The sequence below is a fragment of the Pogoniulus pusillus genome, chromosome 30, assembly GCF_015220805.1.
Source record: "Pogoniulus pusillus isolate bPogPus1 chromosome 30, bPogPus1.pri, whole genome shotgun sequence".
NCBI lineage: Eukaryota > Metazoa > Chordata > Aves > Piciformes > Lybiidae > Pogoniulus > Pogoniulus pusillus.
Window position 1 is genome coordinate 10,707,604 of NC_087293.1, and position 102,986 is coordinate 10,810,589.

A 102,986-nucleotide genomic window follows, 5' to 3' on the forward strand; every position below is an offset into this window, starting at 1 on the left:
CCTGAGAGCTTGTCCAGTTTGCTTGTCCTGCCTCTGAAGTGCAACAATGTTTGAGGTGGTTCGAGCAGCAGCATCTTCCATTAGAACTATGCTATAACCCAGTTTAACCAGAATCATCTCTAGGCTACAACTAGAACCCAGTCCAACCATCATCATCATCATCTTTTAGTTGGAGATCATGAGGTGCCTGCACTGTACCAAACAGTTAGGCAGAGTACAACACAGCAAGAACGAGTCTGTGCGTGGCCAAAGCAGATGGGACCGACTGCATTCTCCTCCTTTCCTTATTTTTGCTAAGGAACCCTTATCCTTCTTCCCTTCCTTCTGCAGCAGCACCAAGTCCTGTGTGGGTTTACCATCTTAAGCCTCAAGGCCCAGTCTTAGAATCATCAAACTGTTTTGGTTGGATGAGACCATTAAGATCAAGTCCAACCATTAACTCAATGCCAGGTCGCCACTAAACCATGTCCCTCAGCACCACATCTCAGGGTTTTTCAATCATCTCCAAGGATGGGGATTTAACCACCTCCCTGGGGAGCCTGTTCCAGTGTTTGTGGAACCCTTTCAGTGAAGAATTTTCTTCTGATTTCCAACCTAAACCTTCCCTGGTGCAATCTGAAGCCATTTCTCTTGTCTTCTTAGTTGGGAGACAAACCACACTTCGCTCCAACCTCCTCTCAGGAAGTCATAGGGAACCAGATCTTCACTCAGCCTCCTTTTCTCCAGGCTAGTCTCACTTCCCTCAGCTGCTCCTCAACAGGTTGTTCTCTAGACCCTTCACCAACTTCACTGCCCTCCTCCAGACCTGCTCCAGCCCAACATTCTTCCTGCAAGCAAGGTCCCCACCACTGAGTCCAGCACAAGTTGCAACATCTGCAACAGCAGCCAGAGTGGTGCAGGGCTCAGGAATAAGGAAATCGATCTGTTAAAAACCTCTAACCAAACTTCTGCTCTGGAACCCTTCCACTGTTGTTTTTTTGCCAAGGCCTTGGAAGTCCAATCTGACAGACCTGGGGTTTAGTGGGTGGAGGAGGGCACACACACACACCCCCCCCCCACAATAGCAGCACAGGACAGACACAGAGCCAAGCTTACCTGGTGGTGGCTAAATGAAACCTCTGCCGCGGTCTGGGTGGAAAAGCCGAGGAAGACAATAAAAGTGAGACAGGAGGTAAAACAAGACACAGACACTGAGTGGGGTCAGTTTTTAAAACTTTTTTTATTTTTTAATTTTTTTTTTAAGTTTTTATTTTATATTATCTACAAAGTAAAAGTTTTCTTAACTTAAAAGTTACATCACTGTCTCACGATAGTGATTATCTCATCAAACGTGATTTATAAATAATAATTCATCAGTTTGACGATTAGAATTTGTCTTTTCCCCTCCCCCCCCCTTGTGGTTTTTTTTTTCCTTTTTTTTCTTTTTTTTTTTTCTTTTTTTTCTTGGTTTTTTTTTTTACTGAACCTGTTTCAAGTTTAGTTAGAAGTAAAAGGGATCTCCGAGTCTTGATTTTTTTGTTTTGTTTGTTGGTTGGTTTTGTTTTTGTTTTGTTTTTTTTTAGTGAGAATAGCAGCAAGAATCACTCTTGTTACTTCTTTTGCTAGCTGATGAGTTCGTAACTTTGAAGGGTCATTAAAAAATAAATAACTTCCAGTTTTCAGCAAGCAGAGTTGGGGCACTTGCAGGACTCAGATACAGTGCATGGAATTATGGAATAGCCCACAAGTTCCTAAATGCCTCTACTCAGTCCGAATCTCTCCCACTGCAAGATGAACTGTTAGCATTCCTAGTGGATGTTACAAGAAATCAATTTTTTCTTTCCTTTTTTTTTTTAAACAAAATAAAATGAAATTCTAGTTTTCTGTGCTTCCAGTTGGCAGAAGCAGTAGAAGGAGGGTATTTGGCCTACAAAAGGTATCCAGCCTTTCAGTTATTCCAGATGAGCCTTACAACTGCTGTTGGTGGTGGGCTTGTACTGTAAAAAAAAAGTTCAAATGTAAATAATAAATTGGCAAGCCACACAACAGTTTGCTAGTAAAGTGGTCACAGGACAACTACTCAGCTCAACTTTGTCTTTATTTTGTATTTTCAATTTTTCTTTAGATTTTTCTTTTCTTTTCTTTTCTTTTTTGAGAACAAAACAAAACCCTGCACATCAAGATGTCCTTTGGATGTCTTTTTGCTTTCTTTTTCTCCTCTGTACCTAAAACCCTCAGAAAGCAGCCTGGTTCTGCTCACACATTCCCCCAAGAAACACGCTCAGGTTAGCTACATCACTACAAAAAGTTTAGAGGCTGTTTGGAAATGAATTAATAACAAAACCCGGGCAAGGTTAAATTTAAAGCAGAAAGCAGTCATACAGCACCTTCTTCTCCCAAAAAGTCAAGCTGCAGAATGTTATTCTGGATTAAAGATTAGACTCCAGCTGTCATGAAGTCTAACAGCCCTGCCCCCCACACAACATTTTTCATTCCTACCCTCAAGAGCGAGCACTTTTCAATGGAATAAACACCCCCACCCCCCCCCTCCCCCAAGCTCATTAGAAACAGGCTACACACAGTCCATCCCCCATGGTAAAACCACGGCAAAACCTGGAAGAACACAGTCCCACAGCATCCACATGGTTAGCCATTTCTCTACTTTGGCTAGAGAGAAGCAAAATCTTTGCCACATTAGCTCAATCTTGTACAATTAGCTAAATCTTGTCTGCTTTTCTAGGCTCACATTTGAGCTGGCAAAGTAGAAATGCAAAACGCAGGAACGCTCTGCCTTCAGCGGTCTGCAAGGACATCACCATCAGTTGGTCTGGGTTTTGGTTAGATTTTTGTTTTCTCTTTTTTGTTTTCTTTTCCTTTTTTTTTTTTTTTTTTTTTTAAAATTTTCTCCCCCAATCTGGTTCATAATAACTCTCCTCACTCCCACGACCTGGCTCAGTTACGGTGCAGGTCTCCCGGGCACACACTCCTCACCTGAAGGGTGCGTCATATAGGGGAAATGTGTTGTTGTCGAGACTGGAATGGGCTGTAGTGCACTTTGAGCGATGGCGGCTTGGGGACCACCAGGTGGCTGTGTCGTCATTAGCATCATTGGAGCATGGGCAGTTGGGTGAGAAGGAACCATTCCTGACTGTACATGAGCCTGAAACAAAGAGCTCTTTAGTATAATGGTCACAAGGAGGCATCACTCCTGGCCACATGACTGTCAAAAGTTTTCTCCAGCTGTACCAGTAAATCCAGAGATTTACTCCATTTTAACTAGATTAGCTATAGGGATTAAGTCAGAGATCTTAACACAAAAATAACTTAAAAAAAAAAAAGAACAATTAAAAAAAAAAAGCAACGAAAAAAGAGGAAAAAAAAAACCCCAGGGGATAAAAAAAAAAAAGGGGGGGGGGGGGGCTCAAATGCTTACTGCTGGCTCAGAGTTCACATTCTTAATTGTAGCCATTTGGATGGTGAGCGCTGGGAGAAACTGCCAGCATTAAACAGTGGGATATTTAAACAAAAAAAACCCCAAAACACCTCATCACATCTTCAAAACATCATCGTATGACCTAGATCAAAGTGCTCCCCATGCAGAGAAGGCACTGGGCGCAGGCAGGACCTTCGCAGGCACCAGGAGCCCAGTGTCCCCTCCCTCAGCTGCTCCTTACACAACCCCAACGTTGGCTCGTGGCTCCTTGCCCTAGAAACCGCTCCCCACAGTGACCTGTGCCCACATTCTGGTTCATCTGAGCAGTCATTGCAAGATGAGTGATTTCATCCCTTTACACTGTTAGGTCAGCTTTGTTCTGTTTCCAGTTAAGCTCATCACAGTTAAGGGCCTTGTGTAATCTAAGCAATCATAGTTAAGTCTCAGCGGAAAAAGGAGATTAATCTTCGGGCTGGCTGATCACCTTCTGGCAAACAAGTTCAGTAACTTGTTGGTTGGCTTCATTAGCTCAGAGCGGTTCGTGACTCTAGAGATCATCAATTTTAACAAGCTAGGAAACGCTAGATTCTTAAAAGCACAACAACACATTAAAGAACTCTTTGAGCTCTCAGCGGGTTTCTCTTGGAAAAAATCAAAAGCATTTGCAGCTAAGGTTTGCTTTGTCCTTCTACCAGATCCCAGTGCCAGAGCACTATGGTGCAGGAACTGCAGCCTCACAAAGGTTCCACATGCCAGTAAAGACAGATAGCAGGTAGTGGCTATAATTTTATTTCTTAAAGACAAAAGGGTTACTTGACTCATCACAGACATTCCTCAAACTCTTTATCAGACTTCCACTGTATTAGTAGCACTCAAGAAGCCTTTGAAGGCAGGAACTGCAATTCAAATCTCACTCTTGCTCTAAAAAAGGCTTAGAAGATAAGGCTGTGAAACAGAAATACCTTTCAGGATCAGCACCATTTTTACTTTGACAAACATGCTATTACAGCAGCTATCACCATAAAGCAGCTATTCATATAGCAGCTGCACTCGACACACACATGGGGTAAAAATGTTCTGCTGTGGCTCAAACGCTTCACGAACTGGCAGCTGGCAGTACTCTGTTGTGAATTTTAAAGTACTGTTTCTCAAGTGAGATCTCTAACAGCTCAAAATTCATCTTGATAACCTAAAGGGAAATTCATCTGATCCCCTGTGTTAGCCTAACTGGGGTTCCTACTGCATGGCATTTCAGAATGGTGTTTGCTGGTTGGAAATGAGGCTGCTAAGGAACTATTAAAACCCAGCAATTAGTTCCTCCCCCCCCCTCCCCAGAGGAATAATCACACAAGATTCCAACGTCTTTACAGAACTGTAGTTATTCCTTCATTAGAGACTTTTGAGGGAACTACTTCATTTTGAAACATCAGTTAGTTTGGTGTAAGTATTGCGGATTGCAGATGGAAGTTTTAATCCTAAGAGCGTTACAGGATAGGAGACTGTGGAAGTCAAAACTCAAGGGTGAGGCAGCTTTGTCTGTGATTGTTAAAGAATCCTGGTCAGTTCCGACTCAAACTTGCATCTGATTTGCTTTAGAGAGGTTTGCTTAAGTGCTTGGCACACAGAAAGGCAGGCAATTGTCACATCCCACAGTGTGTACAGCACAGTTCTGGTATGGTTTTACCTTTAAGCTGACCTCAGAACGAATATGTTTTGTGTTTCAAGGGATGGCACTGAATGTGCCACTAATCCAGGAGCTTGCAGCAAGACCCTTCTGAAGGGCTGCATGCAAGACACCTTGAGCTCTATGACCTGGGCATTCACACCAGTGTCACCACACAAGAGCAGAGCAAGGATCTTGTTCCTGGCAGAAACCAGAACCTGGGAGGATGTGGCAAGATGCCACAGCAGTAGTCAGGTTTGGACATCCTCTCCCTATCCTCCCAGAGTAGAAAAGCAGAGAAATTAAAAGCTTAAGAGAATTAAAAAGCTAAAAAACCTCAACATCAGTAAACCAGCTCCTAAATACCTATGAACTCATTGGCTTAAACTGACTGTCCCAGGGACCAAAGCAAAGATTTGATCAGAATTCTGCAAGGGACTGGACACCTATTAGACTAACCTCCTTAATGAGTTAGTCACAACATCCCAAACTATTGTTAACCTGTATGATGATAAGGAATAAGTCAGACACCAACTACTTGGTCTGAAGAAGAAATTGTGCAGGCAAATTACTGATTAACTCGGCTCCTTGACAAAGAACACTAAATCCAGGAGGTTTAGTAAACATCAGGAAATCTTTGTAACACTGCTTTAAGCAGAGCTCTTTACTAATCAATCATGTGCTTCCCTTCTCAAAATCCTTTTAATTTTTTTTCCCTTAGTGAGTTGACCACAAGAGAGCAGTTAAGAGAAGTGGGTTTATGGTCCTGCAGCAAGGACTGTTAAGTTGCCCAATAATCATGGGGGATCTTCTGCATAAGCAGATTGTCTGGAAGCACACAGACACACAGACACACAGACACACACACACACACACACACACGTTTTCTCTTTCAGCAAGGGTTGTCTTGGAGTCATCTGCACTGAATCTCACCTATCTCCCATTGCAGGGTCCTGCTACTCCCTAGCAATCCTGTGTCATATCCTTTACTGGATGCATACATTTGGCTACAGTGCAGAGCCTAGAACTGCCACCAAAAGCAGCAGTTCTTTCCCCCACTCAACTCTCACCTCCAACCTTTCTGTATGCCAGCTCTTCCTGTGATCATGCAGTGAACCGGAGTAGTGAACTGATTTGACTGAGAAAATAGCCTAAAATGGGGGTAGGGGAGGCAAACTTCAGCTGAATCACGTCCCCAGTCTGGTTTGCTGCATGGCCAAACAGTTCTGTGAGAGGAATGGTGGGGCAGGACAAGGATGGGAGCCGGAAACTGGGAAGAGAGCTCAATTTCTTTCAGTAGCAGTGCCAGCTTAAGATGGTCTTCATTAAACTACAGTTGTAGATGCACTGGGTGTTGGAAGCTGAGGTCCAAATATCTTGTAAAATTCTAAATAAAGGCAATGTACAGACAGAAACCTAAATAACACAACAGGTAGTCTGTGCTGAGAGGTGACAGAATGGCAATCACTTCAGCAGGCCCGACTGTCCTAACTTTTGTGGCATTAAGACATTTAGTCTTGAAGGTTGTTAAACTGTGTTTACCTGGGGGACATGGGCCATGTGTGGCGGATTGGTATATGCAGGTTGAACATGGGAGGGATGAATGGTGAAGACTGTTTGTTGTGCTGTAGGAAAGCTATTTTGTGGAGACTGCGTGTTGGAGCCTGGCGTCATGGAAGGTGGGGTTGGAGCTAGACCTGCGTGGTAAATTGCCGACTGCTGCTGTGGGTTTGCCAGGTGGAGTGCCTGAGCAGCCTGGTGCTGATGATGCTAAAAAAAAACACAACAAAAAAACAAGAGAGAAGGAAGATCATTTAGGCTGTGGTCTAGAAGAGAGAAATATTTATTCTGCAAACTAGCATGAGAAAGGTTTGCAAACTGCCCTCAGTAGTTAATCTTTACATGGTGAACCTAAGGATCTAAGGTCATAAGGAAACTCAATTCGATTCCACCAAGCTCATTTCTTCCTTGCACTACAAAGTCATGTGAACAGGATCCTGGAAAAGGCAACCTGGACTGTCAGGTAAAACCAGGGAGAATCTGCAACCATGGACTCAGACTTCTCAGCTGTGCTTGGCTGGGAAGCTATTACCAACAGGTAACTAAGGCTTGCAGTACTATCATGAGGCCCCATGAGGCCCATTTTGTTTTCAGCTGATGGTCTTTGACTAAATGCAATCAGATGCTTCTTGGCATTTATCTGTTACTTCCAATTGCAGTTTCACTCATTTTAAAGCTCTGACAAAGATTCTTCCTTAATCATAATATGGAAACAAGTTATACCTTATCCCCTGCGAGGAAGGAGAAATGAGTGATTGGACTCTGATATTAGCCCTTACCAAGAAAAAGGAACTGCCACAAGCTTCCCTGCTAACTTGCCTAACAGACTATGTCATGAGCCTACCACTTTAGAGTCCTAGCCATGACAAGGACAAAAACTGCATTATACAGGTCTACTTCCTTCCTCCCAGAAAACAAAAGGCAATCTAGACAAGTCCCACGTAACATCTATCACATGCGGTTCATTTGGGCAACTGCTCCATCCTAAGTTTTCCCTCTCAAAGAAATCAATACCATTACCAAGAACCAGAGAGATGCAACACCTTCAGCGGAGCTTGTTTAAAGACAAAGACATTTGCTCTCTTGAGTTCTGTTACCTGCACGGGGCTAGGAGCAGGGTGGCTTCCAGCATGTTGGCTTTGCTGCTGGCCAGTTGGTGTGGCAGAAGGCTGAGGATGCGGAGGATGCGGATGCAGGGTAGCATTGGGGTGGGCATACTGCTGAGCAAGTGAGCCAGTGGAAACTAGGATGAAAAAGAGGAGTATTTAACAACAGATACACAACATGCACTTCACCAAGTCACCGTCTGCACTTGGAGATTTCACTAGATCTCAACATACTGTAAATATATCCCCTCCCCCTTCTAAAAAAAAGTATTTATCTTGCAAATAGCCAAGTATCTTACCTTGCTTTTGTGCAGTTTGCTTTTGCAGGGAAGTCTATAAATAACCATAATTAGACAGTTCATCTTCCCTAGTTTGACAATGCAACAGCTACCACACAGAAAAAAGCAGCAATTTTCATCTTTTGGTTTGTCAAACAGACCAGTTTAAAAATATCAATTTTTTTTTTTACCATTTTCAGACAATTTAGCTTTTTCCTGAAACAGACTTTTTCAGAAGTGTTACAAGCCATTTTTATTTCCACCATCCAACAAAATGCTTTGGCCTTATACCTGGCTAACCTCACCATGCTACTCTTCTGGAGATTGCTCACAGTCCAGTCAGTGTAAAGTATATTCACTGAAGGGCTACAGGGATGCACAGTATTCACCTGCCACAGTTAACTGAGGATGCCTGAGCATCAATTTTGTGCTGAAGCCACTATTTTGTCCTAAATTAACATCACCTTGCCTCTGCCCTCAAAGCCAATTACAGCCTGCTCCAAATCACCAACATTCTGTGAGCTTGTCAATGCTGCTGTGAAAGTCTCAATTCCTTCAAACAGTAGCAAATAAGCTAAGAAATTCCAAAAAAGGGAAAAAAACCCAACTTCACAGAGGAAAACTTCCACACCAGTGCAACCACATCTACTGCTACAGCCCTAACAGCCTCCAACAACATCCTAATATAAAAAAATCCCTTCTTGAGAAGTCCTACTCTGTTGTGTGCTGAAAGAATTGGTGGGTCTTTAAACTTCTGAGGGCAACTAAAAAAAGCCATGACAGCAAGTCCTTCTTTAAACACAAAGCATGCAATGGGAAAGCAAGACCCCATGAAAAGGAAAATGCTTTGCTTATCCCCCTCTATGGCTTTCAGATCCTGTGCAAAAAACAGTCCAGTTTACAACCACACTGCTGCATATGACAATGTGTGCTGATCTCTCCTGTGTTACAGCTCGTCAAGACCAAGACTGGTTTTGCTGACAACAGCGACAAAAACTATCAACCTGTTCCTGAATCTTCCCTGCAACTGCTTCCTATTTGTTTTGGTACTTTTTTTGTTGCTCTGACTGCAGTTAATTACTGACTTTATTAATGGGGTTTGTATAACAGGGGAACTCAATGGCTGACGTGTCTCAGAACACCTGTACAAGTGATGGGGTTTCTGGAGGTCTTTTCCTGCTCTGGTGAAGAAACCTGAAAAGCAGGGCACAAGGAGAGACCTCATGTGCATCCATCAGGCTGCAACCCCCTTCCCCATGAGTTCATTTCTGCAAGTAACTGCTGCAGCCTCTGAAGAGTTTCACTGTGCTGGGCTCTAAGTTCATGAACACACAAAACTGCACGAGTGAGTATAAAGGATGAGAGACATGACGGATGGAGAAAATGGATGAAAACATAGCTGCATCTGAAAGCACAATAGTATTCAGCAAAAGCAAGACTCCAAAAGACAGCAACTCTACTGTGCTCTACTGACACACTATTACCCTGTGCAAATACTTGTTTTCCTCCAATCTGGCTTGCTGTAAACCTTACAAATGCTAGTTGGAACATCTAAACTCCCATGAGTACACAGAGTCAGTATCTTTTTGCCTTCTTGAGATCTGTCTCCCCTCTACAGGTCACTAAGAAGGTCTCTTCTTTGGAAAATAACTGCTCACCACATTTAACTTAATCCCACCCTGCTGTCTTGAAAGCTCAGTTAAATCTTCACTGAGCACACAGTCCAGCAGTGATGTGCACCACAGTTTCAGGCTGTTAATGAAGATGAACTAAATACACATTTATGACCCTAGATTCTTGCAGTCTGAAATGATCCTAATATGCCTGAGCATGCAAGTGCCCTTGATGTGGAGCACAGATGCATGTTCTCACATTATGAGCATTTCTGATTGAGAAGGGGTTTGAAAACACCTCAGTATTTTCTCTGCACACTGGCAAAACTACCAATATGTCCATCCCCAGAACTTTGTTATGCTTTTCATATCACTACTAAAATTTATTTTGCAGCAGCATCACCTCATCAGGCTTCTGTTTGACTTTCAAACACTGCTACATGGAAATTATCAATGGAAGCACTCATCATCTTTACAGTATTCATTCTACAGCTTCCTACAGCAGGAACATTTCTCAACCTCATTGTTATACACACTCTGAATAAGACCAGAAGTTATTATCTCTGTCAAAGTAATAGAAATAAATGCATAGAGGGATTGACTTGCTTGCCAAAGGGCATGCTCCCAGAAATCTTCCACAGGTCTCATCCCGCTGCCTCAGCCACAGAGCTGGCATGCCTGACTACAAATTAACATCAACTCCATTCCAGAGGTTTTAAAATGTATATGAAAATTAATTCCAAGCTGTAAGACAGTCAAGACTTCCCACATCCTGCCACATTATTTGTTAAGAGGCCCCAAAATAATGTGGTACTCCCTTCAACCGTTTGTGCCATTCAGCTTTCATTTCTTTATAGCCAAGAGAATAATAAACCAAGTTATTCTGAAGCAGATTTGTTATACAATAAGACTTCACAATGAATTTCTCTCTTCAGAAATCAGTTAAACTGAGAAACAGTACCCTAAAGAACAGAGACAGAAGCAGGGGGGAGGATTAAGTTTCAATCATAGCAGCAGCTCTACCATAACGTTCTAATATCTTTTATCCACAGCTTTGCATTTAAACTGCCAGATTTTTTATAGTGCAATACTTCTATTTGCCCAGCTTCTCCTCTCCCCTATGTTAACAACTTACCCTAGTAAGCTCTGCAAGTTTGCTTTAAACCAGTTCAGATGCTGCTGCAAATTATGTTTTAATAGTAATATTAAAGTGCTTTTAAAAAAAATGACTGTTATCTAAACCCTGTACAGATACTGCATCCAAATCAAGAAGGGTTCAGGATAAGAGGCAGCAAGCCTGAAATACGTGCAGAGATCTTTGTTAGTTCCAAACCAGAGTTCAAACTTCAGCTCTTGAAATGAAAAAGCTGTTCTGTGTTTAGCTGGGGCAATTAATAGCTCATGACAAGCCAATGAAATCTAAGAGACTAGGGAGCCTGTGAAAGGAGTCTTGAAAAACAGCCATGAGAAATTCACCTGCTTAGCCAGAATTAAAGCACTTTCACTGTGACTTTCTCCAGCAATTTCTGCCTGTTCATCACAACAACTCACTACACATATCAAAGAGCAAACAAGATAAGACAGGAGGTGGGGAAAGAAAAAGAAAGAAAAGAAAACCACCAATTATCCAACATTTTCCCCCAATTGTCAGGACTTTGGAGATTTTCCAAATGGCCATCTAGCATCCAAGAAAGTGCTGAGAAAGCTTGAGGGAAGGACAAAACAACCCTGCATATCTCCCTGCTGCAAGTAACCTCAGCTCAGTCCAGCACAAACACCCTGTTTTTCTCACTCTTCACAGCTTCAGTTCCTCTCCCTAAGAAACACTCCCTGGGCTAATCTGATTTACTTTTTGATCAAGTAGGTTCCTAACATGAAATATTTAACTGCTCTAACCTTTGCAGGGATACATGGTGAAGATAAGTGATTGAGTAATGAAGGGAGCAAAAATATCAGATGGGTTGAGATCACTGAATTCAACTCTACAAAAGCATAACCCAGTATTCCAAGAGACAAACAAGTAGTAGCCAGCCATCAAACCCACAGAAGGAGCTGAAAGCAAAAGAGGTCAGAGCAACAGAAACCCAGCAGAGCTCCCAGCTACAAGGGTATATGCAAAACCCACATCATGTAACTTCATCTTTGCCCTAGTAGGAATTTTGATGTTGCCAATGGTGGTCATCGGTGGTCATCATCCAAAGATGCACTGAAGAGCCTATTTTCAAGAACTGACCAGTGAACAAACTTCAAAGCTACTGCCAGAGCCAGTAAGATGGTGAGGATAACTACATTTAAAAGACCTGAATGGTAGGAAGCAAAGAAATAGCAAATGTTTCTTTCATAACACACACATTTAAAGAAGTCATTTGACACAGGTAGAGCGGACTTCACTTCAAAGATATCCACAAAAGGAACAAGCTTATCAAAGTGATTTCAGTGCACCAAACCAAGATGCGTGAAAACAGGACAGGTCAGCATCCTACACCACTACTTCATGTAGAGCCATTTTTGGGCAAGAAACACAGGAAGTTTCCTCCAGAAGAGATTTTTGGAGAGTGAGTGGCATTTCTCACATCCTTCTTGCATGACCTAACTTTAAAAAAAAAAACACCAAACCCACAAGAGCCTGGCACAGGCTGCATGGACTTGGAACAGACACAGCAAGTCTCACTGCAGGACAGGAGCAAGCACAAAAACACCCTGAAACTGCAAGTCCTTCTTAGCCACATCTTGGGTGACAGTTACAGCTCATCCTGCAACCCTATCCCCCTCAGACTAGCTTCCTCAACATGCTATGAACAATACCAACATACAAGGCAGTGTCTTACACTTATCTGTCTTTCTCAGCACACAACTAAAGGATTAGCTGTTGTGTACCAGGAGCATGGAGAACATCAGCCCCTCTCCCATAGCTTATGCTGATGCAGGTCACCAGGAACACCACAGAGGAGCATGGTAATATTGATAAACATTCATCTGCCAAGGAGGAAGCACCTGACGGTGTGCACCAGCAAGGAGCCCTCTTCTTGCCACTCTCTTTGTAATAATGACTTTGTTCACAGCATTCCTTCAGGGGCACCAATGTAACTCTACAGAAAGCTTCCTTCACCTCAGCTGCCACTCAAGTGATTTCCTCCCAGAGGCTCAGAATTTTGAGCCACAGCTTTTTTAAGAGATGAGGCACAAGAATGCTTCTCCTTTTAGGAAGCCACTGAACTTGTCAAGTTCTAAAAGTCCTGTTTTGGCCATGAAAGAAAAGGAGCAATGTGCTTCACCCAGGTTTTAAGCAGAGGCTATCCACACGCAGCACTCACTTCTGGTTGCAGATGAAAAGACTGGGTAGTAAAGTCAAGAGATTAGTTTACATGCAAAACACATGTTTAAAAAAAAACCAACAAATCATCTTCCTGTGGCCATATAAATCTGCTCAACAGCTTCATAACCCACTTCCCCCAGTCCATTGAAAGGAACCTTCCTGCATTTTCCACATACTGGTTTGGTGCAAGGAGACGTCTTCCCTCCACACGTCCCATTCCTTTAACATCTGTTCTTTAGAAACTGCTTTTCTGTACAATCAAAATTAGTACAAAAAACCCAACTCACTGGCAAAGTAGAAAGAAGGGCCTGTCTCCTTGCTGTATGGTATTTTGGGACATGCTGAATTTGGGAAATAGAAAGGTAAATTAGCCTCTTGCCACGTGCATGCTTCCCGTCTTCTGGAAAGGTCAGCGTCATTTGTATTTTCTATTTTAATTGTTTGGGGTTTGGTTGTTGCTTTGGTTTGTTATTTTTAAGATTGTAGAACCATGCAGATATTTTTTAATTTATCTAGGTGCTATTAGAGCTGAATATTTAGTTTTACATGCTTGGAGAAGAAACAACACAAGTCTCAAGTAAGCCTTCCTTCTTAACTGTGACACTGAGCTCTTCAGTTTTTAATTAACACAAAAATAAACTTTATGTCAATTAATGGTCTATTCCAGTCCACTGTAATGAGAAGGTTAAAAAGTAATTACACTAAACCAGAAATTGGCCCCTTGTTTTTTCAGCTCTATTACTATCACTCTCAACAGTTCCAAGACACTTTTGGTGACTGGTTCACTCTTACTCCCTGGAGAATCCTCTGAAGTTTATATTATATCCACCATTGTACTATCAGGGTAATAGAATTTACTCTACTGCTGAGACAGAAACCAGATAAAGTTAGAGACAACACCAGACCAGTAAAACATATGCAGAAGGGAAAAGGGGAAGGGAGAACGGGGACAGGAATGAAAGCACAAAAAACAGGAAATGCATCTGTATAAAACCAAAGTCTGGTTTTACACAAGCTTGCTTTTAAACACAGAAGTTCAGTTTTTGAGAAGACTCCAGTTACTGCAAACACAGGCAATTCAGCTACATGGGAAAACGAACACAAGTTAATTGTCACAGGATTTAACACATCCACCCTCTGCTTAAGTAGCTCAAGTTTCTAAGAGCACAGGTTTGTGAAAGAGACCAAACAAACTGCAAACCATGGCCAGCAAACTCCACCAGCCCAATGACACCGGTATCAAGGGAGATCAGACAGAGCCAGCATCTCTGAGACAGACAGACAGAACGTTCTGAGAGCAGCAAGCGGTTCGGCTGGGGAAGAACGACAGCTCCATTGGGCAGGTGTGTGCAGCAGTTAGAGGTGTGTGTACTGCTCTGCTTCTGCAGTGCCTGCATGGCAAACTTCCCTTGGTAAGGACATCTAAGTGGTCACGGCTCCAGGAGCTGAAGGGTAACAGCCTTTTTGTATCAGCTTGGCTTGCAGACAGGAAGAAAGAGCTGTTTGAACATCATCCTTCCCAATGGCATTTTGAAGTTTTGGAAAAACCTCAATGACTTTAACACTCCTCCATAGTGGGTTTAGATGGGTCTAGTGGTGACCATGCAGCTCAGCTGCTCTGCTTCTCTTGAGCTCTTGTTAACCACGGGCTGGGAAACAGCAGCAGGACTCTAACAACTGACAAGGAAATCCCAGAAGTGCAGAAGTATCCCATTAAACAGCACTGGACAGAAATACTCCTCTTTAGACTGAAGAGTGCTTATCAACACATGTAGGTCACGGTATGTATTTTGGGTTCAGCTATCTCTTCAGGAGACAGGAAGGAAAACAAACCCCAAACTTTTGGCAGGGAGGGTAGTTCATTTAATGGCTCAACCGGCATTTCTCTTCGCTGGCAGGCAGTTACTACTTGCCACAGCCTTTCAACTTGTCCCAAACCATTAGTGAAGACAGAGTTTCAGGTCTCATCAGAAAACACTTCACACCTTAAGATTACTTCATAACACTTCATAATTCAATGACTTGTCCCCCAACCCCCACATCTCAGTGCAGTTGTCCTTGCAGATATCTTCTCTCTACCACATATGTAAGAAAAAAAAAGAGTTTGGCAAGAAGTGTTTCAAGGAAAGCACTTGTACCTTGAAGGGGAGAAGGGCAGTGGAGCCCACTGAATCCTGCTATCAAAAGGGGAAAAAATACTTTACAATAAATAAATAACAAAACAATCAGATAGCCATTTTAAAAGAGCCAAAAGGAAATCTGAGAACTTGTTTAAGCAAGTGCTCCAGAAATCAAAAGCAGCAGCGGTTGTTCTTTCTCAGGAAGTTGTTATTCTGTCCTTTCAAATTAGCTTTAAGAGAGGACCAGAATCAAAGGGCATTGGTATATTTAGTTCAAAGATACTGTGGGCAAACTTAAGATTCCCAAAACAGAGCGTTAAGTTATGGGTATTTTCTTACAGCCACTCAAGTCAGATGTGAACGATGCCAGCACGTTGTTCTTTAGCCATGTATTCCATAAGCAGCTTCACATTTATCACCTTTGCCATTTCTACACTTTGCCCAAGTGTTCATGTATTGGTAAATGGAAGCTGAAGTGAATATGTTACAGATGGACACACTCTGAGGCACCACAATCCATCTAGGCAAGGTCTTCAAGCACTCAGCACATGGAAAACTCGCAAAAATCTGAACTGAGCCAGTGCTGCACTACATCACAAGTCATTTCGTGTGTAGCTAACTGTAAACTCTGCAGGTTAAGGGTGTGTTTGAGCCAATTTGTGTTCACTAGGCAATAAACACATCTGCACATGGCAAGAACATGCTCTTAAAAACATGTCTCACAGAGTTTCACGATCCAGCTGGGTTGAACAGCGTCTATAGTAAGAATTTCAAGCCCTTCATCATTTACTGGGAAGGTGGGAGAACGTTTAGATGAGTCACCAAGTAGCTACTTAAAAGAGCACAGGAGGATGTGCAATTTCTGATAAACGAGGTGCTCTTGGAAAAGTAATATTTGATTACACAGCAGGAAATACCACAGAACTCTCAACTTTGACCCAACTTAGTTGTTTGCTCTGGTGGGTTGTCACATACCTACAACAGACAAACTGCAAAACCAACACAAACTGAGATCTAAGAGTTGTAAGTTAGATTATCAGTGAAAAAAAAAGCCTATACAGACATCTGATCAAAGCCAGCCAAGAGAATGAGCTTGTACTTCAGTGCTGTAGAGCCTACTAGTTACAGAAGATAAGGATGGTGCACAATGAGAAATTGCTAGGAAGTCACATGCAACCATTGTGAATCAAATCTCAGATTATCTCATGTTTGGCTTTATTTTAATGAGAATTGGAGAGTTTTCACCAATAAAGGTCTGCAAGCCTTTGATCATTCACTTTGTGGGAACTCTATTTAATCTAATGAAAAGGCAAACAGAAGATCTGTTTACACGGACACCTCAAGCACAAGAGTTGAAAAGATCAAAGTAATACAATATGCAAGGAACCTGAGAGAGAAAGACTCAATTTCTACAAGTAACTTCCACTTCAGCTTCAGCACAAATGAGCTGAAATGTTCTTCCTCCAAGTGTCAAAAAAGGTTTCTCTCTCTTATTTTTGCTTCTTAGCTATGTTACCATCCCACTGCAGACATCTGACAGGATGTTTTCAGATGGGTAAGACACAGACTTTTTCAAATCAGAATGAATTTCACACTAAGCTTCAGCTTCTTAGCCTTGGTTAAGTTTCCATGACACATGATGGACTTCCATTAAGCAACAGTGTAAAACTAAGCACCGGAAAACATACAAAGATGTCTAAAGGTACAGAAAATCTTTTATTAGAATCTAAGTCAATAATATACGTGACCCAATAAAAGTCTTCCTCAGATGCTATAACAAGTATTGAAATGCCACGTTTTCAAGAGACCATCTGCTGTTTTGACATTTTATGACAGTTTCCAAGCCTTCTAGCAACCTTGATTCTACCTCCTTCAATAGCATGTTTTGCAGTGAGTTTTCTCCTCCAAATTGGGCATTGATTTATCATACATTTATCAGGCTTTCCAAGTTGTTTTTGTGGTGCTTGGTTTTTTTTTTCCCCCACATTTTACTTTGTAACAAGGTAACCCACACTTTCAGCACTTCACTCTAAGTGAAATGTGCCCATCTGATAACGCTGGAGACTAATTGCCAAAGTCAGAGCAATACATGAGCTGTTTCATATACTTAATTTCTTGACTTACCAAAAAAGAAAGGTAAGCAACACATGTTTTATTTTGCTTAAACAGCAGTGTTCATACTGTTAATAATGCTAGTAGTATCATAAAGACAGCATTTCACTAGTTGTCAGAACTGAAAGTCAAGTTGTGAAACTGAGGTCATAGCCTTGCAATAAAACAAGTTCTAATTATAATCAAGAAAACAATCAAGGGATGTTGTGTCAAGAGAACTCGAACAAACTTCTTTCAGCAGATATTCTTTAGCAGCTCCCAGGTTGAAATCTCATCTTGGTCATTGGCATCCTAATGAAATCAGCATACTTGAGTTGTCATTTTAACCCGGTGGGCTCAGTTTTCAATGCTCTGCTCATCAGCTTATGAAACATAAACCACATTTACTGGTGTAATCTGAACAATACCCAAACGTTTGAAGCTTGAGACTAAACACATCCCTGCACAAGGTAAGGACTTAAAAAGTTACATATAACACAAAACGTTTCCTACCATACATAGCATGCGTCTGTTCATGCGCACCATACTGTGTTGCAGAAGAAGATACTAAACCCGGCTGTGCGTGTGTTGGTGGTGCCATCATTCTAGCGTTGCCCTGTATTACAGGGCTATAAACATGAGGATGCTGCAGTCAGAGAGAAGAAAACAGGCAGTTAATTGGAGGACTCGTACAAAGAACCTAGTGTCATCTCAACAGTCATGCTTCGAAACAGTAGTAGGTTGGCCCTACTGAAATGCAGAGCGAATTGGGTGTCAATAGAGTGATTTCCAACTACCAAAACTCAGCTAGACAGGTTTCAAACTGTCAAACTAGACAAATTTCAGACTAGCAGAGTTGTCCCAATTGTTTCTAAAGAGTTAAAGCTAGAAATGGACAAAGAGCCATTGGCATGTCTCATTTCTTCCACTCTAATAATGCAATAAGCTTACGTACATAACTATCCCTCAAATTGTGCCAGGGGAGGTTTAGATTTGATATTAGGAAGAATTTCTTTGGTGCAAGAGTCATTAGGTATCGGAAAAGACTACCCAGGGAGGTGGTGGAGTTGCTGTTCCTGGAGATGTTCAAGAAATGCATGGACATGGCACTCTGGGACATGGTTTGAAGGCCATAGTGGTGTAAGGTCAACAACTGGACTCAACGACCTTAGAGGTTTCTTCCAACCACAACAATTTTGTGATTTTCCCCAGGCAATTCTATGGTTCTGTAACTATTTACAAGCCCTTGAAGTTAGTGCAGTTACAGAACAGGTTGGGTTGGAAGTGACTCTGAAAACTGCCTGCTAGAGCAGGGTCACCTAGAGTAAATCATCCAGGAACACATTCAGGTGGGTTTTGAATGCCTCCAGAGACAGGGACTCCACAACCTCTCTGGGCAGACTGTTTCAGTGCTCTGCCACCCTTAAAGTCCACCAAGCAGGCTATCTTTAGAACACGTAACTAGGAGATGTCCTCGCCATGACCTGAGAGGAATTCTTCAAAGAGCTAAAAAGGTAGTATCAATAATAAATGTCAACTTCTAAACTGACCTTAAAATACGTTACAGGCTTTGAAGCATAATAAAACATCACCAAGTATGCTCCAGAACACACAGACTCTTCAGAGTGACTTATGACTGGAGACAACAGGGAATTTAGGACTGAGCTATTGAATTATTTCTAGCTTGACTTATCACAGACACTGCAAAGGCTCTTACCTGAGACTGGTAGTGTGGCACATGCTGCACAAGAGGCTGATTAGGAAACTGTTGGGGGCTATATGCAACATATTGTGTTGAATAAGCAGGTGGCGTAGCTACAATTGGAGGGCCTGCTGCAGAAGCAGGATGCATCATGGTGCTCTGGTGGTGTTGGTCTTGCCGTTGCTGTGGCATATTTGGTACTACAAAGCAAAGAGTGGTTCATGTTAGAAATACAGGATGAAGAAGGACCATCTTCCTGAAACATTTTACATTACAATGCCACTGTGACCAATTGGGATACCCTCACCCCTCACCTCGAACCACTTATTAGAGCTCTATCAAACAGGGGAACAGGGTGCAAAGGAGTGTCTCCTTCTAAACATTTGATTTTCCTCACTGCCTTTGAGCTATGTATACAGCCACAAACCCAGATCTGCTCTTACTGGAGCAGGAAGGAAGACAGCTGGAGGGAGAGACTGACAAGAATAAGTAATAGAAAAGAAAGGTTATATCAGGATACCTACATTAACCAATTTGATCCTGTCCCCTTCAAAAAGCTTAATTCACCCTCTATGGGAACTACTCAGCATCTGTTCCATCAGCTGGAATGCTGAGTCTTTTAAAATTACTTGTGCTCATGGCTGAGGAGAGCAGCATAAAGGTCTTCATGCCGCTGCCATTTGAGGTATTCACATGTTTTAAGCTCTGTGCTACCCCTAAGGGTAGCAGAAAGCAACTCTGAAGTTACAGTAAATACTGAAGGGGACAAGTCAGCCTTCAACAAGAAGAGCAGTAGGAATAATTACAGGAAAAAAAGATTAAGAGAGCAGACTGTAGTGTGGACCTGAGCTATCCTGGTAAAGACAACCAACTGAACCGCAGCGGCAGGGCACTCGGAACAGACTAATTCAGCCTACTAAGCAAGAGGGCATTAGAGTTGAAGGTGAGCTTCAGCTTGCTGCAGTGAGACTGCAACTAAGGACTATGCTAACTCAGGCACCTGTAAACTCCACTGCAGAGTGCAATGTAGACCCCTTAGAGAGAGGAAAGGAGGGAAATGTTGGAGATGTCAGTAAAATTCACTCAGTGATGACTGTATTTACACTGCAAATCAACAATAGAAGAAAGTAAATACAAGATGCAACTTTAACAGCATAAATGCACTGAACTTCAGTGCCTGTAGTTCCTTCAGGACTATGCTGCACTCAGAAGGGCTATGCAGAAGAATAATGAAGCTTTTAAAACCCAGGAATTCAAACTAGGAGAGTGGCAAGTGTGTACACAGCAATAGATTTCTGCTAACACAATCAGTGTTAGCAACAAGAAGACTGCCAGGGTCAGGCCACAGTAGTTAGCATGTGTTAAAACAGAGATACATTGCAGGTTTTTGTCTTTCCTGCGTTCATAAAGGCTGCTTGTTTATTCCTAAACAGCAGAACTGCTCTTTTAAACAATTTCCTCCTCCAGTGACTGGAGCTGCAGCACTGGAACCCATCATCACGAAGTGCTGCAAGAAAGCATGCACTGTGTGGAGTCAGAGCCCGATCTGAAACACAACTATAAAAACAAGACCATCCTTTTTCTGCCCCTTCACTGCACAGCACAGAGGAGAGGGCCTCTCGCACACATGTTCTGCTCTCCATAGCCACAGGTGTCATTTCTTCAAACCATGGCATTGTTAGTCCAGCTGCTCAGTTACTGGTGCAGAAGGAATGCAAAAGAACAAACTGGAACCAGCAGTAAGTTCTTTCCAGAAGAGCAGCACAGCATACTCTCTGAAGAAAGTGATTTTGCTTGTTGACCAAAAAAAAAAAATCACCTAACCTTTTTACTAAAGCAGTATTCAGGCCTCTGCTGTAAATCAATAGAGAAAAACAGCTGAGAAATCCAGTACAGGAAGCTTCCTTTAAACAAACCCCTAACATCTGTGAAATACAGGAGGTTATTGGCTTACTCTAACATTCTCAGTAACAGAGATGTTTGCCTATTTGTCGAAGCAAATTCCAAACTGAGCAACACCCCTGTACTCAAACTTAGAATGTTTGGGGCTGAATTAGTTTATTTAGAAATTAATTAGTGTTCCTACCTACTTCTCTTCATTAAAAAAAAATAGCATTAAAAATATCATTCAGAAGCAAAATGGATTAGAAAAACCACACACAAGCATTTGCCATTTTTTCATGCTGCATGCAGACTAAGAACCAAACAGGCAGTATTATTCTCACCTTTACCTGCTCTATATGTCTTGGCTTGGTTCACTGGCATGGGTGTCATGGGAATAGGATACAGAGGCTGAAACAGAAGAAAAGTTGAAACTATGATATTCCTTTAAAATAATGTGCACTGGGGTGAGGGCCCCACTCAGCTTTGATGTGTTTAACTCTGTTATGTTACATGGTTTAGTGAACTCTGTCTAACCTATGATAATTTCTTGGATCACTGTGATTAAGTCTGTTTTACAAACAAGACCATATGGTTTGCAGCAACCAGTCAAGTAATGCTGCTGCTGCTACTTTAAGCACTGTACTAAACCAGGCAGCTTTGTAAGAGTCAGATTTGAAATCCTAGTGGTCCTTACAGTGACCAGAAACTTATGGGACATGCCAGGAAGCTAAGGATGAAGAAAGAGCTCCTTAAAACTTCAGAGTAACACAGTGCTTGGAGGACTGGGGAGGATGTTTGCACAGGTTAACAATAAACAAAAGAGCTCTTGGAATTTCAGAATCCCAGCATGGCAGGAGCTGGAAAGAATCTCTGGAGATCATCCAGTCCAATCCCCTGCTCAAACAGGGTCACCCACAGCAGCTTGCCCAGCATCACAACATCCAGAAAGGTCTGGAACCTCTCCAGAGAAGGAGGCTCCACAATCTCTCTGGGCAGCCTGCTCCAGAGCTCCAGCATCCTTACAGTGAAGAAGTTTTTTCTTGTTTAGGTGGAATTTCCTGTGTTCTACTTTGTGCTCATTGCCCTTGTCCTGTTGCTGGGAAGCACTGAAAAGAGCCCAACCCCATTCTCCTGTCCCCCACCCTTCAAGCTCTTGCTGAGCATTGAGAAGACAGAACCCCTCTCAGGCTGCCGTTCTCCAGGCTAAGCAGTCCTCAGTCTCTCAGCCTTTCCTCCTCAGAGATGCTTCAGGCTCCTCAGCCAATTTCTAGCCTCTGCTGGACTCTCTCCAGTAGTTCCCTGACTCTCTTCAACTGGGGAGCACAGAGCTGGACACAGTACTCCAGATGCTGCCTCACAACGGCAGAGTAGAGGGTAAGGAGAACCTCCCTCAACCTGCTGTCCAGGCTCTTCTTAACGCACCCCAGGAGACCATTGACCTTGTCAGTTACAAGAGCACATTGCTGGCTTATGGTGCACTACTTCTCCACCAGCACTTCCAGGTCCTTCTGTTTTCCAACAGTTCAATCCCTAACACATTTTGAGATTATTAGAACACCTTAGTTTGAGGGACACCACTGTCAGTATTCAGATAGCTAAAACTTGTCAACAACATAATTGTGCCCATATTTAAGAAGTAACACAAGCTGCATCAATTCACTGTTCTAATTTGTATCTCCCGAGTCTCCCAAGTCTCCTCAACTTGCTGACAGTCATCTGAAGTGTGTTATCAAGTCTGCAGCACCAGCTTCACATTACCTGCACGCCTGGACTCACTGGAACTGGGTACATCATATTTGGTGCAAAACAAACAGGTTGAGTGTACACTGGGGTTGGCTGCTGATGGCCCACCATGGAGGGGCTAGGTTGAGCTTGAGGACGAGGGGAGGTTGGTGTAGTAGAAGGTTTCGGCTACAAAGAGAATTTAGCAATGCATATGGCAAGGTTAGCTTGATAAGTCTCCAAGAAAAACATCTGCTTACAAACATCTACTCAAAGGCAGTGTGAAACAGCATCAAATAACTTACTTGAGCAAAAGATCGAGGGTTGAACTCTTTTGCGTTAGGATTAAGTGTTGATTTTCTAACTTGCCTGAAGAGAAAGAACAAAGGAAGTTATGTTTAGTGCTATTCTTTTACAACTCCAGCTGAAGAATTCTGCATGTTTAATGGTTAGAGAGATGAAATACCTCATTTCCATCTGCAACTCAGATTTTTGAGAACTCAATACATGGCATGCAAAAAGCCACTCTTTACTGTATTTATCCATTAAAAAGTTTTCCTGCTGTTGATACTACAGCTCACATGAGCCAGGAAAACATTTAAATAAGCATTTTGGTACAAAATTATGCATCAACTGGTCTAGAGCTCTACATTGAGCTCTGCCACTGACTCACAAGATGACTTTCAGCAGAGTCCCTTGACCTGCTGCCTAAGAGAGTACTCATACTGAAGACATAGACAGTAAAATATGATACATTCCTAATACAAATGGCTAAATGCTAATAACAGATGTGCTTATTCTAAAAGGTGGAATACTCACTCAGAAGTATCTTTCTTCTCCTCTTTATCCTCTTTATCTTGTTTACCTCCAGGCCCAGAAGTCTGTACACCTTGTGAAGTTACCTCAGGCCCTCTCTTCTGCTCAGAACTATTACTTATTGAAGGAGAAATACTTGGGCTGTTAGGTTTGCTACTGCCACCATTGGAGTTAGTATTACTGCCAGTTTCTATGATAGATTCTTTAGGGGTTGATTCTGTCTTTTCTTTAACTACATCTCTTGATTTTTCACCTTCTCGAGTTTTGTTTAGCAGCTGATCCACTGCATCTGAGGAGGAACTCGACTGTAACTGGAAAAAATGAAACAAGGAATATATTCAGTACAACATATACAACTAGGGAGAGACAATCTACTGCTATTGCATCCAGAGTAAAACACAATCCCAGAGGCCTCAATCATCTGCAAATGACCTTTTAAAACATACATTTCCATATCTACTAGAACAGAAATCTATGAATGTTGATGATGTTTTGAGCCTACACTGTGAAAGAAACTATTCAGTGCCTCAACTGACCTATATGTTGATTAGGAAGTGACAGAAAAGCTTAAGAACTCTCAGGACTCATCCTCCTGTGTGATTCAACACTTAAAACTGATCTGATTTAATAAACCAGGAAATAAGCAATATAAATTCTTCAATTTTCCTCAGCAAACCTCTTAACTTAACTTTGAAATAGCTCTTCCATATGGAGCATAACTGTGATAGAGTTATTTGTACCTAATGATTAAACAGGTTTCAAGGACTCTTTTCTGTGTACAGTCAATATACACATTTACATGCATTAGGCAGCTGCACTAGCAAGAGCCAGCATTGATTTTATACTACCTATCATGAATTTTTACAGATACTTTCATAAGTTACCATGAATACTAAGGATCTGGTTCCCTGTCAACACATGCAAAGTAATCAATTCACTACAACAATCTCAATTCACTACAACAATCTCAATTCAGCCAAGAACTTTGATCCCATTAAGTTAACAGAGAAACTTACCCTAAAGTCATTCTTAAACTTCTTTAAATCATCAATCTGTTTTCTATGTTCTGAAACAATTGGAGATACACCTGCCAAACAGAAGACCAATACTGTTCAAGCATTTCTCATATGAGCTTTATATACCACCCTTAACATTTGCAAAGTCATGTTTACAGATGTAAAAATTACAGAGAGAGCATTTAGTATGCAATTTGATGCCATTTTTCATCTGTAATTCAGTGCAATTCCAGCGAGACTGTGTATGAGCACACAAAAATATTCTGTGAAACCAGAGCATTACATAACTGACATATCTATCACACCAAGAGAGAAGCCCTGAGGTGCAGGGACTGCAGAACTCAGCTGAGCACAAAGCAGCATCCAATAAAACTCTCAAAACATAACAAGCCAGCATTTCAAGACACAGCAATTAAAGGTGAAATGCTGATGGAGTTCAACGACATTAAAAGATTCTTTTGAGGCCGGAATGAACAAGTAATGCTGCAGAGAAAAGCCAAACATAAGGCATAACAGGAAACAGTACAATGTAAAAAACTATGCTGACCACGATGCAAAGAAGCATTGTGAGCACAGCTCTGAGCAGAAATACTCATTTAATCTAAAAAGCTAAAAAAAAAACCATCACAGTTCTGTGAGCAGGGAACAAAAAAAGAAGGAAAAGGGAAAAAGAAAAACAAAAAGCCAAGCACAAAGAAATTACAGCATCTACATGAGTACCTCCACATTCTATGCTGTTGAAATGAGTCTAAGACTACATTTCAGGACCTGTCACTTGACAACTGCATGTCAAAATTTTCACTGCAGACCACCCAAGCCTTAGTCCAAATGTTCCTTGAAATGCTAACTAGGGCAGTCAGTATAACAGGTTTAGTGCTTGGAATTCCTACATTTCTCAAGAACATAGGACAATTTTGGATACAAACCTTTGCTTTCAGGTTTAGGAAAACTAGGAGAAGTCTCACTTGGTTTTATATTCTCCTTGTTTCCAGCTGCAGAATTTTGCCTCTGGTCCTGAAGCCTAGTATCTTTAGCTGGAAAAAAGAAATTGACAAAGTTACTCTCTTATACAGAACTCAAACTGGCCAGAGATGGCAAGACAGAAAAAGAAGAGAGATTTAACCATGTTTACCTTTCAAAATTAAACCCCTAATGTTAAACATCTTCTGTAACCTAGTCAGAACCTGGAGGATTATCCTCCCCTACTCTACTATCCTCAAGCCAAAAGGAAAAGCTCCCAGGCAACAAATCCCTCCCATCATACACAGAACCTTACCTAGGCTGAAAACTATAAAATGAGAGTAGATTATTTTGAACAGTACAAGTTTTTCATATTGAGTGCTACGAAGATTTCAGAGTTACTAAACATTTGACTGTGCTCCTGAATGTTTGGGAGTTTTCTTCCTCTTCCTTTTGCTATGCTCAAAATACTCTTTAAAACCAGTAGTCTATGTGTTTTTAAGTTAGAAAGCTGCCATGAATTCAGTTTGAAAAACTAAATCCTCAATTAAATCAAACACCTCTAAGCCCATACGCCTTGATGGGGGGAAAAAATAGAGCATAAAGGCTTATCAAAAAGACTCTCTCCTATCTTTAAAGCTAGTATCATGAGAAAAGGGGAATTCACTACAGAGAAGAATGAAATGTATTAGAAGTCTTCCCAAAAGCAGCTCTGCTCTTGTAAAGGTATTTTCACTGTCAGGGATTAGGGAGAGGGAACATTTGAAAGCTGTTGAGGGTAACTCACCTTCACTGGAAGGAGTGACAGCTCTGTTGGATGCAGGGCTGGCAGGTGTAGGAGAGGCAGCTGGAACAGGCATGGCAACAGATTCAGTGGGAATAGTACCAGGCTGAGGAGAAGGCAGAGCTGGTCCCGTGGGAGTGCTGCTCTGCCTTGGAGACCTAGGCCTGTGTGTTTTGGGGGATAATCTTGGAACTAGAAACAAACAGGAAAAAGCAGTTATAGGGTAAGTTTCCTCAGCTGCTCAGCAGTTTGCTTACTTTTAAAATGACTAAAAACATGCTTTAAACTACTTAGTAGAATATTATATAATAATTGAAAATCTGTTTACCTTACAGGTGCAGCATTTTTTAGAGGTAAGTAGTGCAATTTTCCTGCAGATTACCCCCCTAGTATATATATATCACTGCCCTGTAATCCCACCATGACACTGCAATATGCTCCCCAGCCCCCCAGTAGTACAACTACAACAGCTCACATTAACACAGTTTCTGGCAGAACAGAAAAGGTGGTCAGGTCTCCACACAGAGAGATGTAAAATATTTTTTTTTAAGGGTTGAAAAAACACATCCATTTTACAGGGTCCTCTTTTGGAGGTTTGCCAGCTGGAAAAAAAACAACACAGCCTATTGAAAGAAGATTGTTTGGTGTATATTTGTGCCCCTGTGTTAAAGAAGCAAGGAAAGTTGTACATTCTTTAAACAGTTAAGTTGTACTTCCTGCTCATCTCATTGGGGCTAGTTACTTGCTTTACATCACATATCAACTTCAAGTGAGTGAGGAGGAAGAAGTCATTTAACAGTCCTACTTGCACGTTAGTAATACATAAAGTGGGGAGTGGAGCGGGAGGATGAATCAAATAATGTCAGAACAGAAAGGTTTAAATCTCCACAAGGCAGCAGGTCTAGGGAGCCTAATTCACACCTACTTTCTGAAAAATGCCTTCCCACTGCCCTCCTCTAGAATTCTAGCACTGCTAGGAGGTATCAAAACTTCAAGCTGGCACTCACTTGCCCTTCTAGTCAAGAAAGTTGGTAGCAACTCACTAGTACATGGTCTCAACTCCAAAAGCTCAAGACAAGGGCCTGCATCACAAGACTGAGCTTGACATTTGAAGTCAGATACTAAAAAAATATATCAAAATTAACTTACTCAAAAAAGGAGACACTGTGTCTGCTACTACAGCACTGAGACAAACAAAATGACCACTTAAAGCCTGCAGGATTTTTAAAGGAAAAAAACATCCAACTCAACTGCAATATCATTTCACCTTCTACCATCAGTCTTCCTCTATCAAACACCTCCTTTGTTGACCAAATTCAGTGATGCAGTGGGGTGGATACAACTGTTCTTGTCTCCTTCAGTAACTTCTTTCACAACTAATTCTCACATTTTTCTTTCCTTTCTCTTCATCCAGCATCTAACCTCTCCACAGTTAGAAAGATATTGCACTGGAAGGCCCAACTCACCAACCATTTGACTAAGCTACCCAGGAACTTCTCACACTTCACCTAAGCAAGCTAAGTTAGCAGACCAGTGTTTATTCAGATCCTGATTGTCTAGAAAGACAGTGTTCTGCTTAGTATTTGCACTCTAAAGTACCCCTGGCAAGCCATCTGCAATAAGCCAAGCTTTACCTACCCCCACTGACAACTGATGACCACGTCCCACCTGAAGGGCTGCCTCGTGCCACTGCAGTAGTAGATGCTTCCCCTGGTGCATTATGAGATACAAATTCTAAGCCACTTGAAATTGTACCCCTACCAGTAGAGACTCTGTGACCTCGAGGGTTCCGTTGTGCCTTAGGAGACATCCGTGGAGGCCCTGAGAAAAAAAAGACAACCCCACACAATAAGTACTTAAAGTCCATCACTGACAGTACCCAAACATACTGCTTCAAAACTGGATTTAATCTAATATCTCTCAATAATGCAGTAATATGCCAAACAATTTACACTGACATTGACCAAAACCAGGGATCCACCACACTAAAAAATCCAAGCCATTGGTCCAGCCAGACTACCAACACATTCACCACCTTCCTGTGACAGCTCAAGTTCATTGATATTTAGAAGCTCTATCAGAATAAAAACAGATCCTGGATTTAAAATACTTGAATCCAAGTAACCAATATTGCTTACTGCAAGGCAAGCTGTAAAGCTTAGCTCCCCAGCACCCTCTGGATAAGCACAGTTTCAGACTATCAAACATTTTCCAGAAAAGAAACAAATTTCCAGTGCTTCTGTCAGGTGGTCAGTGATACCCAACATTTATTTACAGAGTAGTCACCACTGGCTGACCAATGCTCTTGGGGAATTTCAGCAGAGCATTCTGTACTGAGGCTAAATTGCCTGCAGCAGGTCACAATTCATTTACAAGTCAGCAAAACTGCAACTGAACAAGTTATTGTTATCCCAAGGTTCAAGTCATGCATGTTTAATGCCCAGAGGCTAAAGTCGTAAGTGAACACAGTAATTCTGAACAGCTCATACAGCTGCCACAGAACAGTTACGCTCAAGTCTGAGCAGCAGTACAGTTTCTACATCCTAACAAACACTTCCTTTACAAGATCAGACTCAAATGTTGACACTTCAAAAGGAAAAACTCTGTATGAACAGAAGACAATCTGGCTGATTACAGTTTGTTTTTCATAGAGGTCAATAACAGAGAGAAGTTCAGATAATGGCTTTCTTGTTTCAGATAAAGTTCTAAAATATCAAGTACCTCTTCTGGTTACATAAAGCTTTAAATGTCAGCCTCTATTTTAACCACCAATCTAAAGTACACTTCAATCCAAATGCTATACAGCAAGAACACACACATTCCAGCAATCCTAGTAGCAGAAATTAAACATTGCAGTAGCAGCAGTTCACTGCATGCCTGACAAATCAATTTCAAGTACTAAAACATAACCTGAACTTGCACATGGACTCTCAAGACCTTCCCACATTAAAAAAGGTAACATGGCTGAACTGACAGCAGCACATCATCCAGACATGTCCACCTTCTGCTTATGCACCTTCCTGGGCATTTATCAAGTAAGCAGCAGAACACTGGTACCGATTCCATTACTGGGATGACTCTCATGGCTCCAGGTGAGCCAGCTACAGCCCAGACTCTGTGTTCCCAGTGAGTTTGGTATAACCAGTTTGCATTTTTTTTCAGGCTTGCTGGATGTGTTGTATGAGTTTGTTCTTAATGTTCACTTACACAAAATAAACATGTTAAAATGTGTTCCCTACTGCAACCCTCAAAGGAGAAATTAATTTAGTTCAGATACTTGTGCATACAGTTACCAAAGACTCCTGAGTTGGCCTTTCTCTGTGTATTATGGACTGCTAAGAAGCTGGCTTCCTGTTCTGCCTCAGTGCAAACAGCTTTTCTACAGATTGACCTTTGATGCAGCTTATCCTATTCCACTCCTCAGTGCACTTCCCTGTATACAGCATTTTTATGACTGTTACTATCGATGCTGTTTTACAAAAGCTAATTCAATTATTTAATGTGAAAGTTTTTGTGGAACACCTGTATTAAAAGATTTGGTATTTTATATGAATTTACATCCCTAAAAAATCCTGTCTAAGGTTATTGGGTCCTGCCTGGTGCTGTTGGTTAAGTTAAGACACTGAGCAGCGTTTACAAAGCTGAGTTTATTTCATACCAACTTGGGAAATGCCACAGCTTTATTTTGTTTTTGTAAAGTTCTTCAAATAAAAAGGTTAATAGAAATAGTCTGATAAACTAAAGTTAAACACAAATTATAGGTTAAGTAATGAAGAGGAAAAACAATTTTGTAATTAAACTCACAAAGGAGTTAAACAAAGACAAACAAAAACATGAACAAATTGTGGTATTGTACCTTCTGAAGACATGCGTTTAGGCATAGTAGAGACAGTAGCTGGAGAACCATGAGCAGAGGGGTGAGACGGGGGCCTGGAGGGCCGCGAGGGGGGCCTGGAGGGCGGCCGTGTAGGGGTGGCTGCCCGAGGTGGAAGAGAGTTGGGACCTGACTGGTAGCGAGAAGGTGGGCGAGAGGAAGGAGATGGGCAAGGCGATGGCCAGGGAACACCTGACAGAACAAATGATATGAAGGAAAGTATAAAAACTAAAGAAAAATTATGGGGAAAAAGGTCAACAGAAAAAAAAAAAAAAAAAGTAAAATATGACAAAATGATTTTTCATGTTTAACCCTTTGGGGAATAGATTCGTTTATTTCTGCAACCAATAAAATAGTCTCTGCAAGGACATTTCCTCCACTTCAGGTCAAATTTAACACTGTAATGTCACAAACTCCCCAAAGGGTTAATTAGGATCTACAAATACTACTAAGGAATAGACAGTAAAGTTTGATCTGTTAGCCTATCATATATATGTTCTACAGTATGCATCACTTGACAAGGTCCTTCAATAGCTACCAGAGGTTCTCAAACAGAGGTTCACACACACTAGTGACTATACAAACTGCTACTTGCAAACCAAATGATGAGCAATATCAACTCTAGGAACTGTATCTTTACAAAAAACAGCGGTGTTCAGTGTCTGGATCCTGATCTTTATGCCTTTTAGCAGTTATCTGAAGTATTGATGCTGTATGTTCATCTAATGTATAGGGTTGTTTCCAAACCAAACTGAATTCACAAGCCACTCTGAATATTTTAGGTATTATGGTGTTTATTCAGTACAGTAATAGGATGAGATAAACCACAAATATTACCAACAAATGTCAAGGTTAGCGTTGCTTGGGTAAGACTCAGTTGTACATCCTTCACAGGGCTGACTCTGTGATTAAAAAGGAAGTCTCACTTACCTTTAGATGTTTCTCAGACTTCCTCTCCAGATAGAGGCACTTGAGTACTATACAGTTTTTGTTTATTTACAATCTCACAAAATAGCTTTTTAATTGATAATGCCTCAAGGACAGGCTACTGCTGAAATTCATCTCAAATATGGTGTTGGGTTCAGGTGTTTGACTTGAAATACCAATTCCTGCTACACAGTGCCTAATGATGCTTGTTTACAAATATTACCCATGAGTACAGCAGAAAATACCCCAATAGCACTTTGGAGAAGGTTTTCCCTTTCATTTCCTCCTAACTCTTCTCTTGCTTTTCCAATAATGATGTTTTTTCCCCTCCACATCATCATAAAGTGAGTTGCTTTATTCACTTTCATGGGAAACAGAACTGATCTGTGCACCAGAAAGGAAGTGATGTTTTCTTGGCTCCCTTTCACTAGGTGTCAGCATTGCTGCTCCTCTACAGAGCTTAGCAGCAGTACTACATAAAGCAGTATTTTATCTTTAAACCACATACTGCACTATCACTAAGACAAAGGTGTCTGAGAAGGAAAGTAAGTGACACTTCTGTTCTGCAAAGCTACACACAGTGCAGCGAAACATGTGTCCTGAGTGAGCTAAATCCAAATTAAAATCACAGCCTGTGTGTTAAATGATGAATGCTCACCTAGCTTATGGAATACACATCCTAAGACCACACCATGAGCAGTTTCAGCATAATTAGATAATTGGACATTCATTTAAACTTCAGATACTTGCCTCCGTTAACTACTCTTTGATCTGCTCCAGAGTTAGGACTGAATTCTGAAGTATGGGATCCAGACCTTGAAATTGGAGGGCCTGATCCAGACTGGCCCATCCGTGGTGAGTTTTGTCTTCCACTTCCCCAGGACAGGACATCTCTATTCCTCTGTCCAGGTGGAATGTATTTATTTTCTCTGAAACACAGCAAATTTCTATCAGCAACAATGAAAATACTCCGTATCAAGTGCTCTGCTGCTATTTTCTATCTTTCCCCAATCGAACTAAAAGGAAAACTCTAAATACTATCAGATGTTGACCTAACATTCACCTCATGAATTGGCTTTTGATACTGACCACACAGTCCACTTTCTAGGAGCCCAGAGACACTGAGTGATTTAGCACTAATGCCTGAAATTCTCCATGACATACTGAAACCGCTGCTCTTTCCTGTAATTTGGTATGAATTCACCACAGTGACATACCAGAAGGGGAAAGTCTGTTTCACTACAGAGATAATACAGGGCCAGGCAGAGGTGTGTAAGTCAGCATGAGTGCCAAGAACAGCACATGATTGTTTACACAAGGCTCCTAACCTAATCAGTCCTGCTGAAAAAGCACAGTTTCAATGAATAAATTGCTACTGTACCAAAATATCTCCATCATTTCAATAAAAATACTGTTCAGAGCATATGCAAGTACCTAGTGTTCACACCATGTCCTTCTCTTTCATTAGCATTTCTCTGAACAGCAGTATATTTTTCTTCTTCTGTTCTTTCATCATTTTCCAAGGCAACCCGAGCTTTGTATTGGGCACTTGATTCAATTTCCTCTGCTAATTGAGTTGCTCTGGCTTCCCGTTTTAAAAACTCTTCTGAATTATCTCTTTCTAATGGCACCCTAAAAGACAATGGAAAGGAAAAGAATCTCTGAAATGCATTCAAAAGCACAAAGGAGCTACAAAAATCACACAGCGTTAGTTCTAATCAAGGCAGAGTCAAAAAAAAGGAACCTTGCTTTTAAGCCAGTAGACCTGCTGTCTTTTAAGTAAGTCAATATTCCTGGACTGGGTTGATATTATGTGCTAATTCAGTGTCCTCTACCTGCCTGGAGAGATGAGGTCAGGATGCTGAGCTTTTCCATATGATTTGCAAAAATCCCCAGTCCCTAAAGCTATGCAAAGGCTTCAACTCTTACTGACTCCACCACAGTAATAAAAAGTTTTAGTCTGTTGTTTTGACAGAAGCCCATTGTCAGAGACCCTATCTGAATGTTTTTAGTCATTCCCAACAGACACAGGAGTCCCCAACCCTACTGAAATTAAAGAGTTACATGCTTAATCCTTTGATAATTCCAGTCATGGAATTTCACTTCTTCCATAACTGCAGAAAAGATGAATGCAATATATTAGAGCATGGAACCAGAAACCCATGACTCATTTTCCCTGTCTAGGACCCCAAACCCATCGATTCTCAGCATCTATTTTAGGTAACAGCATACAGCAAAAAAAACATGTAGTTCCTTTAGGAAGGCCACCAAGTGAGATTTCTATAAACAAGTAACGAAATAATGCAGGAGATAACCAGAGATGAATATAACATCTGGCACCTCCTTCTGTCTACCCACAGATTTGGGTTCTACCTGTTCTAATTTTTGTTTAGTATCAAGTTTTGTAAAATACCTTTGTGTTTTGTCTCAGATTCTAACACCTTGCTCCAAAAGTTCATAGAATCATAAAATGGTTTGGGTTGGAAGGGACCTTAAAAACCATCTAGTTCCAACTCCTTGGCTATGGGCAGAGACACATCCTACCAGACCAGGTTGCTCAAGGCCCCATCCAACCTGGCCTTGAACACTTCCAGGCTTGGAGTCTGCACAACTTCTCTGGGCAACCTGTTCCAGTGTCTCACCCACCTTGTGATGAAGAATTTCTTCCTAACGTCTAATCTAAATCCAGCTTCTTCCAGTTTGAAGCCATTAAGTTGTTTTATCCAACTTTACTTTAGAATAAACTACATCAAATCACAAAGCAGAGCTGAGGTTTGGACCATGCTATGCTGGACATTATATAATCACTACTGCACAGCATTTGAATAACAGAAAAAAGAACAACAAAGAAAGTAGGTGGAGATACAAGCCAAGTATGAAATAATATATGCAAGATTACTTAAGTGTTGGTGGCAGAGCTAGGAACACAAGAGGCTTTGCCAAGTTGCAAGCCAGCACTCAGCTACTGCATCACAGGTTTTTGGCCAGTCAAGGTATCTACTGGTGTTATTAATGCTAACTGCAAGGGTATTAAATAAAAACCTTACCCTTCAGCATAAAGCTTTGGCTCAAGATAGGCAAGAATACAATGCACACAAATCTGAAGTCATGGGCCTCACTTGCCCTGTGTCAATTACACACACAAGAAAGGAAAGCACCCAAAACATCCTTAAAGTGACTGAAAAAGAATGAAAGTATGTATACAGTAGCACCAATGGCAGCCTAAACAAGCCAAAGAATGATCTTACAACTTCTACGAGGTAAGAGGCTGCTAAAGATAATGAAGCAAAGGGCAAGATGACATTGTTCAGACCCCTGGTGATGAGAGAAGCGTGTACAGCAGTTGATCAACATATTAATGCATTTGATAGAACACAGCCTTGTACCTTTGTGCAGTTTGACAAACTATAGCCTGCTAAGGCTTAGCTCTAGGAAGAGAAAACAATCACACATCAATCCTTTACAATCCTACAATTGCACATATAAGCATTTAACTCCTCTGCTGCTCATCCCACACTTAGGAGAATCAGGAAAAGAGCTTCCCAGTTTAGCAGACCGATGGGCAAAGCATGTTGCTTGACTTGGAAACAAAGGAAAAGGTCTTTGGCAATTTAAAACCACCTTCATGTTTTAAATCTGTTTCCATTAATATCTATAAAGCAGAAAGATGGAAGAGTAAAAGTTCAAAAGTACAAAAAGTACTTAAGAGCAGTGAAGTACAGAAAGAACATCTTCCCCAGGATTCAAATGTAAGCCGATTAAGGCACTTTGATTATCACCATGTCACAGGACTATTTTAACAAAATGGTGCAAATGAAATTGGTGAACCAGAGACACACAGATAAATGCTCCAATTCCACACACAAAAAATAGCAAATATTCACTACAATTCCTTGACATTCCAAAAGAAGTTTACACTTTGGGGGTTAAAAGAGTGAGAAAACATTAAAGACACTTCACAATAGCTGCTGAACATCTGGAATGGATTTGTTTTGCAGTTGAAGCTAACATTATAGCTGCAGACTATTGGGAACAGGTCCACGCTGCCAAAGCAGCCAGAGGAGGTTTTACACTACTCCTATATTCCAGTTGTTATTATATTGCAACTAAAACTTTAGTTTAGAGCTGGACAAGTCTGTTAAAAAAGTCACCCACAGCACTCAACCCCAACCTCACCTTAATTATCAGCAACACTGCAGTTATCTTCCAGCTCAATTGTCTCAACAAAATCAGGACTTAGTCAAACAGTTCTGCTAGGTTAAACACAAGCTATAGGTCTAGCAGCTCTATAAAGACAGTTGAGTGATTTGGTATTTTCCACCCTATTCCTAAAAGTTTTTTTTGCAAGAAATGATCATTACTGCATGACTAAATTCAGAAAATGTTGCAATGGGAATGAACTGTGCCCATTTAAGGGAATACATAATGATTACTACATCTAACTATTCACAGAACACTGGCAAGGTTTCTTAAGCACTATTCATTCATTGCTTTTTCAGTTACTTGATTCCACAACTTCAGAAAGTATGTAAAATTATCTTCAGAATATCGAGTTTGTGAAAGCAAGGAGAACATTAAACACACATCCAAATAACAAAATATTTGGGAACTTACGTATAAGAAGATAAACTGCTGTCATAAGTTGATACTACACCATAATTTTCTTCATTGTAACGAAACATGTCATTGGGATCCCATCCATTTGACTAGAAGAAAATGATGTTTGTTTTTCAAAATGACACTGGAAACAGCTTCCCTGACAATTAAGGGCTGATGTACTAAACCTTTTTGCCCTATTTTTCTGGGTTCACTGTCCAGACAACAAAGTCACTGTCATTTCTGTTGGGCAGTTCTGTTCATCAGATGCACAGATTTTACCTTCAAAAGCCTTTTTTTTCCGCCTCTTTTCAGCTTGTTTGTTGAGTGTGTTTGTTTTAAGAGGATTTTTTAACTGCCATGCCTGCTCTGCACTGGATTACTGGCTAATAAGAAATACATACATTTGCCAAATTCCAAGACAGCATTTCTCTACAGCATCAGAGATTTTCCCTCACACACCTTTTTGGCTAATGCCTTTTCCAAACAGACACTTCTGTGCCCCTTGCTGTGGCAAGTGCTGAAACTTCTCCAGTGCAGTTGTCTGAGACATACCCCACAGGCAGCAGACCCTTGTTGATCTGCACCACTTCCCTACCTTGCTGAAACTGCTCTTACAGCATTCAAGCACAATTAATGTTTGGAATGTTTTATAAAAGCACTGATGCATTAAGTATTCTAATAAATCAGAGCTGTAGAACATGTAGAACTACTGCTGACAGGATAACTGTTCTGCCCAGACAGAGGTAGTATGCTCCCCAGTAACACGACTGGATTCTCTTCCAATCAGTTCATATCTTTCCTTTAACATATTGCAGACTGAATACCCTACTAAAAAGAATTTCTGGTTGAGTAAAAGCTGACTGCTATGGTACAGAAACATCATCTGAGATCATACTCATCATCTAACGAGTCATAATCTATGGAGATTGTATCTGTGCTTATTAAGTCATGGGCCAGACTTCCATCAATTTCCTTCATCTTAGCTCAGAGAATGTTTGCTAAGCACAATTTTGCCATAACTTCTAAATGCAATGATAGTCAGACAGGAATGTTCTGATTAAACATAAATCACTTTAGTGTATTGCTGAATTTGGAGTCCTTAATAAAAGGCTCCACTTTCAGCCAGCCCACGACTCAAATGTGTCCCTTACCACAGCAGCTGCCATTTGTCAATATTTGCCAAAAGTGGCATCTGAAATCCTGCTATTCTTATTCAAATTGTTAAAAAGTACTGTGGCAGCTGATAGCAGAGACTGAACACAGAGCTGTGCAACACAGGCCAGCATTTTTAGTCAAAAGTTCATTATAAGATTAAAATCAATTACTGAATGGCATGTTCCAAGATTAAAGAAACCACTACTTACAACATCTGTCTCTAATGCCTCAAGCTCCTCGGTAGCGGTGGTCTCTCCTCCATCCCATGGTTCAAGATCCTTCTCCTTGTGTTCTCCATTTACCTTAGCACTGATGGCTGAATCAGTAAAAGCATCTAAAAGGAAGTGAGGAGGAATGAGGGTGAAATCAGTTTGGTTAAGCACAGGAAAATGTACCCACTAGTTCATCTGAGGAACAACCAAATGCAGCTGAATTACAGGCACACTGAATCATTCACCTTCTCCTGTAGCTGCTGTATTCAGCAGGACTACAATAGAAAGGTCCCTGCTTCAAATTTAGGACAGCTCTGAAAGTACAAACTAAATTCTAAGACATCTAACAACAGTGATGACCTTTGGTTATTGCAAAATATTTTACAAATGCTATGTATGTTTTGAGGGGGAAAAAACAAAACACAAACCTCAACTGCCCAAGGATCCCCATTCTTCCAGAAACCCAGGATTTGTATAATAGACTTTCTGAACACTCCACACAACTGCATATTAATAGACTATGCAAATATCAACAAAGCATGAGAGCAACTCAGTCCTACTCCCTAAATAGGTAAAATCAAGTTTCCCTTCAGTTTCTTGGTTTTCCACAGCTCCTCAGCACACCAGCATGCACGCACACATGCTTTTAGTCCCTTTGCAGTCTAACTCCTTTCTCCATTAGTTGGGTGCACAGAGACCTCATCTTTCCTTCCAAAAGCTTTTTCAAGCAGCAGCTCACCCATGTCACACAGTGAGGTTCAGAAACCCACTACTTCTTGTACTCAACAACATATGACAATGAACAGTAAGGGTCTGCTATTGTTTATAGAAAATATTGAAACATATATCACAAAAATTAAAGATGATGAGCTTTTACTTATTATTCTTGTTTCATTCAACACAGACTTAAAGGAGTACTAATACCAGGACATTAAAAATAATCAATCTACAAAGCTATTCATCAAGGAAGCCAAGCACTTTTACAAGCAACTATATCTCAGAGCTCCATACTTAAAATAGAAAGAAGTTTGCTCTAAGGTGATAAATAAACCAACCTACAATAACTAAGCTCTCCATTTAGAAATTTACTATTATTATTCTACTGATAAAATAAGGAGTGACTATGTTAGACTATTAAAGAAGGTGAGATCAAAGCATGAGGCAGTGCCAGCTATGATAGAACGTGACTTAAATTAGCTTCTGGCAAGATTTGAAATCTTCCTAAGAAAAATGAACTTTAAAGCCATCACAAAAAGTATTCACACCATGTGAAGCTGGTCACTGATGTCACAGTTTTTAAACAGTCACTGAAGATTTTTTTTAAAGACAGACTGTTGACAGAAGTTATTATTTCTGTTTTACCCAGTTTCATGGTGAAGTTCTGCAAATTGCAGTATCACAGAATGGCAGGGGTTGGAAGGGACCTCTGGAGATTAGGTCCAACCCTCCAGCCAAGACAGGTTCACCTAAAGAAAGTCACACAGGAATACATCCAGGTGGGTTTTGAATGTCTTCAGAGGCAAATCCTGCCTGACAAACCTGGTGGCCTTCTATGAACAGGTCACAACATTCACAGATGAGGGGCAAGCAACTGATGTCTTTTACCTAGACCTAAGCAAAGTCTTTGACACGGTACTGCATCATATCCTGGTTTCCAAGCTGGTGAAATATGGGTTTGATGGGTGGACCACTAGATGGATAAAGAACTGGCTTGATGGCCACACCCAAAGAGTGGCTGTCAATGGCTCCATGGCAGAAGGGGAGGCCAGTGACAAGCAGAGTCCCTCAGGGATCAGTCCTGGGACCAGTCTTGCTCAACATCTTTGTCGGTGCCATGGACAGAAGCACTGAGTGCAGTCTCAGCAAGTTTGCTGATGACACCAAGCTGTGTGGTGCAGCAGACAGGCTGCAGGGCAGGGATGCCATCCAGAGGGACCTGGACAGGCTGGAGAGGTGGGCACAAGCCAGGCTCATGAGGTTCAACAAGACCAAGCGCAAGGTCCTGCATCTGGGTGAAGGCAATCGCAAGCACAAATATAGGCTGGGCAGTGACTGGCTGGAAAGCAGCCCTGAGGAGTGGGACTTGGGGGTGCTGCTGGATGAGAAGCTCAACAGGAGCCAGCAGTGTGCACTTGCAGCCTGGAAGGCCAGCCAGACCCTAGGCTGCATCAGGAGAAGCATGGCCAGAAGGCTGAGGGAGGTGATTCTCTCCTTCTACTGTGCTCTGCTGAGACCCCACCTGGAGTACTGCATCCAGTTCTGGAGCCTCCATTACAAGAGGGGTGTGGAGATGCTGGAGTGTGTCCACAGAAGGGCCACGAGGAAGCTCAGAGGGCTGCAGCACCTCTCCTATGAGGACAGACTGAAAGAGTTGGGGCTGTTCAATCTGGAGAAGAGGAGGCTTCCAGATGACCTTATTGTGGCCTTCCAGTATCTGAAGGGGGCCTACAAAACAGCTGGAGAGGGATTTTTTAGGCTATCAGGTAGTGATAGGGCTGGGGGGAATGGAGCAAAGATGGAAGTGGGGAGATTCAGACAGGACATGAGGAGGAAGCTCTTCACCATGAGTGGTGACAGCTTGGAATGGGTTGCCCAGGGAGATGATTGAGGCCCCATGCCTGGAGGCATTTAAGGCCAGGCTGGATGAGGCTGTGGGCAGCCTGATCTAGGGTAGGGTGTCCCTGCCCACAGCAGGAGGGTTGGAACTAGCTGATCCTTGCAGTCCCTTCCAACCCTGACTTACTCTATCATTCTACTCCATCACCTCTCTGGGCAGTCTATTGCAGTGCTCCTTCACCCTCCAAGAAGTTCCTCCTCATGTATACACAGGACTTCATGTTTGTGGTTTACTGGTATAAAAGTTACCTGTCTGTCTAATATCATTCAGCACTATCTCTTGAAATGCTTGTTCAACTCATACTCAAGACCAAAGGAACTATGGGTAAGCAATTAAGCACTGTTAATAAGCTGATGTGGTACAAAACGTTACAAGTGTAGGAAAAGTAAGAGACATTTATTACCTAAACATTCATTTCAAATACAAAAGAATCAGTAGAATAAGAAAAGAAAGCCAAATGAAAGACAGACACCTAAGAGGGAACACCATTGTTAGGGCTCAATAAAACTGCCAAATCTGCCCCAGTCACCCAGAGCTGTGGTAGTACCTACACAGCCTGAGGTTAACATACTTTAGCTCATCACTAAACAGGAGGCCTTTAGCAGGCAGATTCTGGGCTCACTTGTGAACTGGTATCAAAGAAACTTGTTGTGTCACTACGTATTGATGCAAAACTGCAATTGTTGCCTTTTCAACTGTTCAGAATACAGGTAAAAAAACAAGGCTGAGAATAAAAGTCACCAACTAACTGCAAGAGACTCAAAGTGATTCTGCAAAGTTACACATGCATGGTTTACAGTGCCATCAATGTGCGAGCAAAGGTAGTTAAGGTTCTGTTATATATTATGGTAACAAAAGCATTATGAAAGGCAAGATGCACAGACAGAGTGACTGCCAAAAAGTTACCTGTTTCTGAAGGAACTACAACATGTATGGAGAGAGAAAAAAAAAATGGGAAGACATCAGATATAAGTACAGGTGGACTTTTTCACATTATATGGCTGAATTCAGGTAAAACACTTTCAGTCCCTTTCTCAAGACATTCAAACTGATGATACATATTTCACTTTGAAAAGATCATTTCTATAGTAAAACCTCAGCAATGCTCCCACCTATGAACAGTCCCCATGTAGTTCCCATTTTTGCTTCACAGAACCCCCTCCAAATCACCTACAGATTTCCAGAGGGGACCAACTCAAACAAAACCAACTCCCAGTTTTCTTCTATGGAAATGGCTTTTAAAATATAATAGAAGATATGTTTAAATGTCTGAAACTACACAGTAACAAGACGGTGCTACCTCAACCCTCAGGTAAGTAGAAATTAAAGGGCACATTTAACAGAGAGGCCAAAGTAAGGCCTTTGCATTTAATCTTCTTAATACCCCATAGTCAACACTGCCACAACCCATACAGCCCAGTGCTGTCTCTGTACCAAGCTTCATTAATTCTGCTCTTTGTGTTTGATCCTCTCAAATTGGACATTTCACATCAAATATAAGTTGGAGGCTGCTTGTGCAGCTTAAGAAACTGAGTCGTGCTTCTGCATTGCTTCACTGGGAGCAGAGGGGACTTTTCTTCAGTAAGATTAGATAAATACAAGTTAGGAGGGATGATGACAGCATCTGATGAAGGTAATCTACTGTATTTTAGAAGGATGTTTCCTAGTGTCTATTATATGACTTTAAACTCCATACCCAACTGTGCCATTTTGGATACTGTGAATAAAATACTGGCTTAACAAGACTCATCAACTCAACCCACTAATTTTCTTATTTAAAAAAAGCCACATAAACATTCAGCAGAGTGCTATTAAAAATTCTAATGATATGGATGAACTGGAGGAAAAACAAACCCAAGTCAAAACAAAAACTCCACTACCTAAGGAATGCTACAGATCTGAGTAAGATGTGCTCAGCTTCCCAGTAGAATCCAGTATATTATTTGGTACAGGAAGCTCCTCTGCTCTTCATTTCTCTCTTACTTCAGAATGAAAGTCACAACTCTCATAATGTTGAGACTGCAACATTGGTTTAACCTCTACAACTCAAAGAAAATCCAGAGTTAGGAGAAATTCAAGCTACAAAGGCAGACTTCTAGTCAGACAGTGTGGTCTCAGGAGCATTCAGGCAAAGTTTAAACGTAGCAGAACAGTACCTCAAGGCACAGATCACTATTTTCCTGAAACAAACAGCCAGGCAGGCACATGGGACACCAAGATTAAAAATGCAGCAAGGCAAACAAGGTTTTACCAAAATTAATGAGCAACACAAATTGAAAACATATGTAAAAAAAAAAACCAACCCACATTCTATGAATATTTCTACCCAAAACAAAAATACTGCTCTTAAGATTATTAGTGAAGTAGAAGCTAAAACATGAACTGCTGCTACAAGTAGTAATAAACAAGATACTGACTGTACAGGCATAGCCTCCCCCTTATCTGGGGCCTCCTATCTCTGAGTTGTTGAATGAGCAATTCACATGACACCCTGACATGGCCGAATTTGTAATCAATTCCTTTTCTATATGGTAAAACCCCAGTTAAAGATCAAATGAAAACCAATCAAACAAAGAGCTTGAGTTGTAACACTCAATTAGCCCCAAATGCCTCTCTGTACCTGCTTAATGTGACATCTTCCAAGCAAAGAAGTTTGCTATCAAAGACCTTGCTGCTTGCTTTAAAGCCTGAAAACTAAGGAAAATTCTAAGCAACAGAAAACTCCCATTAGGTAAAGGCAAATTAACTATCACAGAACCCCAGCATGATGGGGTTGAAAGGGGCTTCTGGAGATTATCCAGTCCAATGGCCCTGCTCAAGCAGAGTCACCCACAGCAGCTTGCCCAGGATCACAATGTCCAGGCAGGTTTGCGATCTCCCCAGAGGAGACTCCACAACCTCTCTGGACAGCCTTTTCCAGAGCTCCAGCAACTTCACACAAAAGAAGTTTCTCCTTCTGTTCAGGTGGAACCTTCTTGGTTTCTGTTTGTGGCCATTGCCCCTTGTCCTGTCACTGGGCACCACTGCAAAGAGTCTATCCCCTTCCTCTTGCCCCCTGATCTTTATATATTGACCAGCGCTGAGAAGATCCCTGCTTCAGGCTGCTCTTCAGACAGAAAAACTCAGCTTGGACAAATTCTTCAAGTGTGCGTAAATGACTTCAAGAAAAAATTGCCAGAATACAGCAATTAAGAGTGCAGGTTTAATTAATTTTGGTGTTTAACACGTTTGGTTTTGCAAACATATTTTGAGCTACTAATGGAGAAGAGCACAAATATGTAATTGAGTGCAGCTCAGTAGCTCAAATGCTATTAAACCAAGTGGCATGGTGTGCCAAGGTGATCATGCTGCACACTTTGAGCAAGTTTAGCACAGCCCAAAGTAAACTGAGGCTTCATCTTAAAGATTTCAACAGTAAACTCACTTGTTTTGTAACTACTCACTACTGATTTGAAACATTAAAACCAGTTACCACCAGCTTTGCAGAGACAACATCTCCTTCTTTTGTTCATAATATGCCTACTGCTATTCCCCTTGCAACACTTTCTCTGGAAGAATGCCACTTGCAGTGCTAATTCAAGGAAAAAAACAGAAATAGCCAATTCTCCTCTGCCTTTTTTCATTGGATTTGTGATATTTTTCTCAGAGTGCAGTAATGGCACCAAAAGAACAATAAAAATATTGTAGAAGCCTTTTACTTTAACAGCAGTTATGGTGTTGAATTGTCTTGTCCTTAAAGAGAAGCCAAGAAGACAGCTCTGAAGCCTCACTGAGCTGTGAATCATGCAAACCAGCACTGATCACATTCAGGATTACAGGAAACACTGCAAGGAGCTTGCTCTGTAAAGCACAGAATTTTATCTCCTATTTCAAGCATGCAGCTCAAGGAATTTTGCAACTAGGAGATCCTGGTACTTCACCTCTGCCTCAGAAGGTGAAGCAGAAAGATGCTTCATGCTAACAGACAGTCAAGGATTTCAACCTGCACTTCAGAGGGGATTTAGCAGTCAATCTGCACTGCCGCATGCAGCAGACAGCGTCTGGCCCTCTTTGAATGCAGGCAGAATATTCTGAAAGGGGGCTGATGGATATAATGCAATTTCACCTCAGTTTTCCAATGCATGTTTGATTCATCAGTCTGACTGAACTGCAGAAAACCCTAATTCTAGTGACAGACCCTTAGGTGACTCCTTTCTATTCCTGAGGGAGCCTAACAGGAACCTACAGAGCACAAAGGTCTGTGCAGACTGAGAAAGCTGCAAGGAAGGCCCAAGGAAGCAGAGGTAGATTCATTTGTCAAACACGACCTGTCAGAATATCCCTCTCTACAAATACCTACCCTTTGTTCCTCTCAACCCTTCCAATTTCTACAATCTGGGCAGACACCACACTTTCTCCACTGGTGGGTCTAAAGGTGCAATGTCATGCTTGGCACAAGCAAATCTAAGAGTGCCACTTCCAAACAGGGTGGTTTCACTCATCCCAAGCCTCCCCCTGCTCTCACACCACCAATGTCACTGCAGGATGGCTTATCAGCTCGCTGATCCAAAGCTGCACAAGTATGATAGCAATGAAAGGTGCCTGGCAGACTATTTCAGATGGTTCCTTCAGACACAACTCTTCTGAAAGGAGAATCCATCCCATTTCCTTTCTCCCCACCAGCTGCTGCTCTTTTCCAGCACTCTTGCAGTCTCTTCTGACCTGGTAAGAGCACACAGCTAGCATCTTTGCTGTTCAAGTCTGAGGGTAAGGCAGAAGATCAAGACCCATGTCAGGAGCACTACTTGTTCACAATCCTCCAGCTCAGCAGAGAAGCAAATGCCAGAACAACAATCCGCAGAATTCCAGATACTTTCAGTGAACCAAGAAACCAGAGTGCACTAAAATTTCCAACAATATCTTCTGCAGAAATTAAGTTTATTTTAAAGCCTCCTCAGAAGTTTAAGTAATCCCCTAAGAAGTAGGAGAAACTACATACACAGACCTCAAACAACCCTGCTCTAGGTAAGCCTCTTCTATGGCAACAGAGTGCTTGTGAAGTGCCCTTTTGTTTAACTACATCTTTAAAGTAGTGAGAGAGAGAGCTGCCTTTCCAACCAAATATGTCCAAATTATCTACTAACTTGCCTGTGAAAGCCAAAAAAACACTGAGGACTATGCAATTAAAAGACATTTGCTCCTGGATAAGTGCAACACTGTCAAAACTTCTCTGGGCACTAGACAGAAAGCATTCCCAACACAAAAGCAGCAAAGAGCTCCACCTCCTCACCTAGGAGTTCAGTTTTACTGTGAAACACACAGGCTTATCTGACGTGGTGCCACTAAGATTTGGGTTTATTTGTAAGAACAAAAGGCCAGCAGTTCCTGCAAGCATGTTCATACACTCTCACTCTTTTGAATCCTTGCTTATTTGTATTTCCCAAGGAGCAGGAAGCCCTTTACTGCTCTAATTTGCAGGTGTGAACAGAGACTGCCTTACATGTTCAAGTGTTATTTCAAGATAATAAATTTTTGAGACAAAATGGGAAGTAGATTAATTTACCCACTCAGAGTTATCAAGTTTTGCAGCCTTCCAGTTTATCTTGCTCTGACTCTCTACAGCTTTATTTCAACTCTCCTCCCCAGCTACTTAAGAGATTTAAAGACATTCTACCCAATAAAGTGAACTGAGCAACCATTCAGCCTGAAACAGTCATTTTCCTCCAGAAAACTTTCACTGAGTACTTATTCCTAGAAGTAGTAGTGTATTCTTCATTCCCCCTGCTCCAAATCTATGAAGAGTGGGTAATGGAGAGCCCAGTTTGCACTTAGATTAAAGTGATGTTCATAGCAGAATCATTACAAAACAGCTCTCCTGCAATTTAAATTCCAAGTCCCATCCAGAACCTGGGACTTATCTGCATTTCAATGCTACATTTGCTCTGACATTACACATTATCTTCTGGGAAAAGCAAATTCCTTGAAACAACAAGCCTCTCATTCTTCAGCTTTAATCAGGCAAGAACATATGCACGTGCAAACACAAGGTGAAAAGAGAAAGAGCTCATTAAATGTCCACCAGTCTCTGTGCATCTCCAAGTCACTGCTAGATGGGACTCAGGCATGTGTGTCACAGTAACCACTTAGCTCCCAGGGACAGTTGTGCATCAGCCTGAAAATGTATATATATGCAATTTCCCTGCATGGCTCAGAAAGCTGTTATTTGCTTTTATTTCTTAACCCAAACAGTCAAGAACACAGGTATCAAAACCCTTGAGATTTGCTGCCCACTCCCAAAATATCTGCACAGGAGCTGGAGCCTCTTAGGTTCCAGAAAGATGATTAAGGTCTCGAAGGTCAAACATTTAAAGTATGACATCTGCCTGTAAAATCATTTAATCTGACACTTTCAAGATTTTATGACCACTTGTCTGCACCCTTCAGTAGGTTCTGTATTTCAGAGAGCCTCACCTAAGATCTACAAGTAGTGAAGCAGAAATTAAAAGCACAAATAGTGAATTTTCTACGAATTTTTAGCTCCATTTACAGTAGTATTTTTAAGATATTTATATGAACACCTTAGAGACAGAAGTTACTTAACTAAATATAGACCTTACATATATGCCAACCCTGAACAATAATCTTTTTATAAATAATTTGTATATTCATGGAGTCTCATATAACATTTAACAGAATAATTTATTAAAGACATTTACAGAAAACCCACCTAACCTCCCACTAAATCTCATAAATGTTTCCTAACATTGCTTTCCAGATACTGAAAAGTGCTTTGATTGCACCTTGACAAGGGTTCACAAAGGTTCTTCAATCTATTTTTTTTACATTTCTGATGAATTTATCATTTTGGGAGGTGCTCAGTATCTGCTCTTTCCATTGACTTTAAAGGCATATTGGAGTCTTTCACATTCATCAAGAGTATAAATGTGAACTTTAGTGTTAGGATCTTAAACATCTACTTGGAAAAACTTTGACTTAAGATACAGACAACTTGAAAAACAAATATACCTCTTCTGGCATAATTGGTATCCATATCCTTAAAATGCACCATAACAAAGTCTGAAGACTTGAACAAGATACTCTCTAGAATGTCTTCACGTTTTGGCCCCAAACTGGATTCTGCAGTTTTCCGATGAGCAGCATCAAGCACTAAATCACACTATTAGAGACATAAAAAGAATACACTAAATAATGCACAAGAAGCCACTCCATGACTTCAACTATTTGCAAAAAGCAGACATTTACAATATTCATCTGCTCATTTATAACAATTAATCTTGTGCAAAGCTAGACTTGAACAGTTACAAGAATTCATAATAAATATTCACATTTTAATCAGTGATTAATGTTGATCCTACTACTGAAGTATTAGGATCTCTGAAAATTAAGGAAGAGTCAAAAAGAATACAATTACCTTAGGACTGTAGGTTTTAAAAACTCCTTCATATATGCCACCATTTTTCACCTGTACTTCACATTTGGATCCCTAGAACAACAACAACAAAAAAAAATGCAGCTTTCTGCCAGCCTGACAAATGACATTTGAGTGATCTCCTTAAACAGTTTTTTCATATAAATACAACATATAAAAATACAGCTCAGCTTTCACTCCAATCTATTCATTCAACATCTGTCCTTTTCTAAATACACTGCTGTGCTGCAGATGCAAACAGCTGGGTGGGTACCAAAGTACTTGAGGGCATTTAAAGATACTCACAGAAGCATATTTGGTACTCTCAAGACTTGACCAGTTCTGCCCACAAACAAGTTTTTATGTAAAACCAAAATCTGCTGAAGGCTCATCCTGGACTCTAGTAGATGCAGGATACTCTGTCTTAATTGTGAGGTGCCAGGACTTGCCTTAAAATCTATGGAGAAAGACTCCCATTCCCTCTACACAGACTCATTTTATTTATCCAAAACCTCTCTAAACACAGAAAATTCAAAGCAGGATTGGTGCACTTAAAAAATTTTCTTTACCTCTGCAAATTTTAACCTTTCCAAGCTAAAAAAACCCAGAATATTACTGTGATTCTTTAAAGTTTCCTCTTGGCAAAGCATTCCTATTGTTTAAGTTGAATATTCAGTCAATTCTATTACAAGTAATGGAGTGGTTAACAATTCTGTGTCACTATAGAAAGTGTTTATCCCCCTTCGAAATACAAAGACTTACAACAACTGATGTAAGGATGTGAACCATTCTCATGTTTGCATAGATGCCATCAAAAGAAATCTGAAAAATGGATAAAGATTTTGTCAGGAATATAGGAGAAACACCTGTAACAATTCAAAACAGCCAGTGTGCCCAAAACAATGCAGGCTTTCACCAGGACACACTAGTTCCTATAAGCATTGGTCCAAAACCTTAGATGATATGGGTAGAACTTAAGTTATGTGAGATTTAAAGAGCACCCTTCCCCCTTCTTTGATCATGAAAGGTTTAAGCATCCTTCCAAACAATATAAACGGTACAGAGTGCCCCTAAAGTCATCCAGCGAGGGAATTCGCCTGCTGGTTGGGTGAAGCTTATGTGCACACTCCCAAATGAAGAAGTTCTGCTACCATCCCTCTCTGTTCTATCAGCCATCAACAGGATAAGTGTTTCAACCACTGCAGAAATACAAAGTTACTTCCAGGGTCTGCTGAATAACATCTTTTCACCTACCAGACCTAATTACACACATTAACAGAAGCTAAATTCATCAAACTGTGGAGCACGAAAGAGGTACAAAACCCCGCACAAAACCAGTCAAATTAATTCACTTCAGGATCAGGATTTGAGACCCTACATTGGGAAAGTTGACCAAGGATCACTCAGGTTGCTAGATGACAGAGCAGCATCCATGTAGTGGCAAGGATGTCTGGTCTTTGTGATATCTGGCATCTCTGTCAGCTTTGTGATGTGAAACGAGAGATGCTAAATGTGCAAGGACCCCCACTATAATATGAGCTTTTTAACTGACAAGTTATCTTTTAAAGTGTCAGCTACTTCATCCGCTCCCTCCTGTATATTAGCCACCTTCCTGGACTGAAGTCACGCTTCATGACTCTCCTATGGTCAATGTTTAGTATGGATGACATAAAGACTAACACTTTCATGATGTTTAGTGTTTGCACAAGACTTTTTTCACAGCTCTTCCTCAAAGCTTCTCTGTTTTTACTGAAGAGCCTTGATATCTTCAATAAACATTTATGTAAGTAAACTGTAGTCCTTTTAAACCCTCCTTCCTCAAAATTAGTCACCCTTGAAAACTGGCTGGTAACAAATTAGCAAATATTTGATTAGTGCAGTTCAAAGATCCACTCTTTAAAACTGAGATCCACATCTTTAGCTTTGATAAAATTATGTTCTACAACTCAAGCCACACCTCTACTTTAACAATATACAGCTTCAATAGTAACTAAAGCTACACATTCAGATTGCTGATAACACTGGGTTATATGCTTTATAGTAAAGCTAAATAAAATTGTTATTTTTATTGAACTAAATGCTGTCTTACTGTCATCTGTTTGAGGGAGAAGCCAATGTTGGAGGCTTCAGAGGAATTAATTAAAAAATGTTGCCTAAAGTTAAATGTTATTCACATCTACAACTATAATTGCAAGAAAATGCAGAAGAAGATTCATATCAGTGTAGCCAAAAGTTTAAGTAAGCCTCCCTCCTTCAGCCTTCTAGGAGGCTTAAAGGATGCAAGATGTTACATCTTTAGAGAAGCATATCTCAGTCTCAAGTTTTCATCAAGTATCCAAAGGAAAAAAAATAATCAAAAGAATATTCCAGTATCTACTATTCTTACATTTGTACTTGAGTTTGCTGCACAGGAGTTGTTTTCCTCCTATATAAAAGTGGTATAGTGAGGGGAAAAAGAAAATACTTACTGTAGGCTGAGGTGGTCCTTTGCCACTGCTGCGACCTCTGAAATTAAATATATACATGGAATACGATTAAAAAGTGCCAAAACGAGTTCCCTTCTTAACAACTGAGAATCCAAACCCCATCTTAATTTAGTGTTGAGAATGGGATCAGAGAAAACAGGCATTGTCCCAGAGCAGAACTTTGACAGCTACAGGGCCCATGGCATTTATCCACCAAATTACTGGCCTACAAACAACTAGCATAGAATAGTAGGCAAGAGGTTTACCTACAATAAAGAATAGACCAAAGAAAATACTAAGCCTGTGTCACTACAAAATATATTTAAAACAAATTGTTTCTTAAGCAGAATCCTGTAACTAAAGCAAATTCCAAAAACTTACTTGCACACAAAACCAAAGATCCCTTTTGACGCCCAATCCTTACACAAGATCCCTTCTTTAAGATCAGAGGCTCAACACATCTCTGTTGTGCTTCTACACAAGCACCACCCAAACAACTGACCCACCAGATGAGCCCTGACTGCAGGGACCTACCCACAGCTTGCTTATCACTACCACAACCTGGATATTCAAACTAATGTCAGCCTTCACAGACAGACTACTTTTAACACTCATCTGTCATTCAGAACACTTATAAAGTATTTTAAATTAATCTGCATGCTCATAATACCTCACAAAACAAGATGTAATGATAGTCTGTGCCCTCCACCTCAGACATTTGAGTCCCACCAATACCCCTGCAGCTAGCAAGTCCCACAGCTACAATCCCTTAGTGCTGTGTCTTATTTCAAAGTCAATTCTTTGGACCAAGAAGTTCTAATTTCAAATACTCTCACAGTGATTCACATTTGTATTATGATTTCAGGAATGCACATCAATGTGAAGCAAATGAAGTCTTCTACTTTAAAAAAAAAATCCATTTTTAAAAATAGATCCACCTTAGAGATGCATGACCATTTAATTACAGAGACCTAAAGAATCATGTCTGTGTTTCCAAATATCCAAACAACACTGAAATCTAAACCCAGCTGAATGTCAACTCCATTTAATTGCTTTTGAAAACACTAAGCTGTGGTTGAATACGACCTTGCTCTCAAAACATGCCCTTATAAATAGGGCTCAAGGGTTAGTCAAGAAATCAAATGAACTTCTCCTAATGAACAGAAATAAATTCTGCAGAAATAAGCAAGTTCATCAGAGAACCATGAAAGGCCTTAATGAGGAAAAAAATGGAAACCCACTAAACTATCACCTGACTTGTTTAAAAGCTTCTGAAACAGAAACAGTCTCACAGCATCAGGCACACTGATGACATTTGCTGACTGGCAGTAACTGCAGATTTTGGTGTCTCACTGACATTTCCAGAATACTTGCAGAGTAGTAATCTCACAAACAAACCCTGATGCAAATAACCTTTATTAATTACCTATCAGCCTTAACTTTCTAGAAGGCAGCTTCAGGCTTGCTCTGGAGACAAATGAGTCTCACCATTTTTACCAAGCCTGCCACTTAGCAAATGGCCACCTACAGCACAATGCTGAAGTGAGCCTTCCTCAGCCTGGAACATCAGTTTTGCATAATACTCAGATGAATGATTCTCTTCTTTCTGAAAGTCATTGCACCAGATGTGAAGCACTCAAACAAAAGAGAGGTACTCCCCAGTTCTGATTTTTCTCTTCTCGTAACCAAAAGTGTCAACAACACAGTCTTTCAAAGAACATGGCCAGAGTAAACCAGTTCCCTTGGTTGGGCTCAAAGAATTTAGAGGATAATTGTTTCTATACAGCTATAAAATATCAGAAGTGAGGCAGCTTTGTTTCTCTGAAATAGAAAGCACTCCCTTTTAGGGTTTTTTTTCGGTTAATGGTGACCTGGCAGTCTTATGCTAATTGTTGAACTTGATGATCTTAAATGTCTCTTCCAACCAAAACGATTCTGTGATTTTAATATCAAGTACTCACAGAACACAAATAACTGGGTTGCTAAACTGGTCAGAAGATCTGGAATATTTCCTTCAATCAGCAACCCATGTGGATTGTTCTAGATCCTCCATGTGTCTTCTTGCCACATTTCCAAAATTACTGCATTTACATTTCTTTAAGAAACAATCCAATTGCACATATCTACACTGGGAAGAGGTTCTAACTTTGGTATTGGACCAAGATTTAAGCCAGTTGAAGAAATTCTCTAAGCTATTCAGGGCTCTTTACAGTCCTGACTTCGTGTTTTTCAGCTTAACACAAACCATTACAAAAAAATACAAACATTCATCAAGCTGAAAGAGAGACATTCACCAACTTTGCCAATGCTACAATTCAATCAAAACTGTACCTTCTGCTAAAACCAAGGCCATCAGCTTGAGGTTTATATACCAACAATTGAAAACTCGAGTTCAAGCTACCCTTTGATATATCTTTGATGAGTAATATTAAATAAACAAAATATTTTTGAAGCAGAAAACAAAACAAAAGCAGAGTCATTGCAGAAGATTTAAAACACTTAAGTGACACAAAAAAAATGGAGGTGGAAGAAACTAGAAGGGTCATTAGCAGCTACCTAAAATCATATCTTTATTACACTAAGTGTGGAGAATAAACATTTTGTGTTGCAGAAACATGGTTAAAGGTAAGCGTGGGAGAAGGCGCAGCATCTTGGCAAACCCAACTTGTAAACCCTTCGCTTTGGGTCAAAGTCACAAAAAGCCAGGGCAACACTCCATCAGACAAAGTAACAACTAGGCAATTAAACTTAGTAGCCAACTCACTGCAGGCCAATGGTTACACCACAAGAGTCAAAGTCTCCATAAGGACTTGATCCCAAATGTTGCACCACAACATTCAGGAACTTGCAATTTTTTTTCACTTTTTATGGACATTACTCTCCTATATTCCTCAGCATCCTGCATCTCCCACCATAATATTTAAATGCCAAGTATAAGCAAAAGAAGGTCATGCATTTATTCTTCCAGTTATGTGAAAACTAATGCAAGGATCACAAGTCTTTCCAAGATGTGCAAGAAAGCCTTGGGTTTTCTCTTCAGCAGCACCTTCACTTTGAGACTAAGCAACAAACACAACCATACCACATTTCACATCTGTAGCAGAAGTGCATCTACAAAGACTGTTGTATTTAAGAGTGAATGGATGGTTCTGAGGCACTAGCTGACATTACTACAGCTTTGAAAACAGATCTGCAGGATGCTCTAAAGAACTTGCAGTACAAGTGCAGAGAGATGATAAAACTTTCTGCTAAAGGAGCAATCAGAAGTAACAATTTTTTACTTGAATGCAGTATCTGTCAATATCAGACACGAGCCAAAGCTGTCAAATTGAGATTTTAAGAAGCCCTGCTGTATTATTTTCTGTAGCTTCCCCCAATATTCACATTAATAACACCAACTCCTATCTTCTTAAAAGATGACACCTTCTGCAGTGTCTGAGTATGTAAGGAACCTGACTCAGGTTTGACCCTGTGCACACCTGTAACCTGCTGATGGACTCAGTCATTGAAAAACCTTCATGTACATTACCATAAATCAGTTGTTAAATAGAAACTTGCTAAAAATTTGGTACACAATATCACAATGAAGTGCACTAACAGTGATAAGGAAAGAGACCTGCAGGTCATCCATTCAATGTGCTCAGCAGTTTAGCAGAGCTGCATCAAAACCAGTGCACACAAAGATGTGAGAACCAACCAGAAAAACTCTGAATGAACGTGGGATTAACCTCCAGAACAGTCACCTCAACAACCTCAGCACTCTACATGCCCCATTACTTCTGTCTGAACACAGTGAATACCTCTCATGTGCCTTTAAGCCCTTAGATAGGCTAAAAATAAAAGATGTCAAGGAAAAAAGAGAGTAAGAGTATGCAAGTAGTGTTAAGTCTCAAAATCAAGTTACACAAGATGGGCTCATTCCATTTTCACCTTTTCAATGGACAAAGCCATTGAGAAAAGCCAGTAACTGAAAAGTATCCTTAAAGAATTCCCAAGTCCAGCTAGGCAAGAAAGTTGCCACATAAACAGAAGACCTTATGCCACAAATGTAACTAGATAGGCAACCAACCAAAAAATGAGTCTGAGGTGTTCTGCTCTCAGACAAAATAACAAGGGGGCAAAAGGGGTAACAAAAAGGATGCAGTGTTGAAGGACTGCTGGGGCAGAGGCAACTTTCAATCACAGCACAGCCAACCTTTCAGGGTTTGTGTAAGGGCAAAACTGAACCAAAACACTGAAAATGGGTATTAGATAATGTTTTGACTAACCCAGAAGAGTAGGTTTGTGTGAGGTCCATATTTTATCCCATTATAATTCAACCTGCTCTTGGCATCTCCCCTCCAGCCCCATTTCTCACCTGCCATGTTGCACATGCAGTTGATGTTAAACACAGAGGCACTGACTGCCTTTATTAAGGCAAAGAAACAAGCAAAAACTATTAATCCTTCTTGCTTGTTTTTCCTGGAACACCTTTAAGATACCTTGATTTGTGAATTTCCCCTAACTATATTTGATCACACTTAATTCTACCTTTTCTAATTAAAAAAATATATACCAATCATTATGAAACCATGGAAATAAACACAGAGAGCAAAGCTGACCCTCTACCCACTGTCAGAGGGAGGAATAAGTCCTTAGCCCATTTAAGTCTTACAGTAACAAACACAGAGAAAATTAGGTCCAGGACAGTTAACTCTCCATGAGCTTTCTACCCGAATCCAAGCCTTTAAAAGCAATTTTGCCATGGAAAGTAACATTCTTTTCCATATCACAAAGATAAGAGAAGGGCAGTGCTGCAAGGAAATGAGCTGCTAGGAAGAAAACTTGGCATAAACTGGAGATGTTTAAGTTTCTATCAAATAACATAATCCATCAAATCTTTAAGTTTCTATTAAATAATATCATGCTTCCAATTGAAATGATGACACAGGGCACCTTAAAAAAACCACAACACTTATGATTTTTAGAACAAAAAAGCCACTTAGCTTTAAATTTAGACAATGAACCACCTTGAATTTGCAATCCCCTAAAGACATTTTTCTTTAGGACTGCACAAGAAGTTCTCTGAAGGTGTTCCAGAGGACTCCACCAGCCCTGGGAACTGCAATTTTACACTTTGCTCAGAATTAACTTGAAAAATTGATTAACTAAGAAAGTGTGAACACCTCTGAAGGAAAATGTCAGTTGTTTAGCAGCCCCACTACAACTCCCCAAGGAGTTGTGAAGTGGAATTTATCCAACAAAACTAAAAAGGCAACACTGGTAGCAGAAATTCAGTGGCTTGGGTCTTAGCATTTGGGAGGGAAATTGAGGCTTGGATGTCCCCAAATCTACAGAGGCAAGTGCCACCATCACAGTGAATTAAAAAAGCAAAATAAAGCTGTAGGTTTTGTTGCCCTTCACGTTAACCTCTACAGTGCCACTATGTGTTGGCAGGAATAACTGTTTAGCAAAGCACAGTAAACATCATGTTCACTGTAAACAGCCCTATGTAAAAAACACTAAATTACTGCAGTGAAATGCTGAGGTATTACTGTTATTATTTAATTCATCCTTTTCAACCCTACCAAAGCATTTCCACTTCCAGTTCCACAGACTGGTAACAGTGCAAAACCCTCTTCCCAGCAATGGCCAACAATGGGACCACTGTAAATTCTGTTTTATTGCCAATATGCAAGACTGAGTGAGGATAAAAGTCGAGTGAAAGAGCAAGATGAATAAAACTTGAAATGAAACTGCTCTGAGTGACTATGACCTTCAAAACTGTTACCGTCCTGCCCTGATTGTTTGTTGTGACCCCCAGAGCACTGCAAAAATTCACAACACTATAGAGTTTATTTATTTTTCCCCTTTTCTCTCCTTCAAATGCGTGTTAATTTTTACAGAAATGCTCTCTGAGCAGGATCAATCTTCTAGAGGCTGTATGAGGCAGCAGGGCCTCCGCAGCGTGAGGAGAGGGAGAGATGTGAGGAGGGGAATCTGAGCCTGCTAGAGGACAGAAAAATAAGAAGAAGGAAAAAAAGAAGAAAGACCCGATCCCTCACCCCCTAAATCTGGGAAAATGCAAAGCCGTGCGTGGAACCCCGATCCAGCGGCGGCGAGGCCAAGGAGCGCTCCCGCGGCCTGCCTTCCCGCGAGTATTTTATTGCGATTTAAGTAAATAATGTTTTATATACATTAAGATTAAATAAAATAAACGCCTGTGAGCTAAGGGTGGCTCCTCCACAGGCCTCCGTCAGCTTCCACAAGGCAGGACCCGCGGCTCACCCTCCCACCCACCCCCCCGCCCGCCTGGGACCACCCCGCCGCCCCCCGGCCCCGAGGCCGCCGCCATCGCGGCCGGCACCTTCCCGCCGCCGTCCCCCCGCGCACGTGCGGCCGCCGGCTACGGCGCCTCGCCCCCGCCGCCCCCCGCCTCCCCTCCCCGCCATCGCCTCCTCCTCCTCAGCAGGCGGGTCACGTTGGCCCGGGGGAAGCGGCGCCCCTCGCCCCCGCCGCAGGCCCCGCCAGGCCGCGGGGGTTTTCGTCCCACCGCTCCGTCGCGAAAAAAAAATGGGAGGTCCTGCCTCGCCCTCCACCGTCCCCAGCCGCCTGAAGGGCACCGGCCGCGGCCCGGCGGCCTCGCCCCAACGGCACTGCGGAACCGGCGGGGCCCCCTCGGCGGGCCTGCGTCCGCCCCGCCCGCCCGCCATGCCGGCTCCCGCCCCGCCGGGCGGAGCCCCCCGCGCCGGGCCGGGCCATGTCCTCCGCCATGCAGCAGGCCCCGCTCCCCCTCCCGGCCGCGCTGCCGTCGCCGCCGCCCATGGAGGCCGGTGCGGGGAAGGGGGGGGGGGATGGGGGAGAGCGGCGGGGGGGAGGGGGAGCGGCACCCGCGCCGGGCTCACCGCGGCATGGCCGAGGACTAAGGTCGGGCCTGCCGCCGCCACCGCGCACCCACCTGCCCATGTTCTGCCTCCCGCCGCCTGCAGCTGACGGGAGGCCAGGGCCGCCGCCGCCGCCGCTGCTGCCGGGGGGCTTGCGGTTGTTGCCGGCGGCCTGAGCTGCCGCCGCCGCTTGCTTGAGGGACATGACGAATAGGGAGAGGGCCGGGGGTGCGCGCCGGGGTTGGGCGAGGGCCGGTCCGCGGGAGGCCTCGCTGCGCTGGCGGGACCGGGGCGCCGCTGGCTCGGCCGGTTGCTCCCAAACAGTGCGAGCGGGGCGGAGGGAGCGGAGCGCGGCGCGGAAGGATCCGCGGAAGGGGGGAGTGGGGGGGAAAAGGCCGGACCGAACCGGCGGGTGAGGGGAAGGGAGAAACGGAGGGGTGCGGCGATCGCCCCTGTCGTTTCTTGGGCACCTCAGCGGTGGTAACGGGGTGGCGGCAGAGCGAGGAGCAGCGAGACGACGGTTCCGGAGCGGGCGGCAGGCGCGGACTCTTTACGGGAAGTCGGAAGGCTCCGCGGCAGTGCTGCGGCAGGTGAAGGGGCGGAGGCGGGAGGCGGGGAGGGGAGGGGGACACGTGAGGCGGCGGCGCGGGACGGCGGTGGCTCCCGCCGCAGCCCCGGCCCGGGCCCGGTGGGGCCGTGAGGCCCCCGCGGGTGCAGTCCTCCCCTCCCAACCCTCACAGCTCGCCCCCGCCTTCCATTCCCCCGCAAAAGGCAAGCCCCAGTCGGGCTCACACCCCCGACGCGGACGCTGCGGCGGGCAGCGAGCAGGGGAGGGAGGGCGGCCCGCAGGCCCCGGCCCCCCAGGGGAGCGTTCCCCCTCGCCCCGCGGCGCAGGGCACTGCCTTGCGGCCTTCTGTCTGCGCCTCCCCGCGGGCCTCGGCCTCCGTGGGGCCGGCCCCACCCGGACCTGCTACTGTCCGCCTGGCCTCAGCGAGGCCCCGCTCGCCCCCCTTCCTCCGGCGAGGAGCGGGAGGGAGGGCGGCGGGCAGGACCCGGCAGTGCAGCGTTCAAAAGAAACCCAACATGGAGAGACACCAAAGCTGAGAAAAAATGGCCGAGGCACTGACTAGCTGTGAAAGGCGAAATGGAGAACCTCGGCCCCGCTGTGCTTGCCAGCCGAGCTGCAGCCGGCTCCTGCCTTTTAACCACAGACATACCTTTAACCACTGAGACACCGAACTACCACCAGTAAACACTGATATCACATCGCCCTCCACCGTGGAGCCAGCCATAGGGAAGCAAGATGGGGCTCAAGGAATTGCCACGTTCCTTGCTGACAATTCCTCAGTATCGAAGCTTTATTGGGTTTCTTTGCTCCCCTCCTACCCCCCCAAACTGCTGCTGCTCAAAGAAAATCTGCATTGAGCTGACAATATTTGAGCCCAAGGTACCAGTTCTTAACATTGCTCCATGTTGTTACCTATCCACCACCACCAGATTACCTGCAGTGATCCTAGAAGCAGAAACTATTCATCTCTGCCACATCTGTGGTACCTGCTTTACACAGAGCAGTGGTTTCACCAACTCATACCAACACGTTAAAAAATAAAGCCTGGTTTGTCCTGCTAAAAATCTATGTACATACAGGATTAGTAAGAGCAGATGTAACTTGAAAACCAAGAGCTAAATTGATTTATAGCCATGGTTACTCAAAACGCTCAGGGTTTAATCTATTCATAGAAATGCTCCAGAAATCCCACAGGATTCAAATGTAATAAAAGGGAGCCGTGCTCTTAGGCAGGCATATTTATACACCTTGCTTGTAAAGCAACAGCTTTCCCATGTGGTTGGAAGAGTTGTGGGTGGCAACGCACAATGGTAAAGAAGATAACAAATATTTAACAGCTTTCTTAAATTAGCTTTTTTTTTTTTTTCCTTACACTTTTGAGTGTTAAACTGTTTGGTTTACCTTATGGGCCCCAAAACCCCTGTGGTTAGCACATGATTAGCTAGATAACAGATGCCGGCCAAAATGGACTGAGCAGAAAGATTTTCCCAGTGACAATTCTTGTTCTAAACAATCAGCACTTCCAAGGAAAGTACATTTTTTTTCTGATCATTCACAGGACACTGCTATTTCACAGCAATGGAACAAAGAGAGAAGGACATGGAAGATTTCTGCAAACCAGGAGGTTCCATAGGGGATGCTGGCACCTGCAGAGCTGGAGAGAAGTTGTGCTACTGCTGCCCACCAATTTTAGGCACATGTACTCTAAAAGCAGAAGTCTGCTTTGCTGCATGTGATGAGGCAACCAACATTACCTCAAAGCAGCTAAGACGTTTTGAGGTGCATATACAGAGAGAGAGAGAGTATATACACATTCATATGCAGAGACATGTGAAACCCACTGGATTTTATTAACCAAACTCTTTAGGTACTGTTTTTAAGGTCTTCTGTATCTTCTGGGTGGTCTTATTGGACTTGATGCTGAAGAAGTGCTGCCACAATAAGAGAAACGCAGCAGAAAAGGAGCTTGAAGAGGCAAAATATACCTTGAAACTACCTCAAATAAGCTAGAGCCAGCAAAGATCTTTTTTAAGACCACACTGACTTACTCGGTGTGCTTCATCAGCATGCTTTGGATTTAAAAGAAAGTTGCCAAGAAAAATCACAAGGAAGTCTGATAAGAGACTGATTATAACTTATCCAGGTCACTTAATAGTTGAGGTTTTATTTTAAAGGCCATTACTTGGCTGCTTTCTTCAGCTAAGAGTGTTTACGCATAGCAATTAGTCACTATTGCTGTGGCTAAAGGTTAAGGACTATTAAAGAGCCTGCAGCACTCTGAAGTGACAGGCACACTGTGGGGTCCTGCTGGTGAAGATGGAGCCCTTGATATTCAAAGATACCAAAAAGATAGAAGTCCACTGGGCTGAAATAGGTTCTAAGATATGACATGAGCACACTAAACTACATCTTGGGGTGACATTACCTGGGTATGAACACACAAAACTGCATTTTGGTGTGCCATTGCATGCATGGAGAGCAGTGTATGAATAAGACTCGTGTTCATGTCTGCAGTAATGACTCAAGTGCAGTTGCAGTTTGACTAGTTTTGTCTTTCAATGTCTTCTTTGTTTGGTTAAGCTCTGTTTGGCTTTCATTGTGCCCTCCCATTTTTGTTTGTCAAGCATCTTCATAAAGAAAAAAAAAGGTACCAAAACCCACCAAAAAAGGCAGCACATATTGAAAATAAATATAGAAAGAACAAAGTAAAATAGCTTCAGCTGTCATGGCCACCAGAGAACCTGCAGGTTGGTTTCCAGCTGCCCCTCACCTTTCTCTTGTGAGCAGACAGCTGCAGCATTCTACCCAAATTCCTGCCATGATGGAATCACATCCTTCCCTGCCTGCTCTCCTTTGCTAGCCCACCATTCCCAGCAGGCTGTAGTTATTCCTTTATGGTTTGGCTCTATCCATTTCTTACTTGCTTGCTGTTCCCTACCATTATGACTGCAAGGTTAGTTGCAGATGAGGTTGTGACAAAGGACAGCCAACAGTGGGTGCAGTGGTCTAGTTGTAGAAGCATTGAGGATTGAAAGGCAAGAAAGAAAAGCAAGAATTTCTAAAGGAGAATCTCCTGCTGTTCTGCCCTTCCTGCCCACGTTCCAGGTTGGAGCTGCTCTTTTTCAGGACTGCTCCTTCCATTCAGGTCCAGGACTCTGCGTACAGGCTACATTTGCATCGGAAGATGAATGAGTCTGATACTATCACCGCTTACCAGGAAGTGCTACGTGATGTAACATTTCCTTGATCTAACCTGCTGTTAGGTGGTTGTGCTCTCTTCCTTGAGCTATTCTGGGTGATCCTCAAGAGCATTCAACAAGATGAAACATGCCTGCCTGCAGAGGGACAACCAGCAGCAGGCTCTTGGCTTTTATTTTCAGTTAAATCAGGAGAAGCTCAGAGAACTGAGCATTGCTACACCTGCGTTTTCTCTTCCCTGAAGACTCCTGTTATTTCCTCCCATTATCCCAAACCCTGTTCTTGGAGGCCAAAGTTTTGTGGCCAGTACTATGGGCACAGGGATCTCCAAACATTCAGAGAGACGTTAGGAAAACAAATCAGGTACTCTTAACAAGAAACACTTCCCAGAGAGATAAGATATTACCTCATCAGCAAAGCTGCCATCAGTTTTAACTGATGACCGCACTCCTGACCAAACCAGAAAGAGGAGCATGCACAACGAGCGAAATCAAAGCCCAAGCTCCAAACCAACCAGGTGGGACAACTGCTGCCTCCCTCTGCCTTTCCTCCCCACCCTAGTGTCTGTGTACTGTCTTCTCATGGAATCATTTTAATTGGAAGAAACGTTTGAGATTATTGAGTCCAGTGGTAAACCAGCACGGAAAGGTCACTGCTATACCATGTCCCTCAGCACCACATCTACATGAGTTTTCAGTCCCTCCAGGGATGGGGACTCCACCACTGCCCTGGACAGCCTGGCCCAGTGCCTGACACCACTTTGGGGAGAGAAATTGTTCCTCATGTCCAGCCTAAACCTCCCCTGGGGCAACTGAAGGCCATTTCCTCTTGTTCCTTGGGAGAAGAGACCAGCCCCTCCTGGCTCCAACCTCCTTTCAGGGAGTTGTAGAGAGCCAGAAGGTCTCCCCTCAGCCTCCTGTTCTCCAGGCTAAGTGATATCTTTGCCTGCAGCCCCTTGGATTCACAGCTCAGTCCCACGCAGAGGCCAGCTCCCGTCAGATACAGTTTTGATCTGCTCTTGCACTTTCACAGCTCTTTCTTCCCAGTTTGTCTCAGTCCACCAGCATCCCCCCTCCAGCTCAGTTCAGAGTGTGGATGACAGATGTGCCTGCTGAGCCATGTGTGCCAGCTGCTTCTCCTGCAAACAGCCCACAGGAGAAGAAGGGAAATGCCAATGTCCACAGAGCTCAGGAGAGACACGGAAGTGCCAGAGCTTGTTTCACCTGTAACTAACATTTCAATGAACCTTGCTCTCCATTTCCATTCTCCTCGGACACTAAACAAGGACATTTCCTTCCTCAAGCAGCAAAGCTCCAGGACCTGTACAGTGCTGCTCCGCCTTTGAATCACTGTTTCAGGATAGAGCTGGGAGATACTAACTGTGCCCAAACTGCCCAGCAATTTTCAGCCGAGCACTTTGTGCTTTTAAGATTCCACATCTTTTCCAAAGGGAGAGAGGGAAACCCAGCCTCGCCCCTGCTCAGCAGCGGCACACAAAGCCATCGTTATGCCAAGATTTAGCTCTTAAATCCCTCAAGATCTGGTGCTCAGAGAGCATAAACAACCTTTGCCTCACAGCCTCGTCGAGCTGCACCTCCACGTTTCCCCAGCACAACCACACAGATCCGCCAATGCCCATCCTTTCCCCGTCCCTTTGCTGAGACAGGCGTGCCAACAAGAAAGCCAGTTGCCATGGCATTTTTCCCCCTACAGACAGATGTCCATTAAAAACCCAGTCAGCCTCAGGTTTGCTTCACAGAGCAGCTTTCAGTTATTATTGCCAGCCCACAAGGAATTTCCACTCTGCCCCTTCACCTCAGATGTTTCGATGCACTTCAGGATTTATCCCAGGGGATTAGAAGGAAACTACCACAGAACAGGTATGTTGAAAGGACAAATTTAGGTTTATGATCATGGTTTATGTTTTTGGCAGTTGACTACCACATGACAGCATTGGGAAAGGGTTGAATTCGTTAGCTCTGGCATTCTTTCCCTTGTTCACTAAGATTCTGTGCTGAAATAATCAGACAAATTGGAAGTGAGATGCAGAGCTTTTCCCTTCCTCTGCCGCATTACTCCTAGGGCTTAGATCCAGGATTTTGGCTTAAGGGGGGAATCTGCAAGCCCTAGCCAGAATCATCACCTGAGACTATCTGTAGAGAAGGGATTCCCACTGTTCTGTGCAGAAACTCCAGGCAGCCTCAGAACAGGACCAAGCAGTCACAGCAAACACACATGTGGCAAGGAGTGATGTCTTATTCCTTGGGTACAAGACCACAGTTTTATTTATGATCGGGAAATGGACTTGATGGATTCCATGCTGCCCACAGGCTATCCCACCTGCAGTGTGGGCTGAAGGCTTCTTGGAGGTGTCCCTGGGGAAAAGCAGGACAGCTTCCTACTACAGAGCAGGCAGCACACTACCAGCATCTCCACAGGGCTGAGCTTCAGAGGGAATGGTCAGGTATTATTAGGCTGTAACGGTACTAAATGTGTGAGAACTGGATGATGAAACTTAGCTCTGCAGTGAAATTAGTTTTCCTTCCTCAAGCACTGCAGTGCTAGGACAACTGCTAAAGATATCCTCTTAGTGATGTCCAGCAAGGGATCTTCCCACTCACATCTGGGTCTAAACCTGGCAGGGCTTCTAAAGTGTTCTTCATTTAGGCTGTGGCACCTGGGAGATGTTAGCTTTCTGCGTGGGAGCTGACATTTTGGAGCAGTCATTGCAGCTCAGAGCCCTGCATCCGGGCTGGCTCGCAGCAAGTTTTCCACAGGAGCCTGGATCTTTGGTGGAGCTAAGTGTCCCTGCTTCAGCTGCAGGAACCACAGCTCCTGGGAGCTCTGCGATGCAGCAGGGCTGAGCACAAATCCAGATGTGAGCTCCTGAGGGGATGCTCCCTTGCAGGCTCAGAGTCACTTCCCAAGCCGAAGCAGTTGGATTGCTGCTCTCGGTTACGGGCGGCGCAGCTGCAAATATGATCAAAAAGATCTAATCCTCTTAACTGCTTCTGCAGTGGGACTGCGATCGCTGCAGAGCACAGCGCCGTGATTGCAGTGTGCTGCCTGCATTCCCACCCAGCTCCCTGCAGACCTCGGATTTTACACCACTCTTCATTCCTCCCCACGGATTTCTTGCGAGGAAGAGTAGGTGTTTGGCTCCTGGTGATGAAGCTACAGGGGTATGGCAGCAAGGAGTAGAAGCCAGGAGCTCCTGGGGCTGTGCTCAGCTCTTGGTGCTCCCTCATTGCGCAGGCAGGATCCAGTTGGGATTTCGTCTTTGCTCTGGTGAAGCTGCCAGGGAGAGCTGCTAGGAAAAAAACCCTCTTTTCATACAACCCTGCACCTGCAGAGGGAAACTCTTGGCATGGCTGTGCTAAGGCAAGACCTGCAGGGCCACTGGCTGCAGCAGCATCCTTGTCTCCTGTGAACAACTCCAACTCCCTCATCTTGCTCAGCTGCACCTCTCACTTGGCTCCTCTAGCCCTCACAGAAGTTTTTCCAACTGGGACTCTATGGATTTAAGCCAGCAGCACTAGGAGTTTCTCCAGCCTACATTAATTCTGCTTGGACTAAGATTACCAGTAGCATAGAGAAATAGTTCTAGGAGACATAGTCATGTTTTATATAATAATAATATTTACTGGGGGGTTACGTTTTCAGAGCTCAGACATGGAGACCACAAAGTTCAGTTGGAAGCTCACTCACACTTGTAGCAGGGTGCAGTCACCACCCCTAAAAGGAGCCCACCAGTGTGGGTTTCCTTTCTTTCTTTGCACAGTAAAAGAATGCAAGTCTTCACCTAAGAGCATCATCCCACATGAACAGAGAGTCATAAACATCACAAAGTCACATAAAAATAGAGGCAGAAGGGAAGAGGGAGACTGGGAGGCAGAGACTTGGCCACAGGTATCAAGAACATCATCTTTACATCCAGAAAACCAAGGTATGTTTTACACTAACATTGCCACCACGTAGGGACACTGATGATAGGCAAGAAAACCAGCTGAACTATGCTCTCCCTCCAGGAACAGCCCTCCTTGAGTGCATGAAACAGCTTAACTGCTCAGTTTGGGGCAGCCAGGTGGATTTTGTGAATGCTTTGCAGCGTCCACCAGCATTTGGTGGAGCACACATTGCTCCCTGTCCAGTGCAGACTTCTGCACACCCCTAAGCACAAACATTGGTGCTCAACTTGAGCACTTTTGAGAGCATCACCACTCCATCAGCTTCCAGAAGAAAAGCACTGCCTCTGAAATGACACCTTCAGATAACAAGGAATACTCAGGACCCTGCACCAGAGAGCAGCACAGCCCCAGGGATCTCAGGTGAGGAATATGGCACACACAAGGTGATAGCTCCTCCTCACCTCCCTGCTCTCAAACCCACAAACCTGGATAACCTCTACAACTACAAAATCATTGCATTACTAAACCTACACAAAGACCAAAATCCATCTCCTGGTGAGCTCAGCCACCTCTGCACCAGCCAGCAGCAAAGCTTTCCACTGCTTCCTATTCCCAATACAGCCCAGGAAACTCTCCACAGAGAGCCCACACCTACCCCAAAGCCAATTCCAGCAAGGCCACAACCTCTCCAGGTGCAGCTATTGGCCCTGAAGAAGGTTCAACAGAGACCAGTCTCCTGGTGGGGAAGTAAACATTTTTCTCTCTGAGGTGTATGATGTTTCTAAACAGCTTGGAGTGAAAGGAGTTTGACTTTCCTTCTCCCTGGGAGAAGGTGGAAGGAAACCATGCAAGAGTCTTGAGGTTTGTTGTCTAACTCAATTAACCAATTATTTCCAGGTCAAGATGGGGCAAAGCTATAAAGGCTGCTTGCTGCTATAAACAATGTTTGCACAAGGGTGGTACCGGAGAAGGAAGTGTTAGGTGTGGGGTTGAAATGAAAGTAAATGTCACCGACTGCTTCCTGCTTCGAGCCAACCTGGTGCTGTTTTGCCATTGCCCCTCAGAGGCCATAGGGAACCAGTGGGAAATGTGTGTGGGAACTCAGGCTGAGGAATGCATACACTAATGTCCCTCCTGTGCTGCAAAACTCCCCTCCAAACACCACTGACTGCCCTGCTGCAGGACCTGCAGTGGAGAGCTGGATGCTTCTGCCTTCAAAATATGGTTATTGGCCAAAAATACCCATTTGTATAAAAAGATGGGGGGGAGAAAAAAGCCTAGGAGAAATCAATGCAAAGTTCTCAGAGCTCAAACGAGAACAGACACGTTGGTTGGTGCGGATCAAGGCAGGAATTTTCCATGGGGCCTCAGGGAACTGGGCTCTGGTGAAAAGGTGAATGGCACTGAGTGGGTGGTGGGATGGCAGCCTGGCCCCTTGGAGGGAAGACAGGATGGTGTGGGGTACTTCAGCTGCTCATGGACATGGGTGTTTGGCTGCAAGGTGACTGTGTCCCCTCTGCTAGCAGTGCTGTGTGGTTTCTCTAGGGCACCAACCAGAGAGATGTCACCTCACCCACGACCTTGTCTCCTATAGGAGAGAGAAGGGATTCATTGGTGTTCAGGGACAGGTTCTTCCCAAAGGGCAAATTAGCCCCACTTGAGGAATTAATGAGTCCCTAGAACTGTGTGAAACAGCAATGTCTGCCAGATGTCTCATCTCAAACTGCGGTACCCACAGCTTGCTGGGCTGTACAGGTAGATCTCTGTGAGCTGCTGCTGAGCTGGCCCCAGAAGGGCTCATGGAAACCAATCAACAGACAGGCTGGAGGATGCTGGAGATCAGGTGGCTGCAGGTTTCATAGGTGATCTACTCCCTTCCTATTTCTGGCAAATCCTTCTTGGAGCTTGGGCACATACCCCATGGGTTCTTGAGGTGCTGAGTGAGAAGCCCACCGCACCATTGAGTTGAGCCCCACCAAGCAGCCTCCTGCTGAGCTGGACTTATGGGGAACATCCCTGTCAGGAAGCAGAGACAGCCAAGCCCTGGGCATCAGCTGACCCTGAGCTGTCCCACATTCCCCTTCCAGGCAGGGGACACAGCCCTTTCTGTCCCACTGGCTGTGGGTGCTCCTTCTGCCCGCTGCCGAGGAGCTGTGCCGCCCTCACCCCTGCTCACCGCCTCTGCCCTGCGCTTGCTCGGCAGCAGCTGCTCAAGTGAATCATTTCAGCATCCTCAGAGCAGGGAGGAGTCTGCCAAGCTTTGTGCAACTTCTGGCTGTCGCTCTGCTCCATCTGGGTTTCTCCGTGGCCCTCTGAAATTCTGCAGCCTTCCCTGCAGTCCCCCATGACCTCCTCCTGAGCAGGTGTGTGCTGTCACCGGAGTTGCAGAGCTGACATCAGAGGCTGCCTTGGGTGTTTTCTCCATTTCCATCCTGACCACATACACAGAATCCTCTATTCTTTTGCTGCCCTAGCCCCTCTCTGCCAGCCTGCCAGTTGGGGACTGTTTGCAGAAAGGAAGCAGCAGGACCCAGTGAAGTTCCCAGACCGTGCAGCCCTTGCAGGCAGAGCAGGTGCCCTGCGCCTGGCTCCCGCTGGAACATCTCTCCACTGCTGCCACGTAGCCCACGTGGCAAGTGCCAAGGCAGGCTTTGCGCTGAGCTCTCTTTGATACCACTCCAGCCATCCGACACAGCACCAGCAGTGACCATCAAACCCCTCTGCTGCCCATTGCGGGAGGGGAACGTGCATTTATTTCATGATTTAAACCTCAAAAAGGGCTATTTTAATGTTTTTAATCGTAGGAGGAGCTTGGCCAATCTCAGCTGTCCAGTGCTTGGAGGAAGTTTTCTGCTGCTGCAACCTTCTGCCGCGGCAATACTGAGTCACCAGCCACAGAGCTGACCTGTTGTTCAAGCTGCTGCAGATGTCAAAACTTGACCACAGGCTGGAAAGGTCCAAGCACCACTGCTTTTTCCAGGCACTTGGGTGTCCAGATGATGGGTAAGGAAGAGTCACAGACTGGCCTTTACTGGGAGTTTTCCCTTCACCACAAGCCACATCAGTGCTGCTTCTGCCCTGTGGCAGTGAATGCGGTCCAAGCATAGGGGAAGTCTGGCAAGAAGAGTGCCCTCAGCCTCACCCCACAGGAACTTGGGGGAAGCTTGGTTGAACAACCACCCAGAGGGCCACTGTAGGTTGTTTTGTCACCTGGGATGATTTGAGGAGAAGCTGGAGGGGACTTGAGGGTAATTTGGCTTAATGCAAAACCTAAAGGGTTTAGAGGACAGGTCTTCTGAGGAAGAGCTGAGGGAAGTGGGGTTGTGAGGGGAGACATTCTGGCTCTCTATAACTCCCTGAAAGGAGATTGGAGCCAGGTGGGGATCAGCCTCTTCTCTTTAAAAACAAGTGATAGGACAAGAAGAACTAGCCTCAAGCTGCACCTGGGGAGGCTTAGGCTGGATGTTAGAAGGAACTTCATCACTGAAAAGGTTCTCAAACACTGGAACCCCAGGGTGGTGGTTAAATTCCAGTCTCTGGAGGGGTTTAAAAGACACAAGAGAGGGACATGGTTTAGCATCAGACTTTGTAGTTATAGATAATGGTTGCACTTCATGATCTTGAAGTTCTTTTCCAACCAAAATGATTCTATGATTTTAAAAAGTACTCCACACCTCTTGATTTTCCTGCATGAGCTTCACTTCTGATGAGCCAGAGACCATGACCTTGCTGTATCTGCTCTGGACAGCTCAGCAGAACCAAACCTCCCCCCAGCCCAAACGTGACAAAGAGCTCATGCAGGCAGCTTGCCTTCCAGCTAAAACCCAAAAGACTTCAAAAAGAGTAAGTCCCATGTTTTGTTGTTCTCCCTTTCTGTCTCCACTTCCACTTGACCACACAAACCAACCAAACTCCTGCAATGCTGGTTTAATTTTCCATCACATTTTTTGAAAATGAATTCCAAGATACAATACAGCATCTTAGTGTCCTACACAAAGCAAGCTTTCAGCAAAAGGTCAGAGGATCTTAGATGGTGTAAAAATATCTCTTAAATAAAATAGTTTCTATAGGAGAGCAAGCCACCTTGGATATCTCTAGGTCCCCAGGATCATTTACAGAAGGCAGAGGCCTGGTTGTACAACCCACACGCTAGAAAAGAGTTAGTGTACATTCATGCTACAAAGTTAGAAAAGGTAGAAGAAGTTCCAGATGACTGAGGCTGAGCTCCAAACCCAAGCACTGGATGCAATGAGTGCACTAATGAGTGCCCTGTGTTTCAGAGTGAGCCAGTTCAACACTTCCAGTCCGTGAAGGCAGGAAGCAGATTGTAACAACTCACCTTCCCAGAGTCATTCTGTTTATTGGAACTCACTCCTTCCATCTGACCCAAAAGAACAGCTTCTAGCTAATAAAGGATTGGGTGGTTGCTTGCTTTATTCCAGTTTGGAGCTGGTAAGTCAGTGCTGTTTTCAGTGTAACAGACTAAGATCAGAACTGTTCCTAGTTTGAACAACAAAAAGGATCATACTGTGGTCTGAAAACACAACCATGGGACTCCCCCAGCCACTTGTAATTAAGAATTAACTTCTAAATTCTCAGATTGCTGAGCTCAACACAGCAACCAGGATAGGCAAAACTCCTCCCAACCCCCAGAGCAGCGAGTCTAAGTGACAAACAACCCAAGTACCCCATTTGCCCACAAATTTCCTTTCCAGGGTCTGCATACCTTTGGGACAAGTAACAGGAAAGCCTTTCCAGCTGAGATTTTGGACAGTGCCACATTCCAGAGCAGAACAGGCAGCTGCCAAGTGATTGCAGGAACTGAAAAGGGCCACATCTAGTGGTGAGGCTCTGATGGCAGGGAAGCATGTGCCCAGCTCAGCACAGCAGTCTGGCCAAGGTTGGTTACAGCCACGAATCAAGGAGGACAGTGTTTAAAACACCACATTAGTCATTCTTCCCACCTCACTCTGAGGAGAGCAGCACTGGAGCTTATCCCAACACATCCCTAGTGCAGCTCACAGAGGGAATGCACCCACACCCTGCTCCAGGAGATCAGAACACTGTTACTACACAACCTGTACCAGTCTTTGTAGAAATACCTGTAAAGTAATATTAAATAGTGTCCAGAATAAAAAAATTCCGTATTTTCTGCCCCAAAAGCTGCCAGCAATGGCCTTGCAAAGGCCATCTTCAAACTGAAGAAAGAGATAGTCCCTTGAAGCCTTTAATATCCTGCATTACCAGCCTTTGGGACTTCCCAGGTTCTTACATCACTAAGATGGTTTATTTTCCACACCTCACTCCCTCCTCCTTCCAAACTACAGCTCTGCTCCTGTACTAGCAGTTCTGCAGCATCAGGATATCAGAATACTAAAAGGAGATGTGTGTAATCTAACTGACACTCTTCATTAAATAAAATCACTTAACTTCAAATGCTTTTAATTCTGGGAAAGCCTTCCACACTGGGCCTAGCTTACTCTATAGCATCTCAATAGGGAATGCAGTGAATATAAACACACCCATCCAAACCAGCACACTCTCTAAGGAGAAAGTCAAATGCATGACAGGAGGGGCTTTGGATAGGTAGGAAGGCAAAATGGTCATTAAGATCTGCCTAAAAAAAGAGCTAAATAGTGCAGTGAAATGCTTTTAAATACCACAGACACCTCCAGTGACTGGCAGCCAGTTTTATGAGCAGCTCTGAAGACAAATTTCTAGCTGGAATTTAGTGAACTGGGAATTCCCAGCTGGAGTCCCAAGAGGTGAGCCTGGCCTTGCACCAGCATGGCCAGTTTCAGAACGGGAGCAGGGCATTTGGATCTTCATTTGCCCCTCTTGCCACGGCCTCTCCTGGAAGAAGGTTTTCCTGTGCTCCCTGCTGAGGAGCTGGCAGAAGATGCCACTGCAATGTTGATTTGTCCTTCCTGAATCTCTTGTCGGGTCTCAGCTGGGAGGTGATTGATTTTCTGTTGTGTCTCTAGGTAGAACATGACATCCCGCAACTGCTCCTGGATCTCTGAGATCTGCAGGTCCTTCTGCTCACAGGTTTCCTTCAACACCCTCTCCTCCTCCTTCAGTTTGTTCTGAAGCAAGGCTTGATTTGCTCGCAAACATTTATTCAGTTCTTGCTCCTCCTTCAGCTCGTTGGACAGTTTAGCCACCTTGTTGTTCAGCTGGGAACACCTGGCAAAGAGAAGCACAAGTGAGGACAGCACTATGTTGAGCTCATATTACTGCATCCTTTTTATTGCCAATCCTTAGGGCAACTGACCCCCAGCTCTCCCTGCCCCCAACAAAGACATCCTAGAATTGGCTTTTTTTTTTTTTCTGGCAGAAGACAGGCAAGGGGAGGCAACACAAGATGACTCTGAAATCCTCACAGGATTTTTTGACCCAGCTAAAGACTTTTTAGGACCAATTTGCCTGCATGGTGTTACCTACACATGGAATTAGCAAGTCGGGAAGCAGAATACCTTCCTTCCTCCCTCAAGATGCATAACCTGGGAGAATCCCTTCTTTCAAGTTAGGCAATTCCATCTTGCACCACACAGCAATGGTGCAGGCAACAGGAGGGTGTGTTGAGGAGCAGGGACTGTAACCCTGAATGAGTGCAACTTATGGAACAGGTGCTTAAAGGGCACAGATTATGTGGGAACCTGAGAGATAAGGGCAGTCAAGGATTCTCAGATGTGGCAGATGTGTTCCTGCCACTCTCTGAGTCCTAGATCTTGAAGAGACCACTCAGAAGCAAGATGCTCCCTCCAGGAGATCAGTAGGCTCATGTTTCACAGATGGTGCCTCCCTGCTCCTAATAGCAGACAGGCATCATACAGAGACTGCTTTCCCCCAGAGATGCATGCACCACAGCTCACTAGGCTATGTTCCAGGACTGCTGGAGCAGCAGCCATGCTGGAGTCCAGTGGGCTGGGAGGACCAGAGCATGTGGTCCCACCTAGGATTACACTATGATCTGCACACTCCCTGTGCTCAGCATCTTTTATTTAGGCACCTCCCATGATCTGCATTTCCCTCTGTGCTGCACGAGATGCCTCTACTGAGCTGCTTTTCTTCCCTCTGGATGTATCTGCCAATGGCCAAACAGGCTGGCACCTACTCCCGAGCAGGCAGAGGAAGGATCACTGAATGCTAAATATGCCGACCACGTCAAAAGAGCCAAGAGCCCAAAAGCTGTGTTCCACTCCACAGGCACTTCCCATTTGTGAACACCTCCAGAAACCAGAGCTTTTTTAAAAAAGTAGCTGCACTCTCAGGGACACAGTTTAAATAGCTCCAAAATGCCCAGGAATAGCAGGAGGTTTTTTTTTTTCCCATTTTGGATGTCGGCGCAGGGAGCTGTAATGGCTGCACGGAGCTAAACCTGGCAGCGGTACCCACTTCCTCTCCACAGACTGCTTTTCTTTGAGCAAGTCATTCAGCCTCTGTTCCAGACTGTCACACTTCTCAATGGTCTCTTTAAATTTGGTCTTCATGTTGTTAATCTGTAAAAACAAACACACAGCCATCTCAAAGAGAGCAAAGTCCTCTGCTCTTTCAGTATGACACTCGATTTCCTGCGCTGCCTTCTAGACTTTGACCAATGACTAGACCCAGCTTGGAGTGGAGGCTTCATTTTCACAGAGATCCTCTGCATTGCACTTTGAGGTACCCCCAAAGAGGAACTACGTTGCCGTGGAAGCTGCTCACACAGAAGAGCAACTCAGGCAGCAGATCTGTGCCAGGGTCCCCACTCGAACAAAAAGCTGCTTCAGATCTTTTAACTTCTTACTGACTGCAGCCAAGCGCAGGAACAGGCTGCCTGGGAAGGCTGCCGATGTCCCCTCTCTGGAGGTGTTCAGGGCCAGGTTGCACAGGGCCTTGAGCAACCTGGTCTAGTAGAAGATGCACTTGCCCATGGCATGAGGGGTGGAACTAGATGATCTTTAAGGTGCCTTCCAACACAAACCATTCTATGATTCCTTTACCCATTTGCTCAAACTCCACCTGTGCACTGAAATTTCCAGCTGAAGGCTTTACAGCACTGAGCTTTTGCTAATTTTAAACTAAACTTCCAATAAATATGGTCAAAGTCTGAAAACCCAACATGCTCCTTTGCTCAGCACTGACTCAGCAAGTTGCTGTCATAAGGCAGTGACCTACTGACACGAATATCTTACTCATGCAAAACGCAAACAGAAACACACATAACGTTGGCTTCCTCTTCCCCTCTGCTTCACAGCTCCAGACTGCTGAAGCTGAGGAGACCCAAGCTCTACTTCTCTAGCCACTGTTCAAAACACATCCAAACCTCTAATAGAAGTATTTCCATCTATGAATCTCCCATCAGTCTTGTTTTCTCTTTATTAGGGTCAAAACCACGTTTGCTTGTAGTGGAGGTGGGAATTCAAAGGAAAAATGTTTTCCAGGAGGAGCAATCTGGATAAATGTCAGTGTCAGCACACATGGTGCCTTCACTGATGCCAGAGTCGATGCAGAGCAGGTTTGAAGCCTTCCAGCCTTAATCACTGAGTGTTTATGCAGCTGATGGCTCATTTGGGGAAGGAGCCTGAGTGCTGATAATGGAACACACTGCATGGTGGAACTGAGCCAGGCAGGGCTTACGCAGAGCAAGAGCCACCAATAAAGCTGGAAGGATCTTTAAACACCAAAACACATCTGGGGCATGTATCACAGTCCTTTCACTCTGAAGCTGCTTTGTGGCCCATGTTTCCTAGTTGTGTCTAGGGATGTGATTGTCCCCCTCAGCACTGCTGAGGCCACACTCAACTACTGGATTTGGTTTTGGTCTGCTCACTATAGGAAGGATATTGAGGGGATGGAGTGGGTCCAGAAGGGCAAAGCTGGTGAAGGGCCTTGAACACATTTTGTGAAGAACATCTGAGAGAACTGAGGCTGTTTACTCATTAGGATTCAGAAGGGGAGGCTCACAGAAGACCTCATGGCTCTCTACACCTCTCTGAAAGGAGGCTGGAATGAGGTAGGGTTGGTCTCGTCTCACATGCAGCAAGTGACAGGACAAGAGGAAATGGCTTCAAGTTGTGCCAACAGAGGTTCAGGTTGGATACTAGGAAAAAAATTCTTTCCAGAAAGGGTTCTCAGGCTGCCCAGGGAGGTGGTGGAGTCACTATGCCTGGAGGGATATTTAAAAGACACATGGATGAGGTGCTGAGGGATGTGGTTTAGCGGTAGTCGCTCAGCAGTAGTGGAATTGTGACCTCTAGGCGAGTGGCTGGACTTGATGATTCCCAAGGTCTCTTCCAATCTCAACAGCTCTATGATTCTATGTGCAAGACAATTTTTGTTCTATCTTTTCCTTTTATAGGCCCCTCCATAAGATTTCTGGGACTGTTTTCCAGACCAAGGTCAATGAGCACTATTTCTACAGTCATAATCTCCATATTTATGATGTCAGTTAACCACAGATACTAACTGGTTAATTGGAAGTTATGTAGAAAGTTCAGTTAAGGACTCAACCCTAAATCCTGACTTGCTTTAAACCTAGTTGAAAGGATCTAGGTAGAGCAAAAAGCATTAAAATATTCTCCCAGGATTTTTTGCTTGTGACATTTTGAAGCAGTCCTGCCTCCAGGATGCTTTATAGGAGGAGATTCTGAACTTCTCCCAGAGGGTGATGAGGAGAGAGAGGGGATCAAAAAGAAAGGGCAAATCAATATGCATTTGGAGCAGAAAGACAGCTTCCACTTTCTGCAGCCGAGCAAATTAAAGTCATATTGTCTATGCTACACTAACCTTCCCCAGAGATGGCCGTCAGCGTGAGACGGATGGCAGCGGCAAGCAAGGATCCTGCAGCAGCACCGACTTGTTTTCTCCACTGCTGCAGTTTCCTCAGCAGCACATTTAAATCAACCTTCAATCTAGGTGGCAATCTACCTACTTCTGCACCACTGAGCAGCAAATTGCTAGATCTGAGCATCGAGATAAGGGATACATCTTAGAGCCAATTTTCTCAGCTGGCAGGGAAAAAGGCTGCACAAGGAGGCCACAGCACACAACATTCAGGCTCTTAGAGACCAGACAGCTTCACTGCAACTGAACTGGGGTCAGTTTTGGGCCCCTCACTCTAGGAAGGTCACAAAAGTGCTAGAGTGTGTCCAGAGAAAAGCCACAAAGCTGGTGAAGGGTCTAGAGCACAAGCTTTGTGAGGAGCAGCTAAGGGAATCGGGGTTGCTCAGCCAAGAGAAAGACAGGCTGAGGGGAGACGTTCTGGCTCTCTACAACCCCCTGAAAGGAGGCTGGGGCCAGGAGGGGGTTGATCTCTTATCCTATCACTTGTTCCATGGGAGGAGTGGAAACAGCCTCAAGTTGTGCCAGGGGAGGTTTAGCTTGAATATTAGAAAACATTTCATCCCCAAAAGGGTTGCCAAGCCCTGGCCCAGGCTGCCCATGGCAGTGGTGGAGACCTCTTCCTCAAGAGTTTCAAAGCCATGGAGATGTGGTGCTGATGGACATGGTTTAGTGGTGACCTGGCAGTGCTGGGTTAGACTTGATGATCTTAAAGGTGTCTTCCAAGCAAAACTATTTTATGAGCTCCCACTTAATTGAACAATGGCCAGGGGCCTGTTTGAGCAGAGCTTCCCAGGTGCCCGGGGCAGAGCTCACCTCCTCGGCCGTGTCCTTTTCTATTCGGACTATCTTGTTCTCCCAGTAGATTCGCTGGGATTCCAGCTGGCTTGTCAGCAGGTAGGAGTACTGCAAACACAGGAGATAAGCACCAAGCAGTCAGCTTCGCTCTGAGGGTGGCTCTGCTGATTAAGAAGCCCAAAAGGACTCTGATGCACAAATCAATTTAAATCAGATGAAATTGAGCGTGCAGGACATTCTGAGCACAGGTGCAATGTTGATACTCAGAGCAGATCTGTTTCACCAATTTGGTTTCAAAACCGAGTCACTGGATTTTTGTGAAGTCAAGGAAAGCCTTCACAGCACAACAACAAAGATGAAGGAAGTTCCACCAAGTCATACCCAGTATCATGCCAAGAAATTTTTTTAAGAGGAGACCGATTTTTCACTGCAGTAGCAATAAACCCCTGCAAGTTTTACACTCCACGGGAAAATGAAGCATCCCTGCCATGAGAGTTTGAGATCCCAAAGGCTAAGTTGCTGACTTCTTCATTCCCAGCCCAAAACCCAAGACAGAAGGGTAAGAACATCTCTGGAAAAGCATCCTCAAGCTGTAACTAGTCACAATTCTTGTTGTCCAAAATGTATGGCCTATTCCAATGCTATTTTGTCAGAGGAGCAAAGATATATGCCTTACATCCCCCCTTTTGCCAATGAGTTATGGCAAGGCTGGCAAATGCCACCATTTCTTACCAACAGGCTAATAAGCACCAGAGAATTAAATGTGTGCAAAAAGCCTTGGATACTCAGTAATATCTAAGCACCAAAACACATTGCCAAATGCGTTCTCTCTAGAAACACTAAGATCTCCTAAGCTAGGTAAAGGGCTTACATCCTCTGAGCACCAACCTTCTAAGGGGAAAAAGGGGGTTAAAAATAGTCGGTTTAGTATCTAAATGTTATTCAGAAAATTCATAGAAGGGCAACCAAATATTTCTTTCAGAAATAAGCTTCTCAAGTCTGGTTTCTGTCAGCTGTTCCTCCTCAGATACCCTTGTGTCTAATGCAGCTGGAATCATGCTGCAGTGTATCTGGCTCAGTGGAGCAGTAATTTTGAGTTTCTCTCCTTTACCCTTCTAGTTAAGAACAGGAGAAGCTGGCTAACAGGCACACAAAATAAACTCCTTAGCTGTTGAGGAGGAAGCTGAACAGGGCTGGTATCAGATGAGTCCACTGGCTTTCTTTGATAGCCAAAGCAAGCTTACAGCTATGGATTCCTGCATTCTTGTACAGTTTACAAGCTGAACTACTCACACTGACAGCTCCACATACATCCAGGTACTTAAGCCAAGTCACAGAGCCACCAGCAAGGGTCTAGTGAAGGAACCTGTGCATTCAGACCCACTTCTCTCTCCAATGACCCGAGTGTTTGCAGCAGAGTTACCAGCTCATCTTCAGTCAGCACTGAACATAGGATGAAGCTGCAGCCAGCTTATACTTAGCTGCATTGGCTCTGCAGAGCCAGGAAGAATTAAAAAAAATAAAATAAATAAAAGCAGTAAAAACATCCTGCTTCTGCCTGAAGATGATTGCCTACATGCAGGGAGCAGGTCTGCTGCATAAGCTGATGTAATTGTCCTGTCGCTGTATCTGGATTGGAAACGTTTCCCTACAGCAGTACAATGCAGAGTCCGACAAGCCCAAATATTTACCTCTAATTGCAAGGCATCAATTTTCTCTTCCTGACACATATCTCCCTCACACTCATACTGAACGATCTTCCCATCGGTTTTACTTGCAACCAGTCGATGGACGTAGTTATCTGAAGAGAGAGAATTCAAGCAAAGGGAGTTTGAGCTGAAGAGCACCCAAGCTGACACCAGTAGAAATACTTTATGCAGCACAATTAACCATGCAGACTGCTGCAACAGCACATTAGCAAGGCAGGAAGCCAACATCAGATGTATTTGTTATTTAGCAGACTTCACACAGACACCTTACAGGATATTTATTACAACAGCCCATTCCCATTCCTCAGGGCAAATTGATGGAGAGGGAGTAACAAACACATTCCACAGAGACTACAGGACTGTCCTGGGTCATTACAGAATCATGTTCTTCCCCCCTCCATCTGCTACAGCCCCACAAAAACTGCTATTAGAGAGGAGATGTATGTTCCCAAAAGACAAGGTATTAGTACAGCAGCAAACCCCTTAATCTCCAAGCACACTCTACCACAAGTACTCTTACTAAGAGGTCCTGAAAGCCATTTGACAAGCAAGGTCATCCTACAAGAGGAGAGGACACAGCACTTACCTCCAGCATAGTCCCAGACTCTGTGGTTGGTCAGCTGCATGGCATAGGTGTGCTGGGTCTCCTCGAAGTGCTTGTAAGCATGGCGACTCACGTAGCGCCCGCAGCCTATGTGCCCACATATCAAACAGATCCAGAGGTTCTGTCAACAGAGTGATAAGGCTCTGTACATACAACGCTGTCAAGTGCTGGTATGGGAGCTCTGAGAAGTGTGATCTGACACCGACAGCCTGTGGATGCCATGCACACCCAGCCCCTGCCTCAGAAGACAGTGTTTGCTTTTCTCCCTCCTTTGAAGCTTTGCTTAGCTGGAAAGCTGAAGAGGAGGAAGTGCCTGCTCATATGAGCCAAACACAAGCCTGCAGGTACTGGGCACACTGATGAGTTACTACAAGCGTGGATGGAAGAATGGTCTTGACTAAGGAAGGAGGTACCTCAGCAGGAGCACAAAAGCAGACTCTGAAGAGCACAACTAGAAGCCACTACCAAGTTGCATATCAGTTTAGCGGCCATCATATTCATCACACTCTGCTCAGATTATAGCTAACAACTCTGTCTAAGAATCTGAAAGGTTTGTCCTGGGAGGTAAGGTCCCTTCCCAGTACTGATTCCATCTTGCAAGGAAAGCAGATACACCTCTGACTGCTAAAATCAGCCTGAAAGCAGACACAGAACCCCAAATGCAACTAGAGCAGCTGTGCAGCCACATCTAGTCTAGATCTCACTCATCATCCACCCACCTACTTACTTCTTGAACTCCACACTCAAAACACTTGTTCTCTTCCACTGGTTCAGGTGTTTGGCAGTATCTGCAGACAGGACACCTGGAGGGCAACAAGCATCATGATGAGACACAAGGAGCTCTATCCTAATATTATAGTAATTAAAAAGAGTCAGAGAGCTCCCAGTAAATTTCTTGTGCAGTGGGATGCTCCCCATACACTCACATCTCTAAGTTCACATTCCCCCTACTCAAATTTGCCTCCATTCCACACCAAGCTGCCATTTCCCAGCCAGTAAGTGACAGAAGAACCAAGAGCAGTTCTTCCAATGCCATTCCACATTCTCAGCTTGATCTGGTTTTGCTGCAGGCCAGGTGTAAGGAACATCTGCAACCCACAGCATCAGTGGGGCTGCCAGCAACATCAGCCCCCGCCTGTAAGCCAAAAAATACACAACAAAGAAACTCTTCCCTATCTCAGCCATTAACGCTACAAGAAGCGCTTGTAGATGTCTCGCACATCTCTGAAGGCTGCTGATGCTCCGGGCTGCTGCCACCTGACAGCTTCAGCTCTCCATTACCTGCAGGGTTTCTGCAGCAGCTACACGCTGTTGTGGAAGGAAGCTGTAACTACAGGCTGCTGAGGACAGCCGAGCTACTGAGGGCGGTACCAACACTTTACAACACCTCAGCACATAACACAAGCCTAAGGAGAGGAGGAGGGGCTTCAATTTTACTCAAACAGAACGGAGTCAGTCTCAGCCCTTCCAGGAAGAATATCCCATAGCTGTAACCTAAAACAATCAGTAGCAAGCATCCCTCTGTGATTTCTCTTGAAACCAACTGTGCTGCCAGAAAGATGGAAGACCCCAGACCAGAAGAAACCTTTGTCCAGACCCTGTGCACTGGAAGCTCAGCTGGAGAGTAGTGTAACTGAGGCTGTGCATCCTGTTTCCAAGACTGTTTATGTATTTTTCATTAGCTGCTGGATAAGCTACAGAAATTCAAGGGAGGAGACAATTGGATTGCAGTCAGCTCTATACAGACTCAGGCACTTACAGCCTCTCTGGCGCCTAAGCAATGTGGACAGGGATTTTCTTTTATCATTCCTCTAGACTGGGAGCTTCAGTTGTATATTACATATGTAAGTGCTCTTTTGGATCTTGCTCTACACTGGCTGAGCTCCATTGCTTCATATTTAAACTGGCTTTGATTTATGGAGCAGAGCAGCCTATAAACTTGAATAGCCACAAATCTGTGATTTGGATTCTTCTTACAGAGGTGCTGTTACTTTGATTTACAAATGATATCTAGAGGGTTACAATTTTCCTCACTGTCCATCATAGAATTAGGCAGTGAGGGGTAGCAGTGACAGAGAGAGAACGCAGCAAGGATCAGCAGCCCTTTTGCTGCAGTATCTATGACTGCCTGACATGCAGTGAAACAGTGGAGTCCACATATCCACAACCAACACCAAGGTGCCAGTCAGGGGTTCTGCAGTCAGAAGCTCAGAGACACCAAAAATGCCCATCCACAGGGATGAGAATGATGGCAAGAGCAAGAACAGCAAAGAGACAGCAGTAGCAAAAAGAAGAGCTGCTTTAAGAACAGAGGAGGTCTAGTGACACAGTGCCCCATCACTGAGCCCGTGCCCACCTTGAGTATCACAGCCAGTCTACAGCAGCTGCCTCCCCTTCCCAATTCACTGAGGGATCTTGTCATCAGCCCTTCTTTTCCCACCTCCCTCCTGTTTCACTTTCCAGTCCTGTCACCCTGTGCAGCTGCTCTTGCCCAGCTCTTCTTCATCCTCTCCCAGCATCTAACTAAGCAAGCAGAGCTACAGGGCTCCCAAGCTGCAGGCAGACATGCAGGTCTCCCAGCCTCAGCTATCTTGAGGGAAAAAAAATGACCCACCAGACTCACAAGACTGAGTGAAACAGGGCTGTGTGGGCATCCAATGCTGTTCACCCCAGTATTTTTATCCTACAATATCTTAAAATAATCAACATTACTCTACAACTCCTCTCCTGCCTTAGCAGGAAAACATGGTTAAACTATTTTTGGTGGTTAGATTGCTCTCTGGGAGTTCCTTAATGGGGAAAAAAAAATGAGCACTAGAACTTGCTGTAATTCCTGCCCCCTCACTCTGATAAGCAGAACCAGTCTCATCAGCACGTAACCACCACACTCAAACAGGGTTTCAGATATGGAAATCAAGAGAAGCCTCTTACGTGGTGTCCTCCCACCGCTGCAGACACTGGCTATGAAAGCTGTGGTTGCACAGTGTGGTGAGGATCCCGTTCACGGACTCATCCATCCTCTCCAGGCACACTGTGCACTTTGGGAGCTCTGTCAGATCCATCACAGGCAAGCTGGCCCCCTTCAAAAGAACAAGCAAATTGCTCAGCACCTTAACTTAAGAAAAAGCCAAAATTTCTCTCCAGTTAGTGCTGGCACCAGGGTACAAAAGCACTACAAAGTACTCCTGTGATTCTACACAGTGCTCAGATTTATATATATATATAATATATATATATATGATCTTAAAGATCATTTAGTTACAAACCCCTGCCAGGCGCAGGGACACCTCCCACTAAACCAGGTTGCTCAAGACCTGATCCAACCTGGCCTTGAACACCTTCAGGGAGGAGGCATCCACAACCTTCCTGGGCAATCTCTGCCAGTGTCTCACCACCCTCACTGTAAAGAACATATTTCTAATCTCCAGTCTAAACCTCCTCTTTCAGCTTGTCCACCACACTCAGTGGATCACAGCCAGAATCATCTGAGCACAGGCTCAGCATGGCTGCTGCATCTGCAAACAGCCCATTCTGTTTTCAGCATTCACTGGATCCACCACCCACAGCAGGTTTAGATCAGAGATGCTGCAGTGGTGAGGCACGAAGCACCACGAAGTCACCAAACTCTCACAAGCAGCACTGGAAAGGGGAGCAGGGTTTGGGTCGATGCAGTTACACATTTCTTGCCGCATTCTGCCCAAATAATACAGTTTTAGTTCTCAAAAGAGCAGGAAAACCAAACCAAACCAAACTTACATCTTCTGATTTGAAGACCTCAGCCCTCTCCACATACACCAGCTGGCAGACATCCTCCTCAATCGAGTTGAACTGCCTGCCATTGCAGGCCATGTAAAAGCTGTCTGCATCCGCCTGCGTGCGGAACAAAGGCAGCCAGTTACAGAGAGCAAACTCACAGCTGCTACAACCAAGGAAGAGGAGGAGAAACCTGCTGTATTCTCTCTTCTCCCCTCACCAAGCCTTGCAATACCAAAGGAGATGTTTCAGACAGCCAGCTCCTGCCAGCAGGCATTGCATCTTGGCATGGGGTTCAGTGTTAACTCTTGAAGACAAGAAGTGAAGCTCAGAGCAGTGACAGCTACTCTGGTACTAAGTGCTCAGCAGGAATGCTGAAGGATCTCCCTTCAGCATCTGCTTTGCCCTTTGTCAGCAATTTCAGTGCCTTTGCAAAGCAAATTTAGCCTCTGAAAAAAAAAAATTTAGAGTACCACACTGCAGGTCACTGATACCTGTGTCAGGGAAAGGAATAATTTCACTATGGGAAAAGATTCATTTCACTGGTCACAATTCAGGCGTGCTCTGAACTGTGCCTGGAGTCACTGGCGAAGAGATAGAACCAAAACAAAACCTGCTGATTACTCAGTCACCTCCCTAAACCCTTTCTCTTCCCAGATAGAGGCAAATTAGCTGAATGCCCTATTCCTGGTTGCTCGAGCCAGAAGCATAAATAGCCTTGAGATTTGTTCCTTCTGCCTGCAGACCCAGCTATTAAGGGTCACTGGAGAACAAGCCTTCAGGGAATTTCCTAACAAACAGGAGTTTCAGGGTGAGTTGAGTAGGAGTTTAGGAATTTGCTGCACTAGGTATTTGCCCAGGTAAAGTGACACAGCAACATAGAAAAATGCATCTTCACAACTACTGCAACAGCACATACCACACAAAAATACTGCATCTGCACAATGGGTATGGGAAATGCCTCACAGGATTCAAGGCTGGGGGGAAACCTCTCCCCCAGCCTCAAAATAGAACACTTGCAGCTAGGAGAAGAGAATGAACAAGAAGGTCCACACAGGAATTGCCAGGGGGAACCCCATCATGGTGGGAGTTGGAAGGGACCTCTTGAGATCATCCTGTCCAACCCTTCTGCTAAAACAGAGTCACTTACAGCAGGTTGACCAACGTCCAGGAGACTCCACAACCTCTCTGGGCAGCCTGCTCCAAGGCTCCAGCAAAGAAATTTCTCTTCCTGTTCAGATGGAACCACCTGGGTTCTAGTTTGTGCCCATTGCCCCTTACTCTGTCACTGGGCACCACTGAGAAGAGTCTTGCCCTGTTCTCTTGGCCCTCAACCCTTCTGTTCACCAGAGTACAACGCAGATAACAGAAAGTGTATCTCTGCTGTTTTACAATATCCAGCAAGAAATAATGGAGCTGGAACACAGCAGACACTTGCCTCCAGGTCAAGGTGTGGAAGTAATCCTAGTCATCATCCCTGGGAAAGCTTTGGGCAACAGCACAGGAGTGTTTTTTCCAAGGTTAAAGTGCAAGCTTGGCTAAGAGCTGGCCAGTGAAGCCAAGCAAAGGGACTTCCAGCTCTTACCTGAGAGCTAAACTTTATCAGCACCATGTACTGGTTTGGAGTGGAATCTCTGATGATTTTCATGTGCTCAATTACTTCATAGAAGGAGGCCACAAACTTCATGAGGTCATGGCTGGTCATTGTAGCAGGGACCGTGAGGATGCACAGCATGGCACTGCGCCTCACGTCTTCTTTTAACGAGGTCATCTTGCTGGCAAGGCAACCGTGACACAAAGTCATCTTACTTGAGAGACAACAAAGGCAGAGCTGGACACATCACACCTCCACCAGCCACAGTCCCTGCAGTAACTTAACTCTCTTTTGCACATTTGGAAATATTAAGCAAGAGAAGAAAAGGGTTGAGGGAAGTAATCAACCACAGCTATTGCTCTGTCACAAAGGATTAAACTGGGAAGCTCCAATAAAGGGTGGTTTTGTCAGCAGTAATTTGACACCTGGTCAATCCCAGATGCTCAAAACTATTCCCAGAACAGGCTACTTCAAATGCCAGTTTTGTGTCTTCTGACACTTTTCAGGAAGGCTCAAAAATGGAAGTTCTCACACAGTTATAAAGGAATAGTGTGGAACTGAAATGCCTTAAACAAACTTCTGCCTCAGCTCCTCAGGCCTGCTGCCAGGATCCCAGAGGTCACCACTTAGCTGTGGGATTCCTCAATAAGCTGTTTTCAAACACATCATTTTTTAGGAAGCTCCATTTGTCTTGCACTCTCACCCCCCTGGGAACAAGCCCTCTCACCTGCTGCTGCAGGACTCAGGCCAGCCTCAAGCTCCACCATGAAGACAAAGACAAATCTGACCTCCCAGCACAAGTCACCCTTCCTGTTTATCCCAGCTCAGCAGCCACAGCCCCAGGGTGCCAGACTCACCCTTCCGGGTGGTGGCATCACTCAGGAGCACTGCTCCCACCAGAGCTAGGATGAGTCATGCATTCTTACTTTGTTTTGTACAGGTGCATGATGCCATGAACGATTTCAACCGAGGGATTGCCACTGAAGAAGGAAATCTGGTCAGGGAGCTGTTTTGACGGCGAGTCTGGAGCAACCTCACGCTCTTTGCTCTGATCATCATGTCTGGTTTTGTCCTCAGCAGATGCAGCCTCTGAAGATTTTCTCCCTTCCACAGCAGCTTCAGTTTCATCTTTTGCAAATCAAAAGTTTGCTCATTACTAACGGCGCATCAGGAACATCTGCTGCTCCCCAAGCACAGCCTTGGATGTACAAATCTGCACCCCTACAAGTCAAATTGCAACCCTAAAAGCAGCAGAATGCAACACTTCTCATCTTTATTGTCCCAAGGGAAGCTCCAGAGATGTCAGACACCTGGTGTGAGCCCCTGGCAGGACCCAAGTGCTGTGGATCAAGGCAGGCAAGTTTTGCACCGTAGCCAGTGCAATCCCAGGAGACACCAGCATCAACACAAAGCAACTGGGACAGACTTGGTGAGGAGAGGTGATGAGTGGCTCCTCCTGTGCTGCTCAGATGGCAGCTGGGATGTCTGACAAGATCTGATGTTTCTATCTTTCAACTTCTTTCATAGAATCATAACCAACAGCACCACACCCACCAAACCATATTTACATGGTTTTTGAAGACCTCCAGGGATGGAGACTCCACCACTGCTTTGGACAGCCTAGGCCAGGCCTTGACCACTCTTCTAATAAAAACAACTTCTCCTATTATCTATCTAAACCTTCCCTGGAACAACTTGAAGCCATTTCCTCCCATCCTATCACTAGTTACTTGGAAGAAGAGACCAACTTCCACCTCACTACCACCTTCTTTCAGGGAGCTGTGGAGAGAGAATTTTCTATCAGGGAATTTAAACACCTAAGTCGTGTCAGAGCTATGGAGCAGCAAAGCTGGCAAGCAAAATCCTTGCTCATGACACAGCCTAAGATAACCCAAAACTTTACGGGGATGAGAAATGTAAGCCAGCACCACCCTGCTCTCCTACCCGGACCAAAACATACATTCCTGATCTTCTCAAACTGTGTGATTGATCCAAGCCCCACAAACCCAGCAGCACCTCCAGCATTCCCACACTGCCGAACAGCTGCCACTGGTGAGGCCAGCGCCTAGGAAAGGTCCGGCTCCCCCTTCCACAACACGGCCACCATAAAAGCAGGGTGGGCAACCCAAACCCCAGCACCTTCCCACCCGAGGCCAGTACCTGAACGCGGCTGGATGGTCTCAATGATCATGTCGGTCATCTCCCTGCGACCGAGGTGCTGGTGGAGGATGGCCGCCCGCTCCCCGGGGCCTTTCCCCTCCAAACAAGCCGGCACAGCAGCCGGGGTCGCCCCGGTGCCCTCCGCAGCCATCTCCGGAGCTGCGCAGCAAGAAGGAGACTTTGGAACAAGGCGTCGGGGGCGAAACCCCGTACCGGCGACCCACCGTCAGGACCAGGACGTCGACCCCATCCCCTGTCTAGGTGCCTGAAGCCCGCGGCCAAAGCCCAGCTTCCTCCCCCGCCACAACGACCAGCGCAAGCCGTGCGCAATCCCCCAGCGGCGAAGGAACGGGACGGGACCGGAGAGACTCACCAACCGCGCTGTAAGCGAAGCCCTCGGGCAGCGGCGAGTGCTCGGCCAGTTCCAGCCGGATCACCACCAGGGACACGCTCATGGGCCCGGGCACCGTGGGCCGCCTGCGCCGCCACCGCGCTCCGAAGAGGCCAACCGAGCTGCAGCGCCGCTTCCGCCTCCCGCACCTTTCCCCTCTGACCCCGCTGGGGTTACGCTGCCGACGCGATGACGTCACGGGGCGACGCTGACGGCGCTGCAGCGACGAGGGCGGCGGCGGAGGAGAGACGAGTCTGGGGGCTAGGAGCCGCGCTCGGCTGATCTCGCGAGACTTCCTATGCGCTCTCGCGAGTTTTCAGGTGTGTTCTCGTGAGATCTGGGGGTGAAGCCCAGCGGCTGCGGAAGCTTTCCCTGCTGCTGGCAAGGCGCAGTCTGGGGGCTAGGAGGGCTTGGCTAAGCCTAGGGAGTTTACAGTCCCCTGCTCTATGCACTTTGACCCTCTCAAAGGATGACTGAGAGGAGAGATGGGACCCTGAGAGTGGAAGCTGAGAGGTAACAGAGCTCCCTGGGCAGGCCTGCGCTAGAGCTGCAGCCCTCCTTACTGTTGCAGCATGAGTAGGAGAGACACTTAACCCCTTAGGTCTAAGCATCCCTCCGACAAATAAAACAGCTTCCCCTTGTTTGCTCTCTTCTCACACCTGCCATGCTGCTATCTTGCTGTTTATGACTGTGCCAGCCTTTGGTATGATTCATCCTTAAAAGAATCATAACCTGGCTTGAGTTGGAAGGGACCTTAAAATATCATTGGGTTTTAATCCCTCTACCCTGGAACTAAGGACTTTGCTCCATGGCTTAGAGCTGTCCCTAAAGGATAAAGGGTACTCCTGGATAATCTAGATAACACCAGCAGCCTATTGCTGCTCTAACATGTTTCTGAAAGCCTCCCAGCATCATCTGATGTCAGAGATAAGTAACTCCAGCAAGGCTGGTTTAGTGGACGTCTGGATCGATAGACAAGCCACAAGAGCACTGAGAAAATACAGCTGTGTTACAATTTTCTTAGTAGTGTGTGTGTGTGTGTGTGAGTGATGAGTCAAACAGTGTCCTACCTGAAGGTTTGAAGGGTATAAGGACCCTTTGTAAAGCCACAGTCGGGGTGCCCTGGCTTGGCTGGGGCACTGAAATGTGCACAAATCAATATTGAGCCCCGTGGTTCTGTGTTTTATGTCCTAGCTTCTCTGCTCAGTCAGCATGAGCCACTTGCAGACTTTCCGCGGCATGTGCCTGAGGAGTGTTGCTGGTGTCCCTCACCTGCTCCGGGCTGGGATCTGGCAGCACCCTCGGAGCTCACTCCAGCAGAGTCGGTCTGGTTGGTGCCATTACAAAGCCGTGATCTTTGAGGCAAGCGCAGTGCTCCTCCCGTCCCCTTACAAGACCATCGTGGGTGTGTATCTCATCTCTTGTTTGTTCCTGGTGTTTCTGTGCATGGAGGGAAAGCACATTTGAGGAGTCCCTCTCAGCTGCCTCTGGTTCTGGTGAGATATTCCAGAAGTTGTGATGATGACAGTGGTACCTCCTTGTGTCATCAGACGTACAAGAACTGGTGCACATGACAACAGTGTGGACAGCTCCAGGCCAGGGCCTGAACCCATTTGGCAACGAAGCTGTTGTGTAACCACAGAGTCAGAGAATAATTTTGGTTGGAAGAGACCTTTAAGAGCAACACCACCTGTAACCCAGCACTGACAGGTGTCCACTAAACCATGTCCTTCAGCACCATTTCTCTTCAGATTTGAAATCCCTCCAGTGGTGGTGACTCCATCGCTGCCTTGGGCAGCCTGTTCCAAGCCTTTCAGGAAGGAAATTGTTCCTAATGTCCAATGTAATCCTGGTGACACCAGCTGATATCACAACCCATGCAGGAAAGAAATTATTCCTAATGTCCAATCTGATGCCATTGGTACAGCCCTTCAGCACACCTCCATGTTTTCACCTCAGAGGTACCACACAAAAAATAGAGGGAAGGAGCTTCACTTAGGGGGATGCCCAAAGTTTGTGTCTGGGTAAATTACTCCGGTTCAACACACTAGCTCTTGCATGTGATGGTTAATGTATCAGACCTCAGAGGGATTTCAGGCTCATTTCCCACCTCTCATGATGCCATAGGTGTTCTTTCCTGGCTTTCTTGCTTTTCTCTGTGTAGACTGGGAGGCCCAGAACTGGCTTCCAGCTGGCACCATCCAGCAAGCTCTGCTGTCTGGAGAGGAAACCAGTCCCTCCCAGAAGTATGCAAGAGGAGAGCTGACAACTGTGGAGTTCTTGCAGGAACTGGGACAGCAGTGCTTTGAGATTGTAAGCCAAATTCCCCCTCCTCTCTTTGTGATTCTGAATGCAGGGAAACAGGATCCTCCAGTGTGGTGATTCAGTGAGGAAAGAGGAGCTTTTAAAAGAAATCCTTCACTGGAAGAGTCTGGATTTACCATCTAGGAAACATTGCTGTCTGATCAGGGCAAACCTTTCACTGCTGTCATCATTCTGTTATCCAGACAGGATGGTCAGCTGAACCTGCCTTCAATTCTATGAGCCTCTTCCTGCATATTTCATATCTTTCTTATTTCAAGACACCTCTAGGATTGGCCAGGATGAGAGTTAAGAGATCAGCTGAAAGGCTTTTGCTGCGAGTTTGTACATAGACATACTCGATGAATGGAGACCACAGTCTCTGGGGAGGGTTCTTAAGGTCAGTAGGAGCCACTCCACCACAACTTCAGGAATGCAGTGCATGCATGAATCCTCTTTGGAATAAAGTATTTTTGAAATAGCTCAGCCTAAAATGCAAATTCCTCTCCTGCCTGCTGAATGGTAGAGCAGTATTTATCTCTAGCCTGCCTTGACTCCATGGCAGGCGCAGTCCTAGAGCATTGCTCCTTCCCTGGAGCAACCCTTCTCAGCTGCTGCTTCTGGAGAATTAGTAATCTAAGCACATTTGCTTATTTGGTCTAAGCAATTTAGCTTTGAGATTCTCTGCCTGCCTTCTGCTGGCAAAGGAAATAGGACAGCAAGATAAGATGATCAAGCAACCTGCCTACCCAACCACTCTTATTTTCATCCCTGCCTAGAAAGCATTTATGACTAATTAGCATTCTTGGGGGGTTGTTCTCTGGTTTCTTAGGCAAAGGTCTGTGTTCCAGTGGACTCTTTTCTCTTGGACTTAATCAGAAATGAGATGATAAAACAGCTCCCCATAATGGCAGAAGCAGTGCAGTGTATCCGTGCAGAAGGTCTTAAGACGGCTCTTCTAAACAACAGCTTCTGCCTGCTAGATGGAAAGAGCTTTTTGCCTCTGGACCCAAAGCACTTTGATGTGGTAAGCCTTGAGGGATTTAAAAGTGCATTTCTGTATCCAGGTCTGCAAAAAGCAACAACTTGAATTCTTTACACCAGGTACCAAATGAGGGGTAACCACAGCTGCAGACATAAATCTAACAGGCTGTGAAAATGTTTTCTGGCATAACTCATTGTGGTGACGGAGCCTTGGAGAGAGCCTGACTGACAGATTTAATCACTGCCCTAGGCAGTATGGTCTGGGCCTTGACAACTCTTTTGGGGAAGAAATTGTTCCCTATGTTCAACCTAAATCTGCCCTGGCACAACCTGAGACCATTTCCTGTCATCCTATCAGTTGTTACTAGGAAGAACAGAGACCAACCCCAACCTGAGTCCAGCCACACTTCAGGAAGGTGTAGAGAAAGTCTCCATGGGTGTCCCTGCCCATGGCAGGGGGGTTGGAACTAGATGACCCTTGTGGTCCCTTCCAACCCTAACTGATTCTATGACTGTATGATTCTTTTTCCCAGACTGAACAGCCCCAATTTCCTCAGCCACTCCTCACAAGAGCTGTTCTCTAGACTCCTCACAAACTTTGTTGCTCTTCTTTAGACACACTCCAGCATCTCTGTGTCCTCATATTAGTGAGAGGCCTAAAGCTCAGCCCAGTACTCAAGCTGAGGCATCACCAGTGCCCAGTACAGGAGGCCAATCACCTCTCTAGTCCTGCTGGCCACTATTGCTGGTGAAAAACATTTGTATGGATACATTTAAAACCTGGAGCTGCTTAAAGGCAACATGATGTCATTATCAACTTGGCTTTCCATGCATTACACTTGTGACACCAGTGCCTATGAAGTTCTTTTAGTGGAGTGATGCTCTGTGCTGCCTTTCATCCCAGACTCTTTCAGAGCACTTCAGTAACCATGGCCTATCTGCTGTCATCACTCTCGTGGTGTGGCTCTTCTGTGACAGCAGGCAACGACACTGCACAGTAATTAGTGGGAAAGAATTAATTGAATGTGGATTTCCATTAGCATTGGCTTTTATATCTATCTGATAGGTTCATTTCTATTCCTTGAGTGGCTGTCAGTGCAGGGGTGAAATACTGCTTGGATTTTTTTATGAGTGTGAGGCCAGTGTGAGTATCCAGAGAGTGAATCAGTATTTTTTTGATCCAAATTTGCAGAATCTCCATGTGATGGGGGTTGGAAGGGACCTCTGGAGACCATTCAGTCCACCACCCACCCCTGGCTAAGGCAGGGCCATGCACAGCACGTTGACTAGGATCACAATGTCCAGGAGGGTTTGGAATCTCTCCAGAGGAAGAGAGGCTCCACAGCTTCTCTGGGCAGCCTGCTCCAAGGCTCTGGCACCCTTGGAAAAAAGAAGCTTTTCCTTCTGTTCAGATGGAACCTTCTGGGTTCCAGTTTGTTCCCATTGGCCCTTGGGCTTGTTACCCCACTAAAAAGAGCCTAGGCCCACCCTCCTGTCTTCCACTATTTAGCTCTTGCTGAACATTGAGCCGATCTCCTCTCAGGCTGCTCTTCTCCAGGCTAAGCAGCCCCAAGTCTCAGCCTTTCTTCCTCACAGAGATGCTCCATTCCCCCAGCATCTTTGTAGCCTGCACTGGATTCTTTCCAGTAGTTCCTTGTCTCTCTAGAACTGGAGAGCCCAGAACTAGACTAGATACTGCAGCTGTGGCCTCACTAGGGCAGAGTAAATTTGGACAGATGATTATAGTCAACGTCTTTACTGCTGTGAGCTGTGGCATGGTTGTTGGATGTGATGGTGAGGACACTGCTCTTCCAAGTGATTTGGCTGGTAGTGCATGCCAAGCCTTTCTTGGACAGCACTGCTCAATTGGTTCAGTATGGCTTGGTGCATCCAGTGAGTCTCCCACATCTTGTTGGGCATCTTCCATCCAAAGACTGGCTCATCCTGTTTAGCTAATTTGAGTTGAGAGCACCACAGCCAAGGCAGCTGGCACCCACGCAGTCACTTGAACTGTGTCCTATCCAGTTCTGTCAGCCCTCCATTCCCTCTGTCCTTTATTTTATGTGTAAATTAGACTGTCAATCTCTTTCCCACCCTCCCACCCTGCATTTCCAGCACTGCACACATGTTTGTGGCCACAACAGGCTCATGCATAATCCATTTGTTGTTGCTGTAGATGGTTGAACCTTATTGGGAAGGGATGTGCAAGCCAGATCCTGGTATCTACAAGCTGTGCTTGAAGCGCTTGGGTGTTCAGCCCCAGGAATCCATCTTCCTTGACAACAGCAGCCAGAACCTGAGAGCAGCAGCCCAGCTGGGCATTAAAACAGTGAAGGTACAAAGCAATGCAGCCAGGGTGGTCTCCAGGTATGGTTTTTAGAATCATAGAATCAACCATGTTGGAAGAGACCTCCAAGATCATCCAGTCCAACCTATCACCCAGCCCTATCCAATCAACCAGACCATGGCACTAAGTGCCTCAGCCAGGCTTTTCCTGAACACCTCCAGCAATGGTGACTCCTCCCTGGGCAGCCCATTCCAATGCCAATCACTCTCTCTGCCAACAAATTCCTCCTAACATCCAGCCTAGACCTCCCCTGGCACAACTTGAGACTGTGTCCCCTTGTTCTGTTGCTGGTTGCCTGGGAGAAGAGCCCAACCCCACCTGGCTACAGCCTCCCTGCCGGTAGTTGTGGACAGCAAGGAGGTCTGCCCTGCCAGGCTTAACAACCCCAGTTCCCTCAGCCTCTCCTCATAATGCTTATGTTCCAGGCCCCTCAGCAGCTTTGTCGCCCTTCTCTGGACACCTTCCAGCACCTCAACATCTCTCTTGAATTGAGGAGCCCAGAACTGGACACAGCACTCAAGGTTTTAAGTCCAGATGCTGTGTTTGACTGGAAAGGCTCAGGGTTTTCAAAGGTGTATTGGAAATCAATACTCTGTTCTGAATTCTGAATATTAATTTCTGCAGGAATATTAATCTTACTATTAATATTCAAAAACTTTGGGAAATTCCCTGAGATTCTTTGGATTTTCAGTCGATAGGAAATAGTTGCAGAGGGTTAACCTCCAGGCTTTGGAGACAGTGAGCACAGGGGGGTTACTTCAGCGAAGGAAGGATAAGCATAGGACTGGTGGGAAGAGTGAATTCTGCTCCCTAAGGACTGCACAAAGGGAGTTCCAGCTCTTGGCCCAGCCCAAGCTCACAGTGTACAGCTCACTGTACAGGTACATCTCCAGGGCAGAGATCAAGGCAGGAGGCTCACTGTTGGTAATGATACTCCATCTTGTCAGGGACTGACCTGTGAATTCCCATATCTTTTAGTGGGTCAGTGCTGTTGGACTCACACTACATAACAGATGTGCACAGCTCTTTCCTTCCCAATTTAATCTTCCACTATCCAGCATTTCCCTCTCTCTATCTCCTGCTTTCAGGTTGATGATCCAGAAGCAGCACTCAAAGAGCTGGAAACCTGTCTGGGTTTTCCATTGCAAGGGTTTGTTCCATATACTCATTCAGTGAGACCAAACATGGAAATTCCAAAAGATCATCTGCAGAAGTACCTTGAAAATGTTTTTGGTTGCCATGCCACAGGTACTGCAGTGCTTTTTGCCCTTCAACCAAAATGCTTGCATGTTCTGGAACATTGGCTCTTTGATTCATCCAACAGATGGATTGAAAAGTAATGTCAACAAAAATCTCCTCATCTCCAAGCCAATGTTGCAGCCATTTGGGTTTCAGTGATCCATCACTGTTTCCCAGCAATGGGAAACTGCATTTTAGGACTTCTTCATAATTTTTGGAGGGGGTAAATTGAGCATAAGTTTCCAAAGAGATGCTGGGAATATCCCCAGCCTGTGAGCTATCTCTGAGCTACTGCCATGCTCCCCAGGGATTTGGGGCATGAGAGCAAGGTGTAGGTTCCTGATTGCTGCAGAAAGGGGAAGACGTGGAGGAGTGGTGAGAAATAGTCCTGGATTATGCCTGTCTGCTCTCTCAACTCTTCAGGCCCACTCATGTTACGGCAGTTTGGCCGTGGACAGTTGACCAGGACCTACCTGGTCAAGTTTGGAGATCGCTTGCTGGTGCTGAAGAAGGAGCTCTCTGACAGCCTGTGCCACTCAGGCTCTGCTGTCAGCAGGGAATACAGGTGAGGAGGTGCCTGTGCTCCTCATGCCAGCTCAATGGAGAGGACTCTTGTAGGAGATCCCAAACAACTGGCCTGCCTTCTACATTCTCCTCCCCTGAATTTTGCACAGTTCCACATCTCGAGCTGCAATCTGTTTGCTAGAGATAGAACCAGCAGTCCTGGGTCAAGAGACACAGCTGTGCCACCACCTTGCAGCTGGGGCCCTGTGCCTATGAACAGCATCCTCCCCACTCCTTCCAATCCACAAAGCACACCACAGCAATCCCAGCACATCAGAATCACAGAACAGTTTTGATTGAAAGAGACCTTTAAGATTATCAGGTCCAACCCAGCACTGCCAGGTCACCACCAAACCATGGCCCTCAGCACTGCATCTCCATGGGTATGAAACCCCTGCAGGGATGGGGACTCCACCACTGTGGAGTGACAACTCCACACCTGTGGAGTGACAAAAGGCTTGACAACCCTTTTGGGGAAGAAATTTTTCCTCTCCCCTGGAGCAACTGGAGGCTATTTCCTCTAGTCCTACAGTTTGTTCCTTGGGAGAAGAGACCAACTCCCACCTGGCTCCAACCTCTTTTTAGGGGTTTGTAGAGAACCAGGTTTTCCCTCAGCCTCCTTTTGTCCAGGTTGAACAGCCCTGGTTCCCTCATCTGCTCCTCACAAGACTCATTCTCAGGAGACCTCACTGTCGTGTCTAGCATCTTGAGTGGGAGAGAGGTTGTAGCACACCACTGCAAGTGACCTGAAAGTAGCCTGCTAAGGGCTAGCCCCATGCTGGGGTGGGGGGTGTCATGCTGCAAACAGATTTGCTGTGCCAGAGATCCCTGCTTCAGCGGCACAGCAGCAGGACACATCTTGGGGGGCTGCTGCAATCTCCCCTTCATTTTCCAGAGCATGTTTCCAGCTCTGGCTCTGGGCTATACAAAGACTTTACTGTGCTGCCTTCCCCTACCCCCAGCCACGTTATTTTAGTGTTTGAGCACAAGACTCTCTTTAATATTGTGTCTGCCTAGCAACAATGCAGCTCTGGTATCGATTCCCTGGTGCCTTTCTTTGCTGACACTGCTCTCTGCCTCGCCCTGGCAGGCTGCTGAAGGCACTCGCTGAGGCTGGAGTTCCTGTTCCCACTGTACTTGCTCTCTGTGAGGACAGAAGGTAATCTTGTCCCCCAGCTTTCACTCTCGGCTAGACAGCTTCAGCAGGATTACCCCCGAGAGGAGAGGAGAGAGGAGAGGAGAGGAGAGGAGAGGAGAGGAGAGGAGAGGAGAGGAGAGGAGAGGAGAGGAGAGGAGAGGAGAGGAGAGGAGAGGAGAGGAGAGGAGAGGAGAGGAGAGGAGAGGAGAGGAGAGGAGAGGAGAGGAGAGGAGAAAGGAAAGGGAGGAGGAGAAGAAGGAGGAGAAGGGGAAAAGGAGAGAAGGAAAAAGAAGGAGAAAGGGAGAAGAAGAAAGAAGGAGCCAGACCTCACAAAGTGTACTGGTCTGATTAGATTTTGTCTTGGGCTAGGGGAGCCTCTAGAAGTTCAAAGGACAATAACACTTTTATTTGGCTTGTTTTAGATGTGTCTTATTTTAGCAATTAATCAAAAAGCTGTCTTCCTTTGAAGAGCAGCTATAAAATAATGTTGTAGGGCTCCCCACTGACTCAGTATTCTCAGGTTTCCAGTCAGGAGGTGATTTTTCTAAGTGCCAGACCTCAGACTTGCCCCATGATCTACAGCTACAGTAGACTGTAGTCCAGGACACCCTACACAGGCTGCAGCCAGCACAACCACACTCAGACCTCTGCTGGCTGCAGTAATAAAGTCTCTGCACTGCAGTTAAATGTGTGTCCACTCCTCTGGTGTTGTGCAGCCTGGCAGCACACTGCAGGGGAGGCAGGGAGAGGGCTGGTGCTGTAGCCCAGCTTCATGCTAAGTTTCCTGGTACTAGAGGGACCAGGACAGATCATACCACAGCTGTGTGCCACCAGCTGGCAGCCTGGGCTGGACCTGAGCCCAGACCACAGCTGGGTGAGTGCTCAAGTGCTATGGTGTCTTCACCTTGCCATGCAGGCAAGGCCTGAGGGCACCTTAAAGGTGCAGATGACATTTGAGGGGTGGTAGATAGCAGGATTTACCTCATCCCTGATGGTTGCACTTTGTTCCCCAGCACCCTTGGTACAGCTTTCTACCTGATGGAGCACTGTGCTGGCCGTGTCTACAGTGATGCCTCCCTCCCTGCGCTGCAGCCCAGCCAGCGAAGGGCTCTTTATGCTGCCATGAGTCAAGTCCTCTCCAAGATCCACGGCATAGACCTCAGAGCAGCCAAGCTGGAGGACCTTGGGCAGCATGGTGAGAGAAGCTCTCTGTCCTCTGTCACTGCTTTCTTCTGAATTCTCCTGGATACATTTCAAAGGACAGGCTTGGGTAGGGTACTTGGGGCAAACTTGGGGGCAGCTGGAAAAGCAAAGATGGGCAGCAGGATGTCTGGATCCTCAGGTGTGTGGGAGGGTGCGGTGAGCTGCTTTACTCCCTCCAGCTCTGTGTTTCCTGTCAGTAGTTTTCCTTACAGAGCTTCCTGCCATGAGCAAGAGCTGCACTGTGGGTGCAGGAGTAATTTGCTTGCTGCTTTGTCTCCTCAAACTCTCTCAGCAACTCCAGTCTCTGCAGAGCTATCTTAGCCTCCTGGAGTTGGAGAAGTTACATTTTTGTCCAGGATCTGATTATTTCCACCAGGATATCAAATTCAGTGTCCAGCTAAGAATGTATGAGACCCCTGGAAATCACAATTTGACTTGGAGCTTATCTCAGGGTGCTAGACTGGCTGTCTGCATGCATCTTTTATGCATCTCTTTTGAAGCCCCTTCGTGCCAGCCCCTTTCCCTGAGAGTCTTTTTTCCTCTGTTACAGGTAGCTACATTCAGCAGCAAGTTGAGAGCTGGACAAAGCAGTATCGAGCTGTGGAGGCTGGCATCATTCCAGCCATGGAGAGACTCATCCAGTGGCTGCCTCTGCATTTCCCTGAGTCTCAGAAGACAACACTTGTGCATGGTGACTTCAGGTACTGCTCTGCCCTGTAAAGAGGGAGAATGCAAAGCAACAGGAAGACTCCAAAGAGTTGCTGAACTGAGCTGGGCTGGTGCAGCAGCTTCAGAGCAGTTTGAAAGCTGGGCTCTGGGACAAGTTCAGCCCCTCCTAGGAAATGAGATCTAGAAGGCTGAAGTTCTTTGCATCTGTCACAAGAAACACATTCCAAGAGCTCTGACTGCTGCTGTCTTGCATCTGGAGCATGTTTTATCTGTGGTAAAGCAGTGCCCATTTGAGAGCAGGGAAAGGGGGGCCAGGAACTGAAAGCCTGGGCTGTAGTCTGGCTGCCTCCTTGGTGTTTTTTGGCCCAATCACTGTGAACACTAAACACTGGAGGATCTTCAGCTGTTTCTGCCATACTCAGAAATCAGTCCTGGTGCAACTTGCTAATGATACTTAGTGCTGCATGAGTTTGGGTGGCTGGGGAGGTGCTGCAGGATGTATGGTGAAACCTGCTGATGTTACAGGGGAGGCCTTTCAGGAGCGCGGTGGCTGGGGACAGAGGTGAAGGGTGCTCAGAGCTACTTCTGTGTTGTCAGGGCTGGGGCTGCAGCATAGGCTTGTGCCAACTCTGGGCCACGGCTCCTTCTCACGAGGTTTAACAGACATACTTCTATTGTGACTGGAAGCCGGGGGGGGAGCTCTGCACGGGCGCTCTTTGTTTCGTCCTCAACAGGTTGCTGCCCTCTCCTGGGGCTCAAACTGCTACAGATCGTCTGGAGCCCATGGCTGTGCAGGGCCTGGAGTTAACTCTGTGCCTTTGAAATGACCAGAAGGTTCTCCTGGACAGTGATTTGCCTGATTCACTTTTTGGGTAGCTTGTCCTGTAACATCTGTTTAATGATCTGAGGCTCTGAACGAGTTGGTTTCATTCTTGAAAGCACAGTTCAGTTCATCATTAACCATCTATTGAGTAATCTCAGTGCTCTCTGACCTATGCCTGCAGAAATTAATGTTTCACTTGTGCAACCTCCCAAAGGACTCAGCCAGTTTTGAAGGCAGTGAAGAGCACTGGAAAGCAGCTACTGCTGCTGAGCACTTGAGACTTTTCTGATCTCTTCTTTCCTCTGATACAGGATGGACAACCTGGTCTTTCATCCAGACAGGCCAGAAATCCTTGCTGTCCTTGGCTGGAAGCTTTCAACTCTAGGAGATCCCATCTCTGATTTGGCGAATAACTGTATGGCCTACTTCCTGCCACCTCACTTTAGTGCACTCAGAGGTACAGAGAGGGGCAAAGTCGTGTCTGGCACTTGGAGAGAGGAACTAGAGTTCAGAAACAGATTAGCTGCTGCCCAGAGAACTCAGCTGGCAGTTGGGCTCATTGCAGCTGGAAACTGCTCTGCCCTTTCTCCCCTCCATCCCTCCAGAGTGGAAATATCTTTATGCATGTGCAGGAATCACTGTGCCATGGTTACTTCAGCCCCATTTTGTCTCATATCTGCCACCCATTTAGTAGATGCTCTGCCGTGTGCTCCCTGTCCTGGTTGGTACTGTCACCCTTTTCCCATACAAGGATCTTTGTCAGCAGTCATGCCATGGCCCCAGTGAGAAGGACCTCACTTCACAGCTTGCAAAACTACCTTTAAAAATAATTTCCCCTCTCACTCCAACTGTGAAGCTGGGGAACTCTTTTGGGAGGAAAAAGTGTGAAGCAGGCCAACCTGGAAGGGATTTGTCCACAAAGTTATACACTTGTTGCAAAGAAAAATGCAAGGTTAAACCAAGAGGATTCCATCATTTAGGAGGAAGATCTGTCAGTCACTGCTCTCACAGTCTCACCCCATACACATGTCACCTATGTGGGTGGGCACAACATGCAGGTGTTGGATGGGATACTCCACATCTGCATAGCTCTGACACAAATCTCACAGCATCCCTAGAGGGTTCTGAGCTTCTCACAGTCTGCTGACTCACTGTTGCCTCTTCACATCTCCCAGGCTTGAGGAAGTGTGACCTGGGGCAGCTGGGAGTCCCCACAGCAGAGGAGTATTCCCAGATGTACTGTGACCACATGGGAGTGGAGCTTCCTGAGAACTGGAACTTCTACATGGCCTTTGCCTTTTTCCGACTGGCAGCAACGCTGCAGGGACTCTGCAAACGCACTCTGGCAGGTGAGGAACCCAACCATGCCAGCCCTGTTCCCCACTTGTGTTCCCACCAGTGTGGGAAGAGCTCTAAACTGAACTGGGGGAGATCAGACTGGCAGAATGTGCCACAGGGTTTGGGCACATCTGGCCGAGAATCCTGAGAGCTCTGAAATCCCAGGTGCTCCAGCAAAACGTGGTGTGTCCAGCAGTGTTATGCTTTCAGCAGAGAGCTCCTGTGGGAAGTCAGGGCTCAAAATGAGAGCTCTCCTTTCACTCTGGAGATGAACGACCTGGGATCCATTGTGCAGCCAATTATTTCTGCACGTAGACAAGAGGGATGGGAACAAAGTGTCCTGAAAAAACACTGAGCTTTCTCCCACCTCCAGCACAGGCTCTGGAGGATGGGGGGCAGCTGAAACCTCTCAGATGAGCTGTGGTGTGTGGTCAGGTTGTGTTATTTAGCCAGGCTGTGCCCTGCAAACAGAAGAAAAGGCCAAAAGGGAGCACACAGAGGACATTTCCCAGAAACTGCTTTTTGCTAGATGCAAGGTCTGGCCTGTTCCTCTTTGTGTGATGGGAGGTTGCTGTGTGGTCACTTCTCTTTCTCGGTAGAACTGAGCAAAGGGCAGAGCTGAGAGCTCAGAGCCGCGTCCTACAGGTGGAGCTCTCAGACCTTCAAACTAAGCACCACCTTGGCTGAGAAGCTCAGAAGCAGGGAGGTGGTGTGAACTCCCAGTGCTCTTTATCTGCACGAATCAGGCCTGGCCTGGGAGGCTTTATCAGAATAAAACCAGACGCTATTTTCATATTCCTTAGAGAGAAGTCTCCTCAAGTCCTGCTGGGCTGGCCCAGGCGAGGGCACACGGTGCTGTTTGGGGTATGACTAGATAGGCTCTTTCCAACAAAGATGTTGAGACCCCACCTGCAGTACTGCATCCAGCTCTGGAACCCTACACCAGAAGGACATGGATCTGTTGGAGAGGGTTCAGAAGAGGCCACAAAATCAGCAGAGGGTTGGAGCACCTCTCCTGCAAGGACAGGCTGAGAGAGTTGGGGCTGTTAAGCCTGGAGAAGAGAAGGCTCCAGGGAGACCTTAGAGCAGCCTTCCAGTAGCTGAAGTGGACTACAGGAGAGCTGGAGAAGGACTTTTGAACAAGGGCTTGTAGTGACAGGACAAGGAGCAGTGGTTTGAAACTAGAGCAGGGTGTATTTAGATTGGACATTAGGAAGAAGTTCTTTACAATGAGGATGGTAAGACAGTGGAGCAGGTTGCCCAGAGAAGCTGTGGATGCCTCATCCCTGGAAGTGTTTAAGATCAGGCTGGATGTGGCTTTGAGTAACCTGGTCTGATCAAGAGTCCCTGGCAGCAGAGTCGGGACTAGGTGATCTTTAAGGTCCCATCCAACTTGAGCCTTTCTCTGTCTTGTCTTGTTCCTAGGGAGGCCAGCCCCAGGTGAGAGCAGCCCAGAGGATGCAGAATTCGTGGCTGACCTGGCTTGGGAGTTTGCCATCAAAGAAGGCTTCCGTGTGTTTGACAGCCTGCCCACCACCACGGCTCTTGCACGACCTTACAACACCTGGGCCAGGCCAGACCCATTCCTCAGCAGGAGCTACAGTACCTGCACACATCCTAGGGAAGCTCCAGTGCCCAAAGTCCCCCTGGTCACTGCCCCCCCCAGCCTGCTGGGGATGGCCCTGGGTCTCAATTGCAATCTGGAAAAGATCATGGGCATGCAGTGGGGTTTCCTGATTTCCAAGCCCAGATGGACTCCACACTCTCTTCTAGATCTGAAGGTGGGAATTCTGCCTCCCTGAAGCTGCTTTGCTGCTTGTGCACCACGGTGAGGGATCATGGCATGCCTTTGAGTGCTGCTGCTTGCCTGATCACTCCAGACATTTGGCAATCAGAGAGTCCAGTGGTTGGAGAAAGAGGCCAAGTTCCCATTGCTGGCTACATTTGAATAGCAGTTCCTGTTCTGGGAAACAGCAATATCAGGAGCTGGCATTCCCTCTCAAGATGAGCAGATTAACACCAGCCCAGCTGTAATCACTGGTGCCATTCCCCAAGCTCCTGCCATTATGCTGATGGAGTCCCCAGAGCTTGGCTGGGCTTGGGCTTTTCAGCACCTGCCAGTCTGGCACTTGCTCATTACCTTCCCCTGGCAGTAGGAAGACTCACTGATGCTTTGCTGGGAAAGGCTAAGTGTATCTTCCTTGTAAGAAAGACTTTCCATCCCAGTGCCTCCTTGGGAGGTTCCTTAGGTAGGGCAAGGAGCTGCTTGCACCTCCACAGCTTCATTTCTTCCTTTGTGTTCTCTTATTCTGCTCACCCTGGCAGGGGCTGTCCCTGCAGGCATCCCTGTCACCTGCCCAAGCTGAGTGAGTGTGGTCAGATCCTCATCGAGACAGGCTCTGGGACTTTGGCCCTGCCACTGTCCTGGGTTGTCTTGTGCAGAGCAGGTGCTGCTGCAGTCCTCAACCCTCCAAGTGGAGGAACATTGGTCATTCCTGCTGTGGTGAGGAAGCAGAAACAGGCTACCAACGTGACTTGCCTGCGGTCAGTGGCAGAGATGGGAGGAGCATCAGCTCTTGAACTGTAGAGTTTAATATTCCTTCTGTCAGTGCAAGGCAGGTTCAGGTCAATCCACAGCTATAAGGACACCCAAGGCCCCTACCCAGGCTCTGCAAACTGCTTTCACTGCGCTTGCACTTCCCCCTGCTGCTGGTAGCCACGGTGAGGCTCTGAGCTGGCTGGTGCAGGAAGCAGATTTTCTGGGAGTGGTGTCACAAGTAATCATTCACAGAGTGTGTCATGAAAGCAAACATCCCAGCACTTGGGTTGCTGCCGAGGTTGGATTCTTAATGTATTCCAGAGGCTTTATTGAATTCGAGCGGGTTGCTTAACTGCCTTTTAGCTGCCAAACAACAGAAAATCCCATCTGCTGTTCAGCCCCTCAGAAGCATTTCCTTGTGCTCTGGCAGAAAGCAGCAAACCCCAGCATTTCAGGAGCTTAGCAGCTGATCCCCTGAGCAGGTGGAAAGGGAGGGGAAGAAGCAGCTCCAGGGAGTTTGAGAGTGCTGAGATGAGCAGATCTCACCCTTCTTTGAAACGCTGATCCTCAGAGCTGGGAGAGAATCAGTTTCCAGAGATCAGGTCTGCCATGCTCTCTACTCCATGCACCCTGGGCTTGTGCTGGAGACACTGCTCCTTGTCTGGGGGACCACAGAGCCCCCTCATCCCTACCATCTCCCCATCCATCCCATTGCTCTTTCCCTTGGCATTGTCCCTGTGCTGTCAGCCTTTGCTGTGGGAGTGTGTTGTGAAAGCCAGGGAAGGAGTCTTGCTGCCCATGGCAGAAAGATAGTGCAGTGGAGAATGAAAGGGCCAAACAGGCCTGGCCTGGGTCTGTCACGGTGCTCATCAGCTGGGCAAGAACCAGAGGAGAGGGCAAACTGCCTTGTGCCAGCTGGTGCTGCAGTCTCATAGAACAGAATCGTTGGAGAAGACCTTTAAGATCATCAAGTCCAACCATTAACCCAGCACTGCCAAGTCTACCACTAAACCTTGTCCCCTGGGCACTATGTCTACACAGCTTTGAAACCCCTCCAGGGAGCACGAGCATGTCTGGCCAAAGCAGTGTGCATGCAGCTACTCTCCCAGTGCTGTACCTGGGTCTGGCTGTTGGTGAAGGTCAACACTAGGGTAGGACATGTAGGAAGGTACAAATTGTCTCCTTCTCTTCTGTCAGGCCAAGAGTACCAGGACCAATGCAGTGGCTCTGAAGGTGACCTTACAGGCCATGGAGCAAGAGAGCCAGGTGAGCAGACACATACACCTACCATCTGATACTTCTCTGGCCCAAGTAAAGCAGCACAGAGACACATCCCTTTGAGGGTCTCTTTTATACCAGGAACATACTGCAGTCTGGGGTTTGTGAGCACCAGGGGTGGTTTGTCCTGTCTGTTGTAGGATCCCAGGTGAGGACATATCCCCAGCACTGCATTCCTCAGAGCGTCTGTAAGGAACTGGGACATTTGCTGCTATCCTTCTCTGGTCCTACAGTCTCTTACTTGCCCTGTGTGGGTTTTGATCTCACTCTCTTACAGGTTTCTGGAGCAGAACATCTCAGCAGTCCAGACCCCAGCCTGGTTCTTCACTCAGACCTAAGCTCCACTTCTGGCTGAAGGTTCACAGGTTCACAGGACAGTGCTCTCCAAACCAGAGCTGAGCCACAGTGCTGGGGAGCCTCAGGCAGCTGCTCTGGGTGGGAGAGTCATGCTAACAGCAGCTGAGAAGCCTGAATTTCAGTGGCGTTATCTCATATCTGGGCTCAGTATCCTTATGACCTGGATCAACAGATATGGGCCAAAATGCAGCCCTGGGTCTTGAGGCCACAGAAGGCAAATACCAGCCTTGCACGGGGGAAGCCAGTCAGGAATAACCAGCTGCAAGATCTGGATTCAGGAATAAAGAGAATGGAGCAGGGTTCTCTCCTTCTCCAGCACAACACCTTCAGCTACCTGCAGATGTACAGAGAATCTTTGTTGATGGTGGGGGACTGAATCAAGTCCTCTAGGACTCTGTCCTCAGGGGAGGCTTTGGAGCTGAGGCAGTGCCTAGTCCCTGGGGCTGGGAGGCCTCCATGGTCACCATGTCTGCAGTGTGTCTCTGAGTTTCTTTGGGGATCAGGGAGGATGCAGGCTGGATCAGTGTGGGCTTTCAGTGCCTTACAGCGGCCACCAGCAAGGGGAAAACTGTGGGAACGATCATGGTAATTCCTGAGCTTTTTATGTGTTGTCTGTTGGTAATTCAGTATTAAAGTGAATTCTTTGCATTCTTCTCCAGCTTCTCCAGCGTGGGTGCAGCCTCAGCTCACTTTCACAAGGCCACATCCATCTGCCCAGGGTCACCACCACATCCCTGCTCTCAGGGACACAAAGGGTGTTGTGAAGGACCCCTGGGTGCTGGCTGCTCAACACCAGGACCACAGGGCTGTAGGGAAGCCTTGAAACCTGAGCTTTGGTTTCTCCCGGGGCGAAATTCTACCTCCACCTCAGTCAGATACTTGGCTCTTGCTGTGGAAAGGGGAGGGAGCCTGTATTTGAGCCTGCATCTGCCCAGTCCAGCCAGCTGGGAGCAGGCACCACCATGCCTTTGCTCCTCCCAGCATCTCATGTTTCAGGCAGGCTCAGTCCCAGGCAGCTACTGCAGGGCTGAGAACTTGAGGCTGGGAGCTGAGTCTGTCATGAAGGTGTGTCCTCCGCTGCTCCTGGGCTTAGTGCTGCTGGGGTTGTCTGTCCAGCCCCAGGGAAGGGAAGGGTCCTGCTCAAGAGGAGCAGCATTCACACAGGGCTAATGCTCGATGCTATCAGTTGTCCACACAGGTATCAGCAGAAGACACACTCGGGACAGCACAAGGGAGCTTATCCCTCAACAAGGCTTGGCTGGAGCTCAGCTGAGAAGCTGAGATGTTCCCTGTGGGTACACAGCCTGATCCCATCCCTCTGGCAGATGCACAGGCACATCTCTATAGGTAAACCTAGCAGCTCCCAGAAGAAGCTATAAACACTCACAGGTCTTCAATAGGAGAGAGAACATGTTGGAACAAGTGGTCCTCATGAGTGCCACCTCCTAAAGGGATGCCCAAGCTCCAGTAACTGAGGTCACAAAGAGGACTCAGTTACCTTTCAGGGGATATGGGCAGCTGAGGATAAGAGAGGC

At 45.2% G+C, this 102,986-nt stretch overlaps 3 protein-coding genes across 14 annotated transcripts; 1 reads left to right on the top strand and 2 right to left on the bottom strand.

The window, feature by feature from the left end:
• Positions 1 to 1,200: 1,200 nt before the first annotated feature.
• ATXN2 (ataxin 2) lies at positions 1,201 to 56,874 on the bottom strand. 11 transcript variants are annotated; one of them, XM_064168738.1, is made up of 25 exons: positions 56,238 to 56,874; positions 49,304 to 49,340; positions 47,598 to 47,657; positions 46,839 to 46,910; positions 46,433 to 46,583; positions 36,808 to 36,932; positions 35,459 to 35,550; positions 32,279 to 32,476; positions 31,595 to 31,773; positions 29,900 to 30,109; positions 27,682 to 27,864; positions 26,047 to 26,235; positions 25,226 to 25,333; positions 24,300 to 24,370; positions 23,287 to 23,594; positions 22,773 to 22,836; positions 22,504 to 22,656; positions 21,087 to 21,153; positions 18,877 to 19,061; positions 17,673 to 17,805; positions 13,236 to 13,289; positions 7,733 to 7,878; positions 6,618 to 6,845; positions 2,971 to 3,139; positions 1,201 to 1,976 (listed from the first exon to the last, which is right to left on the bottom strand). In XM_064168738.1, the coding sequence occupies exons 1-25, from the start codon at positions 56,366 to 56,368 to the stop codon at positions 1,948 to 1,950; spliced, it is 3,342 nt and encodes a 1,113-aa protein (XP_064024808.1). In that variant the 5' UTR covers positions 56,369 to 56,874; the 3' UTR covers positions 1,201 to 1,947. The 11 variants fall into 11 exon arrangements, with proteins under 11 accessions (XP_064024808.1, XP_064024800.1, XP_064024798.1 ...); XM_064168730.1 differs by lacking the exon at positions 13,236 to 13,289 and having other exon boundaries at positions 21,093 to 21,153; positions 56,238 to 56,869; XM_064168728.1 differs by lacking the exon at positions 13,236 to 13,289 and having other exon boundaries at positions 56,238 to 56,869.
• Positions 56,875 to 67,749: 10,875 nt separating this feature from the next.
• Positions 67,750 to 84,839, bottom strand: BRAP (BRCA1 associated protein). 2 transcript variants are annotated; one of them, XM_064168750.1, is made up of 12 exons: positions 84,654 to 84,837; positions 84,281 to 84,439; positions 83,047 to 83,248; positions 82,112 to 82,301; positions 80,530 to 80,643; positions 79,705 to 79,853; positions 77,501 to 77,576; positions 76,756 to 76,894; positions 76,152 to 76,261; positions 74,479 to 74,568; positions 71,236 to 71,339; positions 67,750 to 70,023 (listed from the first exon to the last, which is right to left on the bottom strand). In XM_064168750.1, the coding sequence occupies exons 1-12, from the start codon at positions 84,733 to 84,735 to the stop codon at positions 69,663 to 69,665; spliced, it is 1,776 nt and encodes a 591-aa protein (XP_064024820.1). In that variant the 5' UTR covers positions 84,736 to 84,837; the 3' UTR covers positions 67,750 to 69,662. The 2 variants fall into 2 exon arrangements, with proteins under 2 accessions (XP_064024820.1, XP_064024821.1); XM_064168751.1 differs by lacking the exon at positions 74,479 to 74,568 and having other exon boundaries at positions 84,654 to 84,839.
• A 585-nt stretch (positions 84,840 to 85,424) lies between these two features.
• Positions 85,425 to 102,104, top strand: ACAD10 (acyl-CoA dehydrogenase family member 10). Its single transcript, XM_064168749.1, has 14 exons — positions 85,425 to 86,076; positions 86,836 to 86,984; positions 87,805 to 87,999; positions 90,133 to 90,291; positions 91,392 to 91,551; positions 91,966 to 92,107; positions 93,197 to 93,265; positions 94,258 to 94,439; positions 94,998 to 95,148; positions 96,251 to 96,396; positions 97,115 to 97,288; positions 98,703 to 99,058; positions 101,014 to 101,082; positions 101,372 to 102,104. Exons 1-14 carry the CDS (start codon positions 85,884 to 85,886, stop codon positions 101,447 to 101,449), a joined length of 2,223 nt encoding a protein of 740 aa, XP_064024819.1. The 5' UTR covers positions 85,425 to 85,883; the 3' UTR covers positions 101,450 to 102,104.
• The last annotated feature ends 882 nt before the right edge of the window (positions 102,105 to 102,986 follow it).

Bases quoted from the DNA above. Each gene is read 5' to 3' on its own strand.
- ATXN2 (XM_064168738.1), bottom strand. From the start codon at position 56,368: ATGTCCCTCAAGCAAGCGGCGGCGGCAGCTCAGGCCGCCGGCAACAAC. The intron at 30,110-31,594 runs GCAAGTATCTGA...TTGTTCTGTCAG, and splicing joins TCAAAGAGTAGTTAACGGAG to GTGTTCCCTGGCCATCGCCT. The intron at 17,806-18,876 runs GTAAGAGCCTTT...CTCTGACTGCAG, and splicing joins TGCCACACTACCAGTCTCAG to CATCCTCATGTTTATAGCCC.
- BRAP (XM_064168750.1), bottom strand. From the start codon at position 84,735: ATGAGCGTGTCCCTGGTGGTGATCCGGCTGGAACTGGCCGAGCACTCG. The intron at 82,302-83,046 runs GTAAGAATGCAT...TTGCCTTGCCAG, and splicing joins ATGCACCTGTACAAAACAAA to CAAGATGACCTCGTTAAAAG. The intron at 70,024-71,235 runs GTGGGTACCGCT...TCTCTTTGCCAG, and splicing joins AAGCAGTCTGTGGAGAGGAA to GTGTTCCCAGCTGAACAACA.
- ACAD10 (XM_064168749.1), top strand. From the start codon at position 85,884: ATGAGCCACTTGCAGACTTTCCGCGGCATGTGCCTGAGGAGTGTTGCT. The intron at 95,149-96,250 runs GTACTGCTCTGC...CCTCTGATACAG, and splicing joins CTTGTGCATGGTGACTTCAG to GATGGACAACCTGGTCTTTC. The intron at 97,289-98,702 runs GTGAGGAACCCA...TCTTGTTCCTAG, and splicing joins CTGCAAACGCACTCTGGCAG to GGAGGCCAGCCCCAGGTGAG.